This window comes from Amblyomma maculatum, chromosome 3 (assembly GCF_055883805.1).
Source record: "Amblyomma maculatum isolate TAMU_Amacu chromosome 3, ASM5588380v1, whole genome shotgun sequence".
In the NCBI taxonomy this organism is placed as follows: domain Eukaryota; kingdom Metazoa; phylum Arthropoda; class Arachnida; order Ixodida; family Ixodidae; genus Amblyomma; species Amblyomma maculatum.
Window position 1 is genome coordinate 107,391,890 of NC_139346.1, and position 143,178 is coordinate 107,535,067.

At 46.3% G+C, this 143,178-nt stretch overlaps 3 protein-coding genes and 1 long non-coding RNA gene across 4 annotated transcripts; 1 reads left to right on the top strand and 3 right to left on the bottom strand.

Annotated features, from left to right (window-relative positions):
• Positions 1–26,312: 26,312 nt before the first annotated feature.
• Positions 26,313–93,243, bottom strand: LOC146195499 (WW domain-binding protein 2-like). Its single transcript, XM_084596821.1, has 6 exons — positions 93,188–93,243; positions 63,838–63,940; positions 61,316–61,454; positions 48,473–48,565; positions 45,832–45,975; positions 26,313–26,479 (listed from the first exon to the last, which is right to left on the bottom strand). The coding sequence occupies exons 1-6, from the start codon at positions 93,241–93,243 to the stop codon at positions 26,313–26,315; spliced, it is 702 nt and encodes a 233-aa protein (XP_084452947.1).
• A 15,239-nt stretch (positions 93,244–108,482) lies between these two features.
• On the top strand, positions 108,483–111,682 carry LOC146195500 (uncharacterized). Its single transcript, XM_084597834.1, has 4 exons — positions 108,483–108,553; positions 109,569–109,718; positions 110,037–110,104; positions 110,416–111,682. Exons 1-4 carry the CDS (start codon positions 108,499–108,501, stop codon positions 111,493–111,495), a joined length of 1,353 nt encoding a protein of 450 aa, XP_084453960.1. The 5' UTR covers positions 108,483–108,498; the 3' UTR covers positions 111,496–111,682.
• A 1,437-nt stretch (positions 111,683–113,119) lies between these two features.
• Positions 113,120–115,761, bottom strand: LOC146195501 (uncharacterized). Its single transcript, XM_084596822.1, has 4 exons — positions 115,466–115,761; positions 114,705–114,778; positions 113,378–114,496; positions 113,120–113,189 (listed from the first exon to the last, which is right to left on the bottom strand). The coding sequence occupies exons 1-4, from the start codon at positions 115,709–115,711 to the stop codon at positions 113,120–113,122; spliced, it is 1,509 nt and encodes a 502-aa protein (XP_084452948.1). The 5' UTR covers positions 115,712–115,761.
• A 3,610-nt stretch (positions 115,762–119,371) lies between these two features.
• On the bottom strand, positions 119,372–122,871 carry LOC146195502 (uncharacterized). The gene is made up of 2 exons (XR_014706024.1): positions 122,309–122,871; positions 119,372–121,846 (listed from the first exon to the last, which is right to left on the bottom strand). It is a non-coding gene; the product is annotated as an uncharacterized LOC146195502 (long non-coding RNA).
• Positions 122,872–143,178: the final 20,307 nt, after the last annotated feature.

Genomic DNA, 143,178 nt, shown 5'->3' on the forward strand with positions numbered 1-143,178 from the left:
AAGATTTCCAACTGCCGCCCTCCGCCCGAACTCTGCGAAAGCTCGGCGACTTCGTGACTTCCTCACCTATCTTGATAAGTGGCAACGCTGGGCTCAGAAGGAGGGATTCTTATCAGGGAGTCACGCTGTCGAGCACTCTTTCCCTCTTGGATTATCTGTCGTCCAAAATAGGCTACAGGTACTTAATGACCGCCAGACTAAGCCAAGACATCTTGGAGCAACTGTTTGGGGTTTCGCGACAAATGACAGGAAGTAACGACCATCCAACCCCCGTTCAGTTCTTTATCTCCATAAACACTCTGGAGTTCATGAACTTGGCCAAGTCACCTGATCAAGGGAATGTTTCACCCGGTCTACTGAGCAGCTTGCTTGACACCGATGATGTCATAGCAAAAGCAGAGACCCAGCAGAGGTATGTGGACGACTTACTGGACATAGGGAATGTGCAGGCGGCACACACGAAATGCTCAGCGCTTGCCAGCTTGACAACGACCACAGCAGCCTGGCGGTAGGAAAAAGTGATTCGCGGCTGATTTTCTATTTGGCAGGATACGTGGCGCGAAAGTTTCAAAGACTAAATGTGCCGATTGTGTCACTGTTTTGCTGGCATCGCCAGAAGCTACCCTTCTGCCTGTGGCCGCTCTCACAGCCCACGTAAGCATGGGGAACTTAATATTCCCATCTGATGCTTTGAACAGTCTCGTGACATCTCTCAAGGAGACCTTCAGTCACTGCTTCACAGTCACTGAACTGAGGCGAGAAAGTCTCGCAGACTTCGCCTCTTTTCTGCAGCTCAAACATCCGCCTATGATCTGTTGTGAGGAGCATAAGATTGAGATCACTAACAGCGTCATCAAGTTTTACTCTATCATGCGCCTCCACTTCTTGGTCAAGAGCAATAACCTGGCCCGTGAAAATGCGCGAAAAAAAAAAAAAGAAAACACCTGAAATTGAGACGCGTGCTTTGAACGCATAGGCATGGTTTTGGGGTGTGTTACTTCACTGACTCAAAAACACTAATGTGTGCATGTCATTTATTGCACTTTCAAAAGTTCAGCTAGAAGATACCGTCTTGCAATACAAGCTTATGCACTCGTTTTATTTTATTTATTCGCAAGGTCTGCTTACGCCCATGCACACGCATAAATCACAGCTGAGCACTTTGTTAATATATATTCGCGTTGCCTAGTGATGGCGTGGAACATTTAATGAAAAAAAAAATTAAGAACGAGGAAGTGACATAACAGTGTTTGCGAGTTGCTTGCCTGAAAAATCGGGAATGCAGCAAACACGCTGTACGCAAAAAAAAAAAAAGCAGCCTTACCGCCGTATTCACAAACACGCCTTCACTCGAACTTCTACTCCAAGCGGCCCTCGAGGCCTGTTTTTCGTTTCACAAAGCAATCTCCACTCGAATCGCTCCTCCGGTGGCGGAGAAAACTTGAGTTTTCTCGAGAATCTCGAGTCTGCGACGACGCTACCTTGGCCGCTCCTCGACCGCCACTCCGCTTGTAAACATGGCCGACATCGCATCGCTCGCTCGCTGTGTGGGATTCGTTCTACCGGTATACCAAAAAGTTTCACGAAAGAAGATACGACAAGGATGCACCGAACCTTTCGCTAAAGCATCAGCTGAGAGTGACAGTGACACGGGACTTCTGGCACGCTATCGTTTTGCGAATGTGGTCATGGCTAGCCTCCGGCCGTCCCTGCCGCTCACGCCGAACATGGATAACCGTGATCAGCCACCGACTTCTGTGTTGTTTGATGGTCGCATCGTCGCATTGCGCGTGTGTGGCGCGGGCACATTTCAATAAGTCGTCACTGGATAAATGGATAACCTTTTCGGTGCCCACCGAGTGCAGAGTTGAGGCGCGATTTGGCCAAATGGTGAGCTCGCCTGCGGCCGGAGTCGAGCTGCGGCGGCGCACTTTCCGTGGCTCGCCCCGCGCGCTTCCGCAGACGGCGCCGAACTTGTGGGGGAACAGCGTGTTGTATCCAGTAAGCTGGCGAGCACCGGAGGCGCGCTGGGACTTTGCGGATATAAATGGCTTGCCCGTCGCCCGAGGGTACGTAGTACGTCTGCGGACGCGCGGCCGGCGCGGCGCTGTTGAGGGAGCGCGTTTGTGTGCTACTCCTACGGAGGGATATTCGCGACCGACGAAGAGCATGGCTTTTCAAGCACGTTTTCAATTAGGGCTCCCAACTTGTTTGGAAACCGCACGCGGCATTTTCTTCTGGAGGGTCGAATTCAGCGTGCATGAGCTGCTATGTGCTGCGAAGCAGCACGCATGTTTAGCTCGCCTCCGAGCAGGCCGAGCCATGCTGGTAGGAGGGTAGGAGTTCGCGGCTTGTACTTTTTTTTTCCTGCAATGTACTTTGACGCCCGGCAATAAAAAAAAGCATGGTAAAAAAAAGTCAGTCAAGCCTGTCAAAAAAAAATAAAAAAAAAACGTCTGCCAAAGCCTGGCAATAAAAAAAAAGGCAAAGCGGCAAAGGCCGAGCGTAGATCTCACACCAAAAAATAAACCGAAGTATTCACACCATTTCTCGAAGCTGACGTCACCAGCAGCGACTGTTGCCAGATGCGAAAACATTTTCGGCCATTTTTCACAGCCGCCCTTTTCATCCAGCCCACAAAACAAGTTACACTATGCTGTTAACGTCGAGGTCGGTTGCGAAAGTTGTTTAGAAGACTTGACATAAAAAACTGAGCATGTTACATAGTTCAACACGTAGTTTTCGGGCCAAAAGTTCATCTTAATCTCGTCCCCATATGCCACTTGCGCTGCTCCGAGTGGAGGAGGTATTCTCGAGGAGAACTTGTCGGAGGAAACGCCGAGGGGCGTTCATGAATCCGAATCGGTCCTGGAGTGGAGTAGCGGCTGTATTCTCCGCTCCGACGAGTGGAGGTGGAGCGTCGAGTCGAGGCGCGTTTGTGAATACGGGCGTTAAACTCGGCTCCCCTGCCTTTGTAATATGTTTACATCCCTTCCTTATTCCCGTAAGACAGCTTGTTTGCAATAAACTCATTTGCACTTGGAAAAAAGTGAAGCGAGTCGCTTTCTGTCATGCGTGGCGACGGCCGGAGGAAACGGTTATGAACCGGGCTTCCGCTGGTGGCGCCACTGCGGCGTCATGAAGAAAAGGCACGCGTTACCCCCGCCGGTCGGCATACCTACCCATCTAGACACCGTACGGTAGCTACCAAACGCGGCCTAACTCCCGCTCCCTCCGTGAGGGAGCGCCACAGCCGGAGTGACGTCATCGCATCTGCCGCAAAAACAGGGCCCGAACTCGCGCCGTCAACTCGCGAGGCGGTAGCTACCAACCGCGATTTAACTCCCGCTCCTACCGCAGCTACCGCCGGGGGTGCAACGTGGGATACTATAGGAGGTAGCCTAGAGCCAGGTGGAACCAACGCAGCCTCCAGGGATGCTTTCATTTCTGCTGGCGTAAAGAATGCCGTTGCAGACGATGCCGGAGTGGCAGTTGTACATTCTGCCTTAACATCACCCACAACCAAGTATATCGTTGCAGCCCCGGCACTCCATGCCTCGCTACTAGTTATACATAGAATGACCAGGTAACACTCCGCAATAAACAATAGTTGAACCTTATGCCGTGGCCAGAGTGAATCCCTGCATAACCATAAGCACAACCACAAGCACCACAACCAGCTACACCACCAGCTGAACCTAGGCGTAGCTATAGCTATTGCTTTCGCAATTACCATGCTTAACCAAGCTAAGCCACTGCCAATTTTTTTTAATGTCTCGATGTCATGATGCATGGTTCCAAAGAGCAATGATAAATATAAGTGTTATTATTAAAAGCAAAGAGCCTGTATTTCATGTATATTGCGTGTATGTACGTGATTGAGTGCTTGATAGATCAAAAAGTGTCCCAGAAATGTGCATTCTAGTTTTGTAGACTATTATGGCAAAATAAAATTCTCTTAAGCTCTCCCGGTGGAGAATTGCGCAGCACCGGGATTTGAACCCCGGTCCTCTTGCATGCGAGGCGGACGTTCTACCGCTACGCCACCGCTGCAAAAAAAGAAATCCGCGTGTCCATGGAATTGCATAAACAGGTTTGGGGTGCGACCTGATGCCGGTGAACACCTCCGGCAACGCACTCCCTCACCAGAACAGGAGTTGGCCACACTGGGGCAGTAATTGGCCGCAACCTCTCATGATAAGCTCCACAAAACCCCGGCCCTCAGTCACCAGCGGCTGCGGAACAACTGACCACGGCGGCGGTCAGACCTGTGACGCAGCAGTGGGTGCTGAGAAAGCCTGGCTCCGCTGGACAGGCCGCCATTGGAAACTGACCCTGGCAACGTTTAATGCTAGAACCCTAGCCAGTGAAGCTAGTTTAGCAGTGCTCTTACAGGAACTAGAAGGTATGAAATGGGATGTCATAGGGCTTAGTGAGGTTAGGAGGCCGAATGAGGTTAGGAGGCCGAATGAGGTTACTTGCAAGGGTGGAAGAACGGCCTAGTTGGTAAATCATCTTGAAATCAAACTAGCGCACTTCAAAACAAAGACACAGGAAGAGAACGACAACACAGCGCTGTGTTGTCGTTCTCTTCCTGTGTCTTTGTTTTGAAGTGCGCTAGTTTGATTTCAAGACGAATGAGGTTAGGAGGCCGAATGAGGCATATACTGTACTGAAGGATGGGCATGTACTGTGTTATCGAGGTTTACCGGAGAGGCGAGAACTAGGAGTAGGTTTCCTTGTCAATAAGTATATAGCGGGTAATATCGATGAATTCTATAGTATTAATGAGAGGGTGGCAGGCATCGTAATTAGGCTTAATAAGCGGTATAAACTGATGGTTGTACAGGCCTATGCACCTACATGTAGTTATGATGACCAGGCAGTTGAAAGCTTCTACGAAGATGTAGAATCGGCAATGCGAAAAGCAAAGACGCAGTATACTGTACTAATAGGTGACTTCAGTGCCAAGGTAGGGAAAAAGCAGGCAGGAGACAAGGCAGTAGGTGACTATGGCATTGGTTCTAGGAATAGCAGGGGGGAGTTACTAGTTGAGTTTGCAGAGCGCAATAACTTAGGAATCATGAATAACTTCTTCAGCAAACGCAAGAACCGGAAATGGACGTGGAAAAGTCCGAACGGGGAGACTAAAAATGAAATCGACTTGATAATGTGTTCAACCCCCGCCATTTTGCAAGATGTAGAGGTAATCGGGAAAGTGCGATGCAGTGACCACAGGATGGTGAGGTCCCGAATTAGCCTAAATCTGAGAAAGGAACGCAACAGATTAGTAAGAAAGAAACCCATCAACGAATTAGCGGTCAGGGGGAGGGCAGAAGAGTTCAGGATCTCGCTACAGAATAGGTATTCAGCTCTAACCGAGGATGGCGACATTACCCTAGAAGCAAGGAACAATAATTTCAGAGATATCATTACTGAGTGTGCGGTAGAAGTAGGCGGTAGGACAGTTAGAGAGGATACCGGTAAGCTGTCTAGGGAGACGAAAGATTTGATTAAGAAACGCCAGAGAATGAAAGCTTCCAATCCAACAGACCGGATCGAATTGGCCGAGATATCAAAGCTAATCAATAAGCGCAAGGTGGCCGATATAAGGAAGTATAACATGGAGAAAATTGAGCATGCTGTAAAGAACGGGGGAAGCCTTTAAGCGGTAAAGAAGAAATTGGGCATAGGCAAAAACCAGATGTATGCGATAAGGGACAAGGCGGGCAACGTCATCACGAATATGGATAAGATAGTCAAAGTAGCCAAGGAGTTCTCTACAAATCTCTACAGTAGCCAAAGTAATCAGGACCGTAATGAGATTGGCAGTAGGGAAAAACATTTAGACGTTCCACCAGTGACGAAGGATGAGGTCAAGAAAGCATTAGAAACTATGAAAAGGGGGAAATCAGCTGGACAGGATCAGATAACTACGGATTTGCTGAAGGACGGGGAGGATATCGTGTTAGAAAAACTGGCCACCTTGTATACGCAGTGCCTGGTGTCATCGACGGTACCGGAACCATGAAGAATGCAAACATTATCCTCATATATAAGAAAGGGGACTGTAAGGACCTTAAAAAATACAGACCAATCAGCTTACTGTCTGTTACGTATAAGGTATTTACTAAGGTAATCGCTAATAGAATCAGGACAACCTTAGATTTCAATCAAGCAAATGATCAAGCAGGGTTTCGGAAATGGTACTCTACTATCGATCATATCCATACCATCAATCAGGTGGTAGCAAAATGCTCGGAATGATACCAGCCCTTATAAATAGCATTCATTGATTACGAAAAAGCATTTGAATCAGTTGAAACCTCGGCGGTGATGCAGGCATTGCGAAATCAGGGGGTAGACGAGCCGTACGTGAAAGTGCTGGAATATATATTCAGTGGCTGCACAGCAACCATACTTCTGCATAAAGCAAGTAACAAAATTCCCATAAAGAAAGGTGTTAGGCAAGAAGACACAATCTCCGCAGTACTATTCACAGCTTGCTTAGAGGAAGTATTCAGAGACTTGGATGGCAGCAGTTAGGGATAAGGGTAGATGGAGAATACATCAGTAATCTGCGATTTGCTGATGACATTGCCTTCCCAAGCAACTCGGGAGATGAACTACAAATAATGATTGATGACCTAGACAGGAAAAGTAGAAAGGTAGGCTTGAAAATCAATATGCAGAAGACTAAGGTAATGTTCAACAGCCTCGGGAAGGAACAGCAGTTTACATTATTTAGCGAAGTACTGGAAGTAGTAGGCGAATATGTCTACTTAGGACAGGTAGTAACCGCAGATCCGGACCATGAAAAGGAAATAACAAGAAGAATAAGATTGGGATGAAGCGCATTTGGCAAGCACTCGCAGATTATGTCTAGCAGCTTACCGGTATCGCTAAAGAGGAAAATATATAACAGTTGCATCTTACCTGTACTCACCTATGGCGCTGAAACGTGGAGGCTAACCAAGAGAGTTCTACTTAAGTTGAGGACAACCCAGAGGGCTATGGAACGAAAAATGGTAGGGGTAACATTAAGAGATAGGAAGCGTGCAGAGTGGGTCAGAGAAATAACTCGTTACCGACATTCTGTGGAAATTAAGAAGAATAAATGGACATGGGCAGGACATGTAGTGCGAAGAGAGGATAACCGATGGTCGCTTAGGGTAACAAACTGGATTCCAAGGGAAGGAAAGCGTAGCAGGGGGCGGCAGAAAGTTAGGTGGGCGGATGAGATTAAGAAGTTCGCAGGGGTCAAGTGGATGCAGCTAGCACAGAACCGGGTTAAGTGGAGAGATATGGGAGCGGCCTTCGCCCTGCAGTGGGTATAGTCAGGATGATGATGATGATGATGATGATGATGATGATGATGATGATGATGATGATGAAGCTCTCCCACGAAAGCAAAGCATTAGGTTTTGGAGGTTTTGATGAGGCTGTGTCCTGCTCTAAAATGTCCGTAGGCTGCGTTTTTTGGATGAAGGGAGCTGTCCAGCGAAAGAAAAGTGTTATGTTTTGGAGGACTCGATGATGTTCCCGCCGATGTTCAATGCGTTAAGAAGCTGAGCGTTTTGGGCGCCACTTTTCTGGCAACTGGTGAAGTAGCCTGCAACCCGAGGAATGAAATTAAAAGCAAGGCTAGAAGATTGCTATGGTTGAGCACAGGTTAAACCTGGAACGAAGCGCAAGCTTCATTTGCATGGCTACAACTGTGGAAGAGCGTATGATTAAACACAGACTCATGCACTAATTTTTGTCTTTACTTATGCCAAGGAATATGCCACGATGGTCCATGAAGTATTGAGACTTAGCTCCTACTTTTTCTTATCTAGATTTCAATTTGTTGTGTTGGAGAGCCGTCTAAACTGGCATTCCATGGGGTTGTCGTCTTTAGTTTGCATTGGTGCAACTCCAAGTGAAACCTCTCTTCTGCCATGAAAGATGAAAGATGTCTCGCGCTTTGAGTCTTTTGTAGTCCCCCCACGGCGAATCCTTAATATATTAATAATTGGTTCACAGGAGGGGAAAGGCACAATATCTGTCACACGTTGTTTCTGTGGACACCTGAACCGCGCCGTAAGCCAACGCCACCTATATTGCGTAAGTGAAGTTAAGAAGGTAGGAGTGAAAGGGGAGAGAGAGAAAGAAGAGTCTAGTGGAGGGCTACAGAGTAATTTCGTCCACCTGGGGATCTTTAACGTGCACTGAAATCGTACAGCACACGGACGCCTCTTCATTTCGCCTCCATCGAAATGCAGCCGCCGCGGTCGGGATCGAGCCATCTTTAACGTGCGCCGACATCGCACAGCACAAGGATGCGAAACGAAGAGGCGTCCGAGTGCTGTGCGATCTCAGCGCACGTTAAAGATCCCCAGTTGGCCGAAATTACTCCGTAGCCCTCCACTACCGGCTCCTCTTTCTCTCTTCCCTCTTTCACTCCCACCTTCGTTCCTTCCCTTACGGCCGGTTGAGGTGTCCACAGAAAACAAGTGAGACAGTTACTGCTCCTTTTCCTTCCTATAAATGAAGCAACTCTAGTACTCCGGCACAGTAGTCGGGCGTCTTACCGCTTGCCAACTGTTTTATTGCGAAAGCATTAAAATCTTCGCTATCTTCACAGATTTCTGTCCGCAGAACGTGTCCGCAAAAACTTGTCCGCAGCAGTTGTAATTGAGAAGTTGTAGAGGTTAATGAGTGGTATCAATGGATAGAGAGTGACGTGATTTTGCTGCAGAAATAACAATTAGGCCAAACGAAATTAAAGAGCACTGCATATTCTGCATTGGAGTAATGCGAAAGCACGGATACTGCTGTTGGTTTCTTCTGGTTGCTTCTAGTTGCTTAATTCACTTCTTGTTTCCCCATTTTATTCTTTGGTACTTTCAAATTCCGCGCCAATCTCTTCCTATGTCCTTTTCCGGTTCTACTTACGGTTGCGTTACGTCACATTCTTGACATCATATCCATTAAGGCCAACGTTCTTATATCTAAGAACGTTGATTACGGCAACCCTTTCTCTCTTTCCGCTTTCATTCCCACATTCCTCCCTTCCATTAGGCGCGGTTCAGGTGTCCACAGAACATATGTGGCAGATACTGTGCATTTCCTTTCCTGTGAACCAGTTGTTCTAATTAATTACCTAATTACCTTATTGGCCTAATTATTTTTTCGGCAACGTATGTCACCCTCTATGGATTGACACCACTCATTAACCTCTACCACTTCTCCATTACTCACAACTATTGCGGGCACAATTTTGCGGACACCTTCTGCGGACGCGGTCTGTGGAAAACATTTGTGAACATAGCAAAGTAATGCTTTCACAATAATAAGTTAATTAGGTAATTAATTACAATAACTGGTTCACAAGATTGGAAAGGTAGAGTATCTGGACCGCTTCTTTGTGGACACCTAGGCCGCGCCGTAAGAGAAGGGAGGATTCCGGATTCCGAAGTGGATATGATGTCAAGGATGTGACGTCAAGCAATTGGAAGTAGAGCTACAGTGGCTGGAATAGGCATACTGGAATACTAGGCACTGTAGTAGAGCCGAAAAAAAGGCATATGAAGAGATTGGCACGCAGTTTGAAAGTACCAAAGACTGAAATGGGTAAACAAGAAGTGAAAAAATGTGAGGTAGGGGATGTGACGTTACGAAACCGGAAGTAGAGCCTAAAAAGGGCATATGAAGAGATTGGCGCGCAATTTGAAAGTACCAAACACTAAAATGGGCAAAGAAGTGAATTAAGCAACTAGAAGTAACCAACCGCAGAATCCGTACTTTCGCATTACTGTAATGCCAATTCTGCAGTGCGCTTTAATTTTTTTTTTTTTTTGGGGGGGGGTAAAGGAAGGAGTAGTATACTTCAGTGGACAACACGTAATCCTGGACACCCACATTTCATAGGTCACTATCACTTGACGGTCAATTTTTCAAAGGAGCGTTTGACAACGTAAAGCCCTCCATGATTCTCAACAATTTCCAGGGGGGGGGGGGGTGAAGAGGGGATGTTCCTGGCCCTAGAAGGCTATGACGTTAGTTCAACGCCGCTTGCGGCGGGGGCTAGCCAACGCCTCCTATAACTTCCAGGCCTGCGCCCAAAAATATGACGTCACATCCTGCCGGCGGTCACTTCGCCATACCCTCCCCTCTCCGCTGCCGCGCCGTGCAGTCTCCGCTGCCGCGCCGTGGAGTGCGCTGCCGGTTGCAATGTGAACGCAGCTGTTGCGCTCGACCAAATTGCTCGCCATCGGCGTTTGTGCGCGTTTTCCATGTGCGTTTATCGACGGCTGCAACGCCTAACAAGTGTTGCGTGGCGGCAACTATAATGTTGAGAAGAAAGTTCAAGTGTTTTCTTTTCCGAAGGAGAAAGACACCTTCGAGAAGTGGTTGCGCGCTATTCCGAGGAAGAATTTCGTGCCAACTTGATATACCAAGGTAAGAATGCTTTCAATGATTCTTTAGTTTTCATTTTTCTCAAACTATTTCGTTTCACCAAGAATGTCATGCGTGTGAATGGTCCGATGAAGCGTTGGCATGTGTACTGAGAGAAAGTATTATTTTGTTAGCCGTAATGTCCGCTGTATGAAGTACGGCTACAACCTTCTCTGTTGCCGCTGCCTCGGTTGAGTCATTTGTAAAGTTTATGTAAATATATTCCCTTCGCGTTACGTTATTTATTGCGTGGTCAATGTGTAAGCTCTCAGAGGTGCAGGAGTTTCTGATGCAAAATTCCTCAGTGCAGAAGGTAACCTTAAGGGGGAAAAATTCAGAGGGCTTAAGGCTGCTTACGTGCTATTAACGCGAAAGCATCGGTTTGTCATGAGCGTTCGACCGGAACGCTGGTTGCGCAAAAGACGCGTTCGTGCACATCGACTCCACAAAATCAGAGGGCAGTTAAAGCCGCGGACGCGAAAGCATCAGTGTGTCATCGTGAGCGTTCCACCCCTACGCTGCTTGCGCTCTGAAGACGCTTCTCCGAACGCCGATTCCACAAACGCGTTTTGTGTCCAACTAACTATGTGACAGATACTGCGCCATTTCCTTTCCCATATCCACAATTATTATCAAGAAAGGTAAAGGGGCAGTACCTTTCACATCTCGACATATCGGTGAACATTTCAACCGGCATTTTTAGGAAAGGATGGGTGCAGTAACTCTCTCGCATCACAGCATCTCGGTGGACGCCTCAATCGCGCCTTTCATGCAGCGTCCGATTATTTCCGACGTGATCGTGCGAACTACAACGCCGGCGGCTTTTCGGGCGAACGAGTTGTATATACTTTCGCGTAAAACTTTAATATTGAGGCACGTTGAAAAAAGCACGCCGTTGGAAAGTTTTAGATTTTACTACCGATGCATTGCCGTTGTTTGAGCATATGTTGCCAGGTTTACTGTCGATAAGGAACCAGTAAATTGCTTATTTTTTACACGAAGGTCACATTTGTGGTAGTAAACCTGCCAATTTTTTATATGAGTGAAAAAGGGAACCTGAGAATGTAATGGTAGAAATACATAAATTGCTAGTTTAATTTATTTGCTTGGGCATTTGCCATTTACGAGAGCAATTTTCTTGCACTCACACGCATATTTTGCATTCCTGTAGGTCTGTGCTGTTCACTTCGAACCTTCGTGCTTGGAACGAACAACGTCGTATACTGACTGGAAGACAGGAAAAGTGATAGAGGTGTCATTGCCTGTGCCACGCCTGCGACCTGTTCATTTGAAATAGTATTGTACTACACTGTATTGACAGTGAGCGAAATTAACTGTAAATAAACATTGCTTGGGTCACCCTGTTATCCACGTTTGGTTGTTTCATAGCAAAAGTGCATCGTAGTCTGCAGCATCAATTTAGCCCTTCGAGAGCTGTGATGAACATTTTTTTCCACCTGCAACCATCTCCTCAACCCCCGTGCCTATCTTTCCTGCCTGAAAAAGCATATGTCAATCTCTCAAAAGCTACAACAATATTAATGGTACGTGGTCAATATAATGGACCAAAATAAAGTGATAATGGTGCTTGATATGATTCAAAATCATTTAAGATTTACAGTTCACAAATAGCGTTACATTAGCAGTGCTTCACAGGCGGCACTAAATTACGTACCAGTTCCACGAAACAAAAACAAGGTGACCATGAAAAAAAAAACATTAACCAGCATCCCCCATTCATGACCGATAGCATTAATGGGCTGCACTTGTCAACAAAATAAAACTACTCAAGAATGCGCACAGGCGCATACATGATGCATTCATATGACGCAGTAATAGGCCACATGCAAAATTACTCCACCCGTAGCAAAATTACTCCACCCGCTTGCTTCGCGATGTTCGTTGCGGTAAATAGAAACCAGCTGACATTCATAAATGCATGGGACATTCTTTCGTCGTTTACGAAACTCGCCCCTACAAACATCGCGCCTGCCACAAAAACGATGGGAGCTACAAGCGCAGCGCGACGCAGCCCGCACTATGGTGGTGGTGGTGGTTACTATGATGAGGGGGGATGGGGTACTGGGCACGACGTATGCCAGCCTGAGCTAGCGGCGGCACTCTTGGTGCCCAGGGGAATGGGGTAGGGGAAGATTGGGAGGGGAGGAGGACGCGCGAGCAACAGTCCGAAGAGTCAGGGGCCGAAGAATGGGAGCACTGCGAGGAGGTCCGCAGAACACAAAGGGCTATCCTGGGTGCCCCGCGGATAACACACAAGCGCAACCGCTACCGGCAAGTCGGAGCCCAGTGCAGGGTTGGCTTAGGTGCGAGCAGCGTGCTTCTCGGCAAGCGTCCTTTTCCGGTTAGAGAACAAGACGTCGGGGTGACTGCAGAGGACCTGCAGTGCGCTGTCACATCGGAGAGTCCGGGTGGCAGTTGGGATGACCGCTGGGAAACCGCTACCGTGGCAGCGGCGCGGCGGGTAGGGGGCATCTCGGAAGATGGCACTCCTAGGCCCGTGAGCGAGGAGCACACGGGTCACTGTCTCTGGGGGTATCCTGGAGGCAGCGGAAGGGACCGCAGTGGTACCTCAGCCGGAGCTGAGGCGCGGCAGGGGACGCTGGAAGAACCGTCAGGAAGGGCGGCGCGTCGAGGCCCGAGAGCACGGCGTTCCCGGGATTGCTGCCGAAGCAGCAGGGAGGGCCGCAGAAGCGGCAGGTGACGATGGATGCGTCGAGGCTCGCGAACCTTGCGGTCCGCTGGAAACTGGCATGGGCCAGCAAGACTGCGCCCCCGAAGGAGCTTCAGGGAGCCTTGGCGGAGAGCCACGAGTCCGTACCGGCACTGGGGCTCGCCTCGGGCGAGGGCGACGTCGGTGCGCCACAGGCGAAGACCAAGGTCAAAAGGGGGCCGCACTGATAACTCCTCAAGGGAGGAGGGTGTGCTGGCAGGGCGAGACCTGGCAACACCCGCAGCACGGGATACACTCGCACGCCCAAGGGTCGGGGGTTGGGCTGGGAGACGGATCCGGGCTCCGCTTCGGCTGGGGCGCTGGATGAGACCAGCGGGGATGATCCAGAAGGACCAGGGAGGTGCGACGGTAATAACCGCAGCACCGGAGGAATGAAGGTCGCGACGGGGCGAGAGGGCGAGCAGCGTCGGAGGCAGGCGAAGGCGAGCGAGCGCTCGGTGAGAGCGGGCGCCGCACACACCCGCCCCCACCGAGAGCTGAAAGGCAACTGACGCGAGAGGAGACGCGCCTAGTCGGGAGACAACGGAACGTGCGTCCGCACCCTTCAGAGGCGAGCGAAGGAATTCACTACGCCGGCGACGCCACGGCCACAAACGGTAGGAGTGCCATCTGCCTCCGCGTCGTGACGTAGCCAACGTCACGTCACGTGACGCGCAGGCCTGGAAGTTATAGGAGGCGTTGGGGCTAGGGCTAGCCCGCCACCGAGTTTTTATTTGTTGTAAGCCATCATAGAGACCTCCAGGAACGCCGAAAGAGGCAGACATCCCTGACATAGCTCTGTTTGTTTCTGTTGTGTGCACCGTTAACCAAGATACATGACCGAAAGACCAGCATCAATAGACGCCTCTTTCTGAGTGCATTCAAACGACGCTGTTTTCAACACCGTGAGTGCAGAACTTTGAAATGTTCTAACCTGTGAAGTGTTCGTGACAGCAACCACCGCCTTAGCCCTAATCAGGGTTAACCGCGTTCCGGCGGAACAGCGCCCTTGCGGCGTTCCTTCCTGACCGGCGTTCCGTAGCGGCAACGGATAGAGCATTAATTTCCCAGCCATGAACGTCATCCAGGGCTACGACCCTAGCCAAAGGACATTTGGCAGTCTCCCTAGCACAGGAAAGAACACGAAGCCGTTGTCTACTGCTGATACAATCTGGAAAACCATTCATCTCCGGGCCAATGCGGACCGGCACCAAACCGAGTCATTCCGAACGCCGGACATCCTAAAACCACCCTAGAGCAAGCCCAAGACCCTTCCGCGCACTCCGCGCATACCAAGCCTTAACAACCTTCCATACAAAGTGATTATACGTCCAAAAAACGGTACTTTCTCGACCTCCATTACTGGGAACAACACGCTCATGCTCTGACTACCACCCTTATGCAAGCCGCGCAAGGTATGACGCTCTTGACGGTGCCCATATTCGAATTTTGAGCAGCCAAAACATCCTGGTTATCGGCACTTGACATCGCACAGCACACGGGCGCCTTGCTTTTCACCTCCAATGAAAAGTTCCCGGCCGCGGCGCAACTTTTCAATGGAGGTGAAAAGCAAGGCGCCCGTGTGCTGTGCGATGTCAGTGCACGTTAAAGAACCCCAGGTGGTCGAAATTTCCCGAGTCCTCCACTACGGCATCTCTCATAGCCTTAGTTGCTTTGGGTCGTTACCCCTCAAACCAAACCAAACTTCACGTGTGGACGACGCTACGAACCTTCCTCGCACCGCCGCCTTAACTTTGGAAGACAAACAATATGCTGTCAATGCCTATGTCGCCGCCCTGGACTTCTCCTGTAAAGCTGTGGTGCAGAACATTGACCTGAATGCCACTGACGACGTTCTCACCAAACACTTTCACTCGCGCCCGCACGTCATCCTCGGAGCGCGCCGCCTTGGTAAAACGAACATTGCAGTTATCGTTTTTGAATGCAAAAAAGTCCATTTCACTGTTAACTATGGCTGGATCGAACGTCGATATTTCATCTATCGCAAGACTCGCCCGGCTTGTGATTACTGTGGAGAGATCGGACATATTTCTGACGTCTGCCCGCATCCAGCAAATGTCGTGTGCCCTGAATGCGGCACCCCAGTGTGTCCTGTGTGGTGCACCCCATCGAGTAAACGCCAAGGCCTACAGAAAGAAATTCGTCCAGCCTATCACAAGGAGGAAACCAAGGGAACAAGCTCCCCAAGTGCCTAACATCATAGGGCAAACGGAAGACTGCCCGCCACTATCGTATAGCGTCAGCTACCCAAGTACCTTCCAGTACCCACTCTAGGAAAAGCACCGGTGCCTTAACCCCGAAGCAGAGTACGACCCAGGATCGCAAGAATGGGCCACTGACATCATCGCGGATTGTCTCGTTCGCCCCCTCCAGTTAGAGCCAGTCATCAACAACGTCCAGATCATGTAACACGGGTTTGCTGAGTACTGCAGAGTGGCCTCCCCTCTTACCCACCTCATCTCAACATTCACTCCTTACAGAGCTAAAGAAAGAGAACGCCCAGTTGAAAAAACAAACAGCCGAACTTTTCAAACAAATCAAGACACTCAAAAAGATACCCAGTCACAATGCTGAACCTCTCACTCCAGCTCCACATCACCCCCGTCTGACTCTGTGGTCCGTGAACTAGTGCAAGAATTTCTAGAATACAAAGAAACACTCAATAACCAATTAGCTATTTTTGAGCAAACGATCAATCAGCGCATTAATGAAGAACAACTTAAAACTGGTAGCTACATTGACTCAGCCATCAAGGCTCTGTATGCAGAAACCGAAGTCCGCCGTAAAAACAAATTAGCTGTGGCTTAGCTCTGGTTAAGCATGAGTGATTGCGAAGGCAATACCTCCCTGGCTGCGCTTGGCTCTGCTGGTGGTTTGGCATGGCTTCGCCTTTTTTGCAACGAAAGGATTTACTCTGGACACAACATGGTTTCTCAGTTCAGTTCAGTTCAGTCGTTCAGTCGTGTCCGACCCTTCGTGACCCTATTGACCATGTCACGCCACGCTTTCCGGTCTCTCACTATCTTCCTAACATAACATAACTTCATCTGCAGTGCCTCGAGGATGCCATCTAACCATCGCGTTTGCTGCCTACCCCTTCTCCGGCGACCCTCAACCTTTCCCAACATCAAATCTTTCTCCAGCGACTCCTCTCTTCTCATCAGATGACCAAAGTAGCTGAGCTTTAACTTTAGAATTTGACCCTCCAATGAGCAGTCAGGGTTTATGGTCGACAATATTGACTGATTTGATCTTCTGGCAGTCCAAGGAACTCTCAAGAGTCTTCGCCAGCACGACAATTCAAACGCGTCAATTCTTCGGCGGTCAGCCTTTGCTCTCTTTCCCAGAAGCAGGCGTCTCCTAATTTCATGGCTGCAGTCTCCTTCCGAGGTAATCTTGGAGCCCAAGAAGAGAAAATCTGTCACAGCTTCCCCTTCTTGTCCCTTGATGATCCAGGACTTGATAGGGCAAGACGCCATTATCTTTGTCTTTTAATGTTCAGTTTAAGCCCAAACTTCTCACTCTCTTCTTGTACGCGCATCAGAAGTCTCTTGAGTTCCGCTTCACTTTCTGCCAATAAAGTGGTATCATCCGCATATCTAAGGTTTTTGATACGTTTTCCAGCAATCTTCACTCCAGCTGAAGACTCGTCCAGACCAGCCTTCCTCATGATGCAATCTGCATATAGGTTAAATAGGCAGGGCGACAGTATGCAGTCTTGCCTCACTCTTTTCTCAATTGGAAACCAATCAGTAAGACCATGCCCAGTTCTGACTGTGGCCTCTTGCCCTTCATACAGGTTCCTGAGGAGACAGATGAGGTGAATTGGAACTCCCATCTCTTGGAGAGCTTGCCACAATCCGCTGTGATCTACGCAGTCAAACGCTTTCTCATAATCAATAAAGCAGAAGTAGATGGGTTTCTGGAACTCTCTTGCTTTTTCCATGATCCAGCGAAGGTTGGCAACTTGGTCTCTAGTTCCTCTGCCCTTGCGAAACCCAGCTTGCACGTCCGGAAGCTCCCGATCCACATACTGCTGCAGCCTACCTTGGAGGATTTTCAACATCACCTTGCTAGCATGCGAAATAAGCGTGATCGTGCGGTAGTTGGAACAATCTTTGGCACTGCCTTTCTTTGGAATGGGGATGTAAATTGACCTCCTCCAATTCTGTGGCCACAGCAGGGTTGTCCAAATCTTCTGACATAATGTATGCAGAATGTTAACAGCGTCATGGTTGAGGTTTTGAAGCAACTCAGCTGGAATGCTATCAATTCCGCTAGCTTTGTTCTTAGCAAGGCTGGCTAAGGCCCATTCAACTTCACTCTTCAGGATGCCCGGCTCGAGATCAGTGATCACAACCGTCTTATGTTGGGTTTGCACATTCGGGTCCTTCTTGTACAGTTCTTCTGTGTATTCCTGCCACCTCTTGTTTATCTCTGCGGCTTCAGTGAGGTCTTTGCCTCGTTTGTCCTTTATCACGCCCATCTTAGCACAGAAGCTTCCTTTGATATCTTTGATTGTCTTATATAGAGCTCTTGTGTTCCTTAATTGGCTGTTGTCCTCAACTGCTTGGCACTGTATGTTCAGGAAGGCATTCTTATCTCTCCTTGCTATCTTCTGAAAATCCGCATTGAGAACCTTGTATCTTTCTCTTTCCCCCATAACTTTTGGTATCCTCCTTTCCTCAGCTATTTGCAAAGCCTCTTCAGATAACCAGTTTGCTTTCTTGCATTTCTTTTGCTTTGGAACTACCTTAGTAGCAACTTCTTGTATTATATCACGAACATCAGTCCCCATCTCTTCGGGCTCTTTGTCTTCTAGATCTAATTCTTGAAATCGATTCCTCACTTCCACAGCATATTCTAATGGAACTTGATCCAGATTATACCTGAAAGGCCTTCTAGTTTTCTGCGTTTTCCTCAATCGAAGCTTAATCTTGGCAACAAGAAGCTGATGATCGGTGCCACAATCGGCCCTAGGCCTTGTTTTTACTGCTTGTATAGCGCTTCTCCATCTCTGTCGGCAAATAATATAATCGATCTGATTCCTGTACATACCGTCCGGCGAAGTCCATGTGTACAGGCGCCTCTTGTGCTGTTGAAAATGAGTATTCGCTATGGTCAGGTTGTTTTCTTGACAAAACTCTACTAGCCTCTGCCCAGCTTCACTTGGCTCACCAAGACCGAACTTGCCTGTAATTCCGGATATTTCTTCACTCCCTACCTTAGCATTCCAGTCTCCTATGAGAAAAACGACGTCTGATGATGGGGTGCGGTCTAAAAGGCATTGTAGGTCCGCATAAAATCTCTCAACGTCAGCTTCTTCAGCAGTAGTGGTCGGTGCATAGACTTGGATAACTGTTATGTTGAAAGGGTGACCTTGGATCCCAAGTGAAATCATTCGGTCGTTTTTGGGGTTGTACCCTAGCACTGCTTTGCCCATTCTTCTGTTTACTATGAGAGCGACCCCATTCCGTCTCTTGGCTTCGTGCCCACAATAAAAGACATAATAGTCGGCGGAGTTAAATTCTCCCATTTCGGTCCACTTGAGCTCGCTGATACCCAAGATATCAATGTTCAATCTGTCCATTTCTCGCTTGACGATATCCAGTTTACCTTGTGTCATAGATCTTACATTCCATGTTGCTATGTGATACATCTCCTTGCAACATCGGACTTTCCGGTCGCTTCCCGACACATTCACAACTGAGCGTCCTTTTGGCTTTAGCCCAGCCGCTTCATTCGTCCTGGAGCTACTAGGAATCGCCCTGTGTTCATCCCCAGTAACATATGGGACGCCTTCCAACCTGGGGGGCTCATCTTCCGGCGCCATATCGATAATGGTATTGTGACTGGCCATAGGGTTTTCTTGGCAGGAAATATTGGAGTGGGTTGCCATTACTTTCTCCAGTGAATCACATTTTGTCAGAACTCTCTGCCGTGACCTGTCTATCTTGGGTGGCCCTACACAGCAGAGCTCACGACTTCATCGAGTTTCGCAAGCCCCTCCGCCACGACAAGGCAGTGATCCATGAAGGGGCTTCTACTGTTTCTTTATTCCAATGAACACGCTCTTCTACACAGCGCTTTCTTCTGTGGTAATTATATCGCTCTGCACTACTCATAGACGATTCTTCGGCATTCAGAGAGTCCATGAAACTACTCTCGCTCACTGAACTTGTAAAACGCAGCCGGGCTCGCCATTCTGCGGCATAGGCGCGTTGCTTAGCCAACCGCTCTTGCCTTCATCTGTCTCCTCGGCAGGGCGCCGGCGTTTGCGTGCAGCACGTCGCTCCAGCGACGCCTTGTACAACTCCTCAGACATGACTAAGCGGAATTAAGGCTCCTTAAGCGGAGCGCTCCTGCGGCGCCCCGTTTATCCTCTCCTAGCGAGCGCCCTCACGCGGCAGCCCAGGAGGTCGTCACGTGGTAGCCGCCGCGCCGAGCGAAGGAACGACTACGGCCGAAGAGACGAGTTGGAGCCCCTGCTCTCCTCTGGTCGTGACGTCACGAAGCGAAGTAACGACCTCCACCGACGCAGAAAAGTGCTAGCAGTATTCCTTTCGCAATAAAACAGAAACTCCGTGGGGCCTCTACCACCATGGCAGACACTGAGGAAGAAGAATCATGGATACCAGAAGAATATTGTTACGAAGAAGATAGGCAGGGGCGCGAGAGGAGCCCTCGCGCTAGGCCAACCATTAAATCATCCTTCATCCTATCGCCATGTTGTGCTGTCATCTTCGCTTGTCACCACGTAACATTTTAGTGGAGGTGCGGCATGCGTCATCCTCATCCTCGCTTTGGAGCATCGACGCCATCTGTGCGCCGGGACCATTGACCGAGGGCCCAGGGACATCGCCGAGCAGCTTCGCCGGAGCCCTTCCAGCCCAAACCCAACCACCTACCACCGCCCAGCCCCAGCCCGGACCTGAAGACAAGGAGAACAGACAGACCAACCAGAACCGAGACGAAGGACCCGAAAGACCCGAAGGAGCCGATGGATACGAACACGCAACCCCCGCCCAAGCCGCCCGACGTCACCTCGAGCCATCGGCCCCATGGACTCTGGTGAAGGATGGTTGAACAGCTCCTGGGGAGGCGGATCAACCATGCATCAGATGTCGTGGTAGCAAGGAAGTCATTCACTCCGGTCTTTCCTTGAACGTCCTCACCATCACGTTACCATCAACTTCACGCGAACCGATCGGGATGATCGCTCAATGGCCCAGGGAAGTGTTACGAAGAAGATAGGCATTGACGCGAGAGGAGCCCTCGCGCCAGGCCAACCATTCAATCATCCTTCACCCTATCGCCATGTTGTGCTGTCCTCTTCGCTTGTCACCACGTAATAATATTAACTATATGGCAATGGAATTGCCATATAGTTAATGGCAATGGAATTGCAGGGGATTCCAACATAAACAAGCCTCTCTTCAGCAGTTTACATTTCACTCCAGTGCTCTCCCTGCCGTAATTCTTATGCAAGAGGTTAACCGCTCCCCAATTCGCCTCTCGGGATACAGTACCCACCAGCGCTCCCCCATAACCTGTATACTTATCCATAGATAATACGCTAGTGTTTTACACGATTCCCTTGAAGATAATATTGACCATTGCTATCTTGAACTGCTCCCCCCTTCTCGTAGCAGTCAGTGTGCATATTTTAAATGTGTACAGCAGTCCACGTAAAAGAAGTCACAACTTTCGTTTACTCATCAAACGCTTTCTTACACACGCGGGCCGTGCCCCAGCCGTCATCACCGGAGATTTCAATGCACCACACCCCGCCTGGGGTTACTCGTCTGCCACACCTAAGGAACGCAGACCTGGGCCCGTATTCTGAGTTTGCGGCGTTATCGTGAGTGTCGCTATCTCTGATTGGTGGAAACGCTGGAAAATGACGTTGCCCTCTCTTCCAGTTCCGCAGTGGCAACACCCGGTTCCGGCGTTTCGACCAAGGTGAGATAGCAACACATCGATAACGAAGCAAACTCGGAATACGGGCCCTGGCATCTAACGAAGCCCTCACTGCGCTAACGGACCCTTCGTACCCCACACAATTGGGTAACAGCATCTCTCTGGACACCTGTCCCGATCACACCTTTGTAAAAAATCGTCGTAATCCCTCTTGCAAAAATCTAAATGAAACACTAGGCAAGGACCATTGTATTCTATCTACCACTACAGCAAGTAACAAGAGCAGTCGGTCTTTAGGTACTGCCAACATTGTTCGATGGGCCAAATGGCGGGGCTATGTCTACTACCCACCCGGAACATATATCAGATAACGACGAATGGGTATCTGGCCAACTCGCACAGGTCAAGAAGTACACCAAAACTCTCCGCACATCAAATGAGGCTCCGGCTGTTGAGCCCTACCTACTTCACCTGTGGGAGGCCCGCCGCACCCTAACCAGGCGCTGGAAAAAGCTAAAGCTTAATCGCAAGCTTAAGCAACGGATCGCCGACCTCGCTCGCCAGGCGGCCGATTACGCAACTACTCTACATAGCCCCGCCATTTGGCCCATCGAAAAATGTTGGCAGTACCTAAAGACCCTATGCGATAATCTCCGGGGCAAACTCGGCGTTTCCGAAACCTGAACGTTATACCAGCTGACCGCTGATCCAGCTAACCGAAATACCGAACAGAAAGCAGCACTACGAAGAATTATTCACGGAATCGCAGGTACAAACGAGGATCTGTTTGCAACGCTTACTAAAAAGTATCTCTGCACCGAACCCTCTAGCTTCTACCCAGACTACGCAGGTACGCAGAATCCCGCCTTGGATGCTGATATCACCATTGCGGAACTGCGCGCAGTCCTGACCACGCCAGGGCCAGATCGTATCAATGGCAAACTTCTCTTTAATCTTGACGATTCAGCCCTCGAGGCTTTGACTGATTATTTCAACAGTAATTGTTGTCCAGAAGGAATTATTCCTGACTCGCGGACGACTGCTGAAATCCGCTTTATTCCAAAGTCCAAGAAACCCTTCTCAGTTGAGCACCAACGCCCTATTTTCCTTACTTCTTGCTTGGGGAAGCTGTTTGAGCGAGTAAATAATACCCGTCTCACTAGACATGTTGAAGATGAAGGCTTCCGCGCCCACCTCTCAACACAAGATATCCTAACCCAACTGCAATCGGAAGTTCTCACGCACCCAAATCGACATCAAGTACGCGCCATCCTGGCTTTAGATCTGCGCGATGCCTTCGATAATGTTACCCATAGCAGCATTCTTTCCAGCCTGAACTCCACCAACTCTAGTTCTCGTACCTACAACTATGTACGTACGAGCTTTTCTTACAAATCGGAAAGCCATCCTTAATGTGGACGGTGCTACTTCCATACCCATCAGTCTGGGCCCTAGGGGCACACCTCAAGGCGCGATACTTTCACCACTGCTTTTCAACCTCATTATGAACGACCTTCCCAATAAGCTCAACAGCCTTCCGGGAGCTCGACGTGCCATCTACGCGGACTGCCCATGGTAATGAAGGCGAATTTCAAGACAACCTCCAAGTGGCGAAAGACCTAGTCAGTGCCTATGCCGCTTCTCGTGACCTTGCCTGTGCCCCTGAGAAATCAGAAAATCTGATTATTGACCGCCGGCGGGCGACATCCCCCGCACAGTGCCACCTCGCGAATTGAGGTCACCCTGGACGGCCAAATGATAGAAGTGAAGCCGGAGATCAAGATCCTCGGCCTCGTTATCCCTAACGGCCGCTCCCATTCCTCTACTCTCAATCAACACTACCGATCAAATTATACGAATGCTTCAACGAGTTAAACGTCGAAACTACGGCATTAGGGAGCGAGAAGCACTGCAGCTGGTCAACGCATTCATTATCGCCCGCATTATCTACGGCACGCCATACCTTCCGCTTCGTAAGCAGGAGCTCATTCGGTTGAACATTCTTGTCAGAACTCTTGTCAGACACATCTATGTGTCGCACAAACCTGCCTCAACGGTCGGCCGTTTTCTACCGCTTCCAAAAGACCGTATCCCCAGAGATAGACTACCAGGCGTTATTTATAAAATTCCGTGCTCTGAGTGCCAGGCCTCGTACATCGGTGAACCCAAAAATCTCCGTCGGCCGTTTTCTACCGCTTCCAAAAGACCGTATCCCCAGAGATAGACTACCAGGCGTTATTTATAAAATTCCGTGCTCTGAGTGCCAGGCCTCGTACATCGGTGAACCCAAAAATCTCCGTCGGCGGATTATACAGCACAAATATGACGTCCGGCAATTGAACTCGGAAAGCAACCCCCTCACCGAGCACTGCGAACGCGCCGACCACAAAATCGCCTTTGAGGAGGTGAGAATACTTGATATGGAGTCCAACCCTTTGAAAAGACGTCACGTCGAGTCGTGGTTCATCCGGCTGACAGTTGCAAAAGGGAACAGGAATCCGGGGGCGTTACCCTTCGCGTACACAATTGGACTTCGCCACGTGTTGAGAAAGGGGAAGCTTAGGCCACTGCCTGCTACTGCGGGCCTCGAACTTTAGTCGCCTCTTAGGAAGGCACCGAGTTGGTCCTGAAACGTCGGGTTCTAATAAATAATTTGGTTGGTGATAAGTGTATCTCAACTTTTGTTTCAAGTACCCCACCAGGAAGCGCTCCGCCGAAGATGTTCTCGTTCAAGTCTAAGAGAAATATTATTGGCCACGGTTACCTGCGGATCGCACATTACGTGAAAACGTGCCGTGAGTGTCAGCGACGCAATACGCCTCCAATCAGACGTACTGAGCTACTGAACCCCATACCACCCCCCGACCAAGCCGTTTCAGAAAATTGGAATGGATCTCCTGGGCCCTTTCCGACCTCATGTACAGGTAGCCAGTGGGGTATCGTGGCCCCCGATTACCTTACCCGTTACGCTGAAGCAAAGGCATAGCGTATTGGTACTGCAGAAGAAATGGTCGCGGTCTGCGGCTTTATCTCGATGTTTTTTGCCGCCTTCAATTTGAGCGTTGACACGTGCGACAAGCATTCTTAGTTAGACAACCAACGAGCATGATTGTTATTATCGCCGCCGCCGATTCACTAAATTCTTTCGCGGACGCAAGGCAGCCCAATAAAGAGTTTCTTCGGTGAACTCCCAGGCTCCTCATTTGTTGTCATCGGCCTTGTCTCCACCACGTGACAATATTATGGCAACTTACTTATTCTGATAACTTGACCTTTTCATTCCTACATGTTACGCTTACCATCTCTTTAAATACTCCTGGTTGCTTTTAAATATTCTTTATGTTACTTTTACGTTAGGTATAATATTCGCCTCATCTCCATCGACCTCGAGAGCTTAAGCAAAAAGCGACAGTCTTGCTTGGCAGCATTCTTCTCAATGCGGCGTGACATTTGTTCATACAATATCCCGAGGAGAAGAAATTTCGCTGCATTCAATTCGAAGAGTGCGGCTGCGCGCTTACAACCTAGGCAAAATGGTCTTGTTGGAAGCAACTTTTCATTGTGGAAAAGTTAACAGGTAATACCTGATGTGTAACGTCAGTGAATGGTCGCAGAGGCGAAAGGTCTGAAATATGACCGCAGCAGTATCTCAAAATTTGTACAGTTCCGAATAGGTCTCCCAAGCCAGACGGTGCCTCTCTGGCAATCTGATGTAGCGACAAAGGCGATGACACAGACAGAGTCTGGCAGTGCCCTGAAGAAACTTTATTGGGCTGACTTGCGCCCGCAAAAGAACTAAGCGATTCTGCGGCGGCGATAGCCGCAGTCGCGCTCAGGAGTCATTGAACTGAGAATACCCGTCGCAGCCGCCAACGCTCAATTAAAAGGCGGCGAAGAAACATCTAGTTCAAGCCACAAACTGAGACTAGCATAAACTGAAACATTGTAGAAACCCAAACGAGTGGCTAGAATCTTCGAATTACATCTCGCCGCATCTTGCGCGACAAAAAAAAAAAAAAAGATAAGGCTGCGTCTCGCGACAAAGAGCATGAACAAAGAAAGGGTACATAATTGATTCGTGCGTTAGAATCACACTGATAAGGCCGCACGTCGGTGGTGGTCCAAAAAATCAAATAAAGATTTGAATGGTTTGCGGCAGTATGTACACCACTCCTCGTAAGCATGTTGGCCTCTTATCCGCGCATGCGCTAGATTGCGTGCTTCCTTAGTGCTGAATTTTCAGCGTCATGCTGGTTTATGCTGTCACCGACTTGCGAGAGACTCACTGCATCTGGCGTATTGGCCACTGGTCTATCATCAAGGAGCCTGTGTGCTGTCACGCAAGCACATGCCTTATTGGGCTGTTTTAGACGTTTCTCATTTAGGGTAGAATTTCGTTCCTGTTCTGATGGTCTGTGAGTATGATGTGTTGTGCTGAATGTTCTGGCGCATGTGTAAATGTAAAGCTAAAATGCGCCAAACACGACGTTAAACCATCTGTTGGAGTTTTTTACAGCACTGTACTTCCCGTAATTTTGTTCAAGGCGTCCGCTCCATGCCTACATCAAAAAACTCGTGTAAATTAACAAGTCTAGTTTCAACCAAACGGAACATTGAGTAAATCAGAACTTGATTGTCAAAGAAATGTTTTTTTCTTACGTTTCAGACTTTGCGCCTGCATGAAATTATGGCTCACCTAAAGATCGTCGCCGGTTTTTCACGTAGTCTTATGTCTTTCCCTCAGAAAGTTGTAAGTTCAGTATGTCGAATGCCAAGGCGGTATGATATTGTAATAGAATGTTGAGTTAGTTGGTCTGCATCATGATAAAACACGCAGCTGAACCGGCGACAATGTGTGCCTCTCTTCAGTGCATTGTCGCCTCTTCAGCTGCGTGTTTCATCAACCAAGGCAGCGTGCGTCAGCCTGAGGCTCTTGTTGATTGCAGCGCTTTGCTTCTAGTGAGCTGGGCTTCAAGGAACAAATTTGTGGATCAGGCTTTAAATGTACCATATTGTTAAATTTATTGTGCAATATACATTCATTACAAAAGACTGGAGACCCTTGACCTCGCTGAAGCAGGCCTACGAACCATCGAGCTTTTCAGCCACAGGAAGTTCTCGTTTCATCAATGAGTGGCAATTTGTAAAGAGATTTTGTTCTGATCCATTAAGTGCAAAGGTTTCAAGCTGTCTTCCGCTTTCATGGCTCTTTCTTGAATCCAGGAGCCGGTGCCGGTGCCTCAGCGGCTGAGGAGCGTGAACTGCTGGAGCTGGGCGGCGCGGATGGCGCGCCGATATCGTTCTTTGGAGGCGGCACATAGACGCCAGGGTAAGGGGGAGGTGCGTTGGTGGAGAACACCGTGTTGGCTGCGAGAGATTGACCCATAGAAGGCGTCATCAAAAATAATTATAGGACAGAGACCAGACATAGGGGGGAATAATTAAACAAGTGAGCGGTCAAGTACTCTTGATTAGAATTTACTCTGTCGTAGACGTATGTTTGCACAGGTGAACAAATCTAGAGACTATCATGGCGCAAAGACCCATATAATAAGGCCATTGTTAAGACAAAGTAGAAACACAACGCGCTGGCCATCTTGTCCATTCACAATGCACACCTCAATTTAAAAAGTAACTGCTCCCATTCCACATGCGCCATGCTCATTTTTTTTAAGGTATCAGGAAAATGATCGTGCATTCATACGACCCGAAGGGCTCGCACATTGGTTCACATGCAGCCGCGATAGCAGGTTCTTTGCAACGAAAACATTGTACTGATACCTAGGTTGAAAAATTTAATGAAATGAATGAATTTAATAAGCTCTATTTGAGCACGAACATCCATTTATGAACCACTTGGAGTATAAGGTTTGCCTGAATACGCGATGCATATTCCAGAAAAGAAGACACGTCGTGATATTTCTTAGAAACAGCTTCATACGAGAGTCGCAAAATATTTGAGTGCCCACTACGGCGGTACCTATAGTGATTTGTTTCCGGTCGACAAAAGATGCCGAGCCGCCCCAGGGACAATGAAAGGGTTCCATGCAATAGGAATGTAATGCTGAATGTGCGCAAGCGCTGTAATATCCCCTGCAATAGGCATGCAATTTTGAATGTTCTATTTTGATAACTTCAAACCTCTGCTCTTCAGCACAAGTTGGGAGGATTTTTTTATATATCCGTTATTATGGACCTAATATAGAATGCGGAGCATTTAAGCGCACATATACCTAACGCATGACGGTCTTGATAAAGTAATACACAAGTGGTAAATCAGTCGCTAGACGCAGCCGTTACGTGAGCATAAAGATTAGGCGCCAGCTGGCGCCTAAATTTGAACTACTCAGCAGTACCAATCCAGCGTGTATTTATTTTCACATTTTACATTTATTTTCATTTACCTACAAGGATATTGTTTTACACTTGGTGTACGTACGGTGACTACTCAGCCTCCAAGGTTTCAATTCAATATCAAAAAAAAATATTTAATTGAAGGCTTAGCAAAACATCAAAAGGAGCTGTTGTTTTGCAAGCATGGGCTCACACATTCAGCAAGATCTGCGCGAAAATGGAGATATCATAAGAACCCTCGAAAAACATTTCTTTGCAACACATCTACGTTTAGCCATTAACTACTGTATAACAATATCCACAAATAGACAACGAACTATTCGGCTGTGATGTTAAATCTAAGAAACCTTTCGCAAGATGGTTGCACAAATGTTTTGCATACTATAGTACTGTTGTCGTCACAACCATCATCATCATCATCAGCCTGACTATACCAACTGCAGGGCGAAGGCCTCTCCTATATTTCTCCTATTAACCCGGTTCTGTGCTAGCTGCATCCACTTGACCCCTGCGAACGTCTTAACCTCATCCGCCCACCTAACTTTCCGCCGCTCCCTGCTACGCTTTCCTTCCCTCCTTGGAATCGAGTTTGTTACCCTAAGCGACCATCGGTTATCCTCTCTTCGCACTACATGTCCTGCCCATGTCCTATTTCTTTTTCTTAATTTCCACTAGAATGTCAGTGACTTGAGTTATTTCTCTGACCCACTCTGCACTCTTCCTACCTTTTAATGTTACCCTACCATCTTTCGTTTCATACCCCTCTGCGCTGTCCTCAACTTAAGCAGAACCCCCTTGGTTAGCCTCCACGTTTCAGCCTCATAGGTGAGTAGAGGTAAGATGCAACAGTTGTGTAATTTTCATTATTATTATAAACAGCGCGAATACGAAGACAAAGGACAAGATAAAAGAAAGTCACAGTACAAGCGCTTGTACTGTGGCTTTCTTTTACCTTCTCCTTTGTCTTCGCGTTCGCGCTGTTTATATTAATAATGAATAAGTACCAACTCGCCAACAAAGTATCTTGTATAATTTTTCTTGACCGATGCCGGTAAGCTGCTTGTCATATTCTGCGAGTGCTTGCCAAATGCGCTCCCTCCCAATTTCGTTATTTCCCTTTCATTGTCCGGATCTGCGGTTACTACCTGTCCTAAAGACATATTTGCCTACTACTCCCAGTGCTTCGCTACCGAACGTAAGCTGCTGTTCCTTCCCGAGGCTGTTGAACATTACTTTAGTCTTCTGCATAATGATTTTGAAGCCTACCTTTCTACTTCTCCTGCCTAGCTCATCAACCATTCTTTTCAGATTCATCATCTGAGTTGCTTAGCAAGGCAACGTCATCAGCAAATCGCAGATTCCTGAGGTAATCTCCATCGACCCTTATCCCTAACTGCTCTCATTCCGAGTCTCTGAATACTTCCTCTAAGCAAGCTGTGAGTAGTACTGGAGAGATCGGGTCTCCTTGCCTAACACCTTTCTTTATCGGCATTTTGTTACTTTCTTTATGCAGAAATATAGTTGCTGTGTAGTGTCGTGACGCTGGGACTAAGTCGACCCGGCCTTCACTTGGTAGCGTGCAGAGACTCGGGGTTGATGAAGGATTGAATCTTCGAGGTTGGTAAAATATATACAAGCAGGTTTAATGGCACTTTGAGAAAACTTATTTACATGAAAAAAGGGTATATCAGCAAAATGGCAAGTGTTAAGAGTTCATAGCGAGAAGCGTCTGGATGAGCCGTTTACCCAGGGCTCAGAGTCTCATTTCGTGCTCTGCAACGTCCTTAAAACCCCTTATGTCCAGCCCCTCTCTGAAGATGCTGACCAACCAGTTCCAGGGCACGCCCCTCAGATATCGGCATCCAATCAAACACATCACTGCACTGATGGTCTGATGCACTGACTGGTCCGGTATTGTTTCGTTGGGCGTGCTCACTTGTTGGCGGGTAGAGCTTGGGGACGGCGAGGAGGTACATTTCTATTCTTCTGCAAAGATTCGATATGGTGGTTCCGGCAAGTGGATTTCCTTCTCAGAAACCCAAGTGCACGTGCGCGCCACATACTGCTCTCAGCATTGTCCCTTTCCGGCAATTTCAAATCTTTCCTGCATTCCCGGGAATTCCTCTAATGGCCGTATTCGTCATGCTCCTTTCTTGTCCTGTACGTCAGCGGACGTGACACTCTGTCGTCTCCTTTGGACAATAGGCATTCCTCACTTGACAATAGCACGTCTCGACGGGAAGGGTGAACAATTGAACGAAAGCACATCCGGCTATTTCTCACAGGGCGACGTTTCTTTGTATTTCAATGACGTTCTCTTGACAGGGCCAATTTGGCAGTTGCAGGGTCTCGACAAAGCAAAGAAGGCTCGCACAAAAAGATTCATGGAAACAGGTTCACTTAGAGCCCTTGCACCAACAGCACATATCCATGCCCACAGGCGAACAATAGTGCGCGCAAGTGCGGACCATGCACGGTCATAACAGCCTCCTCCCCCGCCAGAAGTCACGGAGGGCAGCAGTCGCAGCTGCTGCATGAGGAGACGACTTAATGGCCTGCACATGAACGCTTGAAGCTCGCTGTTGCTTGTCGCGTTGTCTTGATTGTCGTAGGCCAAATTGCTCGAGCTGTCTGAAACTCAACCACATGTCCAAGCAAGCACTCGGCTCCCGTCTGAAGAGACCAGGTTAAAAGAAAACTGCCATTGTTGTTCGAGAAAAGCCCACTCTCAAGACGTTCAGGACCCACGTATGCCTCGAAAACCAAACGTGCTGCTTTACATAGTCACACATATACAAGCGCACGAAAAAAAAAAGAACCTGAGTATCAATTTGGATACATGGTGAGGAGCACCTCGGACCGTTTAGAAAGAGCGGCTAAGCGCGTCCGCATTCCCATTTAACTTCCCCTTTTTGTATGTTATTTCAAAATTGTACTGCTGTAAAATCAAGCTCGACTGTTCTTCGATGTCGCAGTTTGCAGCCAAGCCAGGGTACAATGGTCCGTCTCTACGGTGAATTTGACCCCTCCAAGATAGCACTGCATTTTTTGAATGGCCCATACTATGCAAGCGCACTCTTTCTCTGACGCTCAATAAGCCCTCTCTCTAGAACTCCGTTTTCTGCTCAGGTGGAGCACGGGGTGCTCATTACCGTCGTCATCTCTCTGGCAGAGAACAGCACCTAGCCCTCGATCACTTGCTTCACACTGGACCGCGAATTCTCGGTCATAGTCTGGAGCTCGCAATACCGGACGGGTGATCAGCACAGCCTTCAGGTTTACGAAGGAGGCTTCCTTTTGTTCGTCCCAGACTACATTTGTCGGTTCTGCCTTGCGGAGAGCGTCGGTCAGAGGGCTAGCCAAAGCTGAATAGTTAGGGATGTAGTGATTGTAGCATCCCGTCAGCCCCAGGAATGCCCGAATTTCTGTCTTCGTGCTCGGCCGCGGGTAGTCTGTTACCGCAGAAATCTTAATCTCACTGGGTTTCCTGAAACCTTGACCTACATTGTGACCTAAGTAGTCCACGGTCGCCCTTGACAGGCAACATTTCTCGGCCTTTACGGTTAGCCCAGCTTGACGCAAAAGGCTCAGTACAGCTCTTAGATGTACCATATGGTCCGCCCATGAGTCGGAAAAAACCGCAATGTCATCTAAATAAGGCACCGCGAATGTTTCACACCCCTTTAAAACCATATCCATGAGTCGGGAAAAACAAAATGGTGCATTTTTGAGCACGAAACTCATCATTGTTGGCTGGTAGCTGCCCGTCGGAGTGACGAAAGCCGCGTATCTGCTGGCGGGTTCAGTGAGCGGTACTTGCCAGTATCCTCGAATAAGGTCCAGCGTAGTCACATATGCCGCTCTACTGACCTGTTCTACTCTCTCCTCGATATTCGGAATAGGATACACTTGATCCCTGGTGAGAGAATTTAGCTTTCGGTAGTCTACCACAGGCCTAGGGTCTTTAGCTGGAGCTTCTACTAAGATCATAGGCAAAGCATAATCGCTTTCCGAGGGTTTTATTACTCCCAATTCCAGCATGTGAGTTACTTCCCTACCCAGAATTTCTCTTTGCCTTGGAGAAAATTGGTAGCACCTTGATCGCACTGGCACGTCTGAAGTCAGCTCAATATCGTGCTCCGTCAAATCAGTCCTGCCTGGCCTGTTCACGAAGCAGGCCTCAAACCCTGTTATTATCTCTCCCATATCGGACAGCTGGGATTTCTTTAGTTCTCCTCTCTGCTCCGTTTTTTTTTAGAAGCTCCTGAGCGTTGCTTTCTTTTCCGCTGAGGCAAATCACGTTGTCCCCCATCTCCTCGGGAAGGTTTAACGTTAGATTTACCACGGCTTCCCTCTGCACATAAGGCTTCATAAGATTGCAATGATAAATGCGCACTTCTTTACGCCTACCGGGGATTTTCACTGCGTAGTTAGTGTTAGAAAGCTTTGCAACGACTTCAGCAGGTCCTTCCCACTGTACTTCGAGCTTATTCTGCATTGAACCTCTCAGCAACATCACCTGGTCCCCGATACGAAACGTCCTTTGACGGGCTGACTTATCATAGTACACTTTGGAACGAACCTGGGCTGACTTCATGCTGGCCTCAACGAGTTCCTTAGTGTTATGTAAGCGATTCAGGAGGTTCAGAATGAATTCTACTACTGTTGGGTCTTCTCCGCGCCCCTCCCAGGCTTCGCGCACCATTCGCAAAGGTGAGCGCAGTGACCTTCCGTACACCAACTCGGCTCGGCTAAATCCAGTGGATTCGTGCGGCACTGACCGCAAATCGAAAAGTGCTGCAGGCAGGCAGGTATCCCATTCGCGCTTGTTTTCATAGCACAGTCCCCTCAGAACTCGTTTGAGAACAGAATGCTATCTTTCTACGCTGTTGCTCTGCGGATGGTTGATCGAGCTATGCACTACCTTAATGCCGCATCGCTCGAGAAATGAGGAGGTGAGGACACTTGAGAAAACGCTACCCTGATCACTTTGGACCTCGGAAAGGAATCCAACTCGTGCAAACACTGACAGCAGCGAATCCACTACACTCTCGGACGTCACCTCGCGCAGCGGAACAGCTTCTGGAAACTTTGTGGCTGGGCATAACATAGTGCGGATATAACGGTACCCTGACTCTGTCACAGGAAGTGGCCCAACTACATATATTACTAAGCGGTGAAACGGCTCGGTAATGATTGGTACAAACACCATCGGAGCTTTCCACTTATCTTGCACCTTTCCAACCCGCTGGCACGTGTCGCATGACCGTACAAAATTTTCCGTGTCCTTAAAACATCCAGGCCAATAGTATTCTTACAACAGCCTCTGCTTTGTTTTCCTTATTCCAAGGTGACATGACCACGAGCTGCCATGGGAAAGTCGCAGTAAGTCTTCGCGGTACTTTTTGGGAACGACTAATTGGTCCCGCTCTACTCCGCGCTTATCCTTGAATAAACGATGCAGCACTCCCTTTCTCATCTCGAAAGAAATATTCTTTGCTGTCTCAGTGGCGCGGTGGCGCTCCCTTATCCCCTGTATCTTGGGATCATTGGCTTGCTCCATAGCTACGTCCTCTCGGGTTCCACTGAAAGGTCTCGTGAGATTACTAGACACTGGCGGCAAGAGGTTACTCTCAAGAACGGCCTCATTCCGCGTCTCATCAAGTTCACTTTCAAGTTGACTTATCTGAGATGCCTCGCTCTCAAAGTTTTCTGACCCGCTATCTTCCGCATCGACCACTGCTTTAACTGCCGTTTCCTCCGCTGTGGATTTTTCTGGAATGAGCAGTGTAGCTAGTTCTCGCGCCTTTGAACGTGTTAAGGCTTGCACAACTCTGTCTCCAAAAAGGATGCCCTCTTTCGCAGTAGCATGTCCGATTTGTTGGAAAACAAATACGGATAGCACTTAGGAAACTTTCCTGAAACGGCAGCCTCGGTTGTTAACTCGCCGAAAGGGCCCTCGATGACCACGTTCGCGATTGGCAAGCACACACTCTGTTCCTCCACTACCTGGCGGATCCATGCACACTGTCCTGTATAGTCGGAAGGCGACACATACGCCGGATGGACAACATCCGTCGTTGCGGCCGAATCGCGCAGTACCTTGCAAGGCTTCCCGTTGACTACTAGGTCATGCATGTAGGGTTCCAAAAGCTACATGTTTTCATCGCAGTCACTGACATACGAGAAAGCAATCTTTTCTTTCCGGCAGTTGACGGCAATATGATCCTGCTCATTACACCTAAAGCATGTGAGCGGTTTCCTAGCCTCAAGCTTGTTCTTTGTGTTCTGGGCGTTGGTCACTTCCCCACTTTTCTCACTGCCGTCCTTTCTAGGGAGTTTGCCTGAAGAAGCCTTCCTTTCTTCGTTTCCAACTCTAGCAAAGTGCCTTTCCTGACGGTTATTCACACTCAACTTGGGATTGCGGGGCCTATCCACTGCTGGGTTGCTGAATTGTCGGCGCGAAGCATACTCCTCAATGAGTTCGGCAGCTTCAGTTGCCGACTTAATGTCGCCTCTGTCCTTTAACCAATTTCTTTCTTTTTCTGGGAGGCAGTTATAAAACTGCTCCAAAAGAATTCGCTCGACTACAGCGCCCCTATCACTGTAGGAATCTGTGCTCTTTAGCCACTCACCCAAATTGACTCTTAAATTGTACAGGAATTCAGGGTAACTCTCGTCCCTGGACTTAGTAGCGTTCTGAAAACATTGTCTGAACGCCTCGGCGCTAAGCCTATACTTTCTAAGAAGGCAAGCTTTACCTTCTCGTAGTTGTCCGCGTCCTCCTCGCTTAGCCGCGCGACAACCTCCGCTGCCTCGCAGGGCAGAACCGTCAATAATCTCTTAGACCAAGTGTCTCGCTGGAAGGACAGTTTTTCGCAGGTTCGCTCAAAGTTAGCCAGATACAGACCGATATTCCCTGATATCACATATGGCTGCATGTACTTTGACATCTTCAAATCTGCCTCCTTGTGGAGAAGAGGTACCGCTAGCTGGGAACAATTGCCCGACCTCTTGCTCAACTCTAGTTCTAATTTCCGGAGCTCAATTTCTTGCTCCAGCCTTTTTGCTTCTCTCTCAATTTCACGCCTCTTTTCCTCTTTTTCCCTCTCAAGTTCACGCTCACGCCTCTTTTCTTCTTTTTCCCGCTCTTTCTGCTGTCTGAGTTGCTCCTCCTTTTTTTGTCCGATGAGGTTCCATGCTTCACTGAGCTCCTCATCATCGGTTCCCAAATCAGTGATTGCCTTTAAAATCGAGGGTTTCCGTGCCAAACCACTTGTATCAATTCCCAATTCCTCACACAATAGCAACAGTTCCGGTTTCTGCAGCTTTTGTAGGTCCATGATCACTCCGAGTGTCGGCTACTTCCAAAACAACTGTGCAAACTACCAAACCTAAAGGCGTTTCAACACTCTTTACCAGTTCTAAAATCTAACCCTGTTCTAGAACCTGCATGGTCCACATCAGAAGAAAAGCCAAGCACTCACCCACACATGCGATCGCTGTTCCAAGCTGCTATCTTGTTGGCCGATTGTTGCTCCGGCTTGTTGCGTGAGATGCCACCTCCGATCACCAGATATTGTGGCTTGTAGCTTCAGATGCCATCTCCAATCACCAGATGTTGTGGCTTGTAGATTCAGATCCCAACGCTGGTCACCAGTTGTCGTGACGCTGGCACTAAGTCGACCCGGCCTTCACTTGGTAGCGTGCAGAGACTCGGGGTTGATGAAGGATTGAATCTTCGAGGTTGGTAAAATATATACAAGCAGGTTTAATGGCACTTTGAGAAAGCTTATTTACATGAAAAAAGGGTATATCAGCAAAATGACTAGCGTTAAGAGTTCATAGCGAGAAGCGTCTGGATGAGCCGTTTACCCAGGGCTCAGAGCCTCATTTCGTGCTCTGCAACGTCCTTAAAAGCCCCTATGCCCAGCCTCTCTCAGAAGATGCTGACCAACCAGTTCCAGGGCACGCCCCTCAGATATCGGCATCCAATCAAACACATCACTGCACTGATGGTCTGATGCACTGACTGGTCCGGTATTGTTTCGTTGGGCGTGGTCACTTGTTGGCGGGTAGAGCTTGGGGACGGCGAGGAGGTACATTTCTATTCTTCTGCAAAGATTCGATATGGTGGTTCCGGCAAGTGGATTTCCTTCTCAGAAACCCAAGTGCACGTGCGCGCCACATACTGCTCCCAGCATTGTCCCTTTCCGGCAATTTCAAATCTTTCCTGCATTCCCGGGAATTCCTCTAATGGCCGTATTCGTCATACTCCTTTCTTGTCCTGTACGTCAGCGGACGTGTCACTCTGTCGTCTCCTTTGGACAATAGGCATTCCTCACTTGACAATAGCGCTTCTCGGCGGAGAAGGGTGAACAATTGAACGAAAGCACATCCGGCTATTTCTCACAGGGCAACGTTTCTTTGTATTTCATTGACGTTCTCTTGACAGGGCCAATTTGGCATTTGCATGGTCTCGACAAAGCAAAGCAGGCTCACACAAAAAGATTCATGGAAACAGGCTCACTTAGAGCCCTTGCACCAACAGCACATATCCACAGCACATATCCATGCCCACAGGCGAACAATAGTGCGCGCAAGTGCGGACCATGCACGGTCATAACAGTAGCCGCTATATATATCTTCCAGAAGTTTCACGTACGGCTCGTCTACACCCTGATTTCGCAATGCCTGTATGACCATCGAGGTTTGTACTGAGGAACCGCCTCATGCCTTCTTCAGTGCTCTTTCATACTATGTAGCCATCTTCCTTCTCTCGTTTTTCCTTGGATTCAAGTATACAAGTTCCTTGCTCGTTAGACACAGCGACGTGTCACTGACAGAAATTGTATAGTGCAGCTCTTTGGCACCCGTTCCTGGGTTTCGCGTCGGCGTCGACCTCGTAACCAGCTCCGCCCCCCTTTCAGCCCCCCTCTTCCTGCGTGGCGCCAGCCGCGCGTGTTATCTGATTGCTGCGCGCATTCCTCCGTTCGCCGCTGCTTATACCCCCTCCCCCCCCCTCTTCCTACGTGGCGGCGAGGGTGCTCTCCGATTGCCGGAACGACGGCTCCCTATCAGCGGATCACGGTGCGTGCATCCCAAGCTGAAACGCAGAGTCACGTTCTCTTCACTCGCTAGCAGCGTCAGCGGCATCAGTCAGACGCTGCTATCTGATCGTCGCGCAACGTTCCTACGGGCTCACGCGCTGCCTCCCGCGACCTCCCGATACCTTAATTGCTATCTTCATTTCTCCGACCACAAAGCTTCTTTTATGACAGCCAAGAACTGTTAGTGGAGTGTTTCTTGAAGGAATACCTGTGAAAATTAAAAAAATAATAAAGTTGTCTGTAATTGTACATACGTGTCCTGCTCGAAATCTTTGCCTCAATCTATCGAAAAGGTGAAACAGCTGATGAGCTCCGCTCAAATTTCGCATTAGGCAGTAACGTAATCGTCGGCAATTTTTTTCTGTTGCCAATCTGAAATGTCTCTGTTATTCCTTGTTTATCTTTAGTTCTTGGCACGCCAAAAATAAACACAATCGCACACTATACTTGCAGTCACTGCAATGACTTGCCAAATGCCTACTTGCTTGTCCGACTCCTAGTGAGATTTTATGTTCCAACAAACTTTTCTTAACGCCCCTGCCTCTCTGTATTTTATATACTTTCCCACAGACCAGTGAAATGCGGTGGATAAAATCAGCCCTGCACTCGACGAAATGCTTAACATGCATGATCTTACGTGCTCCTTTTTTTCTTCCCCTCGATTTTTCTTTTCATGCAAAGGCCAGCTTGGTTTCATGAGCAGAAAATACAACGTCGACACCCTGTCTTTTTGCCACCTTGTTACCATTATGGGAGACTTTATCTAGACAACGTGTCATTTCTGAATTCTTCACTGGCTCCAAGTAAGCGTCATCTGGCTTACAAGGCCCCTCAGTTTTCGCAGCCGCGCTTCACCAATAGCCCCAATGATCGAAAGCTGAAAACCCGCTGTCAGCAGCCTGTTTACTTGCTACATCAGACGGCACGCTATCCTGGTGCAACAGTTCTTCTGCATTGCATCCAGTAGGCGCCCAGTCGCTACACTCGTCCAGACAAGCTTTGAGTGATTGGTTTCAAGTGGTAACAGTGTCTTCTTTGTTCAGGGTGAAAGCATCCAGTGATCACAGCCATTGTCATAGAAAACAGCGTTAACTCTCAGGTAAAGAACCTTATTGCATTGTCATCTGCCAGTCCACAGGTAACATTTATGCTGCGAAAACAAGCCTTAAAAACAAATGTATTAATCTACGCTGCACTATCAGTGCTGTCGCTCTTATAAAAGCCTTACAAAAGCTAAATTTCATCCGCATACCTAAAAACGCCGATCACGTGATCGTTGTTCAAGGACGTGCAAACTTATCAATTTTTGTTAAGAAAATCTTCTGAGATTCGGTGAAACGCAAGACCTTATGCACAGTCCTTGCGCTTGTGAAAGAACACCGCTCTTAAGCTCAATCAGGATGGGATCCAAATGGAAACATAGCAACCCAGAAAACGACTTTATGCTCATTTTTACCTTTTGAAAACACAGATGCACATTAGGCTATTTCCCTTCGCACACGGCTACATACAGTTCATCATGGGCAATCGAATACTCAAGGTCTTCTATATCCATCGGCAAGCAGCGCTGGTGCAGACAGTTCTATCAAGGCTGTTGACCTATGAAGGCTGAATGGGTCAGCAGGCGTCAGTGTATCCAGATATGTCTTAATGAAGCTTCTCACTCTTTCCTGCCAGGCTCCGACCTCCGTTAAAACTACCCTAAGAGGACGCTTCACCGGATGGATGTATGGATGTTAGAGCATCACCTTTGAAACGGGGTGGGTTAGTCATCAACATGCTCAACATTTCTTTCTTTATTCGTCTTAACTTAGAAAACTCCTCAACATTAACGACTTCAATTTTAGATACGGATAATCTTCTTTAATTTTGATTTATCTTCAATGCTTCCCGTCCCTCCTATTTATTCACCAATCTTCCAAACGCATCTTGCTAATCTTTACGATGGATTCATTCGCACTTCTTTTGTAATCTCTAAACCCCAGGGCCTCGGCTTTAGTGACTGTCCACATCTACATCTGGATGGAGGCTCCCACACTCCAGTATAAGAGGTTGAATTCTTTCTCCGCATCTACAACAAAAAGCACAAGTTTCATCTTGTATGTCTTTGCACTCTACTTTGTTGCAGAAATACAAATTCCAGTCACCCCCTAAGCGTTATATCCTTACTGTTTCTGGTAGGCTCCACATATCGTCACCATAGCCCTATGTGGTCACTCTACTTTTTATATCTTCACATTCCACCCTATGCACAGAAACAAATAACTGTTGGAGGGACCACTTAAAAGTTATTTTGTTCACTGCTGCTCGCTGTTTTCTTCCAGGCTCCACATTTTGTTAAAATAGCCCTAAGTGTTCACTCAACGATTTACGTCTTCGCACTCCACCTTGTGTGTAGAAATACAAAATGGAGTGACCATTTAAAGGTTATTATGTTCCTGCTGTTTTCCGCCTGGCTCCATCTTCTGTCACAATATAGCCTAACTGGTCACTTCACCTTTTACGCCTTCACACTACTTTGAGTGTAGAATAAATAGAAGACGGAGTGACCACTTAAGGATTATGCTCACTGCTGCTCATAATTTTCTCTAATCCACCACTTCCGGTCACAACAGTCCTGCTTGGTTATCCCAGCTTTTCTGTCGAAGACTTACAAACCGAGGTTACCACTTAAGGGTTATTATTTATTTTTTATTTATCTATTCCTTGCTCCACCTTCCGTCACAATATTCTTAGGTGGTCACCCCACCTTGTGTGTCTACGCACTCCACCTAGTGTGTCGAAGACATACATGTCAGGGTGACCATATAAACGTTATTACGCTCATTGCTGCTCAATGGTTTCTGCTAAGCTCATTCTTCCTTCACAGTGGCCTTAAGTGGAATACCTTCTGTGTCTTCTCACTGCCCTTAGTGTGTCGACATTGTGTGGAGGGTTCAGTCAACAAAAGGATAAATCTTGATATTGAAAGGATACTCTACTTTTAATCACATGAATACTATAATCCGGGGGGTATAAAACTGCCCAGAATATAAACAACACCAATACATAGCATACATTGATTACGAAAAAGCATGTGACTCAGTCGCACCCTCCGTAGCCATGCAGGCATTGGGAAATCAGGGTGCAGGTGAGCCGTGTCGGAAAGTATTGAAAGCAGTCTACAGTGGCTGCATAGCAATAATATTTCTGAATCGAAAAAGTTGTAAAATTTTCATGTGGAATGGTGTTAGGCAAGGAGGCACGATCTTCCCAGTACTATTCACCGCTTGCTTAGAGGAAGGATTTACTGGCTTAGGAATAACGGTCGATGAAGAATAACTCAGTAATAAGCAGTTAGCTGAAAAAATTCCTACTAAGTAACTCGGGGGATGAACTGAAAAAAATTATTGATGGCAAACTGAAGAAAAGCAGAATTGTGGGTCTAAATATAATATGCAAAAGACTGCAGTAATGGTTAACGGCCTCGCCTCATGAAAGAACAGCGATTTACAATAGGTAGCGAACCAGTGGAAATGGTAGGCGAATATTTATACACAGGACCGGTAATAACCGCGGATCCGGACCATTTAAGGCATATAAGTAGGAGAAAAATTCCATGAGCGCTGTGGAATCTACACTACAGAAATTTGAAAGCCTGAACATTGCTGGTGCACACAGTGAATCACGTTTCCTCTCATTCTCATTATCAACTACATGCACCGTCTCTACCGTTGCTAAAGTCATCATTGTCATTATCACTCATTGCAGAGCCATTGTCATCGCTACTATCATCCTCACTGTAGACAAGGGGAATTATGATGCGTGTTTCCCGATTCCAGGAGTGACGCAGTTGATTAAAGGGCTCGGCGGGGGATCCCAGGGATGGTGGTTCTATTCTTGATAGACAGTGGATCTTAATTTTTCTGATGACGTTAGTTTAGATTTCGGGTGATAGCTCCTTTTGATTGACAGCTATGCTGAGACCGAACGAACGCCGACAGTATGAGCCATTAAAGGCTTTCGCTGTAATAAGATTTAAAAGGAGCGCATTTAGCAAGCACTCACAAATTATAACTACCATCTTACCGGTATTGCTCAAGGCGGAAGTGTATATGTAATAGCTTGATTTGGTTTGGTAAAACTTTATTTCCCACAGTAGGGGTCCTGAAGGACACTCGGCTAGACCATGAATAATTTATCTGTGTACTCGATATGTGGAGTAGCAAGGGAAACCGGAGGGACGCGGTCGATGAGTCCTCGCGCCGCCTCGTGTGCGATCTCATTGAGATTCCGCAGGCCGCCCCCTAGGCTGCCCATGTGTGCCGGTATCTCTGCATCAATTCAGAGAATATAGTGGTCACTGCCAAGGTCTATTCCGGAGTTGTGCCAGGCACATTTTTCTAGGCCCCGGACAAAAGTAAGGTCCGGTGTGGTGTCTCGACATGTGGAAGTGCCCCATCTGTTTGGGGTCTCCGGGTCTGTGATCAGCGTGAAGTCGAGACCAGAGGCTGTCGTGAGAAGACGATTTTCCTTGCTAGAGGAATACGCGTAGCCCCAAGCCTGGTGTGGGGCGTTAAAATTTCTACCTATAATCAGCGGACTGTCTTTGGCAATGTGTGCAATCTGTAAACTATGGGGCTTAAATATGGAGGCTACCGATAAGGGTTCTATTTCAGCTGAGGAGAACGTAGAGAGCTACGGAACGGAAAATCGTAGGTGTAGCGATAAGGGACAGGAAGCGTGCAAAGTGAGTAAGAAAAATAATTCGAGTTGATGATATTTTATTGGAAATCAAGAAGAAATGAATATGGGCAAGACATATAGGGCGAAACGAGGATAGCCAATAGTTGTTAAGGGTAACAAATTGTGTTCCAATTGAGGGATAGTGTAGCACGGTGCATCAAAGTGTAAGGGGGGGGGGGGGATTTTAGATTAGGAACTTCGCAAGGGTGAAGTGGAGGCAGCCAGCACAGGGCGCGGTCAGTAAGTGTAATCTGGGAGAAAACTTCACCCTGCAGTATTTACAACCTGGCTGACGATGATGATTCTCACTGCTGCTCATTGTTTTCTGTCAGCCTCCAGCTTTCATCACAACCGCACTTAGCGGTCACTCCAGCTTGTGTGTCGAAGACATACCAGTCGGAATGACCACTTACGAGCTTGTAAGATCACTGCTGCCTACTGTTTTCTGCCAGTGTCTACCTTCCGTTAAAATTCAAGACGGCATTTCTTGTACGTCGCTCTCAGCTCATTTCTGTCAATAATATTCTTTCTTTCTCCTCACCTGTTTCGCCCGGTTATCCCCTGGGACCTTTATTTTTTCTCATCTTCATAAATGCCTTAGCCGCTTGAGTATCCTCCAAAATCAGATTATTCGCTGATGATTGCGTTATATAGCGTAACGTCACTAATGACTCTGAGTGGCAATTTTTGTAACCTGATTCAGATTTCATTAGCAAGGGGTTTTCATCTTGGTTAATGCCCCTTAATTTCTCTAAAATTAAACTTGTCTCACTCGCAAGTCATGCCGCATCTCGACATCTTACACTCTCCTTAATAGCCCGGTTGAACGTTCTACTCCCTACAAGTATTTTGGATTAATCTTCAGCCTAGTTTAACATGGAATTACCATCTTAGCAACACTCGGGCCGCTGCTAATCGCTGTTTTGGCCTTCTAAAACGTAACCTTAAACAAGCACCTTTTCACGTAAAACATCTGGCATACGTTACCTTAAGCGGCCTAAAATCGAAAATGCGTCGGCCATCTAGCGGGGACACGAATCAAGTATGCCTTATAGATGAGTTGGAATTATTGCAAAACCGTGCCGTTAGATTCACCTTTTCGGATTATTCTCGTCATACTAACCTCACCGCACTGAAGGCTCGCGCCAAACTTGATACGTTTATTGTCTCAAACTAACACGATTGGCTCTTTTTCATAAACTTTACCATCATGTTTTGCTGCATGACAAGTTTTTTCAATCACGTGATCTTTTTCCACGTCGCAACCACCCGCTGAAGTTAACCGCGTATCATGCACAACTTTTCTTTTGCGAACTCTTTCATACCTCGTAATATCGTCAACTGGTATAATCTACAATCACACATCGCCTTAGAAAGGAACCTTAACAAGTTTCAGGAACTATTAACCCAAATATCTATTGCACCACATGCTGCATTCAGCTGCTTTGTTATTAAGTTTGCTTTTTTCTCAAGGTTATGTTAATCCTCTAATGCACTTTCTGTTCTCTTTTCGTGTGAATTATCATACATATTACAGGTTATTTTTTTCAACTTGTGTTTTGTTTTGTATTTATGTATTGCACCTTGGTGCTTGCACATCTTTGTCTTGCATTGTTGTGTGTGAATGCACCCCCACTTATGTAATACCCTCGACTGAGGTCCTTTAAGGGTTTATTGAACAAATTAATAAATAAAACACTCCTAAGTGTTCTCTCCACCTTGTATACCTTCGCACTACACCTTGTGTGTCGAAGATATACAAGAAGAGGTGGCTGCTTATGGGTTGTCATGCCCACTGCTGCTGATTGTTTTCTGCCTGGCTCCACCTTCCATCACATTAGCCCTAAGTGGTCACTCCATCTTCTGTGTCTTAAGTGACACATGTTTGACATGTTTGAGTGACCACTTAATGGTTGTTAGTTGTAAGTCCAGCATTGTGGTGTGTGCCTTCTTTGTTCTTGTCTTGCGTCTGTATTCGCTGGTTCCCTTTCTATGCTAATGGTTATTACGACGGAAGGTCAAGTCTAGCAGAAAACAGTGAGGAGTTTCCTCAAGGCTTGTTCATCTGAATACCTTGACACCCGCGGACCCTTTTGCTCTCCGTAGCTCATCACACTTAGTAGATGTGCTGTATAGATGAAAAATATGGAGCCAGCAATGCCTCCTCAGTGGAAATAGAGGAACTTGATCACTGTGTTCCTCATGATGAAGAGTTCACAAGGACCTACAATAGGGAAATAGGGACTGACGATACAACTGTAATAAATACTGTACCCAACTTTTGCTTACCATATTCTTGGCGCGTGTGCTGATGCAGCCAAATGGGTAGTTGTCGCCCCAATAATGGGCATTGTGAAAGGTGACATTCGAGTGATTGAAAATTTTGGCCTTGACTATCTAATGCAATATGTATAGAAATTCCAGGTCTTCATCATACTTTGTTAAGCACCATTTGCAAAAATTGAGCCGGTGGAGACACACATGATATAGGCGGTAGCTATGTCTTGAAAGTGACCTCCAAATTGAATCCCACGCTGGCTTGTACCCATTGTAAATTTACCTGATACTTAATTCGGGCGTGACAAAAATGTACACAATGATATCAATGCCAAAATGATCGGTTCCACTCCGTGGCTTTTTTCTTTTCTGAACATGGACTGATCCAGTATATTTTTAAATCGATTAAATGTCGATATTAACGCAGTACGAGTAGACATATGATGACCAGGACTTTTGGAAGCGTACAGTCTGTATGCCAGCTGCGCGTCGCTTTCCGGGCTGACATAAACGATCACACTGTCGATCTTCCTAACAGTGGACTACCGGAGATGCGCAGGTGTGGCCATCCCCCCGTTCACACGATGCTGCGTGACGTTTTCACCTCAGGTGGCACTTTTACATATTCAAGGCATTTTAAACACTGGCACTATGACCCTGTAACACGCTCACCTCAAAATAATTCCCTCCAATGCAAACATCTGCGCATTTGAGAAACAGGAGCTCACCCATGCTGCTAGCATACAGCCACTGCCGCGCCACCTCCCTTGCCACGCGGACAAAATGTTTCGTTTTCGGGCACAAATTATCGGCAACCGAAAGCTCAACCTAATGATTATGCACGATGACACCATACGTTGAGCCTGTCGAGCAGCCATACCAAAAACGGCGAATACATTCAATAATAAATGCCAGCTTAGCCCATCGGGCTCTCAGAATCGATGATCTCGCAGCTGGCGATGACTATTCATTTTATTACGCCAAGCGCTGAAGCAGAACAGAATGATGCCTGTGGTCGTAGCTAAGCTCCTAGGTTCCCGAGCTAGGGAAATTTTCACACCCGTCTCGAAATGGCCCTGTATTCATTGCAATACGTCACCAGTGGACGTTGCGCTTGCTACATACTTTCGGCGCTCATCGTGCGCTCAGTTTCGGTTGCGTACGGAAAAAAAGCTTCGGATTTGTTTGAGCAGCAGGGCTCTAGAAATTCAGCTTTTCGCTTCAAAAACTTGTATGGTATCTGCACGGCATCAACTGCTCATTGGGACTAAGCACCCAACATCGTTGAATAAAAAGTTATTCATTCGATTTTTGTTCATTGCGTTTATACTTAGAGGCGTTTGGTAGCATTTTATACCTGCTCAGACTGAGAGTGTGCTCCTGAAAATATTGTGTTACTGTTTTGAGCCTACAACTTTTTTAGTCACTTAAATCTTCCCTGAAATACCCTGTATAGGAGACAGGCCTTAGCAAATGTTGGCTAGAGCGTAAGCTATCTCTAGGAGGAAGAGAACGAGGAAGACATTTGGCACGTCATTGCTGAAGTTGCAAACACTGCAAGAAAACTGCGCCAATGTTTTAAGCGGGGGAAAAACTAAATATGAGCGCAAATATTGAGGTATTTCAGATTCGCAACTAGAAAGAAGGTGACCCGTCCCTGTGTCTGGCGGATATAGAACGTGCCTAGTTAGAAGATAGATAGGTGTGATCAGTTTGCAATCATGTGCGTGTCGTGAGAGTTGTTGGGTGTGCACGCATGCGTTGGATGCTTTTATGTGGCAATCATATGATTCATACAGAAAGTAGAAAGTCCTGCGCCGTCTGTATTTAACGTCCCATTTTTCGAACGCGTCTTTTGTATTCTTTGGTATTCGCGTTTTGCTATAGTTCAAAATGCATCAAATTACCCAAAGCGAGCTCTTGCACTACAATAGCCGATCTCGTGGATCGGGCCTCATTACTTTCTCCATGTCCCTATTTTCGAAAGCTGAAGTGTTTTGTGCCACCTTGTCGTTACAGCCATTCTATCATTGTATTGCGGCCTGCACAACCTGATAATTAATTTGAGTACCATGTCTCAGCCGGTCGCCTAACATTGAATAAGTATTCTTCCATTACAAGCAGTAGTCATAAAAGATATAAATGTATCCCATTAGGACATTAGGACTGGCAAAAGATGTATAAAAATACAAGAACATAAGGCAAGAGACGCAGTGTTTTTGTTCAATATTCTAACGCGATGTGAGGCCTTACCTGGAGGTTGATCTGGAAACACAGGATGCGGGAGAGGGAATCCGTAGTTGGCGTCTTGGGCAGGCATGTAGTCACCAGGACCAAGCAGCACGTACGGCCCGGAGGGCGGCTGGTACGAACCGGCAACGCCACTGCCTCTCTGTACTGCAGCTATAGAAACGGACGCGTAAGTAGCAAGCATTTATTGAAGCACCCTCTGTAATACATAAGTTAGGATAGTACCGCGAACAGAAGTTTACATCCTGCTACTAAACAGCTGTAAAATTTGCGACAACCTATGCGCGAATCAATAGTTTACAAACAAATTGGGTGCCCCCTGGTTCAGCAGCACTCGCGGGGTAAACGGTGCATCCGTCAGACTGTGTGTGAAGTAGTGAATTTATTCGAGACGAGGACTCACCAGCAGTTCATTAAACTCATTTTGCCTCGTCGAACATGGTACTACATTGTCAATTATTTTGCAAACCTGTTATTGCTTTGTACATGCATATTCGCCAAAATAGAACGAGCAAACAAACACAGTCTATTACTCTGACAGAGAAGCTGACAGAACGCCCGTAAAGGATATGTCTTGCTTCCCAACTCGCACAACACCTTACCGTTGTAAAAAGGCAGCTTGGATATTACGTTCTATATGTACCACAGTCTTCTTGAAAACACACGCCAGCTGTGGAGAAATGCCTGTCTACATGAGTGCGCGATGAAAACATGAAAAAATTAATGTTTTGCTTCTGTGGGTCATGCCCCCTCCGGCCAAGGGTGACTCCAACGGGCATGTATTGTTTCTTTTTCTTTAAAAAATACAGTTTTGAAATGACATTTCATATTTTCGCAACCTGTTTTAAAGTGTATTCAGCTTTTCTTTACTAATGAAACACATCGTAGACTGACTCTGAAATCATAAAAAACCACTTTAATAGTTTATATGCATTCCTACGAGGCGCCATCCCACATTGGGCGCGAATGTGGCTGCTTGCAAGGCGTATACGTCACTCCAGAGTAATATACGCACGAAGCACGTATATGTGGTGGCTTTCAGAAGTCTCACAGCTTGACAGTGTCTTACTGTTACGCTTTTTTTTCTGACAGGTGGAGTCTTCTCTTTTTTTTCTTTAGAAGCTCTTAACAACAAAATTAAAGAGCAAAGGACTTTAACGAATACATCTTGAAAACAGCAACTTGCCGAAGATACAGACTTTTACAAATGTAACCGCGAAATGACACAATTCCACAAGCGTTTAAGGCAGACCAGCACATATTGTAGAGGCTTTCAAAAGCGACATTGACGAACTAAAATAATTCGGATATTTGGATGCTGTTATTAATTAATAAATTGCGGCTGCCTTCAAAACCTTCCGTTTATAGTCACTTATAATTTTAAGCGGCTGCGGCAGAGGCACACAAACTATATAAGAGCGTAATGCGCTTTATTCAAACGTGTAAAGCTGCTCTCCGAAAACAAATCAAAGCTAAGAAGGGGCTTCGAAGCAGAAACAAGGTAATCACGGATATAATTTCCTTACTTCATTGAGAATTTCACCTAGACCGCATAGCAACTGAGCGACTGATGGGACATGAGACAAGAATGCAACTCTGAGCTGTGGTGCGGGTAAAAACTTTTTTTAGTGAAGGCCAAAAAATAAATAAAATTATCTGGCCGCCTTTCCGTGGGTGGCCCTCCGGCTCGTGGCCTCCAGGTCACGCCTGGCGGCGCTTTCCACTGCCCAGGTCGTAAACCGCTGTTGAATATGCGGCTCCGTGCTGGCCAAAGCAACGTCCTACAGCGGCGGGGTGTTTATTTGCCAGGAGACGGGGGTAAAGTGCGCCGGAAAAGAGTACAGAATGTGAGCATAGTCTGCTCGGGGATAGCTGCAAAGCGTGCATTTGGGCGAGAAGGCACCACGGCGAATAAGGGCAAGGAATGCAGGGGAGAGGAAAGTGTAGGCCTGTAAATGGCGCCACGAATTCTGTTCGATTTTATCTAGGGTCTTTTGAGGGGGAGGGAGGAATAATCGGGAGTTGCGGTAGTGGAGGGTGATGTCATAGAAGGTGAGGAGGGGGTCACGCGTGTCCATCCTGGAGTGGAGGGGCCAGCTCGGTCGGTCATCTCGCGAGCGATGGAATATTTAGCGACTCTAAGACCGCAGTCTGCAACTTTGCAAAAGGTAGAATCTCTTCCTCTGCGCTCAACATTCTTAAGCACCCCTCCCCCCTTCCCGTCCTATCCAAGTCTTCTGGGTTCCGGCTGACGCAGGGCACCCTGGAAATGAGGCGGCAAATTCCATCGCTCTGAGCTGTGTTGCGTCGTCCCGTCTATCGTGCTGTAATTATGAAAGCTCTTCGACAACTCGCCCAACAGTTTGCTTCACTGAGGTGCTGTTTGTGCAGCAATCGTGGAATACTGAAACGGGGTCTCGTATTCACTTCTTATAATGTCTTTCACGGTTTATTATGCATTCCTGAAGAAAATGTTTAGCCTTGTATGCAATAAATTTGCTCTGCAAAACAATAATAAATTCTCAATGAAGTTATACTTTTTGTTGACCTCTGAGTGATGCCCTTACAGTAGAAAAGTATAAATGCCATTAATTTTTTATGCTCGTATACATTGCACAAACAAGGAAAGAGAAACTGTACTTACCAAGTTTAATGGCGGCCATCATAGCCTGACCAAACTCGATGGCGCCACCTTTCAGGAACTTCAGCTTGAACGAGCACTTGCCAGACCAGTTGCCTGTAGACATGCCAACAAAAATTAGGATGCGGTCTAGCTTCCCCCTCAGAGTGGAGGCTATAACACCATTAACAACGCCGTTTCATTCCTAATTCCTTCCATTCAGAGACAGGCACACAGCTTGTCAAACTGCTAAACCTATTTAATAAACATAATAATAATAATTGATTAACAGGGAAGACAAGATGTAGTATGTACCCCGCCGGGGTGGCGAAGTGGTTATGGCGCTCGACTGTTGTTCCCAAGGACGCGGGATCGAATCCTGGCCTCGGCGGCCGCTTTTCGATGGAGGCGAAAAGCAAGGCGCCCGTGTACTGTGCGCTGTCAGTGCACGTTAAAGAACCCCAGGTGGTCGAAATTTCCGGAGTCCTCCACTACGGCGTCTCTCATAGTCTGAGTCGCTTTGGGACGTTAAACCCCACAAACCAACCAACCAACGACAACTGCAACTTCTTCTAGCGGCGGCATTTTCAGCTGCTTCAGAAACTTGTGCGTGTTTCTCCGTGTCGTTGCCCCGTTGTGGTATAATCAGACCGACAGCCCAGAAGAGACGATTTATTAATGCGAAAATATTACTTAGCTATGTTCGCAGATTTCTGTCCGCAGACCTCGTCCGCAGGCCGCGTCCGGAGTACATGGTCCGAGAGCCGTGCCAACTGACCTCAGCAGCACAAAGGCAGCGGTGCGGTGGGGCTAAAATATGGTGCCTCGATACCAGCGTCGCCATACAGGGTGGTGACACCCTTTGGCATGCCCCGCGCCGCCGCTTTCGCCGCGATCGCCATCTTGGGGCAAGTCGCTTCGTGCCGTTGCTGCGGAGTGTCCAAAGCCGTAGTGCTGTGCGCTGGGTGCTGGGCGATTGTACTGTGTTCAGTCGCGAAACCTAGCATGCCAGGCTGTTGTGTTGCGTTGTGTGCTGGCTCAGCAAAAAAAAAAAAAAAAAGGAGCCAGATGTTTTCGTTTTCCATGCGATAAGAGACGGAGAAATGTATGGGAGGCGAAAGTGAAGCGTGAAGACTGGACGGCGAATGGCAACGCGAAGATCTGCGAAGTAAGCCACAATACTTGTGCTGCTTTTATGCATCCATAAAATTTCTTTTGAGCGAATATGTGCATTTCGATTATTTAAAACGGTCTAGAGCAAACACAGACCTCTAGAAAGATGACAAACACACACACAAGCGCTTGCGTATGTGCGCGTATCGTCTTTCTTGCGGTCTGTATCAGTTTATACGAAAGCGTTTTACAGATATTTTTGTACTCGTCTAACGCAGTTACCCACTTCTGTTTGGAATGACATTATCTCACAGCGCTTCACCCATCTGATTGTAAGCACGAGCTCTGTGCGGTTTTTGGCTTCCCAATCTAGCATTGTGCGCAACAGATTTTGGTCTGCCTTCTTCAACGTTGAAGCAGGTCGAAGCATCGCATTGCCTGGCATCGGGAGTAGCGCGCTGTGTTTTTTAGATGTAAATTTTGAATTTTCAGCGGACGAGAGGGCTTATAAGCTAAATATATGGACAACTGCGTCTGCTATGTTGTAGTCACTCAGAAAAATTTAGTGTAACTTTCAGTGAGTGACACTCGACTTTAGTATCATTCGCGTTGTGTCACACAATAATACCTGTCGTTGAGGATCTGCCTTTCTGTGTTCATAGCCGCACCAAGAACGTGTGGAGAAGGTCGAGCCTGGTATTTGTCAAAGGAATGCACCATTGCGCCCTTTCAATCGCTCCCCTTTACACTCGATCTTGAAAGCTGGTGGCAACCGCCGAGGCTTCATATTCACACAGATTACATTCCCCCTCTACTTCTCGGGAAATAATACAATGGTGAGCTACGGATGGCATGTCACCTCGCGACAGAGTAGGAAGTGAAACGCAGTTTGTAACATTTATTTTTGTCACAAAAAAAAACACCCCGTGAGTCGGCCGCGCTGGAATTTGGCAAGTGGGCTTATCGCTAGAACAATATTTCGCGGGACAGAGATAACAGGTCCTCTGAAGCTGTTTTAAATTATACAGAGAAGTTTTTCGCGAGGTTTTTGAGATAGGCAATAATATAAAAAGTTGGGTTCTCATGAAAATTAAGTCGTTTTAAGCATATGATTGGCAGCTCAACAAGTCTCAAAGAAACTGCTCTCGTGAGCTGGAAGGTGTAGCGGCATCTTGTGAAACCGGTCGTGAGGAAGCAAGGTGCTTGCGCAGTGCAGAAGTTCATCCCGAATGCAGCTTTTCCTTCCCTGTATAATTAATTACGCATCGCGAGGCGATGTTCACACCCTGTTGTCCCCGCAAGTACTCGTCTGAGGTTAAGCCAAATTTAGGTGAAGCTAAATTTCACCGCCTCACACCCGAAATAGTGATGTCGCTTGTTTGGCATCCATGGAAAACTTTTGCGATCGTACATGTAAATATCGCATTTGTTCCATAATGTTTTTATTATTTCGTTCATTTTTGCGCGCATTACAAAAGACGCAAAATGACTGTATCGTCGCCTATCTCATTTCAGCGCTCCTCAAGTCAACGGCTGTCCCGACATTGTTTGATTGCGTGTAAAAATTTATCGGAACAAAACGACATCTTTCATTTGAAGAATCCCGCAAAATCCTGTAAATGCCTTATCGAACAAACCGTTCCGATCCAGTGGTTTATTGCGCGGAACACCCAAAGCTTATGAACAGACTGTTAGAGCGTTTTGGGACGATGCACTTGCGCATTTACTTGAGTTGGCTAAGTCAGCCAGAAAAATCGAATGATGGGTACGGCAGCAAACCTGTAGCTGGCACCAACTTTGATTAAAAGATGTCTCCTAGGCGTGCATCCGAAATCAACTTCAAAGTCTTAATGGGGATTCTTTTGGAATAAAAGGCCATGTGCATCCGCATGCGACACGTGTCAAAGGTTGATTTACGCATCGTTTTTGGCTGTGTTTTTTCTAAGATTTACGATGGGCCATTGCGATACAAATAATTTTCGATATACGGCTCATTGAGACCTACACATGGCTGTTGATCTATAGCAATAGACGCAAACTAATGTTATGCACCTCATAAACTCATTCATGTCCGGCAGTACAAAATGCATTGCTTTATAAAACAGCCAGTCGTCAAAATAACCGCATTTGAACATTCGAGACGGCGAAAGTGTAAATGCTTACAATCTGCAATTTGATCCTTTCCTCTTAGAACTACGCATGCTAGCAAGCAGTAGTTGCTTTCAGATTTTTTTTTTTCGAGCAAAAAGGCGCTCATGATTGCGAATATGTGTGTATAAACGGTACACAGCTGAGCCTGCTAGCCCAAGCGCGTGCTGAACTAGAAATCGCGCCGACGCTCCATAGCCCGCCGTATCTGAGCTTGCCGCAACATGGCGCCGCCGAAGGCGGTGTCTCCACCCTCTACGGCGGCGTGCTACATCGAGGCAACCTAGGTTAAAAGGCGCGGCAGTGCCCCTTGCGGCAGGAGAGGCATTTTGCTCCAGCCGTTCCGCTGGCGCACGTCTCCGTTGGCGCCACTAGATGAGTATTCTAGTTCACTATTCGCCGCGAGATCGACCTAGAGGTGGCGCCACCGTCACTCCGGTAGTGTGGATCGGCAGCCGGCGGCGCTCGCAGAAACGCACGCTGCGTAGGTCTGCTTCCGAGTTTACGGCGGGTTTGTTGGCGATGAAAACGTGTCTTCTGCAGTATTTATGCAATATTGCAGAAAAAAATCCAAGGATTTTGCCAATGCAGCAGAAGAAGAGCGAATTTTAGGAAAACAAAGCACGCAACCACCATGCATCTTCTACATTTACTTTGCACGTTTCTTGCGCTGTACCGCGCTCTCGCGCCTAATGCTTGGGTCTGCCTCATGACAGCATTGTTTTTCTTATCGACTTTTAAACAGTTTGCGCGTGTCTCAGGCTAGTGAGACCGGTGAATTTAGTGTCAAGCCCACGCAGATACAAGGTTCGTGCTCTGACCTGCAGTAATTTAGATTGAATCGAGAAAGCCCGGTTCATTATATCGTACTTGACTCGAGGATTAAGCAGGTTAAATGTAGCACTGGCACCGCACTGCATGGCGAGTTGCTTTAGACCGAGTGCACATCAACTCTGGCCCAGACAACCACGTACAAGTATTCCCCAAAAATGAGATCACGCCGACACTATACAGGAAACCTTGCCGCACAGGAAAGCTGATTGTTCACGTGTACAGCGCTGAGTGAATTGAATTTGCCGAGATGCTTTTTGCGGCCACTGTCATAGAATGTGATAGTGTATTAATGCATGCGCCACTAACTGTAAATGGTTTCCTGAAACCGAGGAAAGTATAAGGGATTTCTGATGCGTGTGATGTTAATATATAACGGTAAATTAGTAGTGTAGTCATTTTGTTTTGCAATGCGAATAAATTTCACCGTGTGAGAGAACTTTTACTCACTTGACAGAATTTACAATAATCCGCGATTAATTTTCAGTAACGTTAAAGTGCAAGCTACGAATTACTCGCTGCGAAGACATCGTTATAAACTGCGCATGTGCACTGTCATGTTCTGGGCAGCAATTTTACAGGCTGAAAATTTCTTTATCACTAATTATTTAGCAGTGACTAAATCTTATGCGAAATAAAATATTAGCGTTGCTTCCAAAACAGATGCCGGATATAAAACTATTCCGAAAGAAATGGAGGTCATCTTATCATGCGACTATAAAAATGTATTTATTCCCGAACTAAACACTGATATTTAAGCCCGCAGGAAGCTGTTTTACTTCCCTTGTCAGAAATGACGAGTTTTGTCGGAAGACAGCACTTGAACGAAAAGGGATTATAATGATTATAATAGGCTACCAGTAAAGTACATTGATCTAAGTGTATTATGTAATATTTAGGGTAACAATTGGGTGCAGAGAATATGTTTCCCAAACATTCGAGCATTTCTCTAGAGCAAAATGTGCTCACTAAAACTTTTACGCGTGCACAGAAGCCTTCAACAACAAAAGAAAAGAAAAGAAAAAAATGCATATTGGCCCGGGTTTAACGCATGAAAGCGGCATCGGCTATGACGGATGATTGCAGAGGCTGGTTTTGGTGTCGTTTTTCTTTTTTGTTTTTCATTATTACCACAACATTTACCACGTGGGGTTCTTTATTGTGCAGTCAAATTCCACAGCAGAGAAACGTCTTTCGAAACGGTTGTGATTGAATCCCCCGTTCTCGAAATAAGCAGTCGAGCGCCCTTACCATTGAGACACCGCGACAGAGGTTTAAAAAAAGAAGTACGCGCACAACTCTATCGTGCATACAGACGGCATAGTAAACATAGAGTGGTCTGTTCAAACTGCATTCTGCTATATCAAGCAGTCTGCGGTGGCATATGTTCTAGTAGCTGCGGTATTCCAAACAGAAACGGGAATATGCGATTTCTGAGCGTTTGCATTAACTTTTATTCACGGCAACGACCTGTTTTGCTTTGACACGGCGGTAACGACAGTACCACTTCGTTTGAGACATTGCATGTCAAAGGATCTCAAGCGCCGAAAACCGCGATGAATGATGTCCTTATCCAAGCATGACATGCTCGATACGGACAAGTATATATTTTTTTAATGAAGCGTGGGGTTATAGACTGTTCATATTTATTTTTCAAGAGTCTATAGATAAGCAAAAGCTCACAGGAACCGCGAAACAAACAAAAACACTCTTGTACACGCCGCATGCGCGCGCGTAAATCACTGCGGGCTGGCACGCGACGCGAAAACGCATCCACACTGAGTAGGTTTCGCCGCTGAGCCGCAAGGTGGCGACTCTGCTCGATCTCGAGGCCAATACCACTGCGCCACGCCCCGGGTCGTGAAACGCTGTTCATACTTCCGTTTGTCTACCGTGAGAATGATAGCGGGATTCCGCGAGTGACGGATGCATCGATTGACGCGCAATTCAAAAGTAACAAGGACTAAAATAGTTATGTCACTCAATTAGGGTGATATCAAGGATATGACGTCACCCATCTGCCATCGGCTATGAGGAACAAGCGGGAACGAGTGCGCTCCAACGCCGCCGGCTGGCGCTTCTTGCCTTCCGCGAGTCGCAGGGAATGTCCCAGGGAATTTACAGCAAGGTCACAAAAATGAAAATAGACGAAGAAGGGGAGTGTGGTCTGGGAAGTGATCATAAACGTATTAGTCTGCCCTTGATGAAAAGAGAAATGAAACGTAGACAAAATGTAAACACAAAATTAAACGACGATCAAATAGGGCAGATAGTAGCAGACATAGAGGAAGCAATAGAGAAAAGCCCCATGGAAGACTGGGATTATGAATAGATAGGACTACTCATAAGGAGAAAAATTAAGGCGGTTAAAGTAGCAATCCGCTAGAATGGAAAGAGGAAGCCACGGATCTGCTGGAATAAGGAAGTGAGGGAGGCCATTGAACAACGACGGGCAGCTTCAAGGAAACACCGAGAGGCTAAGAAAGCACAGGTTTCTCAGGAGGACATTGACCAAAAATGGGAATCATATCTACATAAGAAACATGATGTACAGGCCCTCGTCCAAAGTAAAATAAAGCAGTCCACCGATCGCTAGATGGCTGACATGCACGATGCCACTAGAGGCGGACCAAGAAAATTCTGGGACCATATAAGCTGGCTAGTAAAAAGAATCAAAGAAAGCGTGACCAGATTCAAGATGACAAGGGAAATTGTTTAAAGGAAGAAAACGCAGTGAACTACGTCACATCAGTTGTAGCCGAGTCACTTACGAGCAACGACAGGGTAATTTCCGCAAATTAGGAAGCAACACAAGATATCAAAATACAAAGCAGCTTAGAACTGACCAATCTAAACTAGAAAAAGGCAGAAAAAATATTCCTAAAAACGCATCTAGAGGAATAGATGAATTCCGATCAAGCTCATTAATGAACTTCGTCCAAGAAGTAAGGAAACGTTGTTAAAAACTGTGGAGACAGTCATAACGAATAAGCAAATTCCGGACAGCTGCTGTCAGAGTAAAATGAATTTGATTTATAAAGGGAAAGGAGAAAGGATGCACATAATATTCTACAGGCCGATTACCATAACATCTTTTATATACAGGTTGGACATGCAGGCGGTGAAATTAAAGATGCAAGCATGGGCAGAAAGTAACAAGATACTTGGAGAACTTCAGAACGGCTTTACAAATTGTAGGCGCTTAGATGATGGCCTGTTCGTGCTTACCCAATGCATCGAAATATCTAGAGCGGAAAATAAAGCTTTGTATTTGGCCTTCCTGAACATATACGGGGCGTACGACAACGTAAGCAGGGAACTCCTGTGGAACATATTAAAAGAAGATATCGGTCATGAGATAACAGAGTTCCTACAGGAAATATACCGGAATAACAAAGTAGAAATTACATGAGAAGGGATAAAAAGTACGGAAGATGTCAAAGTATGCAAAGATTAGGCCAATGTTGTCCTCTATCTCCGCTGCTGTTCATGTTTTATAAGATAAATATGGAACGGAGAATACAAGAAAACAACCTAGGATTTAACCTGCCATATAGATTAGGCGGAACGGCGGTAGAGCAGCGCCTCCGCGGTTTGATGTATGCAGGCGATATTGTGCTGCTAGCTGAGATTCTGGAAGAATTGCAAACTCTAATTAAGTATTGCGGAGACGAAGGGGACGCTCTAGGCTTCAGTTTCAGCGCAGTTAAGTAGGGTCTGATGATTTTGAAAGGCTCAACTGATCAGGTGTTTAAAATAAAAGGCCATGAAATACCCAGAGTGGCAGAATATAAATATCTAGGGGTATGAATAAACGAAGGATTGGCATACATTGAAACGCATGAGCAATCACGTAAAGCAAAAGGGCGAAGAAATTCCGTGATAATGAAGAATAGGACATTGTGGGGAGGCAAATTCCACCACCACTATCTTGGTCCCTACGAGGTGATTAGCAAACCTTCCGCAGTGAACTACAAAGTCGAGCCTGTGTATCCCCCAGCCGATCGATGCCAACGTGGAACTGAAATATTCATGTTTCTCGCTTGAAACCGTTTGTGCGACGCGGTGCATCGGTTAGTTAGGAGCGACCAGGCTGGCCGCTTCCGACCCCCCGGGCAGAATGTGCGAGCCTTCCATGGATCTTCTTTCATTTGTACACGCCATGATCTTCTTCTTTCATTTGTACATACCATCATCATCGTCCCGCGGCTCCGGCGCGCTTGGGTTCGTGATCGGATTAAAACGCTAGACAAGGCATCACTGGCCTTGCCGTCCCGACCCTTGCCGTCTCGACATAGCCTTCTTTCACAGTATATTGTAGTACCTAAGGTATTCTTATGGTAGGTCAAGAGTTGATGGACTTAGCATGCACTGAACTATGTCTAACCGTTATCTAACAAGAAAATAAGTATAGTGGGTTGTCACTCAGTGGCTAAAATATGATCGTCCCGCTCGCGTATAAAAGCAACACAGAAGAACGGAAATCTGAGCTAGTTGGTGCATTGCGAAATCAAAAAACAGCGCCGCGACTTGAGAAAAACAGAGGAAGCGAATAACGTACAAGCGCTGACTTACAACTGAAGGTTTAATGAAAAGACCTCGGAGGTGATATTGTGAAAGAAGACCAGGTCCAGACGGCAAGGTCGTGAAGGCAAGACAAGGTATGCCATGTCAGCGTTTAATCTGATGGAGAAAACCCAAGCGCGCGCCGGAGCCGGCGCCACGGGACGATGATGATGGTGTGTACAAGAGGAAGAAGAAGATCATGGTATGTACAAATGAAAGGAGATCCGTGGAGGGCTCACACAATCTGCCCGGGGGGTCGGAAGTGGCCAGCCTGGCCGCTCCTAACCAACCGATGTACCGCGGCTCACAAACGGCTTCAAGCGAGATACATGAACAATTTCAGTTCCCCGGTGGCGTCGGTCGGCTGGGGGATCAACAGGTGTGACTTGGTAGGTTACTGGGGAAGTTAGGTTGATGACCTTGTAGGGACCAAGATAGCGGCGCTGAAATTTATCACTAAGGCCAGGGGTGCGCAGTGGTGTATAGAGCAGTACTTCGTCACCAGGACGAAAAGAGACCACGCGATGCTTCGAATCGTAGCGACTCTTGCGGTCTTGCTGGCACGCTTCTGTGTTGAGGCGGGCACGATGACGGCATCTGGCCACACGGGATAAGAACTGGGCTGGTAATGATGAGGAGTTGTCGAGCGTAGAGAAGAAGGAAGTGTCGAGGATTGTAGTGGGAGGACGGCCGAAAACGAGGAAAGATAAGGAGTAACCGGTAGTCCGCTGTACTGCAGTATTATAGGCGAATGTGACGAATGGTAGAACAGTATCCTAATTTCGATGATCCGGTGTGATGTACATGGATATCATATCCGATAGGGTGCGATGAAATCGGTCAATCAGACCGTTAGTCTGGGGATGGTAGCTTGAGTTTGTCTTATGGAGGGTGGATGACGCACGAAGAACTTCGGATACGACTGTCGATAAGAAGGCCGTCCCGCGGTCGCTTAGAAGCATCCGAGGAGCGCCATGACGCAATACAATTGACTGCAAAACGAAATTAGCTACCTCTTCAGCGGACCCAGTCGGTACAGCACCTCCACCACTTGTGAAAGAAGGTCACGTCCAGACGGCAAGGTTGTGAAGGCAAGGCAAGGTATGCCGTGTCGGCGTTTAATCTGATGGAGAAAACTCAAGCGCGCGCTGGAGCCGGCGCCGCGGGATGATGATGATTGTATGTACAAGAGGAAGAGGAAGATCATGGTATGTACAAATGAAAGAAGATCCGTAGAGAACTCACAATATTTATACATTATTTCAACGACCAGGACGCATGCGCCCCCCAAACAAGCAGCAGTCTAATCATGCGAATCCAGATATACAATTTCACTATCATGCAGAAGCACCGATGGCATGCTCACGCAACTGTCCCCTTTTCTATGGATGTGATATGATTCAGATAACTCCCTGGTTAATTGGTCCTTATGCCTGTAAATTATATTAGTGTTGTTAAAAAGAGGTGTGCATTGTTTCTTATCAGGGAATTTGAATCAATATTTAAAGGGTAGTCCCTGTAGTGCAGGGCAAGGTCCGAAGACGGGGCATTTTTCAAAGACGTAATAAGTTGGCGTAGACGGGTGTTAATAGATTTATCGGTATGGCCTATACACCTCTTTCCGCAAGAAATTCAATGACATACACCACGTCTTCCGCACATGGTGCGAACTTAACCTGGTGATTTATTTTACACGAACTCCTCTCGCTTATTTTTTGTTGATTCTTAAACTTCAATCTTCTGTCAAATATACATATTCATTCTTCTGTCCAACATAATACGTTGGCGTGAAATTAATTGGAGTCAAAGCCTATCGCTGCTCAAATCTGTTTTGGATACACCTCCTTTAAGACAGCGCTTTTGAGGTCTCCACAGAAGTCTGATAGTGTGATATCGCCTTACTTTTACGTAAGTTCGTTGAGTATCGCCTTCGTGTCGACGGCACTTTTCAGCTATCGGGTGCACCTTCACGCTTTTTGAGTTCTGAGCCATGAAACCAGTGCGAATCCAGGGTCCTTCGATGCATGAAGCATTATGACACGAAGCGTTTGTGAGGTCCAGCGGAAAAAGCAGCAGTTCAGAAAAAAATTATGAGTATGGTCTGACTTATGGGATTTAACGTCCCAAAGCGACTCAGACTGAGACACGTCGTAGTGGAGGGCGCCGCTCTTGTATATCACATAGGGTACTCTAATCTGCACCGACAATAAAATTGAAAACTTAGACTAGCCCTATTCGCAACCTTCACGGGCTATAGGCGGTGCCACTGGAAATCCAATATGGCTGCCCTTAAGGGGATCCGGCTGTCACGCTTCAAGCCATCGCCTCCTCTAGAAAGATGCCTGCTGTATGCGCCGAAAACCTGCTGCCCTTACCTCTCCCTTTTTCTCCTTTCCACTTGAGGTGGTATTTAGCGATACTTACGGTGCCCGGCTGCAACACGCATTTGCGCATGCGCTTTCCGGACAGCCGTTCGCTTCGACACACCCTTTGCAAATATATGGACGTATCTGGCGCCATCTCTCGACGACCACGCTCAACTGAAGGCACTCTGGCTCCAATGGGTAAGCGAGCGATGCCGCAGGCATCTTTCTAGAGGAGGCGATGTTCAAGCCTGTTGTGCTGGGCTACGTTTTCTGAAGCTGCATTAAAATACTCGCGCGAGTTTTCTGTGGTGCGAAGGTATGCACGATATTTTTAGTCAGCGTACAAGCCCTTTGTGAGCATGCGTTGTATGGGTGGCAGGTCAGGTATGTGAAACATCCTGCTGCTGACTGTGTTGTGCGGTAAGCACGACAGGTTTCCAGGCGACTCTAATGCTACGGAGAAATGTTCGACGCAGACAGAATAAACATGAATATAGATAGAAGTTTCAATGTTTATTCAGGGGTCACAGGCAGTCGCGAACTGTAGCATTTCAAGATGTCGCGCTGTGCATTCACGCGCATAGCACAGGCATGCCGAGCGGCCAACTCCGAATTCTACGTGACCTAATTTATTTTTTCGTTTTCACCACCCCCACCGCCTTCACTTCAAAGTATACGCCATCGCATCGAAGTACCTACTATACCTAGTTTGGGCACAAGAGAACATCACTACAAGGTAACAATGATGGTGTACTGTGATCACTTCAACCAGCCTGTTTTTTTTTTCAGCACATCTGATAGGGATTGACTTTCGCAAGTGATGACCCAGTGCTGACACAAACATTTTTTTTTTGGTAACAGTTACTTGACAAGCAAGGCAGCTAGAGTTCCGGCTTCGAGAACAAGCCGCATATGAACGGCGAGTGTATGCACCGTAACGTTAAATACGAGCTCATAATCTAACGTTCATTTGACAGCTGCCGATTGAAAACATTGCATTCACTCAACCGGGTAGAAAACAAACGTTCTTAATTTCTCAAACATATGCGGGCCATGAATTGGTCGGCTATAAAAAATGTTACCATCACGTATGTCTTGCAACTTATGTCTGTCAAACATCTCCTATCAGAAATGCGCACTGAAAACCGTCACAGCTTTAGTCGCAGACTTGTTTATTTGCGAAATTTGGATGTGCTCGGAGTCTAGAACGGCAACGAAAAACGAGACCCATGCATAACATCATAACTAAAACAGTTACGCCGCTCGTACTGTCACTAAGGGAGTGTTTCTTCGTCTAGCGGGATTTATCACGATGTCTTTCACGGTAAAGCAATTGTCTTGATCTTACCGAGATATTAATTAACCTAGTTATCCTCTCCTTCCTGGGCATATAATCTGGAGGTAACATGTGCAAGTTTATCCCGCCTTTGACAGCACAGTCAGAACACATCGGTGTATAGAGCAGTCACTGCTTTTATGCTTTCTAATCGTACTGCGTGCCCCACACACCAAAATAGAAGTTATATTATTAATCTATTATCATAGCTGCGAGCCAAAGCCAACTCAAAAAGCAGTTACACACTACAAACGCTGCTCGACCGAGCTCCAAGCAACAAGTTCAGCGCGGGACGCAGCACCAATGTGGAGAAGCACGAACCGTTCTCCAAGTATCCCCCCAAGTGCGGTACCAGAAGCGGCCGCGTGGCGGCGACACTGTACGTGAAAGCTGCGAATATTTCGATCCAGCTTCTTAATATGCCATGTCGGTGCGTAGACATGGCAATTAGAGCACTAATGACACGTTCAAGAATAGCAACCACAGAAAAGAAAAAAGTGTTCCAACCATTCGCTTCCGCTGTGACTTTCCCCTGGATGTAGTTTGCTCCAAAAAATGGCTGTTCCAGCTTGATGTCACTGATGTTCAAGAAGGGAAAACTGAAGGACTGCAGGAACACCTTGCTAGCATTGTTTACATACACCACCTGTAAGCGAAACGAAGATATAAAATATACATTTGGAACCAAGTTAAACTAAGACACTCAAGAAAGGATATTCTGTCTCGCACTTGAGGGCATGCAAGTTATCTGCATAAATACCTCATGCCGTAGCAGTAGACAATATTGTGTGCACTTATCATGTAATATAGAATTCGGAAAATATTATTTTTATTTTTGCCGTAGAAGAGCACGTAGGCGCGAGTCGTATGCCAATATAAATTCTAAATTTTTGGGCGGTAAACATATCTTTCACTGCACGCACACACGACAAAAACTTCATTCCACATGTCTTGCATTGCATCAGTATGAGCGAACGTGCTTGCTTTCTGTGAACACTTCGCGCCTGGCCAAATGCTGTCGTTCCTCACACGTTGCCTTTTCAGTGGCAGAAAACTAAATTATTTTGATGAGAACCGTAAGTATACACCAGCAAAGACCTGCGTCCAGAATTAGTTGAGTCAGCAGCATACACCATACAGAATCACCTATTTTACACATCCGTTTTTATTTATTTATAATGTGACAGCATTACTTTGCTATGTTCACAGATTTCTGTCCGCAGACCGTGTCCGCAGGCCGCGTCCGCAAAATCGTGTCCGCAGCAGTTGCAAGTAATTGAAGTGGTAGACGTTAATGAGTGGTGTCAATCGATAGAGGGTGGCGTAATGTTGCTGCAGAAAAAATAATTGGACCAATAAGTTAATTAGGTAAATATTTACAGGCAAAGAATGTAAAAGTCCGCAGCAGTTGCAAGTAATTGAGAAGTGGTAGAAGTTAATGATTGGTGTCAGTCGATAGAGGGTGACGTAATGTTGTGTCCGAAATATTAATTAGGCCAATAAGGTAATTAGGTAATTATGTTGAGGCAGAACACGCAAAATTGTGCCCGCAGCAGCTATAAGTAATTCAGAAGTCGTAGAGGTTAATGAGGGGTGTCAATCGATAGAGGGTGACGTACTGTTGTAAGCGAAAAAATATTCAGGCCAAACTGGTAATTAGGTAATTCATTACAGCAAAAAATTCAAAAGTCAAGGCGAAAATGGTTTCTATTGGTGAATGGCTTGGCGCTACATTTGAATATATCAAATACTAAAATAGTTAATTAAATCAGTCAGTTAGGGTGACGTCAAAGATGTGACGTCACGCAACCTGAAGACGGGCCAAAAAAGGGCATACGAACGGATTGGCGCACAATTTAACAGTACTCAAATGGGTAAACAAGAAGTGAATTAAGCAACCAGAAGCAACCAACAGCAGCATCCGTGTTTTCGCATTACTCCAAAGCAGATTCTGCAGTGCTCTTTTTTTTTCACTACTTTTAGCTCTTATTTGGGCCGGTACATGATGATAGTTAAGTAACAAAGTTGACAGCAGCACGAACCTGTTGTAGCAAAGACAACGTAAGTTCAAAGTAGAAGCTATAGCACCACGCTTGCATGAGGACGATAATGCCGCGGACATTTATTTGCTGTTTTCATCAACCATCAGCATGCGGCCTCATCACTTAATTGCAGCGCGCGAAAACACCTTGCCCTCTTTGTTTGTTCATGCCCGGTATCGCGAAAAGAGCCTTAATCACTTTCATTGTAGCGCGGGAAGCTCCAAGACAGGTATGAAATGATCGCAGGGGAGCAGAGCGATATCCGTATTATTCCGGACTTTCCCGCTATCCCTTGGTAGGTTTATCTAGGTGTTTCGGCACCTACTTTCAATTGAGCCTTGTCGAATATAACGGGTACCCTGACGGGTATTCGTCAAGTTATATGAGCCATGATTAGTAAATTAGTTTTGGTAAAAATAAATGCAAAACAAAATACGGAGTGCAATTATTCACTTTAAAAATTCCTATCCTGCTGAAAATATATCCTGACTCAATTGATGTCATGAAACCTATTTTTCCTGGCCTGCTCTCTCAAAACAAGCGAAGATTTTCTTTCTAATTATGAGTAAAATAACTCGCCTCTTTAGGCACATTAATGTCCGCATATTTGTTGTTGCTTAGAAGATCATCTACTACTTCTTTGGACATCTTTATTTTCACTTTAGTAACTAACCTTATATGTCATTATTATCACTTAGATTGTTTTGTAACCAAAGAGTTCTTTACATAATTATCCAATTCTATGTTAAAAACCTTGCAGTTTTGGATTGAAATTGTGTATTTTTCAGTCACAATTTATTTGCATTACGCCCAAACTGTGGCTGAATGATTGCAAGGCATCTAGGGCCTAGTCAAATTATCATGTGAGTAACCTTTAGCCCTCTCCACGCCGACAATAGTATTTCGTCTAAATTTAAGTTTACATAAGCTTTAAACAATGAACACCTGCCTCTTTAACGTCCGCAGAAATACATATGTGTCACTCACCCTATGTGTGGTGAGGTAGATGCGGCCTTTCGTTGTTCCCTGGAATTTCTTCGCATCTGCGCCTTCGAACGTCACCTCCACGCCATCGCAGTAAAGGAGGATTCTGGATTTTAAAGAAGAGATGTCAGCGAACTCCAATTACGGCAGGGTAAGCATGTGCTGCCCTTCCGGCTAACAAGCACAAAACATTAATAAAAAAATCTAACCGCTCTTTTTATTCCGCAGTTTGCATTACAGTAAGCAATAATGCCCTTGCCCTAACAAAGAAAGACGCTTTACGCACCTAAATACTAACTCAAGGCTTCATCCATCTGACCCCCGGCACCTTCTCCATTCCTGAGCTTAAAGCATTAAATCAGCGCTTCATCATCGTCTATGTTAAACGCTCTCCTTAATACACCGATTTTTGTGTAACTACTTACCACTCTTATCTGTAACGCCTAAGCCGCCATTATAGTAACCAAATAACTAATACACTATCAGCTCATTCCACGTTTCCTCTCCATTTTCTAGCCCCTTTCTTCCATCTCTACATTTACTCTCCAGTTGCACCGATGCCTTTCAATTCCTCCTTCTGCAAGAACACTTTACCAATGCGGCTTACCTGGCTAACCTTAGAAAAACGCTGACACGACACTTGGTTTTGGTGACATTGTTCCTGGGCATTCCCGAGTCTTGAGGCATGTAGAAAATATGTTTTCTATTTCTCTCCCTGATAACAATACTTCTACTAACTAAAGATGCAATAAGGCTGGTCTGGTCGGGATGGATGCATTTAATATAAAATCAAAGGAAAAAAAACTAAATTTAAATGAAAGGACGACATGGGCCAAAGTTTACGTTTTTCGATCTTGTTACATTTGAGAATCAGTAACAGGTTCTATGTTTCGGCCGCGGTAGCCCGTCGTCTACGGTTAGAAGAGCGATGGAAAGCGCAATTAGCGCTTTTTTTTTTTTTTGCTCTGAAGTTTCTTTGAACCTTTAAGACTATTAAAAGAATGTCTGGAAATAAAATATAAGCTGTGGATCATTTCTGGTGATGAAGTTCGAATTTTTACTAGACATGTTTAATAGATAAGATTAGTATTTTAAGGTAACTAGGTTTCCAAAAAAAATTACAGAGAAAACGTCGTTTGACAGCTTTGGACGGTGACGTACGTCAAAAGTGTACAAAAAATAAAATAGCGGGATGTTTGGATTGCTCCCTCTAATTTCAATTTCCGACAGAATATCATATTCACCTACGGACAAACACCTGCTCGAAATGCAATAGTCCGGATACTGTGCCGGAGTATCCGGGTTCGATTGATTTATAGGAAGGGAAAGGCGCGGTAACTGTCTCACTTGTTTTCTGTGGACACCTCAACCACGCCGTAAGGGAAGGGAGGAAAGTGGGAGTGAAAGTGGAAAGAGAGAAAGAGGAGCCGTAGTGGAGGGCTACGGAGTAATTTCGACCACCTGGGGATCTTTAACAAGCGCTGATATCGCACAGCACACGGACGGCTCTTCCTTTTGCCTTCGTCGAAACGCAGCCGCCAAGGTCGGGTTCGAACCCGGGTACACCGGCACAGTAGTCCACCCCGGCGGGGCGAAGTACTTCACCTGAGTACCCGGGTTCGAACCCGACACCGGCGGCTGCGTTTCGATGGAGGGGAAACGAAGAGGCATCCGTGTGCTGTGCAATGTCAGCGCACGTTAAAGATCCCCAGTGGTCAAAATTACTCCGTAGCCCTCCACTACGGCTCCTCTTCCTCTCTTTCCACTTTAACTCTCACCGTCCTCTCTGTTGTGGGCGCCACTGACGGCAGCGCCACAAGCGGCAAGCTAACCAGGCGGACCGCCGGGAGACCCCGGCATGGGGGACCGCGCCAAGCAGGGCGAAAACGGGCGCCATTACCTGATGTATAAATAAACAGTTTTGCTTGTTATACCGGCTACGTCTACCACATGGTGGCAGCGGCGGGATAACCAACGCAGTGTGACACCCAGAAGGACAGCGAGCCCAACGTAAGCGGCCGCAGCGTCATGCCAGACAATCGCAGCGCGAACGAAGAGCGCGCGAGCGGCACTCCGAGAATGACGTTCAACACGCTCGCCGTGGAACTGCCGACAAAGCTAGATTTCCGCAAGCCCGAAGATTGGACACGATGGCACCGCAGGTGAGAACGCTACCGACTCATCTCAGGTCTGACAGGACAGGACGAGACGATGCAAATCAACACATTGCTCTACGCCATGGGCGAAGAAGTGGAGGACGTGCTCGCCGCTTTGAAACTGACAGACGAACAGATGGCATCATACTTCTCCGTGGTGAGTGCTTTTGAAAAGCATTTCCTACCTCGAAAGAATGTCATCTATGAGAGAGCGCGATTTAACTCTCGGAAACAAGAGCAGTATGAAAACGTCGACGCATTTGCGACTGAACTGTTCAAGATGGCCGAAAAATGCGATAACGGAACTCTCAAGGACGAACTGATTCGGGACAGGCTCGTGGTCGGCTTGCGAAACGTAAAACTCAGCGAGAGCCTGCAGCTTGACGCAGAACTCACTCTAGAAAAAGCAATCACAGCTGCCTGCAATTCAGAGAGCGTGAAACTTCAGCACAAGGAAATTCGCTCCATCGAACAGCCAGCTGTCGACATGGGAGAAGTTCGCGGCCAGACAAACGTCAAAACTCGCCGGAACGAAGCGAAGGTGCCTTTCAAGTCGCGCCCTCAACGTACACACAAGACGGGAGACGAACGCTGCAAGTGGTGTGGTGGTGTGCGTGACCACACGAGGACATAGTGTCCCGCGATAGACAAGACGTGCAACCAGTGTGGGAAAAAAGGCCACTACGCCCGCGTCTGCATGTCTAAGCCGAAGGACGAGACCTCGAGTATCTAGAAGAGCTATATCTAGGCGAAATCAAAGTGGGAGTGAACACGCCGTGGCGGATTACTGCTATCGTGAACAACTTGCCTTTTACCTTCAAGGTCGACACCGGCGAGGATTGACTGCAATCGCTAACGACCAGTACGACAGAACCGTCATGGGTCCCATCAAGTCAACGCAACATATGTTGATAGGCCCATGCCAGACAGCGATATCCACTGTTGGCTACATCGATGCAACAGTCACCTGACGCAACACTGAAGACCAAGAAGCAGTCTTCATCATCAAAGGATTAAAAGAACCGCTGCTCAGTCGACCAGCTATAGAATCACTTGGGATTCTACAGCGCCCTCTTGAACTAGGCGAAACCCTCGCTCAATCAACTGATGTCCCCAACTTCTTGACGTCATACCCACAGCTAACGTCTGGGCATGGAGTCATGAGGACTGAGTACCGCATCAAAGTCAAAAAGGATGCAGAGCCATACGCAGTCATTTATCCTAGGCGCGTGCCTCTTCCACTGCTTCCACTTGTGAAGAAAGAACTAGAAAGGATGGAAGACTTGGAAGTCATCCAGAAGATCGAGCGAGCAATCGAGTGGTGTTTTCCAATGGTTGTCGCACGAAAAAAAAACAGAGCTGCGCATCGGCGTGGACTATGGTCAACACAACCACCAAATAATACGCGGACGTGTGCTGATGCCTACGGTGGACGAGTGTCTTGCAAAATTAGCAGGTGCAACTGTTTTCAGCCGCCTAGGTGCACGAGCAGGGTACTGGCAGGTGCCACTGTCCAAGGACTCTCGCGAATACACAACCTTCATCACACCAGTTGGCAGGTTCCCGTTCCTGAGGCTTCCCTTCGGAATCTCCACAGCGCCAGAGTTCTACCAACGAGAAATGCTCCGTGTGCTCGAAGGACTAGATGGTGTGAGTTGTCTACAAGATGACATCATTGTCTCAGGAAAGACAACTGAGGAACACTACACCAACCTACTGCTGGTGCTGAGGAAGCTGGAAGATGCAGGTGTTACCCCCAACATCAACAAGTACTCCTTTCGACAAACAGAAGTAACATTCTTAGGACACGTCGTAAACTCAACAGGACCGTCAGCGCCGACCCGGAAAAGGTCAGGGTCATAGTCCAGCTCGGCCCACCATGTGATGTGTCAGAAGTCAGGTCTTTGTTGGGCTCTGCAAACCACCTAGCGATATTTCTTCCAGAGCTAGCAGACATTACGAAGCCTCTCAGAGACTTGCTCCACCAAGACGCCGACTGGCACTGGGGCCCAGCTCAGCAGCAGAGTTTTGACAAACTCAAGCAAGCTTTAAGCAGGACGATGCTGTACTTCTTCAGCAGTCGCACGAAAATCTCCTACCTGTGGCATATGCGTCACGCTCCCTTATGCATACAGAACAAAGATATTCCCAAATCGAAAAAGAGGTACTGGCAATCACATGGGCTTGCGAACATTTCCGCAAATACCTGCCGGGGTCAACCTTTTACGTGAAAACCGACCATAAGCCGTTAATACCTCTGCTGACGACTAAACGACTTGACGAGCTGAGTCCTCGCATTCAACGTTTTAGGATGCGCCTTTTGGAGTACGACTACACCATGTCCCACACTCCCGGCAAAAAGCTGTACACAGCTGACCTTCTGTCCCGGAAGCCATCTGGGAAACCAGCAGACAAAGAAAGAACTCTCGAGAGTGCAGTGCGCGAGTTTGAACAATTAGCACTTGAACAGCTCCCTGCTTCAAACCAAATGCTGGACAGAATCAGGGCAAGCATCCAGTCAGACAAAACACTTTCCAGTTTGGCTACCTTCTGCACTACATCATGGCCAACTGTGCATGGGCTGTCACCTGACCTGAAAAGGTACGTCGAGTTGGCTAGTGAGATTTCGCTCGTTGATGGTCTGCTATTCAAAGGCGACAGAATAATCATCCCGCCAGACATCAGAGTAGAGGTTCTGGAAAACCTCCATGCAGGCCACTTGGGCACAACGAGGTGCCGAGCGAGGGAAAGAGAATGCATATGGTGGCCAGGCATAGGCAAGCAAATTGAAGACTACGTGGAAAAGTGTCCAACTTGCAGAGAGCACAGAAAGCCAGAAACAGAACCCCTGCTTCTAATCCCATTGCCAGCACACCCTTGTGACACAGTCGGCATGGATCTCTTCACGCTGGAGGGGAAAGAGTATGTTGTAGTAGTAGACTACTACTACCAATTTTTCGAGCTAGAACAGCTGCCGAGGACAGCTATAAAAAACATAGCCCTATTCTTGGAGCCAATGTTTGCACGGTACGGTGTTCCACGGACAATACGCACAGACAACGGGCCGCAGTTCAGTTCCACAGAGTTCAATAAACTAGTGCAGCACTGGGGAGCCTCACACACAACCTCAAGCCCTTACTACCCGCAGAGCAACGGTATGGCTGAGAGGGCTGTGCAGACAGCAAAGCAGCTTTTGAGGAAGTCTTCCAACATACACGAAGCGCTGCTTGCCTACAGGGCCACACTCAGCGTGGAAGGGTTTTCACCAGGAGAACTCTTAATGGGTCGTCATCTGAACACCACAGTACCAACCACTTCGAAGCTGCTAGTCCCGAAGTGGGACGACAGCGAATTCAGACAAAATAATGAAGCGTACAGAGCTCGTGCAAAACGATCATACGACACTCGGCACAAGTACGGAGCCGAGAGCGCTTACCACCAGGCACAGCGGTGCGCATCCTCGCTGGAGCTGCATCACACGGCGTGGTAACATAGCCAACATCAGTACCAAGGTCCTACGTTGTACAAACCGACAGAGGACAAGCAAGACGTACGGCAAGACACCTGCAACCGTTGCAGGACACGAGCACCACAAGAAGTGGACGTGTTTGTAAGCGACCAGGACGCGTGGACCTGTGAGATCAAACCTTTCAAGAAAGGGGGGTGTTGTGGGCGCCACTGACGACAGCGCCCGAAGCGGCAAGCTAGCCAGGCGGACCGCCGGGAGTCCCCGGCCATGGGGGGACCGCGCCAAGCAGGGCGAAAACGGGCGCCATTACCTGATGTATAAACAGTTTTGCTTGTTATACCGGCTACGTCTACCACACTCCCTTCCCTTACCGCGCGGTTCAGGTGTCTACAGAAACATGTGTGACAGATACTGCGCCTTTCCCTTCCTGTGAGCCAATTTATTATTATTATTATTATTATTTTCTTTTTCTTCCAAGATGGCGCCCAGTAAGGACGCATGTGCGCTGTGCTCCCGCCCGTTTTTTGGCAAGCAGCAGTTTTTACGATGTGCCGACTGTGCGAAACGTGTTCACACGAAGTGCGTCACCTGGGCGGATGACGAGCTGCAACTTCTGAAGTCCGGCTCTCGGCCATTCTTGTGTAATTTGTGTGCGTCGTCGTCGTCTGACGGTGTTAGGCTTAGCGACGGTGGTGCTAGAGTCCCTGGTGCCCCGCTCCTGCCCAGCCACCCGACCGGTTTTCCCCCTTCAGCCGCGACCGACGAACATGGCGGTGAGTTTGCCTCGCTACGGGCTCTCCTCCTCGACGCGCTTGAGGGAATCTCTTTTCTGAGCGATGAGGTTGCCCAGCTACGGGAAGAGAACGAGCGCCTTCGTGTAGAGAACTCGCGGGCTTTCGTACAACAAGCCGAGGTTATCGCCTCTCTACGTGCCGATGTTCACGGCCTACGCCAGGAGCTTGTGCGGTGCGCTGCTTCGCAGTGTGAGCGTCCTCTCGTCGAGCGTCCTCTCGTTGTCTCCGTGGGAAATCCTACCCGTGAGGAGCAGCCATCGGTGGACTACTCCGCCGCTCTTCATCGAGGGATGACTCCTGGAGATATTACCTGTTCATCTTCTGCCTCTGCTCCTCGCCGTGCGGTTGACTTACCCAGTGCGATGAAGAAGCACCGAAGTCGAGCCATTACTGGCGCATCGAGCTCATCTGTCCTGAACGTTGCCATTTACCAAAAGAAGCGTCCGAAGACTATTTTCGTCTCTAAACTCAGTCCCGATACTACATCGGTAGACCTTACCAACCATCTAAAATCAGTGAATATTACTCCCATTTCCTGCCGGCAGCTGAAAACAAGGTACGACTCCTACTCGTCCTTCCATATTGAAATTGATGAAGAATCCTACAGTAAGCTTGTTGAGCCTTCGATGTGGCCGATGGGCTGCATATACAAGGACTTTCGTGGGAAGCTTTACGACGATATGCTTCATCCCTCTGAACTGACGCAAAATTGCAGTGGCCCCTAATTTGGATATCTATTATCAAAACGCCCGAGGTCTTCGGACTAAGGGATCGGAATTTTTTTCTAGCGTCTTGTCCTCTTGTTATACCGCTGTTGTGGTTACCGAAACCTGGCTAGCTGTCAAGTGATATTCCTTCCAATGATTTCTTTCCAAATAATTACTCTGTTTTTCGTAGCGACCGCCCTGAAACAGGTCCCAAATCAAGAGGAGGTGGAGTGCTCATTGCTATTGACAGTTTTGTGAAGTGTGTTCGACGTTCCGATCTGGAAACTGTTGAAGAATGTGTGTGGCTCGAGCTCACTTTAAATCGATATGAAAAACTTTTACTTGCAGCTTTCTACATTCCTCCGAATCTACCTCCTTCAGCCTATGATGATGTTCTGCTCTCAATCGAACATGTTATAACCCGTCATAGCAAACACAAACTTCTTATTTTAGGTGATTTTAATACTCCTGGTATCAACTGGAACTCACTTATTTCTTCTCACAACAATCATTACGTATTAAGTAAGTGTAACGCTCTACTTGATTTTATAGCCTTTAACTCTTTGCAGCAACACAATTTCATTGCAAACTGTTGCGGTAATATTCTTGACATCTGTCTATCGAATTTTGAAAGTGTTCGAGTCTCGAGTTCAGACATACCGCTGACTCGCTGTGACAAATTTCACCCTCCGCTTCTAGTTACTACTGCTCTCTCTGCATCACCTTCTACTAATTCAGATCGGGTGGGGAATTCGCCCCGTTTCGCATATGCACGTGGTGATTATGTCGGTCTTTTCAATTTCTTCTCTTCCGTCGACTGGTCCCTTTTAAATGACATTAATGATTCAGATGGACAAGTCAGTCGCTTTACAGAAATAGTTCTTGATGGTATGCGTCGGTACATACCTTTGCATACTCCTACGCGTAGGAAGTTCCCTTCCTGGTTTTCAAGGGAACTAATAACGGCGTTAAAGCTCAAGGAACGGGCCCATCGTAAAGCGAAACGCCCTGGGTTTCACAATTGGGCAGATGAGTTTCGCCGTGTGCGTTCTCTTTGCAAACGCTTATACAAGCGGGACTACGACTCCTATCTTGAGTCTTTAGAGAGGAATGCCTCAAATCGTCCTAGTCAGTTCTGGCGTTACGTTCGCAAGCGTTCCATTAAATCAGATTTAAGTATCAGCTTAGTTGACTCTCAGGGTTCGGAAATTCGGGATGTTGCCGACAGTTTTGCACAACATTTTTCCTCCGTTTACAAACATCCACATTGTGATTCCGTTTGCCTCCCTTCTGGTGCACTATCTAATTCCATTCTCTTTGACGAGGAGTTGATAACTGAGAGTCTTAAGCGTCTGAGACCATCTTTGTCTCCTGGACCTGATGGCATTCCAGCTGCCATAATAAAAGCCTTCAGTTATATCTTCGTACCAGTACTGACTGCCATATATAATAACTGTTTAAAAAATGCTGCCTTTCCTCGCGTGTGGAAAATGGCACGCGTGTTTCCTGTCTTCAAGTCTGGAAACAAATCTGATGTTTCCAATTATCGTCCGATTTCTCTTCTATGTGCAACCTCTAAGCTTTTCGAATTAGCTTTGCACAGCGTACTTTCCTTCCATCTCAAACATATCATAGTACCGAATCAACATGGCTTCATGTCGGGCCGCTCTACTTCTACCAACCTAGTCACGTTTATGACGTATGCCTCTGCAGCAGTCCTTCAGAGGGGTCAGGTTGACACTGTGTACTGTGATATGAGCAAAGCTTTCGACGTTGTTACTCACTCACTACTTCTTGAAAAACTTCTACTCACTGGCGTTGAAGTCTCACTCGTAGCCCTCCTACGCAACTATCTCCTTGATCGCTTCTGCTTTGTCAGTGTCAATGGACAGACTTCTTTCGTTTACCCTGCAACGAGTGGAGTTCCTCAAGGTTCAGTACTAGGCCCGCTTCTCTTCTCCGTTTTTATTAATGATGTTTCCTCGGCGATAAAGAACTCCTCGTTTCTTCTTTATGCTGATGATATAAAAATATTCAAGGTAATACATTCTTTTCAAGATTGCGTGTTGTTGCAATCGGACATATCTGCTTTTTCTGATTGGTGTGCGATGAATCGACTTACCCTCAATTCTTCCAAAACTAGGGCTGTGTCCTTTACTCGTAAAACACATAGCTTTCTCTACCATTATTCTGTGAATTCTGTGCTGTTGGATAGGGTTGATGAAATTAATGACCTTGGTGTACTTTTTGACCGCACCCTCAGCTTCTCCTCTCACACTAACCGCATTGCTCAGCGGGCTATGCGCACACTCGGATTCGTTTGCAGACTTTCGAGAGAGTTCCACACTCCACTTCCGTTCCTAAAACTGTACCTGTCCATATGCCTGCCGGTCTTGGAGTATGCGTCGGTTGTTTGGAATGGCACTTGCAAATCGAACTTGGACAAGGTTGACAGAGTACAAAAAAAATTTTTACGGATATTTCATTATCGCTTTCCTTGCGCAACTTCCCCCTCTCGCTCCACCAGGAGCGCCCAACTGAATCTTCCTTCCCTTCACTGCCGTCGTATCAGACTTGATATCATATTTCTGTACAAACTCCTTCATGGCCACATTATGTGCCCTCAGCTCTTAGAGTACATCCTACTGCGCGTTCCGCGAAAGAGCATGAGGGAATTCAGACCATTTCAGGTTTCTCCTCTTCATTCCCACTCCCCTCTAGACAGGATGCAGTGGTTGTTTAACACTTTTTGTCCTCACCTTGACATCTTCCAAAACTCGCTCTGTTCATTTACATTGGATGTTCGTAGCGTTGTATTCTAAATAGTACTTTATCACTTAAAACTCCCACTTTCTAGCCTTAAATTGTATTTACTTCACTTTTTGCTTTTTCTCCTGTTCAATGCTGTCTGTATCGTGAACTACTTTTTATCCGTTTCTTACTTATATTTCAACTTTAAACTTTATATTCGAATCTTACTGCCCCTTGTTCAATTTTACTTCTTTATTGTATTATTCTGTATTTCTAGCCTGTGTTTTAAGTACCATGCACTTGTTGCGCCTTGAAGGGTTGTTTATTTTATGTATATTTCTATATTACTATAATCAATGTCAGTTATTTGTTGTTGTTTTTTTCTCTTCTATCTACCGTTCTTTTTTTTTTTCTTTATTTCCTGGTGTGCTAAAAAATTCTCTCACTGTGTATATAAGTGATGCTACTCATTGTTTGCTTACTTTCCGTGATACTTTTCGTCTGTTTCATTTCATGTATTATTTATTTATTTTTTTTGTGTTCTCTCTGTGTGTGTAAACATGTTTGTGCTTTTTCATTTTTGTTTCTTTTTTTTTATTTGTGCTGCAGCACAAAGACCACATGGTTGTTCCTGCGCACATTAAATAAATAAAGATTGATTGATTATTATTATTATTATTATTCTACCTAACTTTTGGAGTTCAAATAATTTAAAGTAATCATTATGCTGCTCATTATTGCGCGAAGCCTATATACTGGCGTATGACGCCGCTTTAGCGGTGATAGATGTGTAGTAAAATAATCCTAGGTATGGAAGCACTGGAAAAACTTCTGTATGATCCGGGGCGTGTAGCAGTTGATAAAGCACTCACTTGGGAACCCAGTGTGACAAGGTTTATTAACGCGAAAGCGTTACTTCGCTATGTTCACAGATTTCTGTAGCAGACCGTGTCCGCAGACGCTGTCCGCAGGCCGCGTCCGCAAAATTGTGCCCGCAGCAGTTGCCAGTAATTGAGGTAGGAGTTAACGAGTGGTGTCAGTCGATAGAGGCTGGCGTAATGTTACTGCAGAAAGAATAATTAGGCCAATACATTAATTAGACAAATAATTGCAGGCAAAAAGTGTAAACGTTGTCCGCAGCAGTTGTAACTGAGACGTGGCAGAGGTTAATGAGTGGTGTCAATCGATAGAGGGTGACGTAATGTTGTGTCCGAAATAAGTCAATAAACTCATTCGGTAATGAATTAGAGGCAGAACACGCCATATTAAGTCTGCAGTAGTTATGAGTAATTGAAAAGTCGGAGAGGTTAATGAGTGATGTATATCTATAGAGGGTGACGTAATGTGTGCGAAAAATAATTAGGCCAATAAGTTTATTAGGTAATTAATTAGAGGCAAAAATGAAAAAGTAAAGGCGAAAATGGTTTCATTAGCGAATGGCTTGGCGCACCATTTGAATGCGTCAAATACCAAAATAGTTAATTAAATAAGTCAATTAAGGTCACGTCAGGAATGAGACTCACGCTACCGGAAGGAGAGCCGAAAGAGGGCATAGTAAGGAACTGACGCGCAATTTGAAAGTACCAATGACCAAAATGAATAAACAAGAAGTGAATTAATGTGACGTGGAGGATTTGATGTCACACAACCGGAAGAAAAGCCAAAAAAGGACACATGAAGGGATTGGCGCGCTATATATAAGTACCAAAGACTAAAATGGCCGAACAAGAAGTTAATAAAGCAACTAGAAGCAACCAGAAGCAACCAGCAGCAGCATCCGTGCTTTCGCATTACTCCAATGCAGATTCTGCAGTGCTCTTTTTTTTACGTGTTTTTAACTACCTTCCTCGCAAGTGTGGCACCCTCTGCCGACAGCTCCTGCTGACAACAAGGAGGCATTAAAGGCTTTCGCATTAAAAAATGGAGGGTCTCTTAAATGTCTCTTAAAAGGAGAATGGCGAAAGGCTACCCTTCCTCTCCTATCATTTACCTTGCATTTTTGGCCTTTTATTGGCGTCCGTTTCCGTGCTAATAATAATAATAATAATAATAATAATTGGTTCACAGGAATAGAAAGGCGCAGTATCTGTCAAACTTGCTCTGTGGGCACCTGAACCGCGTCATAAAGGAAGGGAAGAAGTGGAAGTGAAAGTGTAAAGAGAGAAAGAGGAGCCGTAGTGGAGGGCTACGGAGTAATTTCGACCACCTGGGGATCTTTAACGTGCGCGGACATCACACAGCACACGGACGCTACTTCGTTTCGCTTGGTTTACAGGAAAGGAAAGGCGCAGTGTCTGTCACACTTTCTCCGGCAAGTGTACGTTTGGAGGGTGCACCATCGCTCCTGCCGCGTGGCGTTCCTTGGTGCGCTTTCAAGTGCGGGGTTGTAGATGTCGGGAACTATAGACAAACACATCTCGCGGAATCTTACGGAATATGACATATCTCGCGTACGAGATTTTGTTCCATTGACTTGTAAAGGTTTTCGCCTTAATGTCAATTGTGTAGCTCACCCACACAATACTGAGACCGTCTGAGCTTTTTTCACGTCATATGAAATGTTTTCTTTATAACGGTCCCTTCCTGGCTCAGTGATTACGACGCTAAACTGCTGAACCCCGCCATGGTATGGCCGTGGTTAGGGCTCTCGACTACTGGTGAGGTTCGAATCCCGGTATGGGAGGCCGGTTTACGATGGAGGCGAAAGAAAGGCGCCCGTATGCTGTGCGATGTAACTGCTCATTAAAGAACTCCAGGTAGTCGAAACTTCTGGTGACCTCAAAACGGCGGGCGTTATAGCGGGAATCGCTTTGGGATGTTAAACCCGTACAACGAAACATTTTGGAGTGTTACGTTAGGGAAGTGGTTTTCAAAATACAGGCGTTTTCAGCGATCATTTGAATTAGGCGCCAATGTATCGTCTCCTTTCTTATGGTGTGCAATGTTGGCGCAATTTTTTTGCCTAATTCAAGTGTGCACTAACTAGCCCACGAAGCGATGTTAATTCCGCAATCACACATGGTGACGGGCAGGTTGTAACAGCCATGCAAGCTGAAGGGATTGTTCCAGTCAGTTTCTGATCAAAAATGAAAATAGTTGGCAGACTACAGTACGGTCATGCAGACGCGAAGCGTGATGAGGACCATGTATGGAACGGAATCTACGTTGTTAGGCAGCGCACATGTATGGTTCCTGTAAGGGCAAATGAAATAGCATGTTAAACAAAAAAACATCTTCAGTGCGATTGCAAGCAGAAACACAGACGTGGCTGTAACTTTAGCGGTATGAGAGCACAATACTATTATGAGATGGGGATGAATTTTGTAGGTCGTTCTACCACATCTTCTAAGCCATTCTTTGAATATTGCTTGAAGTGGGTTCGATAACCAGGCCTTAAGTGCCATTTATTTCCCGTGAATGATAAAAACGAGGCGAAGTACAACAACAATGTTTACAATATTGATCACGCAAACGGCCAGAGAATCAAGCCCAGAAAGCAAGACACTTCGGCGACTCTTCGGCGGTCGCGACCGTCACTTGTATACATTCGGGAGTTCAAAAGGTGAAAGGGAAGAGTTTGAAAATAAAGGAAACGAACAGCCCAAGAACATACACCTGGGAACACCGGAATCAGCAGGACTGGAGGGAAAGAATAATTACAATTACAAACTGATCATGGTTTTTGCATTTGTTTAGTTCATTACCTATTTTGCTAAAAAAAAGAAAAGTTTGTTATGCGACACTTTATGAAATACTTTTTAAAAGTCTCTAAATGCAGGGTTAGCTTGCTTTTCTTCATTTCTTACGTCTAAAAAATTAGTATGTAGCAGCTGATGGACAGGGGAAACGCCTTGACTAAAGGTGCTGTGCATTAGTTCGAAAGTTGTTTTCTTCAAGAAAATCTGCTGCATATTTATGAATAATGCATTCTTATACTTTGTATTCTGGAGGGCATAATGATAACGGAAGGTATTTAAGAATATATGTTCTCCCTACTGTTTCATAATTTTGATTACTTTGGACCGTTCTCTGGTCATCCGGTAATGAGCTTTCGCCTAACGACAAGTTAAAGAATGCATAAATACTTGTAGTACAACCCTGCATGAAGTTTCATAAAAGTGTTGGGAATGTCATCTGGCCCGGTATATTTTGCGAGTCAAGCTTCCATAATAAACTAAGAGCACTTGCCTCGAAAATCCCAACATCTTGATTTCAGGATGAATTCTTCGAAAAGGAAGGATGAGAGCCGTCACAGTGTTTCCTAAAGAACGATCTGAAATGATCGTTGGAAACAATGCACATTTTATTTACTTTAAATGTATCGTGTGATTGTGAGGCTGCAGTCATGTGGGTCTATAACTTTTCTAGACATGTGTTAATGAATGAGGGTAGATGAGCTGAACTCGTGGGCAAACTGCTGATTTAGTTTTTGTGATTTTTATCGATGTTTGGAAGCAGTATTTTTATTTTTATATTTCATTATTTTTGTTTTCGTTATAAGCGTAATGCCTCTCTTGCAACCCTCGGGAAATTTTCTGAAACCTTTATTACAATTTGTGCAACAAAGCGCTCAATGCGGCAAAAGACAAGCCTTCGAAAAATAAGCATAATCCGCTCGCATTGCCACTGGAATATCTAGACTGATTATAATGAATTTCAAGCGCAACAATATGTTATTCATAATGAGGGCGAGAAGAAATTAGGAAAGTAAACGGCGGAATTTCGGCAACATCAATCAATGTGAGTACAAAAGCTATGTGATCAGCATTTACTGTTTTCTTTTTCGCACACACACATATACAATAAAAAAAAAATCCGAGAGCATTGTGGAATCTACACTGCAGAAATGCGAAAACAGGAACGTTGCTGTTGCAGACGGTGCACCACATTTGCTGTTGTTATTATAATCAAACAAATGCACCGTCATTATCTTTGCTACTGTCATCACTGCCATTATCCCTGATCGCAGCGTCATTGTCATCGCTGTTATCATCGTTACGGTAGAGAAGGAGAATTATGATGTGCTTTTAACGATTCCGGGCTTGGCGCAGTTGGTTAAAGCGCTCGGCTGGGGATCCGAGGGACGAAGGTTTGATTCCCGGTGGAGAAAGGATATTTATTTTTCGAATGACGTCATCAGGGTAATTTCCAAGTGGCAAATCAGCGCACAGATCCGACGCACAAATCCCGCGCACCGGAATTCGTTCCATGAGCCAAGAAAGGCTTTCGCCTAAAAGAACAATAATTAAACCTAAACCATTGTGACTCTAGTAAAATTCTCAACTACCGAAGCATTTCAAAGGCAACAAAAATATCAAGCTTAATTTGTTCAACGGTGTAAGCAGAATAATAAAACTCTGTCCACACCTACATTTGGTAAGCTAAACTCGCTAGTCAAGGTTTGCCTACGATTCAGTTTTATATGGCGTTCGGTATATTTCTGCGATTCTGTAGCAGCTCCACGGAGGCGTTAGGTGACCTGTATGTAGCTCCTAAAATGTAACAAACATTACTTTTGTAAAATTAGATTAGGAGAGTGTTTCATGTAGCGCTTGGTCTCTTAATGGGGCAGCGTTGCAAAATCAGCGACAAATATGGAAAACACTTCTTTAAAATCAACATATTTATTAATTTCCAACCAAACCACAGTTGTTGATTCCAGTTTACGCGAATTTGTGTTATGTCAATAAATTTGCAGAAACCTAATCCCACAGTAATCGACTGCTGTTTTGTTGTCTTCAGTTACTTTTCTGGGGCAGTAATTGACCACGGTAGTCAGTTATGATTTAGCAGGAGCAGTTTTAATTGTAATCGGCTACTTATTCTCTGCAACATTTGCAACTCTGACGCATAGTAGTCGTGTACAACAGGCCATCGCCATCGTTCAGTCAATCTTTAAAACGTTTGTGTCACACAAAAAGCACACTTTTCGCTTTGCGAAACAAAACGGTACTAAACGGTAACAGAAATCTCACTCTTAGCTGCATGTACAATATAATCGGCATGTAGCAGCGGCCTTATGACTTCAGTGTCTGGTCTAGTTTTCAGGAAAGAATTCCGTTTGTAGCGGCCGCGATTCAATGCCGGCAAAGTGCAAACCACATGTACTCAGGAACTCCAGTATCGTTAAATTTGCCCTGACGCCTCTACTTTAACATTCATTCTATAAAACGTGGAATCAGAAGGAAAACCCCACATGGACTCTAACACAAAATACCTTAAAGATTACGGCGAACTAGGTTAGTTATCCTTGTTTCTATCTGGTTCTTCCTGAAATGTACCTTGAAGAAGTAGATGCGTATGACGTCCCAACACGCAAATGTTAATGTAAATATGCGTCAAAATATGTTTTCTAGAAACGCTATTTTGGGGCAGGAAGGGTGAGATTTTTGTTAAGGTTTGTGAAGATCAAGGCTTCCGTCAAAGTTCACAGAATGTTCACATTATCATGAGACATCAGATTAAATTTCCGTACAGTTATGCGGCATCCTTGCAATAGTTACAATGCAAAAAAGTAGTATTACCTTCTTATAGCATTTATATCTTGCTTCAGGCTGTGCGAGGAACTGAAGGAGTACAGGGGAGTGCTTGCTTTGGATAAGTAACGCATCTTTTAGGCTCTGGTTTGTATAAAGTCGTTGGATATGCGGTGTGCATTCGTAAGAGAGCAAAACAGGCCGCTTACCCTTGCCCACCCGCGCCTTGGCGGCACGTCCTTTGCATCAAGCCTTCCTGTTTTCGTACCGCAATAAGCCCACAAACGAGAACTACCAGAATTAGGTAGCCGAGGTACCTCCGCGTATTGCACATCCATCTGCATTGAGATGAGACGGGGGAGTAATGGGAATAATATTTGAGGTGGAAATGATGACCTTAGTGTGAAAATAATGTATACATGCTGCTCAAGTAGAGTTTATCGGAAATTGGTTCCTGCTGGTAATGGGACCAAACTTGCCTCCGGGATATTTGTAATACTCAGGGGCGTTTTGGTATGAAAGAGGAATTCAAATACTTTGTCACCACGTTTGTGATAACACTTTAACTTGTTTTAAGCAACCTCTCCCCGTCATTTAGTATCCGTTGCGTAGGTGGCCGAAGGATTTTATAGTAAAAGCCCCACAGACGCCTGCGGTGTCGAGTGATTGAGGCTTTCCATGGTGGCCCCTACGAGCTTTGACGCTATGAAACGACGTCGCATCACATGGCGTTTCGTGACATCAGAAAAGTACGTGAATTCAAAGTGACGTATATTTGGCGGAAGTGGCACTCTTCCACGAGTGGCAGAGATTTTGGCGAATAAGGGATACGATACAGCGGGACCAGAGTCGACGAGCGCAAGAGTAGCGATGCGCTCCACGGAAACATTTATCAAATTCACCGGCGAAAAATGAGGGCTCAAGCGTGGCCCGTATGGAGTGTTTTCACGAGCGATTGGTCGGCGTCAACAGCAGCGGAGCGTGTATCTGCCGCCGGAGAGCACGTCTTCGCCAAATCGTCGGGTTCTGGCTGAACAGAAATTGGTTCACAGGAAGGGAAAGGCGCAGTATCTGTCACACTTGTGTATGTGGACACCTGAACCGCGCCGTAAGGGAAGGGATGAAGATGGGAGTGAAAGTGGAAAGAGAGAAAGCGGAGCCGTAGTGGAGGACTACGGAGTAATTTCGACCACCTGGGGATCTTTAACGTGCACTGACATCGCACAGCACACGGACACCACTTCGTTTCGCCTCCATCGAAACGCAGCCGCCGTGGTCGGGTTCGAACCCGGGAACTCCGGACAGTAGTCGGGCGTCTTACCACTGCACCACCCCGGCGGGGCGCTGAACAGAAATAAAACGCCAACGCCGCGCCTACTCCGGGTGAGGGTAGCGACAGAGGGCCAATGATAGCCTGAGCGGCCGTCACGTGATTCTGGACGGAGACATGACGGCCGAAAGAGCATGTTGTGCGTGAGAGCATCAGTAATCAGCATCAGTACAGCGGATTCAGTTCAGGCAGGGACGCAAGAAGAGGGGGCTTGAGTTTGAGAAGACACTATAGCTTGACCCTCATAACGGCGTCGCGTTTCTCGGAAAGACGGGTGTTTGGCGCTTCGAGGGTGCCGAAGCTTGAGTGGCGGGTTTCTCGGCTGAAACGGCCGAGACACTCGAACTGCGTCGTGGAAGTGCTTTCGTCTTGGCCCTGCAGCAAAGGTGCTTCTTTTTTCTGCAAACTAACCCGCCCTGTACTTACGATTAATAGCATTTTTTGCGACTTCCTTTGCTACAATGACTATGTTGAACCTTATACTGTTATTTTTTTGGTGCCAGAATAAACCGGTGATATATTCCCAACGCTCGTAGCGTTTTACTCGTCAGGAGGTACCATGGCGAACGAATAGAGTGCATGGCCTTCCTCTGGTGCCCAACGCGGTTTTTCCTGAGGCCTTTGTTCGACCGTGGATCCCACTACACATTTTCAATTCAGCGGAAAGGAGCCTGGATATCTAACCCAGAATAGTTTATATTCGCTCACAAAGAAGAACAAATAGAATAAATAAATACTCCTAAGTGTCCCCTTAGCCTCTCTGTGTCCGAGTGTTCGTGCGGGTGTTAGGTACGTATTCCTACTAACTCACCCATATATCTGCGTCTAGCATGGCAGTATCTCAGGATATCATTTTGTAGTGCCTCTTCCAGAGACTAAGCACGAGCCTCATTCGCCACAAGCGGCGTCGCCTGGAAACAAGTTCGCATCCTCAAAATCATCTTTCAGAAATGTTGCTTCTATCCTGGAAAGGCTTTAGCTGCTTTCAAACCTCACGAAATATTGTCTAGTTTCTGAAGCGCTAAAGTAAAGGCTTCTATCCCAATTTGATGTACCATCGAAAAACCCCCAGGTGAAAATTGCCCGCCGCCTCACAGCAAACATTCCTACTGCGGTGAACTGTTCCAGCTGAGTTTACCAGCACTTAAGTGCGAAGACTATGCTGACAAAAATGTAGTCTGCGATTTCAACGCCGAGCTTAGTGACAGTCAGCAGGCAATGACAATTTCTGATGATGTGCTAATAGGGCGTATCCTTCCTTGCTGCTGATGCTAATAAAATTCTAGTGGGCATCAACAAAAAAATAGGCATGGGCAGGACATGTAGCTGGAAGATAGGATAACCGACGGCCACCAATGGTAACAAATTGGATTCCAAGAGCGGAAAAGCGTAGCGGAGGGCGGCAGAAAATTAGGTGGGTAGATGAGGTTAAGAATTTCGCAGAGGTCACATAGATGCAGCTACAAAATGTCTTGGTTAGTTACTGTAGTAAGTGAGAGGCATTCACCCTGCGGTAGGTATAATCCGAATGATGATGATGATGATAATGATAATCCTTCCTGTAGCATAAGTGGGCTCCGCGACACTAGGAAGCGATCGCAACGTCACTTTGAGGGAGGAACATGTATAAGGCTCTAGGGTCGAATTTCTCCCAGCAGGTTATGATTCAGGTTGAAAACGAGAGCCTGTGTCATTTTTTTTTGCACTTTCCAACAGCTGCATGACTGCGATTTCTAGTGTGCCGGAGGCATACAAGACGGCCCTAGCTCTCCCTCAATGTCCCAGAGGGTCCAGACCTACTTCCAGCGTCGGCCGTACAAGGAATTCTACGAGCTGGCTACAAAGGCTTCCCCGGATTCAGACGCTAATCATGGCGGCTCTTTTGTACAGGCCACCACAACCCCTGAAGACTGCCTGCAGACGTCGTGTGCATGCCATGCACGTGCTCTTGAAGACCAGCCGCCCTCCGTAGCAGCAACCAGCCATCCTGTCTAGCTTATGGTGCCTGCGAGGCACACTCCCATGGCACCAAACCACACCCATTCTCCAGCAGGATCCCACTAGTGGAGGTAAATATATAGCAGGCATTGCACGTGGATACGCTTCCCGATAGTGTGCCGCAAGCGACGTAGACTGTTTGGTACTGCCCGCAGGTGAGCCACTGAGTAGCGCGCCGCCGCCAGCGAATAAGGCAGCCCGGCCCTAGAAGCCCCTGAAGGCATGGCGTCCAACACACCGCAAAATAAGCCCACTGTGTTTATCACTTGTTTGTATCAATCACACAGCATAACATATGCGCCGAAGCAGCATCTCATGAACATGTCCCAGGTAACTACTGCCAGTGGTCAATGGTGACCCTACGGGATAGCCCCAAGGACAAAAGTACGGCCACTGCTACAAGTAGGGCGACAGCCGGATAGTGGAGAAGTGTTAATAGCCACACGCATGATCCAATGCATTGACCAAAGGCCACCAATTCGGGCTTCTTCCTATCACACCTCTTCCCCTGTTCCAAAAAACTTCTGCTGTAATTATTATGACATCACCGCTGTACCTGTGCACGGCGCGTTACGGTCCGCTGAACGCAGACCTCGACAGCTGCTCCGCGTGACGCGTTCTCAGACGATAACATCACCACTGTAACTCTACACTGCGCATTATTGTCTGCTGAAGCGTAATTAGAAACACACAATTCTAGGGGCACTGTGGACCGCTAAAGGGCGATGAGGCGATATATATATATATATATATATATATATATATATATATATATATATATATATATATATATATATATATATATATATATATATATATATATATATATATATATATATATATATATATATATATATATATATATATATTGATTTATATAGGCGAACGTGATGTTGTGGCTGTAGGAAGAAGGAAAGGAAAATGCACGGGCCTGCTACTGGCTCTGTAGTTAAGCTACCTCCGATTGATTGGTTTATAAGGGAAGGCGCGCTGTCTCACTTGTTTTCTGTGGACACCTCAACCGCGCCGTAAGGAAAGGGAGGAAGGTGAGAGTGAAAGTGGAAAGAGAGAAAGGGGAGCCGTAGTGGACGGTACGGAGTAATTTCGACCACCTGGGGATCTTTAACGTGCGCTGACATCGTACAGCACACGGACGCCTCTTCGTTGCGCCTCCAACGAAACGCAGCCGCCGAGGTCGGATTCGAACCCGGGTACTCCGACACAGTGATCGGGCGTCTTACCACTGCACCACCCTGGCGGGGCACGCCTCCATTTTGCCTGATTTATTTGTAGGAAGGGAAAGGCGCGGTAACTGTCTCACTTGTTTTTCTGTGGACACCGCAACCGCGCCGTAAGGGAAGGGAAGTAGATGGGAGTGAAAGTGGGAAGAGAGAAAGAGGAGCCGTAGTAGAGGGCTACGGAGTAATTTCGACCACCTGGGGATCTTTAACGTGCGCTGACATCGCACAGCACACGACGCCTCTTCATTTCGCCTCCATCGAAACGCAGCCGCCGAGGTTGGGTTCGAGCCCGGGTACTCCGGCACAGTAGTCGGGCGTCTTACCACTGCACCACCCCGGCGGGGCACGCCTCCATTCGTGCGGACAGTAGAGAGAAAGTAGAGGTGAAAGAAAAAGAGGGAGAGCAAGACGCGCGCCGCTACAGCCGTCGTCCACCACCTAAGCAGTGGCGGTTGCACTGGCGGCCCAATCAGTCACGTTACGCGTGCTCCAAACGAACTTAAAACCCAGCACCTGGCGCATGAAGCACATATCGACCCAAACTACGACGGACAACATGTGTGTGAACGGTGCAGTGACCGTGTAGACTTAAACCATATGATGTGTGATTGTGCATCGGGCGACGCCTACGCCAAGAACAAGGAACATTGGGGCAATGTGTTAAAAAAAGTGCTTCACTACATGATCAGCTTCGGGCTTCCAGGAGGCCCGCGTGGCAGCGGAGAGCTTCGGGCTCTCTGTGCAGACGTGGGAGCTGCCCTCTACACCTGGCGCCTAGCCGAGTGTCCTTCAGGACCCCTACTGTGGGAAATAAAGTTTTACCAAACCAAACCAATGGCGGCCTACAACAGATAAAAATTCGGCAGCAGGCTAGCCCCCGCCGCAAGCGGCGTTTACCTACCAGTCCCAGCCCCGTAGGGCCAAGAACAGCCACCCTTCAGGCGAAAACGTCTGTTGTGAAGTAGTCCGAAGTCTTCCATAATGGCACCTCTTGCTCTATTTTTTCACTGCCACCTTTCTCATTTTCTTTACAGCTCGGTTAAGGTGTCCGCGAAGAATGGTGACAGTTAGAGCGCCTTCTCTTTGCTGTCAACCAGTTTTAAACACCGCTGATGCCTGCTGTTGGTTTGGTTTGGTTTGTGGGGTTTAACGTCCCAAAGCGACTCAGGCTATGAGAGACGCCGTAGTGGAGGACTCCGAAAATTTCGACCACCTGGGATTCTTTAACATCCACTGACATCGCACAGCACACGGGCACCTTGCTTTTCGCCTCCATCACTGCGTTCATTTCGATTTGCTCTGTGGTGCGGCGCTCAAGGAAGCGCCAAATTAAGGCGCCGCACGGACGCCTGGATCGAATGACAGGCGGGGTCAGCTTCGTATATGCGTGAATCTCCTGGTTACATCATCACTAGTCATGACGTCATGTCCGGATGTGACGTCATTATCACTTTCTGCTATTATCATCATCAAAACGTTTTATTTCCACCGAAATAAGACTCCTTTTTGTACCCCCCGGCACGCAGGCCTAAGGGAGCCCTACTCAGAAGCCTCGCAACCTAAGGTTTGGTGAAGACACATTGTTGCTTCACGGCCTTAGCCGCCAGGCAGATGGCTGGTTGCTGTTGAGCGCGGTTCTCGCCCCGCAACAAGGTCTCCCAGGCTTCTCTATCTATATTTTGCTCGGCGGCCGGGCTGCCAGCACATTCCCAAATTATGTGGTCTAGAGTGCCCCTCTCCCTGCATGTTAGCAATACTGCTCTTTCTCCTCTTTAGAAATGGTCACGTATACCTAGAAGGGGATTATGGCCAGATCTGACAACATGGTGACATCACATCCTGTCATGACGTCACGGCCGATGCCGTCACCTTGCTATGGCGTCATAGTCAGCTGTCGTTAAGCCCGGTTTACATGCAAGCGAAAACGCTAGTGATTTCTGCCGCTGCATTCGGCCTACATCTCATCGTCCTCAGTCACGGACCCGCCACCAAGGAGCTGATATCACTTCGACCAAAAATGATTCCGGCCGCTCCTCCTCTTCTTACCCGCGCTCCAGCCGAAGCCGCTCCCTGTCCTTCTCAACCCTGCACTTCCAGCTGCCTCCTCAACGAGGCTCCTCCTCCACAAGTAATAAGGTGAGGTGGGTAGTCGCGGCTTCTCACTCTCCGAAATCTGTCTCATGGTTCAGAGCTGCAAGCTCTCCGCGATGAGATTACAGTCAACAAAGCTAGTAATCACCGAATACAAGAAAATGCTTTCTTAAAACGTGCATCTCACACCAGCTTTGCAATCCCCCGTAACTTCTATCCCACCCCTCCAGCATCCTCCCGCCAGCTCATCTCAGACGCCGACATCCACTATCCCACCACCCAAAGCCACTACCTCGTCTCATGCTCCGACATCTACTCCCCTGCCACCCAAAGATACTACCTCCAGTCTTCCCGCTAAGCGCAATGCTACCTCCCGCTTCGAATGCTACGTTACTTTTGGAGATCTAGAGAAATTTGAAGCTCGCTTAGAGGAACAATTATAGGCGAAAATTGATGCTAAGCTAGAAGCGAAATTTGCAGCGTTCTCTCAACAAATTCAACACAAAATGCATCAGTTACGTCAACAAATGCAGCAACAAATCCAACAACAGTTTAGCATCCTCATGCAACCAATTCAAACACACATCACAGGCCCAGACGTTAGAGCTGAGACTACGGCAGCTCACCCCTACACCCGGATCAAGCCATAGGATCACTTGCCTCCCGCTTCAGCCTCCATACTTTTTCTACCTCCACCCACACTTCACCATGGGGCCCTGCCATCTACTTAATACGTGGCAGTGGAACAGGAGGGGGTACCGCCGTAAGCGAGGCAACCTGCAGTAGTATGCCCGAAATTTGGACATCCCTCCCGATATAATCGCCCTTCAGGAAACTTATGGCCCAGTGAAACTACCTGGCTATAAACAGTATTCCCCCCTGCATGTCGCCACCCCCGACACTGCTATCCTTATTCAACACAATCTGCCGGTCGTCCAACACACCTTAGACGACGTTTGCATGCAGTTTGTCTTGCGGGAACTCCTGCCTCGTAAAAGGGGAGATCAAACCCTTTTCATTCTTAATATTTATAGCACTCCAAAAGACAGAAGACGTGACTTCACCCCTCTTCATTCGCGTGTCAATAAGCTGGCGCATCATTCAAGTCTCCTTATTCTAGGAGATTTCAATGCCCACCACCCAGCTTGGGGGTATGGCACTGCTAGCCCAAAGGGTAACAATCTGTGGCGGCGAGCACAGGAACTGGGACTCACTCTTGTTACTCACACTTCCACTCGCGTAGGAAACAGAGTGTCTGTTGACACATCACCTGATCTAGCATTCTGCAAAAACGTGTGGGTCGATCAGTGGCTCAATACCGGGAATACCCTCGGAAGCGACCACTATATCCTCGTGACCACCCTTAGCACGTCTCAGTACCGTCGAAAAGGGCGCCCGACCCTCATCACGGATTGGGATAAGTTTCGTGAACTACGTTCTCAGACCGCCCCTACCTGTATCGATAACTTTGACGAATGGGTGTCCGCCCTCCAGCCAGACATATCTGCTATTGCTTGGAATCGCCTACCACAGCTGAACAACCTAATTTAGACAGCCGTCTGCTTCATCTACGGCAGGCTCGTGAAAGCTTGCAAAAACCGCTGGAAGACGCTACGCCACAATATAACGCTTCGGCGACGAGTAGCTCATATAGATAAGCAAATCGAGGCTCACACTCTTGCCTTGGCTACCCAACAATGGGGTGAAGTTTGCGACAACATGCACGGCCAGCTAGGGCTCACCCGCACCTGGTAACTTCTCCGCTACCTTTTAAATCCGAGTGGTTGCAAAACATCCCAACAAGACAGCATTTCCCGTATAGTTCATAAACATCCCGGCTTAAACCAAGAGCTCCTCGATGAACTTCGTGTACGGTACCTCAAAACCGCACCACCAATCCCTCTCCCTTCCTATATGGGCGATGCCAACCCCGCTCTCTCTATGCAGAGATTTCGCAGGCTGAGGTAAGATTCGCTCTAACTCAACTCCGCCCTAACTCTGCTCCGGGACCAGGCGGCATTTCTAACAAAACTCTTCGTAATTTGGATGACCCATCCATTGAAGCCCTCACCACCTTTATGAATGATTGCTGGACACAGGGTGAAATCCCCGCAGCATAGAAACACGCACGGGTGACTTTCATACCGAAGTCCGACAAACGACTAGCTCTCGAGCATCTTCGCCCCATCTCCCTCACTTGCTGTGCTGGTAAACAGGATGTAGCACGTCATTCTCAACCAGCTTAGCCATTTTGTTGAAGATAATCTCCTCCTACCTCCTACTTACTATGATTCTTCCACCCAAATCTCTCCACTCAAGGCATTATGCTGCAGCCCTCGAAAGAGATATTATGCCCCTCTAAAATAGCGGGCACAAAGGCTATCCTCGGGCTTGACATAACCAAATCATTCGGCAATGTCTCCCACGCATCTATTCTCACTAACCTCTCCCTAATAAATCCTGTCTACCGTACTACCAGTATATACGCACGTTTCTCTTCGGCCGTACAGCTGAAGTAAGTTTTGGCTCTTTACTCTAGGGCCCTATTGCCCTCGGTAGCAATGGAACGCCCCAAGGATCAGTCCTCTCCACTTTCCTTTTTGATCTCGTCCTGCTCACGGTATACCTCCTAAATTAGACGGTATCCCCCATCTGTCCCATACCTTATACGCGGACGGTATCACCCTATGGGTTTCAACAGGTAACGATGCCGAAATTGAATCCACGCTTCAGCAAGCGGTGGATGTCATCGAACGGCACGTAGCTGGAGTATATCTCTCATGCTCCGCTCAGACGTCCGAGCTGCTCCTCATCCGAGGTTCACTCTGTCTTCGCGATCATCCTCACATCTGCATCACTGCTAGCGGCCAGCCTATACTAGAAATCCACCATTAGGATATTGGGGCTTCTTATTCAGAGCAGTCGGAAAAATACACTCTAACTAAACTCACAGCTACTGTCTCACAGACCATTCGTCTCATTCGGCGCATTGCTAACAAGCATAAGAGTATGCTGGAGGCTTAGTTACGACGTCTGGTTCAGGTGTTTATTATCAGTCGCCTAACATATACCCTACCTACCTCTACCTTAGCTGCCAGTAACGGGACCGCGTTGACTGTCTTAGACGAACACTGTACGGAGCTCATGGAAGCTCATCTTATCTCTCAGTACGAGCACCTCACCCTCATCCCCACGGGACGTCACATACTCGACAAAGTGGGAATAGGCTTCAAAGCGACCGTCGCTGACAAGGCCCGGCTTCCACCTCGCATCCACAGTAACCTCATCATTACCCCTCTCCCTAAAACATGCACCAATATATCATATCGCTCGCCTCAAGGAAATGGCAAAGTCCCTGCATATAAAAATATTCGACAGATCGTACAGCAGTTATGTCGACGCAACCGAATACTCCGACCGCGATGCTTTTCGCTCGCGGTAGTAAACCCCTGTGGATGGCCGTTGGTTGCGTGTTCCATCCCTCTTAGATAATCTGAAGAGACCGAGGAGGCTGCCGTAGCCTTCGCGATGGCCTCCACCTCTGCCGAGACCATCTTCAGTGATTCTAAATCTGCAATTCGTAACTTCGCCAAAGGCCGGGTCTCCACTTCGTCCTATTCCTCCTCCATTCCAGCAATTTCAATCTCCGCCAGATCCAATTAATCTGGGTCCCAGCGCACTTATCCCATCGAGAGAATGAGGCCGCCCACAATTACGCCCGAGGATTCGTCGACCGAGCTGTGGCGTCACCCGTTCTGCGGACGGCGAGTGCCCGTATCGTTACGTTTCATGACATCACCATGCGCTACCACTTAGGTACTTACTTATCTATCCCCCCGTCCATAATTCCCCCACGAAACGCTAAGAGGTTCCGTGGAGGCAAGTCCAAACGATCACTTTCCCAAACCCTGCAATATATGCTCGCATATATCCTGGGGTCTACTCCTCATCCCGTATGCTATGCGGCCAAAACGCCGCTCTCTCGCACATACTCTGGGCTTGCCCTCAGGACCCCATTCCCCCAGGCTTGCAGCTCTAGACTCAAGACCAGTGGGCGGCCACATTGCCCAGCTCCGACTCGGGCACACAGATCCAGGTCGTGACAAGAGCCCTAGAAGTCACCGACTGCCATGAGCTCATGGCCACTTGATGGGGCTATAACCCACAACATTTTACTACTTACTGTCGACGAAAATAAAGTTTATCCTCCTCCTGCCGCTGCGGCGCAAAAACCTGTTATTGAGCTGTCGCGGCGGCTCGAGCGACGTAGTTCCAACTCGTTGGAAATTTTTCGCTCTTGTCGCTGCCGCTCGCAGCTCAGTTCGCTTAATCGCTTGCATGTGAACCAGCCTTTACTCATGCATATTTAGTCATGATTAATGACTAATTAGAAGTAGTTAATGACTATTTATTCATTAGTTCCTACTGGTTAGTGAATAGTTAGATATTAGTGCTGGTTAGTAAATTAGCCTGATTTGGTGATTAACAAATTAACTAAGTAAACCCAGACTCACTTGGGGTACTACTGCACCAACCCTCCAATTAGTTAAGCGATCACTCGCCTAAGTACAATTGGTCTCGTTTGAAATCCGTGGCCTGTGACGTCACACCTGAATCGATCAACTGAAAAGCGGGAAAAACGGGACATTTTTGTCGACACGTTCCTGCTAACAACTAGCCATTAAAGACCTCCGCCTTAAAATAGCGCCGAGTCACCTTTCCGGATTGGATCTGCAGCTATGAATTGCCTTTCATTGAGTATTTTCACGACAATGCACCGGCTGGCCATTGTGACTCCAGAAAGAGTTATCAAAAGTTGTAGAGCATTTCTACCTAGTCGCGTATTTGTAAGGATGTAGTTAGGTATACCCGCACCTGCCCGATACACCAGTTTGTTAAGGCTCGTGCTGGGAAACCCCAGGCCTGATGCAGCCCGTGGAGAGTCGCTACTCTATTTTTATTGCTGCGTGTGATGTGATGGGCCTCCACCCCAATCAGATAAATGTAATCGTTATCTCCTGGTCATTATCGACCATTTTTAAGGCGAAGATCTTTATTGGCTCATGAGTGTGTGTTCGTCCGTCCGCAGAAAGTATCACACTCAACCTGTCAGTCATGTGACGGTGGCGTTCTGTTTAACCTATGAATTTCAGCTGTAACATTCAAAATGGCGCAATCTTTGTAGATTTCGCTAAAGCTTTAGTTAAAGTATGTACCTCGCAAACGTTTGCTACTGAAGCTTTCTCGGTTAAATTTCCACCCTAATGTTCTAGAATGGATAAATTTTAGCACACCGCCAATACTTCATCTGTGAATAACCAATCTTCTAATTCCCTTCCAGTAACAACAGGGTTCCTCAAGGAACTGAGCTTGGTTCACTATTTTGTTTGATATCTAGTATTGACAACCTAGCATCCACATATTTGCCGATGACTGCCTTGTCTACCGTACGGTTACTAAAACGTCTGCTCGCGTACAAGGTTGGCGAAGCCAATGTAACGCTACACGTGTCATTTCAGTGCAAACGTAACCCCGTTCTGTTCTATTATTTAACCTCGGGCGTCGCAGTAAAATTAACCAGTTCTTATAAATACATGCGCGTAACCTTACGTGAGGTTCTAACTTGTTCTGGGTTGGTACTAAATACGAATATGCATCCACCATCTAGAGTCCCATTCAAATTTATTTGACACCTTCCTTGGAATCAAATCGAATCGGTCAAGTCACTAGATTCATTCGGGCTAATCATACAATGCGAGCATGTCATCTTTAAAAACAGCCTTGCTTGTCATCGTCGACTCACATCGCATTGGCCATCCCCTGCAAGTTGTCCGTCCTCAAGGTCGTACTACAAAGTTTGCTACCTCATTTGTTCCTCGATCAGCCAACGACTGGAATGGCCTTCCACATGGCATCGCATGCAACCGCCTGCACATTCACATTTTCTAAGCTGTATATTAAACAAGTACTAAATTTTGTGCTTGCGATTGTTTATATCTATACACATACCCTATGCAATACCCCCAAATGGGGGCCTTCATGGTAATAATGGGATGCGATCAAACAAGATTTGCGGATGTTGTAATTTACAATGTCTACAATGTATGTCGCCGGGCTTTTTGCAAGTGAGTTATCACTCGGTAAAACATTCGCGTGCATTTCAATCGGAAAAAATCTGCAGCAGACAAAAACTTTGTCATTACGAGTGAAATCGAACAGCAGATCAGCCTCTTTAGTCACTGTTCAACAATACAACGGTTCCTATCTCGGGAACCTGACAGCTGCAAACGTGCAACATGAATTTGGTAACTGCAGTAGGACGGGACGAAAGAGCACTCACAGTTCGCCTGTGAAGACCAGGACTCCACCCGGTGCGTGAGCGGTGTTTAAGGACATTTTCCTTCAGAGGCACCACGACCACACATACAAACCTGATCTGATGTGAAATCTTTCTTCAGCATTTAAAAAGTGCGTTTGCCGCGAAAAGCAGTGTCAAGTGTGAAACGCTGATATGCCATAAATAGATGCTTGCCGATGGTCGCGCTACCTTTGTTTAATTTAGCAAACTGGGAACAGACAACAATATTTTAGTTTCTTCTTATTTACCGCACCGCGCCTTCTCATTGGTGGCGTGTAGTTGTGGTAGTTTTAAACCGAAGCCGTAAAAGATGCCTGGCTTCAAAGCACAGTTGAACCACAGGCATTGCTTTTAGCATTGTTAGTGAATGCGATAGACATATATGTTGAAAGCTTTGGCCTGGAAACTCATAGAGCACAGGTACCCTACTATTTGAGAACAAGTGTTATCGCAGAACGACACTATAAGTATAAAAATCTCTTTGAGCTAACCAAAATGTTTCTTCAAGTCTTAATTTACATGCGAAAAATGCCGAAAAATGCAACCAACAATCAGTAAATTTAAGCACGCTCGTTATTACGCAATGTCATCATCATCATTAGCCGGACTTTTTAACCTCAACCACCCACATAACTATCCATTGCCCTCTGCTTCGCTTTTCTTCCCTTGGTATCCAATTCGTTGCCCTTTACGATCATCGGTCGTCTCGCACAACATGCCCTGTTCATATCTATTTCATCTTGATTTCCCTTAGAATTTCATTAATAATAATTAGTTCACAGGAAGGGAAAGGCGCAGTATCTGTCACACTTGAGCCAATGTTTCACGGCAAACCAAACCGTGGTTACGTTATCGCGAACCGAGCTTGGCGACCTTGGTTTGCGTCGTTAACCGAGAAGATGGCTGCGTCCATGGAGGGAGGCAGCGCGTCGGCAGCGTCCGCGCCCGTGTTACAAATTTCACCAAGCAATAATTTTGCGACACAAAACATACTTCTCATGGATATCATATTTCGTAACAAATATCTTCTAAATAACGCACATATTTGAGTACGGAATTAAGTTCCGCCGAATTGCGCCTTTCCCTTCCTGTGAACTAATTATTATTAATGAAATTCTAAGGAAAATCAAGATGAAATAGATATGAACAGGGCATGTTGTGCGAGACAGTGATTTGAGATAACCACAGTTCAGTTCGGTAACAAGGGTATTGTTTCTGTGGACACCTGAACCGCGCCGTAAGAAAAGGGAGGAAAGTGGGACTGAAAGTGGAACGAGAGAAAGGGGAGCCGTAGTGGAGGGCTACGGAGTAATTTTTGACCACCTGGGGATCTTTAACGAGCGCTGATATCGCACAGCACACTTACGCCACTTCGTTTCGCCTCCATCGAAACGCAGCCGCCGTGGTCGGGTTCGAACCCGGGAACTCTGGCACAGTAGTCGGGCGTCTTACCACTGCACCACCACGGTGGGGTAAATCAAGTTTTTGAAGTTGTTGTTATGGCAGTGGGAAGAAAGAAAAGAAAATGCACGGCCCTGCTACTGGCTCTGCAGCTGAGCCACCTCCTCTGCCTAGTGCGGACAGAAGAGAAAATAGACAAGAAAGAAAAGAAGAGGGAGAGAAAGACGCGCGCCGCAACAGCAGCCGTCGTCCACCACCACCGAAGCGGTGGCGGACATGCAATGAAGGCCTACAGAAGATAAAAAATCTGTGGCTGGCTAGCCCCCACCACAAGCGGCGTTGACCTACCGTCCCAGCCCCGTAGGGTCGGGAACTGCCACCCTTCACCACCTCAGGTTTTATTGCTAAAGCAATACTACTTTCACTTTTCAGCCCTTCGCGTAGGGAAGCAGTAGCTACCATAGACATTAGCGTGACCTTTGGCGCGCCGCCATGCACAGCTGCGCAAAAACAGGGGTCCCAACGCCGTCAACTCGCGAGGCGGTAGTCATTCATTCATAAACCTTTATTCATGAGGATGACCTGAGGCCTAGAGGGGAAGGGGGTGGGTTAGGTGAGGTTGAGGGCGCCAGACTCCGACATGAAGTCTAGCAGGGCACTAAGCTTGCGCTTGGCGTTGGTATTGGGGGCTGTCCAGTCTTCGTAGCTCTGAATGTGGTGAGCAGATGTGTAGCGTGCGCGGAGGCCAGCCGTGCCAGGACAGGTCCAGACCAAGTGCTGCAGGTCAACGGAGTCAGCAGGGCAGTTGGGGCAGCTGATCTTGGTTCGGCGCCATTGACTCAGTATGTCCGGTGTGTACGCTGCACCGGCTCGCGCCTTGTGAGTTAGAAATTGGGCTGGACGAGAGAGGCCGGAAGGGATCGGAGGATTAATACCGGGGACAAGGTCCCGCAACAAACCCCTCCGCTCATGTTTAAGCCGCGTGATGACAGAGTCCGGCATGATGAAGGAGACGGGAGAACAGTAAGGGTGGTCCGAGTTGGACGGGCCCACATCAAGGCTATGCCGGCGGTCTTCCTCTAGCTGCGCGCCAGCGGCCTCGTGGGCCATTCTGTTCCCAGTTCCTTGTGCGTGATGTCCAGGTGTCCAATGTATTCGTACCGAGACTTGTGAGGTCTCTCGCAGGTATCGGCAGCGCTCTTTGATGCTGTGTTGTACCGAGGTCTTGTAAGAACGGGCTTTCAGGGTTTTTATAGCCTCTTGACTGTCGGTGTAGATGTGGATGAAACGATCTGTTCCTTTGGTGCAGTGTTGAAGGGCCTCGTCGATGGCTGTTAATTCGAGTTCAGTTGCGGACCAGTACCTGCGACCACTGTGGCTAGTGGCGTGCAGCTCTGAACCCTCTTGGTAGTAAGCAGTGGTTGCAAACGTGATGCCGGTGTCATCGTCATGATATAGGGCGGCGTCGGTATAAATGCGGAGACCGATGTGCTGGTCTTGTGTATCAATTATGTGGCGTTGTCGGTGATCTCTTCCTGGTCCTTTGGTGTTGGTTGGAATGGGTTTTGGATCTGTTACCAATGTTTCTGTCCATGGTGCTGTAAGGTGGTCCAATATGGGCAAGCGTAGGTTAGCTTCGTCAAAGATTCGAGTGAGGAGGCGATGCCCGTTGGGTGTGTGACGCAGGCGAGTTTCATGATTGGCTCGGTGCGTAGCAATAAGTGCATCCACTGGTGGGAGCTGAGCGAATCTGTGGAGCTCCGTGATGCGCGTGTGTACTGGTAGACCAGTTATAACCCTCAAGGCAGAGAAGTAAGCCAAGTGTCTTGTAATTGGCTGCGGTCAAGTCAAAGTAAGGGGCACCGTAGCGGAGCTTAGCGAGCAGAATAGCGACGGTGAGGCGACGCGCTACCTCCGTCCCTGCGCCCCCACTCTTGCTGCTGAGCCGTTTGATTAAGTGGAGCGTTGGCCTCCATTGAGATTTTAGCTGAAGGATCCAATCCTTAGCAGTACCATGCTGATTAATGGGAACGCCAAGTATCCGGAGATAACCTTCGGGGGGTTGTGCGATGTTTTGACCGCCGAAGTGAAGGTTGACGTCCACGCCGCCAGGCGGTGGATGTATGACCAGAAATTTAGTTTTTTCTGGGGATGGACGCATGCCTGTAGAATGCAGTTCAATCTCGATTGTATCTAGTGTTAGTTGCAGCGTCTCCGTTTGTTCTCGAGCCGTATTACGGTACGTGGTCCAGAGCGTGATGTCGTCCGCATATATTGTGAACCATAGGCCATCGATTTTGTCTAGTTGCCATGCGATTTTCGCCATGACGATGTTAAATAAGGTGCGGGAAATGACTGAGCCCTGAGGCACACCCGTGCGGTTTGTAAAATGTTGTGCCGTGTGATTGGTATCGATTTGAATTTCATAGGTTCTATTACTCAGGAAGGACTTGACAAAGTTGATGACGCGGGCTCAAACTCCAGTATGGATTAGCGCGTCGACAATGGCTTGATGGCTGGTGGTATCGAACGCCTTGTGTAAATCGACAGCTACGAGTATGTCAGGACGGCTTTTGCACCATCGGCGTGCTCTGTTCAGGTTGGTGTGTAGAAGATAAAGGCTGTCCTGTGTTCCTAGCTGAGGGCGGAAGCCAGTCTGGAACGGGTGAAAGTAATTTGAGGTCTCAAGGTTATGTGTAAGTCGATTGGTGACCATGCGTTCCATTAGCTTACAGACGGTTGATGTTAGAGAGATCGGTCGCAAGTTGGCAAGTTGCGTGGGGTGTTTTCCAGGCTTGGGAATGGGGACGACTACCGAGTGTTTCCAATGTGGTGGTAGGCAGCCCGTATCCCAGTGCTGGTTGATGAGGTCAAGCAATTTTTCCTTAGTAGGTGTGCTGGAGTTCCGGAGCATGCTCCAAGTGATGCCATCTTTGCCGGGAGCGCTGTTTTTTTTAACTTGTGAAAGAGCATATTCGAATTCAAATGTGTTAAAGGGGGCGTTAATGCCAGTAGAGTCTGTGGATGGAACAGGTGCATAGGTGTCAGGTGGGGGTGGTGAGGCGGGTTGCGGAAAGAAAGTGCGGGCTGCCTCCTGTTCAAGCTCGGTAGCAGTCTGACTAGTGCGGAGGAGAAGGGTTTCTCCGGTATTTGTGGATTTGCTCTTGCCGTTCATGACCCGGAATACTCTCCACAGCTTGCTGGTGTTGGTCCTATAGGATAAAGTGCTACAAAAGTCAAGCCATCGACTTCTGCTAAGGCGTTTGCTATAGCGGCGTGCCTCAGCAGTGAGGCGACGAAGTTTTAGAAGCTTTTTGTATTCTCTTCCAGATTGGAGATAATCGAGTTCGGCTTGTTTTCTGCTTTCCCATAGATTAAGCAGGTGAGGGTCGGGCACAGGAACGTCTTCTGTTACTTGTGTGGTTGCAGTGGCTGAATCACGGGCGCGTTGAAGGAGTGTTTCGACTGGCAGTTCGGCGAGATGATCGTCTAAAGCCGGTCGGAAGTTTTTCCAATTGATGGTACGAGTATTTCGTTTGCGGCGGCGTAGATTGGACTGGAGCTGTATCCATATAAGGTAATGATCACTGCCCATTGTTTCAGGGCCACATCGCCAATCTTGGATAGTGTTGTTGGAGTGCCAGGTCAGATCCGGAGACGCATCATGTTGACCAGGATGCATGCCTCTTCGTGTCGGATAATCGGTGTCATTGCCAAGGTATAGTCCCGCTACCTCTGTGGATGTGATGTGCAGACGCGTTCCGAGAAGACTGGAGCGTCTGTAACCCCATGTTTGATGCTGCGCGTTGAAGTCCCCGCCAATGAGCATCTCGTCTTTAGGATGAGCGTCGCGAAGTTTCCGTATCCAGTCAAAACTGACTTCGTGAGGCTTTGCGTGGGGTCTGACGTATGCGCTGACAACTACAAGATGTTTGTGGTTGTATCGCACTCGCGCTGCTACGATTTCTTGGTGCGGTGAGCAGAACGCGGATGTGTCAAGTTGAGCATGGGGAGTATTTTTATGAATAAATATAGCAGCCTGAGCGCGGATTACAGGGGCATTTTGGTAACGAGGCGTATGCATAATACTTGGAGAATAAAGTGCCTTGTAGTGACGGATTCCAGGGGATGTTCCGTTTGTTTCTTGAAGAAGGAGAATTGGGGGGCAGCCTATGCGCTCAAACAAGAGATTGAGTTCGTGCGCACAGGTTTCTAGGCTTCGGCAGTTCCACTGAAGGACATCAGGTACGGTTTCGATTGAGGCGGTAGCCATGTTAATCGGTGGGGCGAGGCGGATGTTTATCGACCCCAGCTATTTTGGGACGCTTTGGAGCGGGAGGGCCGTTTTCGAGAGCGTCTAGGCGTTGTGCGAGGTGAGCCTGGTCATTCCGTATAAGCTGTTGTTCGGCTGTGAGTTGCGTTTGAGTATTATTCAGTTGCTTAAGTTGGCTGCTAATAGTGTCGAGGACGGTAAGCTGCGTCATGACAGTTGCAAGTTGTGTTAAAATCTTTTCTTGTGCGGCTTGCTGTGCTTCGTAAGCGTCAACTCGTTTCGTGAGAGCGGCCAGTGCTGCAGATACTGTGTCGACTGATGTGGTGGTGGGCGAATCACAATTGATCTGCGTTGCGGAAAGAGGTGCTGCCTGGTTTTGCGGTGCGCTAGGAGGCGCTGTCTGGTTTTGCGGGGCGTCTGGCACTGGAGAGGCTGTTGAAGAAAACTGAGAAGGTGGGGATGTGCCAGTCAAAGGGGCAGATTTTTTAAACCATACTGAGGCTTGACGAAGTTTCGCCTCATTGTCTTTGACCTGTTTGGCCTCGAGGAGCTGTTGGAACGCTAACTGCTTGTCCAGCATGAGGGAACGCGCGCGTTCGAGATCAGCTTGTGCTTTGGCGAGTGCCTTGTCTAGATCAGACGCGACCTGTAGATCCAGTGGTTGTAATTTCTGTTGCGATTTGCTTGAGGCGGATTCTTCGCTGTTTTTTTTTTACTGTTATGTGACTCTTTGAGAGTTTTTTGGGTGAGTTGTAGTTGTGATGTAGAACAGGTAATCTCAGATGAGCCGGTGTCATTGCCGAGGTTATTGCTGTGTGACCGGGCCTGCGTCGGCGGCGGGACTGACGATTTCTTAGAGGGGCATGTTGTGCTGGTAGCAAGATGACCCTGTACTTTACACCTAACACAGTATGGCAAGGTGCAGTCCGCGTCTCCAGTGTGTGCAGTTCCACAACGGCCGCATACAGCGGCGTTCGGACAGAACGCTTGCATGTGTCCTGCTTCGTGACAATGAAGGCACACAACAGGTCGATGTTCGAACGGGTATGCCTTTACAGGACAGTTGTAATAATAAACACGTTTAGGTATGCTCGGGGCTTCCATTGTAATTAGGGCAGTGTTCGATTTCCCAAGCATGCGTGCGGCAAGTATGGTTCCATGCGCCGAAAAAATATTGGCAATCAAATCTTTGCTGGAGCTGCCTGGCTCGATGGAATGCAACACAAAGCGTACAGTGTTTTTAGGCGGTGCCATGTAGCTGGTAACTCCCACTGAGCCCCATGTGGGGTCGCAAAGCGTCCGAAGATGGCGGGTTATGTTTACAGAATGCTCCGATTCTTTCACGATTGCCGTTATTGTATTGCTGCGACTGTCAGGTCGGTACACTGCAAGTTTGGCAAGGCTGGGGTCTATGGCGTGCTGGTTGAGTAATGTTGCTAGTCGGGCACGTGGGAACGATGAGATGTCTCGGCGTTCCGTGGGTTTAATAACTACCACATGGTAAGGCATGTCTCTCAACATTTGAAAATTGGCTTGCTTACGTTGCTGCAGAAGACGTTTCTTGCCGGGCACGGTCTGCCACTGGTGCGGGTTGTTGGCCTGTGTGTCGTCATCCACGTAGGAGCTCCATTTCGCCTGTAGATCGGTGCGGTAGGTGGTAACTGTTTGCAGGTTCTCGGGCGTCAAGTAGCTGGCGTTCGTACTGGCACAGGGGGGTTGCTGGGCGTCAGTGTCCATCGGGTCAGTGAACTCGGCATCAGCCGAGACATCCGGCATAGCGTTGTAGCGAGGGCTGCTAGGCCTAACAGGCCTAGCGTCGTCTTTTTCGAGCGTGTGGCTGTATATGTAAAAAGCCGTCTAAAACATACCCGGGATTGCTGCCGATGTCAGTTGAGCACAAGAACTCTGCTACCAAACGCGGCCTAACTCCCGCTCCCTCCGTGAGGGAGCGCTACAGCCGGAGTGACGTCATCCCATCTGTCGCAAAAACAGGGGCTCCAACTCGCGCCGTCAACTTGCGAGGCTGTAACTACCAACCGCGGCCTAACTCCCGCTCCCTCCGTGAGGGAGCGCTACAGCCGTCAGTGACGTCAACGAAATAAGCATACCCCTCAATCGATTCATTAAACAATAAAGAAACCGCTTGTGTACAAAAAGTGGGAAACACTGAAGTCACCTTGCTTTTAGCAACTAATTTCAGATATTATAAACCCTGTTTTGAAAGCAGGTATTGATCTCAAGAGCATAAAGGGAAAAAAAGCAACAACCCGTAATGCCGAAATTTTATTTTCCGGTCTTTAAGGCTTCAAAGCTGCTTCTCGGTTTGTCAAAATCAATGTTTTTTGTCAGCTCACCTTCGAGAGATAATAATGCAAGATCTGAAAGCGTGCACTGACCCATCATAGGTCCTCCTCCTTCAAAGGATACAACCTCATCCTCTCACAGAATATAACAGACACTCATATATTAGGAATAGTTGCAGCATGGGGAGAGGCTCTAGAAAATCTCAATCCGGGGAACTCCAATGCTGCCCGATTGTTGGCCACTTCGAGTCCAATGCTAACCACTTTATTTGAAGTGCCTCCTCAGCCAAGTAATTTCGATGAAATGTGCTCTATCAGACAGCTTGTCGTAGAAGGATGTAAGCATCGGAATACATACTTCAAGGCTTGAGAGGTTCCTCAGTAGAGTAAAGAAATCTCTTCACTTCAAGAGGACCAGATATGTTCTGCGGCTACTAAAATCGCTTTTGATTTAATGCAGAGCTTGGTATAAAATCTACCAGTGCATTTCAGCATCACCCCTTTTATTTTCTTCCTGCAATGAAAACCCTGAACCTCAGACACATTCCCCTACCATACTTTTTTTTAACTTCTGGGGCCTGTCTACTGATATTCTGAGCTCATTTGATTTTATGAGTTTCTGCTCAATAGTGTTACACACTGTGGCCACACTCAACTTTGAGAAAGAGCTTTAAATCCTCCAACTTTGTCACTACTTTGTCAAGGTATAGGTGCTTTGTCAGCAAATGAAGTTGTGCAGCGTTTACTATTTCAGGTACTGCATGCTATAGGCGCAAGCAACATAGAAAAGCAAAGTCACAGACTACTGTAGCCTCCATGCAAATAAGAAAGTTACCAATGAGCACTGATGCCTTGCTAACAGAATACATTTAGTCTCAAAGTGGTCTTTAGCAGCGGAGTGACAGTGGGGGTCGTCAGGTTTGATTTCATGATGGACTGACTTGTATCTCTCATTTTAACAATAACCTTCTCTTACAGCAACAAAAGAGAGACAGCATTTTCTTGAGGAAAAGAACTTAAGGCCCACAGTATTGCAGCATGTGAATTGTCTTGCATATATTTCTCTAACTGCACTTCCTAAAATGGCATCTGTGCCTACTCATTTCTCTTTGCATTCTCACCCTCGCCCCCCATTCCCAGCCACACTTCCCTGAGCACTGCACCCAGTGCAGTCCACACACCCCTATAGGGACAGCAAGGTTTCTAACCCCTCCTTTATGCTCAAGAATGCCTTTTTATATCCTGAAAAGCAATCCCACAACATCTGGACAACCTGAAATTCAGCAAATACTCGTTTTACTCATCTCTACACCTTAGTAATGTATAAGAAAGTTTTTTTTTTTTTTGCTGTTGACATATTAGTCGCATAAAAGGTGCATATGTCCAGAAAATTATGTTAAAAATCGGTTATAGTGCATGCTACCTTTCTCTTTCATGAGACTTTTGCAAACTGAAGTGGTGGACCACATTAACGTATTCTTGATTGCATTATGCCATCATTGTGCAATTAAAAAAGTGTCCACTTGGATATATTCACAAGTGCTGTTTGATAAATAATTGTCTTTACACTCTGAGGTTGTGTGAAAGAGATACCAAATGGAAGGAAAAATAGTATAGCACATAAATAACTTTATACGTGTTTGTAAGTGTAAGGTATAGTCAAATAAGAATGTGAAGAATTTCTGGACTGCAAGCAATCAATGTAATGAATGACAAACATTTACTCAAGGCAATGATTAAAGCATTTCAATGTTTTTATGAAAAAAATAAATACAGTGTTTGAATATATAATAAACAAATTTGTGATGGCAGTCAGCAGTCTGTTTCAGGCTACAGGTTCAGTTAACAATCACAACTGACACATATGACAGATGCAAAACTTGTAGCCGTGAAAGAAATGCAGAAGACGTAAGGCGCTGTTTATTACATATTAGACATGCGAAGGCATGACAAGCTGAAATGGTCCATGCGTTGCATTAGAACAAGCACTAAGTCATTAAAAGATGCATGCATCACATGGATCTCAATTTGACAGCAAACATATGCTGACACTTACAAAGCATCAAATGCCGCTACTCTTCATGTGATATACACTACAATATATTCATGTTTTCTAAAGGCTACGCACAGTGCTGTATTACTTAGAAAGTACATACCTTATAATGCCCCTAGTTACCTAAATATGACATGACTACCTTAGTAACAGTGTACAACATTTCTTCGGATGAATGTCCTGAAATCTGGTTGTATTAAATGCGACTTTATGATATGCTCCATCAACTTTATTTGAGGTATGAAGGCATTGTGCTCTAAGTGCAAGATGGGAATTTGCTTTATTAAACTTAATCTAAAACAAGCCCTGATCAATGTGAAATGGCTTACATAGTATTATAATAATCATAGCCCGAATGAGAATAGGATATCCATTAGGCACTTATTGTTTTTGGCAACAGGGCAACCAAAACAGTGAGAGGTCATCCTTTATTACTACAGCTTATTTAGTTTTTTTCTTTCTTCTAATCAACATATCACTCCCAGCATCACAATTCTGACCTAAAAAATTTGTAGAGTTGATCGATCTAGTATCGTATCTCCATTCCCTTTGTCCTCAAGGCTTTTTTTTTTTTTTTTTTTGCTCCCTACAGTCATCGACTAGCTAGCTATTGCAGCTAGGACATGTGCTTTAACAGCGTCGGCGCCGCGGTGTTGCCGGCCGGCGTCATATGCATTCACCGGCGTGTTAGTTTAGAGTGAGCAAATTAGGCCCTTTTTAGCCACTACGAGCGGTCACCGAGCACACTTCTGGCTAAAACAATTCATAATTAACTATTTCGCTTCGAAAAAGACCGAATTATATCAGGATGCGTGGCAACGGGACGGGCGACCGTTGCCGCGAGCCCGTGCGCCTGAAAGAAGTCGCACCGAGAAAGCTATTTTGCAAGGAAATGTTTTGCAAATATACGAAATGTGCAGAAGAGCGGAATCACCGCAACATAGCGTACAGTTGTCACTAGAAAATTCACCCGGCCGGCCTACGAAAGTATAGAGGAGGCGCTGGAACAGGTCAAACCGCGCGTTGGCGAACCTCGATTGTTCTTGTCGCCGAAAGGTCTCACACAGATCTAGATAAAGGAAAAGCAATTAAACTGTGATTTCCTCGGCAATTCGTGCGGTGTGACAAGCTGGTTCTGAAACTTCGTCGTGGCTCAAAATGTACGTATGTTATTTGACGTCACTGCCGTTTACACGGTGTCCGAACCGGACGCAAGCTAGGCCTCGCGGCTCTCCGCCGACGGCCATCGGCTGGGCAGCTGCCGTCTGCTTGCGACCCGCCGCCGACACCGCCGGGCATGCGTTGCATTAGAACAAGCCATTAGAACAAGCATGCGTTGCATTAGAACAAGAACACGCCGCCGAATCGCGGCCGGGCGCTCTCAAAAGCCTGGGGAATCCAGGGGCAGTCTAGGGAAAACACGTGCGCCCTACATCCGGACATGATGTCATTATATATCACGTGACCCTTGACGTTGTTTGTGACGTCATATATGACGTCACAAATTTTGGGCAAATCAGCGTTTCCAGCCGAGCTACCCCGAAACGCTTGATACCTGCTTCCTCACAATAAGCTGTGTACACCCGTGGACAAAAGTGGTATGCTCCACGCGAACTGCAACGATTGCATTTTTCAGTATAAAGAAATGTGTCACACAAAATTGCTTGGACACGATGGCAAGTATATCAAGGAGGGTACCGTTATGCATATCTCAGAAATAACTGCTTCTCTGTCGGAACAATATCTGGCGAGCAGTTTTCTCGCGGCGCGTGGAGTATACCACTTTTGTCCACGGGTGTACATGCATGAGCATAGCGAACGACGCGCACGTTGGGAAACGATAAGACACAAAACGCGGATACTTTCAACAGTAATGACAACTGCTTGCATTCAAACACTGTGAATACTGTACAGAGCTGTGCGCTGGAAAGACATCTGTTGCAGGAAGGCAAGACAGGGAGGGAGCGCTTAGAGTAGCCACCGAGCCTCCGTCGTGCGTCCGCGGTTCCACTACTTTGGTAATCACCGTGACCGCCCTCGGGGACAGGTAAACAATGACATCTCGAAGCAGCTACCTCGCGTCGCACACTTTCTGCGAGACAGCAAATGGTGCATCAGAAAGTTCAGCGAACTTCACAAGCTCTTTTCGAATAAAAAAAAAACAAGAACGCTTGGAATATTGGCGTCAAAGTCAGCTTCTATTGATTGCAGAGGACAGGGCAGCGGAGATTAGATTTGCAAATTTGAAACATCCTTTCAGTTTCTCCAATAAAATAATTATTTCAGCACACATAGCCACTGCGCGTGGTGGGGCTTCATTTAAACAGCTATATACGCTGAAAAACGGAATTCATCTAAAATCGATGTCTGCTTTGTAATATAAAACAGTTGCAATGTGCGTTTTAAAATATGTATTCTACAATTAGATAATTCGTTCTCAGAAATAATTTTACGATGTTACACCTTTGTATGAAAATTGCCTTTCATTTTTAGTATTCTGTGCTTATTTCGTCGAATTTATTGCCTAGGAGTCAATGAAATTAGCGAATTTGAATTATACTCTCATAAATATTGCAGTTAGGAGATATTTAAAGAAAACAACTTTTTTCTTCTTGGGAAGGAGGTAAGGAAAAATTGCTTCAAGACAAGGTTAACATTCAGAACACGTGACTGTCCTTATTGTCCAGTCGGAAGCTTTGCGCTATTTCATCTACTGATTGCCTGACCATAGCACAAGGGCCGTTTTGCAGCAGAGGAAAATATTTATTCCAGTTATTGTAGCTTGAGCTTCCGGTGTTTTTTTTTTTTTTTTTTTTTTTTTCTGGCCGGCTTAGATCCTAAAATACGACATAAGATTACAAAATGCGCGAGCTAATCAAGCGCGCGTCTTTATATAGGATCGAGTTTTATCAAGCTGGATCGCTTCAACCTGAAAGGACCTCCCGGAAGGCTTCGCTACGCATTCATTCCGAGTGCCTACACGAGGACAACAGCGATGACGGAGGCCAGTGAGAGCGGGGTCGAATAAATGCCATATGCTTGCTCTCCCTGGTTTCTCGGCCGCCTGACAATCGAGGAGAATTTATTTTGCTCGAGTGGGGGGGGGGGGGGGGGGGAGGAGAAGGATTTCAACTTTTGAGGTCGGCTTAGAATCGCGGCTGGTCTAGGTTCTTTTTTTTTTTTTTTTTTAATCCTATACGTACTGGGCTATCGGCCCTTTGTGTGAAATGCCCAAAACCTCAGCAAAGTACCGCAATGAAAGAAGGACAGAGCGAAATAGCTTGTTGGATTTTTACTTTCAGTTTCCACGCCGCCGACGTCGGTGAAAATGTCCGCGCGACGCCGCCGACACGTGGCCGACAATCTCCAGCGCCGTGCCGCCGACGCCGCCGCTGCCAACTAAAAACGAGCCCTACGGTGCGCATTGGACATGTAGGCAGAAATAATTAATTTATTGGGGAAACTCAAAGGATGTTTCAAATTTGCAAATCTAATCTCCACTTCACTGTCCACTGCAATGAATAGAAGCTGACTTTGCCGCCAGTATTTTAAGCGTTTTTTTAATCGAAAAGAGCCTGTGAAGTTCGCTGAACTTTCGCGCCATTGGCTCTCTCGCACAAAGTGATGCGAGGTAGTTGCTTGAGATGTCAGTGTGCACCTGTCCCCGCGGTCATGATTACAAAATTAGTGGAATCGCGGACGCACGACGGAGGCTCGGTGGCTGCTGCGCGGCTCCGTCCCCGTTTTGCCTTCCTGCCACAGATGTATTTCCGTCGCACAGCTCTGTACTGTATACTGTTTGGATGCCTGCAGTTGTCATTTCTGTTGCCAGTAGACGCGTTTTGTGTCCTCTTGTTTTCTTGTGTGCGGTAATTCGCTATGCTCATGTATGTACTCTGATTGTGAGGAAGCAGGTATACGGGGGCTGACCGGTACACGGTGCGGCACCAAAGGGTCATTTGAGCTTCGGGGGCTCAGAAGAGGCGCCTGGTTAAGCTGGTGTTGCCACTGAGCGCTTGACCCCTCAGCTTTTTTTTTTATATATATATAAAGAACCTTGAGACGGTTCCCGCGGCACACGTTTGTCCCGTATGCACGTGTGCGGAAAAGGAAACGTAGGGTAAGACAGAAGTTCGGAACGCAGTGACTACAGTGCTGCTTGGATGTTTGCTTCTGACCTGGTGGTGGTGGTAGTGGTTATTTTACTGAATAATCAAACAAAGGAAGGAAAAGAGTGCTGCCGGCCGCAGTAACTGCCATCTAAAACCTGAAGCACCCGAGCTGCGCTGCGCCCGACGGGAAAGAAAAGGGGATAGCGAAAGGCTGGCGAGGGGAAGTACAGAGGGAAGAGATATCAAGAAAGGACAGGGGGAGCTTTGTACATTATTTACACAATTCAAAAAAAAAAAAAAGGACAACGAGTTCGCGTCGCTCGCAGGCAAGGGTCTGAGTACTGTCCACAAATGGCTGCGCGGAAGCGGCCACTCAATAGTTTTTGATTAGCTGATGGAAACTATTTTCCTTTCCCTAACCATCGATTGGAGACACGTGTCGTGTGAGTTCTTATTGGCTGCTGTCCCCGCCAAGGAGACAGCAACCAGAGATATGCCTATTCGTACTTCAATCAGCTCCACTTGAAGGCAGAAAGAACCAACCTTTCAAACAGCAATAAAACAACAAAGGTCCGTTCAAACGCCACATCCTCCAGCCGTGCTCACAGTACAGAGGCAGCTTCTCCAAACAGGGCGATAAACCTGTCCACGTGAACGAAGTGCGGGGAGAGCGACACACAGGCTCGGTCGCAGAGCGCGCACCCCCCCCCCCCCCCCCAGTCTTTCCTGTCGGAACGGTTTCTACTTTCCCGCCCGACTATTCGCAACTTTCACAGACGGTGGCGACGCTATGCGGAAGCCGTCGTAACCCTCCGTGAGGGGATAACCCCGCTGCTCGCTCGCGTCCCAGTCTGCCGGCCCTGCTTGCTTCAAGCGTCACCGTTGAGTCTTTCTTGCTTTGGTTTGTCGCGATCGCTTTTTGCGGTGGTTCTTCTCAACTCGGACAGGTGTTTTGTGTCCCAAGTATTCTTTTGACTTCCATTTTGTTCATTATGAGCAAAAAGTGTAAGAGCCACAAAATGTGCTGTGTGCCGCAGTGCACACACCGTGCAGTCAAAGGCGAGGTAAGCCTGCATTCTTTTCCTTGCGAAGATCGCACGAGAAAGGAATGGACAGTGAAACTTTGCATCGGAAAGCCTGTCACAAAAGCGATGAAGGTATGCAGCGCACACTTTGTGTCCGAGGATTTCTTCTGGGGTACAACTGGTAAGTGCATGTTTTGTACTGTTTTACAAGTGAGGCTGGGACGCGTTGCAACATAGTCGCGGTTAGTACTCGCACGTCGAAATCATTTTGATTACCAGGTTTTAAAAAAATCTGTTCGAAAACCATGTAGGGCACAATCAGGCCTTGGTAGACACTCCAGATAAGTTCTGACTGCACCAAAATGTTTTAGCATGCGCCTAAATATATCGACTGCTACTTTCGCCTGTATTAAAATGCGGCCACCGTGACTGGGATGAAATCCGCCAAGTTGCGCTCGACGCTCTAATCTCGGAGCTGCGGAGCTGGGAGAAGCAGTACTTAACTGTAGAAAGATTAAACAGATCAAATCAAAAGTTCCGGGTGCAGTATTACTGCGATGCTTTCGGGGGCATCCGCGGACTTAGCTTCTATTTTCGAGCAAAATACGCGCAGTGCTGCTTTCGCTGATTGTGCTTTGGGATTGACAGACGCAATATTACTAGATATCGGCAACGGCTGTGCGACTGATTAGGCTAATTTTATGTTTTTAGCTATTCACATTGTTGCAATTATTATTTTGCAAGCACAACGACTAGAAACTGTTAATAATGAACGAAATTCTCAAGGCTATGATTATTTAATGCAGCATAAAATTAGGGGCACAAATTTTGGCTTGCATAGCAGTATCATAGTGTTTGCTGACCCCAAAATGCATCCTGTGATGGTAGCATTCATGTGGTCATTGCATCATTTTTGGACAGCTCAGATCTCGTAGCATTCAATCACAGCTTTGTAGTAAAAGTTCTGTTATAAAAGGGCTAAAATGCCTAACCCACAGACACGTTGCAGCTGAGTTATGATTTTGTTAGTCAGGTTTAGTGTTGAGAAAATATTTCCTTTTTTTCTTTACCAGCTTTCACTGATATTTGTATTAACCACATTTATTTGTCTCCAAAGGTTGTAAAAAAAAAAAAAAACGTGCGCTATGAAATGCCAACGTAGAAATGTTACTGAAATATGACCTCCCATTGTCAAGATCCAGAAATTTGGAGGCCAGCCCGAAGGCTACTAAAGAAGACAGCAGTACCGTCTCAGTGTCTACCTGTGCGGAGCCTCGATAACAAGGATCCAGCAAGAGACCAAGCATCGGCTGAAAGATCCAGGCGAGCATCAGCAAGAGTAGCAAGTGGGTCGTTTTTTCGTACATCTTGCAGGTTACATATTATTAGAAATTGTTATGAAGTGAAATCTTAACTGTTGTTTCAACACTCATGTGCTATCATGCTTGTTACACATTAAGCGCATGGAATATCTTGTTAAATGTTGTTGCCAAAAGTGTCCATGTTTTGTACATTTTCATTTTTCGGAAAGTGAGAAACATTTTTTTCTCAGCCCCTTATTTTTGTACAAAATGTTAATCGAACAAACTTTAAAGCCAGTGTTATTTGCGGGTGTAGATACTACGTTTAATGAATGCAACATTTCCTCTGTATGCACTATTCAGGATTTCACACTGCCAATCCATGGGATGCCTCTGCAGCTATTCCTTGCTCATCACTACAGAACGATTCAGTAAGTGCAAGCCTATAGTCTAATTTTGAAATGGGCTTCATGTAGTTAGGTTTTGAAAGTGTGATATAGTATAATTTATATGTGGTTACATAAAGTAAACTTGTTCAGTGCCAAGAGTCAAATTGTGATTAACGACCAACTGCATTTTTAAGAGTTAATTCTCTTCTGCATGAGAAATTGTCACGTTTCCAGATAATTGACTCAGAAACTTTTCCAGTGTTCATTTTTTGTATTGTATTCAATGTGAAAAAACGCAGTTTCTATTGCCTCTTTCACTGCAGTTAATTTACCTGTTGTCTGTCTGTTATCAGGAAGACTCAGAACACAGAAACGATGGCAACGAGGTAACAGAGGAGACAAGCAGAAGCTGGGCTGCTGCGGCTCTTCTTCTCATTGGTGCGCACAGGGCAGAATTTGAAGATGAGAATAACAATATCGAGGCTCTCCTGCAGTCCGACCAGACATCACTTCATAAGGCTGTTCAGGTCAACTCAGAAACAGCCCCCAGCACGTGCAGAACGCTTATTGACTTGTTCCAAACTGACACTTGCGTGAAAGCCTTCACAGGTGTGGAGGATTTGAAGCTGTTGAACTCTATCGCTGGTTGTGTGGCTGAGGTTGACGAGCTTAAAGCGGAAAGGAGCGTACTGGAAAGAGTGACGATGGTGCTTGTGCGTCTGAAGACTTTTCTGTCATTTAGGTGCTTAGTCACATTATTTGCAGTGTCTGAGGCAACTGTACACAGGTATTTTTATGGCACAATTCGCCCCTTGGCAGCTGTCCTTGAAGCAGCCATTCCATGGCCAAGCAAGGCAGAAGTGCAGCAGAATCAGCCTCGATGCTTTGTAGCATACAGTGATGTGAGGATAGTGCTTGACTGCACAGAAGTTGAGGTGGAAAAATCCCACTGTGCGTCTTGCCGTATTCTCACATACTCCCACTACAAAGGTACTCACACTGTAAAAGCTTTAATTGGTGTATCGCCAGGCGCACTAATTACATTTCTGAGTGATTGCTTCGGAGGTCGTGCCTCTGATAAAGCATGCGTGGAAGATTCAGATGTATTAGGAAGACTGGAGCCTTTTAAGGATGATGTGATGGTGGACAAGGGATTTAACATCGATAGCACATGCACTACCATGGGGATTGGTGTTATTCAACCCCCCTTTCTGCGGAAGCAGACCCAGTTTTCACCAGAGGATGCAGCCAAAACGTTGCAAGTTGCACGAGCACGTGTGCATGTTGAGCGGGCAATTCAGCGGTTGAAGCTGTTCAGAATATTAAAGGGCCCATTACCTTGGGAAATGCTAGCTGTTATTGATGAGGCGATGATTATAATTGCTGGCATTGTTAATTTATCAGCACCAGTGCTTGCAGACAAAAGATTTTAGAAGGCAAGTTTTGTGATTCACACGAGTTTCATGGCAGTGGTATGCGTGAGTAACAGGTCGAGTTCCAGCTATTTGGTTTGTGGAGTTTAACGTTCCAAAGCAACTCAGGCTATGAGAGACACCGCAGTGCATATAGCGCATATAAAATGCATATAACCGAACAAGAATTTGCAAACAGAGACTTACACTGGAGCATTTAAAAACATTGTCATATCCTTAAAGGCAGAGGTTAGGTTTTATGATAGTTTTCAATATTTATTCTTCATGCCTTTTCTTATCTCACACATGTAAGAGGCGGGAAAAACATTTATTTGGAATGAAAAAAATTATATCTCTGTTTGGGCTCTGTTCGTGAGCCCAATGGCCTAAACAGCTGCTTTTCCCCTTCCCGTCGGGTGCGTCTGGACAGTCCCTGCTTTGCAGGGTGCCCTCTCAACATTCCTAGTTGTGTCAAGTGTTTCTTCAAAAGTAGTTTCTTTGGCAAAGTCACGTCATGTGTAACATTGTGCTTGGTTCCCCGCCTAAGGAGTAGGCCAGATTATACATTGTGTGATGCTTTTTGTTCAAGCTACTGGATTTGGCAGAGTGAGAATTCATACTTTGCTGATTATGTGTTCTTCCTTATTTATATTCTTACTAGGTATGAAAAAACTTCTGTTGACCCTATAATAGTCTGTGGTATCCCCATAGCGTATTAGTGGGCTCGACGAGTTCACGGGAGAGTATGATGGCTGCATACAGTCAGCTGCCTCATTACTGGAAGTGTTTGCACGCCCAGAGGTCCGGTGGACCAGTGCACTCTTTGGTGTGTTCCAGCAGGGTTTCCTTACTCACCCTCAGAAGAGATCCGCACTGCTGTTTAAGAGACAGACATTACTGTTGTGTTTCGCTGCAATGGATGACAAGGGCTATCTATGGCTATTTCTCCCACTTCCATTGCGTTCCGTACACTGATTGCTTCGCTTTTAATGAAAGAGCCTTAGGGCATTGCCATCCTTATTGTGGCTATTTAATTCAGCATCTACGTGTACTGTATCCTAGCAACTGGATATACATTTTCTTTTTCTATCACTCCTTTACACAGGACTGGGCGGACCTTTTTTGATACGCTGGTGCTTACAGGTCGTTATTTCTTGCCAACTACTCGATAGGATATGGTGATCTTGAGCCTTTGAAGGTTTTGACATAAGCAACCTCATTATTTGGTTCATTCTGCACTCCTCGTTAAGTTCTTAAACATATTTTGAATGCCGAGTCACATGAGCCTGTCCATTGGCATGCAAAGTGGATGTCATAGTACCGTTTTGACTGCATTCCTGATGTCTAGCTGTCTTCCTCAGCTTTAGGTGTGGGTAGCAAGTGTGATACTACGTCCATTCTTGCAGTACCATAACCATCAAACTCCAGTCGTTCCCTCAATTACCTCAAACTCTCATTTATGTTTTCTACAGCGATTCACAGGCTGCCCTCCGTTCTAATCGAAATAGTATGTTAACCCTAGACTTAAGCGGTTATCTCGAAAAAGCATTGTCGGCTCTCCATTCATAACCCATCACTCTTAGGTGAATTCCTGGCCATAAGGTATTGTCGGAAATGACATGGGTAATCAGTTAGCCTGCAACGTTCAATACTGGGTGCCGTCAATCTTCTGGGCCAGCCCACCTACAAGTGTTGAGGCACTGGCCAACTTGGTCCTGCTTGGAACAAGTTGGTCCGATGATATGACAAATAAAATGTATAAAGGTGCCTCTTTGTCTCAGGTTGATGGGTGTGAATTTCTGCATGGTTGCATGTGTTTGATGGTCTTTCTGTTAAAGATGAAGTGTGATATAGTGATAACAGCACATATTTCCACACAGTGATTACAGTGTTTATTTTCCACTGCATTTCTACAAGCTGTGGCAAATAATGTTTAAAATACACATACTGCAGTCTTGGAATTAATGCGTCAATAAACTGCACACATTTCCTGACAGTTATTACCAAGGACTCCACCTTGCTGTAGACGATAAGGTGGGCTTCTTCCAAATGCAGGAGAAATAGTCCCAATTGGACTTGTGTGTAATAGCAGTGTGTGGGCCTCAAGGCATAATCTTCACCTTCAGGTAAAATATACGGCACTTTTTTTTTCCTCACAAGGTCAGAAATTTTTTCTGTTTTGCCTAGAGTAGGACTTTTCACCTCTAGCAAGATGGCTGGCTTTCGATTTTTAAATACAATCCCGTCTGGGCTGAAGCCGAGCCATGGAACTAGAGGGTTCACAACAAGGCCCATTGATGTCATTGCATTGCCTGTGCTCAACGTGTACTCCTCCATAGCTGGCTTTTCACAAGCCTTCCCATATCTCGTGGCATCGTTGCCTGCAAAGTTCTGTGTCAGCATTTTTTTGACCTTGGCTTCCCAGCTCTGATCTGGGGATGGCACAAACCTATAAAATGTATGTGCCTTGCTTCCAGTTATCCGGAGCATTCGTTCCCTTTGCCATTGTGTGCTGTCCTGGCCAGCTGTCTGGTCACAAATGTCTATTGCCTGTGCTGAACTCACAGCAACCATGTCTGCATAAAATTTTGACAGACGAGGACACAGGTCTGTCTTTAGTGCTCTATAAATTGTACATTTGTTCCAATCCTGGAATGCAATTTCATGGAACTGAAGTTCCTCAAACTTCTGGGCATGTTGGCTGGCAAGGATGTGTTGCAGTAATAAACTGGGCTCACATCGTGTGTTTGTGTCACATATGTCCGCAGCACTTTCTTCAACATTGCGACTCTGAAGGCAGCGGCCCTCAACATGCCTTGCTAGGGCGCTTCGTGGAGCAGCAGCAATAAGCCGCTGTCGGATGTCAGCAAGTTTTTGAGGCCCCAACCGGATCCTTGCTTTTGAGACCACATGACACAAGTCCTTAACTTTTCTTGGTTGATAAATGTTCTTTGCTTTCAGCTTCCCCCATGCTTGCTTCAAGTCTGTAGATGTGAGCACGTCCAAGTTCTGGATGCCAGTTCTGCAGCAGTGAATAGATGGTATTGCATAGTAATAAAGCATTTGCAACAGCAACTCTGTAATTTTGTTAGAAAAGAGAACTGCTACATTCACACATAGACAGGATACAGCCCACCAAACTGTGGCAAAAATGTTGGAAATTAACAACACAGGCAAATTTATGTGAAAAGATCCCATTCTGCTCGGGAATCATCGCTACGCATCCTTACCTGTGTGTAAAAAGCAACAGTGCAATCATGTGCTTGCAACAGGCAGAATTCCCTGCTTTGCACGAGCAGTGGCCCTGTAAGGAACACCAAAAATTTCACTCACTGGATTTCAGGAAAAGCATTTTCATGTTATGATTCATTACTCTCCAGTATGTTTCCAGCAACATTCATATATTTCATATTCGGAGTAAACAGCATAGCTAATCTCCACAATACGCGCTATTAAAGTATTCAAAAGTGACGGCACGCCCGCGACCCAATATTAAAACGACGAATTAGTAATGGATGCAACACTTGCGCCAAGGGGCGTTTTGCAGATACGGTTCATCAAACGATGAGCAGACAAAGCAATGCTCGCACTGCATTAAAATCTGCTTTCTGGAATGCGTGCATGAGTGAACTTTCGACGTGTACTTTACGACAAATCCCGCTTTAGTGATCACATGCAAGCAAATGCATTTCTTTACAAGCGCATATCAACGGCGCCTGTTTTTGTGTGCAACACGAGGGAAGAGTTCGGATGCCGTTCAGGTTGGCGTAGCTTAGCCTGCTCCCACACCTTGCATAACCTCAGGCGCACTTCTTTTGCACGGCGTATTTGGGCTCACTGAGCAAAAGATATTTCTACACCTGAACAGCAGACGCGAAGAATGGCCTACTTTGTTGAGGCAAGTCAACGGGAATTCCCTCGTTGGTGAACAACGGCGCGACATAACAAACAAGGTCAACAAATTCAGCTAGTAAATAGCGCATGCACCCACCTTTAGAGATTCGTCGCTTCCATACTCGAACCACAGCTCGTGCGGACTTTGCCGTACGTGTGATGTTTGTAGGCATAATCCTTGCACGGTATACGACGACGCTGTACATTCCTTCACACCGGCGCAAATAATATGCCCTGCGTTTAAAACTTCTTCTCCTTCAACAAGACATCGAACACGCGTTTCTGCACATCCGATGTGGGACATAATGCATCCTAGTGTCATCGGTGTTTTAAATAAAGACATGGCAACCTTTAAGAACGCCGCGGTGGCTGCAAAACGACGCGACACGTTCGCCGGGTACACCTTCTAGCCTCTATACTATCCGGCAGCCGGTATCCCCTCAACGACAGCCATATTGAATACCCAGTGCCGCCCCCTATAGGAGGTGAAAGTTGCGAATACTATCCGGCAGCCGGGGCCCGATCCTCGATATTCGCCTTTTCGGCCATGTTGTGACGTGCCCGTGACGTGAAAATTGAGGCGGTGCTAAAGCGCGTGAACACAGAAATTGATGACGAAATTTAAAAAACAAGGAAAAAAAGTTACAAAAAATAACGCCGTCGTCTGCTACTTGGCGCCGATTACAAAAAAGCCAACGCTGCGATGCCGAGAAGCTGAAGGGTCGGTGAGAACCGTGTTTACGCTGCATATACGCGTCGCGCGGCAGGGCAAGGCTGAGGAGATAGTGAGATACTTACATATACGTTGCGGCTGTACTATACTATTAGTTACGGTCGTTGCGACCACAGTGCATCATAGTACATGTACGCTGTCGGACGTCCAGCAGCAGTATAGGCTGAGCGAACGGCGGTACTCGACGCAAACCCCACAAACAGCCGGTCAAGTGTGAGCGATGCCTTACTTGAGATGAGTGCATGTGGCTAGCTGTGCGTAAGTTTCATTTATGGACTTAGTCGCGCAGAGAAATCGGCGAGTATCAGGATCGAGCTTTGCACATTCACTTCTCAGCTAGTGGGTATAAAGAATTTGTTTACGAATACTGAGAATTGGAAGTGCCCAGCAGATTTTCGGGCTGCAGTTGCCACTAGAGAAGAGACACACCTGTTCGACGACAATGCTGGCCTTCTCAAGGTATCACTGCCGTTGGAAACTGCCTGCGGCAGCCCACCGCTTCCATCATATGTTAGCAAGTCTGCTACGGCTACGTGTCGGCTTCAGTGACGTAGCGTGCTAATGTCGGCCCGGTGGAGCGGCGTAGCGAAAACACGCATAGTGGAGAGCTCGATTAGGCCATATATCTGGCGATCTTAGCCTGCGCTGACGTCGGACCACATTTAGCGCGTTAATTACATCGAAATGCGATCGTCATGGCTGGGCAACGCACATACTGCGGATCAGAGAGCCGAGCGTCTATAGTCATTATTGAGCCATCGCGGCTGGGACGTTTTCACGCTGCCGCACAGGAAACGTTACCGCGAATTTCGTCACAAAAATAAGCAGAGAAGATTTTCTGGCAGCAATCAAAATGAAATAAAAAGTGTAGCCAGATGCCCACTGGCAACAACAGGTTAGCTTTCACGCTGATGGCATTTAATGTGCCCTGAATTAGACATAGCACGCTGTATGCACATTTCGCCGCATGCAGAGTGTGTCACTCTGTTGTGGCAGATGTATTACCTCGTTAAAATAAAAAAAAAAATATTCTCCTTGGTTTCTGAGCATGTTGCATAAAAACATTTTATAAAAGTAGCAACACTGTTCGTCTGATGCAGGTACGCATCACACCACAATGTCACAAGTGAAACAAAATTTGTCAGGTACAGCCGTACAGCCTGTTCCTTTGCTACTGTTTACCAGTTTTGCACTTGCAATAGCATCTGGCACTTTCTTTCAGTGCAGCAAGATTCTTCAGAGGAGAGAAAAGGGTGAAGAGGTCGGCTAGAGAAATGCCTTCACATATACTATTTGACGCTCAGGAAGTGAAGGAACAGACATGAATAGTGAATATGATATGATGCCTAATTACAATGAGCTAGATGCAGTATGAAAACCATTTTCTTGAAGCAATTGTCATTGAATGTAGCATTCATGCACACATTAACCAGTGCACATGCTACACAAAGCCCGAACCTGTCTCTGAGTGAAGCAAGGGAGCCAAAGGGGAAAACAAGCGTGACTTAAAGGACACCGTAAGTAAAAAGTAACAGCAACAAAAAAGAAAAACAGAAGCATGCACGGGGACAATATTAGACAAAAAGAGGCATGAATTGCAAGGCTGATGTGGCCTGCAGTACATTATTTTTAGGAGACACAGCAACGCAATCGGGTGGTGTTCTGGATTTTTTGGCCAAGGTTCATTAATGCCAGGTGATAATACTGTATGATTTGTATTGGCTTTGCCATCCCCTGTGTGCTCTTCCAGCAATGCATAATGTCCAACGCGCAACTGTCTAACATCCACTCTCTACACTCTGACTCAAAAACATGCTCAAATGAACCTCACCTGAATACGGGCATAAATATGGGAATAAAGCATGGAATTTACTTTTTCGATATTCTGATTGCATATCATTGGAAAACTAAATGTGATGGCTTGTTTAAATGAGCGTATGATTTGCAGCTAGTGTGTCTTGTATGCATGGTTTTTCCAACAGGTTGCAGTATAGCTTCTGTCCTTTATTTTGGCAAAACATGCACACTTCAAGAGACCTGCTACTCACGTAACACATTCCCTGTAGCTTTAAACAGCTCGTCGTTGACTAACAATTGGTGTATCATTTGCTTTCGGTACTTTTTGGCATTTTTTTTTACACGCACCTGACATGAAGCCTTGCTTATAAGAAAACTGAAAATTACAATATACAAAACAATACAAAATTTATTTACAGCACTGCACACTCTACAATACACAGCCTAAAATGAAAGGCTGTCACACATTCAAGTAATTACAGTATTGTACTTGTACAGCTCATCGCCATATCTGAAAGGTGGCACGGCCTTGGAGACCAAAGAAGAGAAATTAGTTATACAAAGCAAGGGAACACAAGATAGGGTCAAAAACCCATTCTCCAAGTGTTTGGCCCAAGATAACCCCAGCACCAGCAAAGCAAGCACCCACTGTTTTACCAAAGAGTACCCAACACCACTGAGGATTGGTCCCCAAATGCTCAAACCACTAGGCTGCAACTACAGTCAAGGGATGCTATGCGTTCCGCAGTATTACCAGTATCAAAGATTATGGAACTCAACGTCATTTAAATGGTAGTCGGCACCTGGGACAGAGCAAGTATTCCCTGATTCTCTTATGGACAGGGCAAAGGTAGTTATAGTGTGTGTAAGAATGATTTTATCTGTGCATAAATGCCTGCCACAGCTAGAATGTTCCCTTTATGCAGTCTACCAAAAAGCAGAAATGTTTGTTTCAGGAAGACAAGCCTTAAGCATTATTTCAGCAAGTCATTCAATGTGACGGCTATCAGGCAAACCAGCACAGCACTTGAAAACTTCATGCTCTAAAAACAATTGTGGGGACACGCAAGCTCAGCATTTACCGCTATGACACAACAGCTTTTATGGCTCCTGTCTGCAGACTCTCATTCGTGTGAATCGACTTTGCTACTGCTAACACCTAGTATTTATTCTATGATACATATCAGTAGCGTATACCTGTAAGTTATCCAATTATGTGGAAGAGCACTTGTCTAGATACCTATAAAGCCCACTCTAACCAAGCTGTATGGATGTGGTTCCATGGCCTAAGGGTTGCCTGTCTTATTACCCAAAGATCCTGCAAGGTTTATCACCTCACACATTCATCTCAAAGGTGAAGCCAGAGACATCACATTGAGTACTCGGCCATGTCACCTGTCTGAAATGTGCCCAAGATTTTCCCCTCACAACGTCACATTTTGTGCAGAAAAGAGGCTTTAACGTTGCTGCATCAAAAAAAAAAGCAAGAAGCCAATAGCTGAACATCTACGCTACATTAGGCTCTGCTGGCTCGCAAGACATTTGACCACGGTGCCAACAGCCAAGTTATAGATGTAGCTGTGGCAGAGGCTGTACCACAGAAACAACAGAAGAATGTGGTCAAGATAAAATGAAATCGCTTTGTTCACAAATTCTTCAATACATCATGAAAAAGAATGGCTCACTTATGGATAGTATGACGTCTACTGTGTTCAATAGGATTGTATCTTCAGGAAGTTATCTTTTGAATGCAATCTTAAGAATATATTGTGGTGTTCAATTTAGGCTGTACACATAGCAGACGTGCAAAATATGGAACACATTCTGAGGGTTAAATGCAGAGAGGATTGCTGAAGCTGATATAATAGGAAAGCATAGGGATACTAGATAACGTAGAAAACAAATGTGACAGTAGGATAGGTGTAAGTGAAACTAGTGCAGCTGTCACTTATGAGAGCAAAAAGTTATACAACTCAGTACTAGCACAATGGTACAAAATGTTGAAAAGTGATGATGAAACAAAAGTGTCCTTGAAAGTGCTTCCACATAAATGAGATGAAAGTGATTGGCATAAAATGTCTGCCCCTTCCTTAAAATTCTCAATTTAAAGCTCACAAAGAACAATGAAGATAAGGCTACAAAAGCAACTAACAGAAAAAAAAATAATGAAGCAGTTATACACAGCTGCAATCATTCGATAAACATCTCGAGTGATGAAGCCATGCTTCAGTGGCTTAGAGCATGAATATGTGAGCTTTACCAACCCTCCTTTAACATATGTGAGTGCCGGAGGGCATGTCAACGTGGCAGCAGCAAGAATGTGTCAAGAAGCAACTGGCCCAGATAGCAGCCTCATAATAGGGGTATGGAAGGTCTACACACAACGCTATCATGGAGAGAGATATTTTATGGAACAAGATATGTAGCAATGTACAAAAGGAGCAAAGCATTTTGTAGAGCTGCAGTCAAAAATTTATGAACGACAATCTTATCAAAAAGATTTTATTTCATTCCTGCGCTTGTGCATCATTATTGTGACTATGGGTTATATAGTGAACATGAAATGTCAAGAAATTTATCTCGTACACAAATGAATGCATTCTTTCCCCTGCGAAGCCACCTTCAAGAACTTTTGCCAGTGGGTGCACATGCACATCAATATCACCAATATCACCTAGTTACAAAACAGAGAAGTCAATAGTTGCCTTTGTAAAAAAAAATGAATACAAAAATGTTCATTGATAGCCGAGCCACACAAATGATGCAGAGGTTAAACAGGTTATCTGGGATCTTGATTAACATGACTAAAAAGCATCGGTAATTGCAGTGCAAAGTGAAAATGGCAAATTTTGCAAAAGTGGAATCTAAAATTGCCAAAATGGGTTGACAAGTTGGCGGGGCCCTCATTTTTCGTGCATACAACAATGAAAGACAATGACCACCAAATAGATGCACAGATTAGCCTTGGGAAAACTAGTTGATTGCTGTTCATCTACGTTCAGCATATGAAGGAAGCAATAGAAAACAAGCATAAAGGCAACCAAATACAAAGAAGCACAGCTCGCTTCACTCTACAGTTCGTGGAAAAACACAGTGGGCACCTCACGTTTCACCCTAGTAGCACACAAGATAGGTGTAACGAAATGGACTCTGCTATGGTAAACGACTGCAGACACATCCACCAGGGTACACGTATGTCAAATATTCTCACTGAAGTAGTATGTCGCAGACTGCTTGCTTGCCACAAACACCAAAGTGAATTGTGAACTATATGTGCACGCACGTCCTACTCAGAATGGCACTTCTGGAGGTAGAAGGAGAACGTTTTTGTACCTTCCTGCATTTCATTGACATGAAGCACTTAATAAAATGCACACTGAGTTTAAGCAGAACACAAAAAAGCAAAGTATACAACAAAGAATGACAGCTCTCAGCGAGGGCCACAGCACTTGTAGAATACACTCAGTATGTCTACAGATGGTAGACAAAAAATTATAGCACCAAAGAAAGGTTTGGTTTGGTTTGTGGGGTTTAACGTCCCAAAGTGATTCAAAGTGACATTGATCACTTGTGGCATATATCAAAATCATGACAGCGAGTGAAAATCTCAAGTGCAGGTGATCAAGTTGTTCCTGTCCGAGTTAATATAAATGTTGCACGTCCTCTTCCTTGTACTTGTTGATGTTCCTGCTGCGATTACCATTTGCAGGTGGCGTCAATGTCATGTGATCTGCACACACTACAAGCTGTAACGATCTTCAAAAAGAGCTGTCCATCTGCATAGCACTTCACATCTGATGTGGCCGTCCAGGGACAAGGCGTGGCCTCCCAGATTATACAAGCCTAGCAGAGAGGTTAATGATGTTGAATATGGCCCCAGGACTTCTCGCCCACATGATGACTCGGATCGGAAGTGCTGCAATGGCTGCACAAGGTCCACACGATCACCTGCAAATGTTTAGTGCCTAAATTATATGCGAATAAAATATCAAACACGCATGGCACAGAAACATTCAAAATCATCAATGCTGCAAGCTAAGCTGCGGTAAAGTGTAATCTATGAATGCAAGAAATGGTCAGTGCAATACCTAAGTGAACCATTTCCGTAACAGGTAAAGACGGGTTGGTGGCGGAAATTGTAGTGCGAAGGTTAACTTTTTTCTATTTTGCAACTAAAGGAACGACTTATATCAGGCGATTTCACATTACTTTCCTTTCTCGGTCTTCGAAACCATTAGCCAAGAAATCTTGACAACTACGAGCACACTCAGTTTTTTTTTTTTTTTTTTTTCGCCGCATGCGTCCTGTAAGTATTCCTTTAATCTTCAGTCATTTCCCGCCTGCGCACAACTTGAATGCGAATGACGCTGTATGAACAGTCACCTTTGCAGGTTTTCCTATTGCGCTTACCTCTATGATGCTCGACGTGCTGCAGCATTTCCAGCAGATTGACTGCGTTGCCTTGCTGGCCGACACCCATCGAGAAGCCCGACACATTCCAGGAGCTCGTTGCTCGGCCGAACGAATACATTTCGTGCCATCCTACATCAGAGGCGTTCACCACTGCCGATTCCACCCGAAACACCCGAGCGCAGAGCAATTCTCGCCTCGGAGTTTGCAAAGCCGCCACACTACACTCCTCAGATCTGACTGTACTGACGAGCTATCTTTCAAGGCAATTTGACAGCATTGCTGTGCTGCAGCAAATCCTCGATCACTACTTGCAGACGACGAACTGCACGAAGACCACTCGTAAGCGTACCTCCCTCCATGGCCGCCGCCATTGCTGGGTTATTATAACCGCGCAGACCAATAATTTCTTACCATGGAAGAAAGGGTTTGAAATAAGAAAGCAGTTAGCGCCGTCACGCGGCCGCACGCTTCTGCCCCATTAGAGATTGTCTCAAACGTCCTTTATTTCATACGCGCTCATAATTTGCCTTTCTATTCCGTTTAAAAAGCCATACAAGGTGTATATAAAGTTACCCTTTTACTTTTAATAACAAGCTAAGAAACTACGGTAGGCTAACGGCTGCATAAATCAGCTTGCCTGTCGCCATAGTCTCATTAGCATAATTCGGGCACCTCGCCACTCGGCGAAATTATGGCGGCCAAACGTCAGCATTTTCGGTAATGGCGGCACGTCAGTTACGTCATGACGCGTCAATTTGACGTTTTCTAAATATGCTTGCGTATCACGTGTTTCACGTGACATAGCTCCAGCCAATCAAATTTGAGCATCCGCTCCTTCCCAGTATGCCATTATTTTCATCACATTGGTTAATCGAGCGTAAGTGTTCTCCAAACCACCATCAGTAACTTTGCTTCCACTCCAAAATCATTCGTATTTGTCATCCAGGCAACAAGGATAGCTCCGGTTGAAATCAATTTTCACGGCTACGTCATTTTGACGTAACCGCTAAAAGTGCTTGCCTCAACTGATGGTTTCGCGCCACAAGTTTGAAGCACGTGACTCTTTTCTGAGCCAATCAGAAAGACAATATGGCGCCGCCAGGGGAAGGCGAATATCGAGGATCGGGCCCCCGGTATCCCCTCAACGACAGCCATATTGAATACCCAGTGCCGCCCCCTATAGGAGGTGAAAGTTGCGAATATCACTGAATTGGGGTGGGGACAAACTCGCGGAGCCGTATGGAAAAAAAAAAAAAAAGCCCAAGACGTTACAGGTGTGCCAGTATACATGACCCATTACCCGGCGGTTTGCTAACCTAACTTATAAAAAAGAAAGGAAAACTGGCAATGGTTCAAAATCAATGACCTTAAGAGATGTACACTAAAGTGTGATAGCAAGAAATGGTAAGGGAGAGGGGGGGGGGGGGGGGGATCTATGTGCACTATTTAAAAAGAAAGGTAAACAAGTTCGCGCCGGTCGCGCGAGAGTTGATAGGCACTGAGTTGATAAGCGCGAGAGTTGGTCGATAGGCATCTATTTACTCTGGAGGGGGCATAGTTCTCTTTTTACATACCCTTTCCAACCGCTTATGCAATTTTGACAAGTGTCTTATTTCAAGATCACTATAAATTATACTGCACGCTCACTTGAGCTTGCTGAGAAAGCTATTTTGTTGCGCTCATGGAGTAGCCAGGGAGGGGTCGTTACTCTGAAACTGTCTGATTGTTCCATCCTCTCCTTTTCCTTTTGGCCTTTTTTTTCCTTTGGGTTTTCCTCGACCTGCGGCTTATAACCTCTCTCTCCTTCCCCTCCCCCCCCCCTCTTCCCCCCCAACATCGAAAAATATTTCTGGTAAACCACTGGTTGCGTCAACTAAATACTGTCCTCCAAAAACACAGTTCAAGAGTAAGATCAAGGGAACTGAAACATGCCATGCGCAAAATTTCATAACCCACGTGTGCATTGCCCGCATGTGTGCTGTTTTTTAAGCACATGCTTTGTTATTTAATATTCATTATGGTGCCTTTTAAGCGCCTCATTTCCTGGCCCTACGTTCAAGTCACTGGTCATTAGTGTAGCTAATTTGTTGTGTGCGTTTTATCCTAGGGTAAACACAGCAGTATCTTGCATGCTTGGGAGCACACAATATTTGTCGATTAATACTAATCAGTATGGCTTTATATATTTCCCAGTTAGTTCAAGGGGTACAAGCTTCATGATTGAAAGGGTGAAATTCACAGCCACAACCAAGAACAAGAAAAAATGGAATACGCGTTTTGAATTATTTGTGCTTAATGCATCTTTGTTAACCATGTTTCAAGGTACGCCTTCTCGTAATTCTGTGGAGCATACCCTATAGAAATGCGCTGTATTTTTTTTGCCGAGGCAGCATAATGTCAACGTGTTGGGCACTGTGAACCAAGTATGCGACGCCTGCACTTATTAATCTTTCCCTGAGCAACAAAAAGCTGTGAAAATGGCACAAATGAATTACTGCACAAACGCACGCATGCGCGCGCGTTAGTAACACGGGACTGTTACGAGGCTCAATTCATTCAACCCGATCGACGCAGCTAGGAGCTTGGCATTCCACACGTTCACTCGGCTGCAAGTCGTACTCACACAAGATGGAAAGCAGAAGACGAGACTTTCCAACCATCTAGCGACTATCTACTACTGTGCTTTCCAGACAGTGAGCGGGTAGGTCACCCGAGTGGCGGCGGCAACGGTGAAGACATCGGCCGCTTGCCTTTGATCGGCTGGACGAAGCGGGGGTAGGCGAAAACATCTCTTCTTTCAGAGATGTTTTCAGAGATGTCAGAGAAATAACTCAAGTTACCGACATTCTAGTAGAAATTAAGAAGAAGAAATGGAAATGGGCAGGACATGTAGTGCGAAGAGAGGATAACTGATGGTCGCTGAGGGTAACAAACTGGATTCCAAGGGAAGGAAAGCATAGCAGGGGGCGGCAGAAAGTTAGGTGGGCGGATGAGATTAAGAAGTTCGCAGGGGTCAAGTGGATGCAGCTAGCACAGAACAGGGTTAAGTGGAGAAATATGGGAGAGGACTTCGCCCTGCAGTGGGTATAATCAGGCTGATGATGATGATGATCTCTTCTTTCCGAGCTTCAGTGGGACGTTCGCCGCATGGAATTCGCCACAACGAGAGCCCTTTAGGCCCAGATAGCTACTAAATCAATAACGATGGGGAAGCTTGTCGCGAATGTAAGGCGCCAATACTTTTTCGTGTGTGCTTTCATGTGTGTTTATTGGGTCACGTGTGGTGGGTGGAGCTAGTTAAGAGGCTTGCGGCTAACTGTGCACTAGTAAAGCAGTTTCGCTCCCTAGCTATATATACCGGGAAGTTGGAACCATCAACTGCTAGCCGCAAACTGGCAGGTTTGAGCGCGCTTCGTATTTTTAAATTTTAGTCTTGTTCTCACGTGCTCGGCCGTATTCCTTAAGCCTTTGTAAATGAGCAACATAATCCTTCAAGCTTGCTGCTTCTCCTAAAACCTGCCCTTCTTCATCTTCGTACCTCATCGTCATGCGGCGAAGTCCTGGGACCATTTCCCGATCATATCACAACAATGGTGATGCCCAAGTAATGGATGCATTACTGGAAGAAAGAGCTCCTCCTTCCAGAAGGGAGAAAAGCCATGATATAAAAGAGCCAAATTAAGGTATGGTACACTGACGGCAGGAGTAAAACCTTCAGTGTCTCTGTGTTTGTCTTAGGAAGTCATTTTTTTTTATTTATTTCGAATACTAGAGTGTCTCACTCCAATGAGAGTCGTGCAGGAGCTTTTGCTAGTCAGCAAGGGACAAAGTATAAAATTAAGTAGACATCAAATATAGGTAAAAAATATGGAAGTTAAATAAAAAACGGCAAAGCTTGACCCCCTCGTTCCCTCTAAAATCGTTTCGTAGGATTTTGTTTCTTCTGCGTTTTTACGAAATTACATGGTTCTAAGCCTGACAGTGAAATTGAGGAAGGCAACCCAAAATACTAAGCGCTGCTGGATCTACAGAAAAAAAAAAAAACAAATTATTCGAGGGCCTCTTTGACATCTCTTAGTAGGAGAATGGCAAAAGCCTATCCTTCCTATCCTATCATTTGCCTCTCATCCGGGGCATCGTTTCTCAACGTTTCCAGCCAGTGTCGGTATTTTCAAGTCGTCTTATGGTATATTGATCGTTTCGTTGTCATGATGAGTCATGCCTAGTTATTGTAGTCATTACCACTCATGGCCCAGCATATCTACTCATTCATAGTTGCGGTCCTTTCAAGTCGTCGTTTGACATATTGGTTGTTTCGTAGTCATTAGCAGTCATGATTAGTCTCTGGCTAGTCATTTTACCTATTCCCAATCAATTGCGGTCATTTCAAGTTGTCTTGACATCTTGGTCGCTTCGTAATCATGATGAGTCATGCCTATAGTCATTGTAATCATTACTACTCATAGCTAAGCACTAATTCATTTGCAATCACTTGCGGTCATTATACCTGCCGTATTTGACATATTGGTCATTGCAACTGATCTTTAGTCATTATTATTCATCAGCATTAGTCATTAGCATTAAAACCCCATCGATGTATATAACTTTTATTAATTACCTATCACCATGAATCATTTTCATTATTAATCTCCTTCATCACACCTCCGCTATTTGTGAATGACACATTAGCGCACAGATCAACGCACAGATCACGCGCACAGATTTTCGCTCCATCAGCCTAGAACGGCTTCCGCCTTTTTAAGAGAAGACTTTATTTACACCGACATGGACCTCGGGGCAGGGGCTCAGCCAGGGGGAGGGTCTCCTTGCCGGCTCTCCTGCGCCGTGACCGCAGAGAAGGTCTTGGAGTAAGCCTCCTCCGCCAGGCGTAGGACGATCTTTTGTTCATCCGCATTTGGGCTGCGGATGTAGGTCTCCCAGGTAATTTGATCAAGGCGATCAGTTTCTTTAGCTCCCGGAGAATCGGGGCATTGCCAGATTAGATGATTTTGACTCAGAGGTACGTAGCAAAGATTGCAAGCCTCTCGGTTCCCTGTCAACCCATTATGTAGAGTAACATGGGGAAAGAAACGATTGGCCTGAATTTTTCGCCAGGCCCTGCATTCTGCGGGTATTAGGGACTTATCTGGTGGTGGATATATCCTTCTGTTTAGTCCTGGAGTCTCAGAGAGCTCCTTGTAGGTGATGAGGGGGTCTTTGTCTCCGGGTAGCGGGGTCTCTATGGCCGCTCAGCTATATACATATGCACATCACGAGCGAGGCGATGGGCAGCCTCATTGCCTGGTAGACCGTCGTGAGCTGGAACCCAGATGACTGAAACCTCCCGGTTTAGCGGGTGCTTTCTTAGTAGATTGGCCGCCTGCTTGGAAATCAGGCCTTTGCCGAAGTTCCTAACAGCCGCTTTATTATCTGAAAGGATAGTTTTGGCTTTAGCGCCTGTACATGCTAGCGCTATTGCAGCCTCTTCAGCTAATGAAGCGTTACGCGTATTAATAGATCCAATTACTTTCTGGGAATGGTTCCCATCTACCACTGCTATGACCGCGGCCCCTTCTAGCCCGCAGGTAGCATCGCAATAGGCGGATTCCTCAGGAGGGTCATTTATTAGTTTGCTTTGAATAAATTTTGCTCTATGCTGTCTTCGTTCCTTGTCATGAATGGGGTGCATATTCTTAGGGATCGGTGCAATTTTGAATAGTTCCCGCGTCTCAAGCTCCAGGAGTTCAGCGACATAGGGTGGCTCACCTGACTGAAGCTGTAGTTCTTGTAGTATTTTTCGGCCCACTACAGTGTATTTGAGCCGCTAAATCTTGGCCTCCCTGACCGCTTTAGCAATCTCTTCCCAGGTATTATGCATTCGCATAGCTAGAAGCTTCTCTGTCGACGAGTTGGGGGGATGTGTAAAGCCCTTTTGAATGACGTTCTGATCATTTTCTCTAACTTGATCAGGACGTCATTCAAAAGGGCTTTAGGCATCCTCCCTAACTCGTCCCTCTACATCTATTTAAATTCCCCGCTCTCAGTTGCTAGTATAGGAACTTTAAGTATATTAACTCGGTGGCGCCTACCACGCCGAAAGAAAACGGCGGCGGCGGCGCGCCAATCGGGTTTTATCGGCGGCGGCGGCGCAGCGAGGACACTAGGCGGCGGCGCGCCGGCGTCTCGGCGCACGGTTCTACGCACATTAAAATTTTATCCACGGTAATTTTATCACCGCCACGAACTGATACGATCGTCCAAGCGACGCGGCCGACAAAATCCCCGGCGCGCGTGCAACTCCTCCGACTAAAAGCAACCACCGCGCTGTCGCCGGGAGAAACCGGCACGGCTCATCTATGGGACCTTACTTGGTCATCTATCTGCTTTGTCGTCATGTGTCTTTTGCGGTTTTGCCAGTTCTTTGCGGTCGTTGTAAAAGCGTGTTGCTGAGTGCAGCAGGGTGCCAGTGGCGTTATGTATATGTCTGTCATTTTAAATTAGTGACAGGCGGAACCAAGACCTTTAATTTGGAGAGAAAGGCATTAAGAACGACCGGTGTCTGTTGGCGTTTATGAGGCTTGTGACACACAAAACTTGAGCGTTTTCAACGGGGTCTGGAACTCGGAATTCAAACGGTGAGTAGGTGTCCTTGAGTGCCCATTCATAGCGCGGTAAGAAACAGAGAGTTAAAGATCTGTCTGGTATATATTACAGTTTTGCTTACGCGTCATTCGTCGCCTGATCGACAGGGAACGCTCGATGTCTGAACGATCATGCAGCGTTTGGCGAGAAGTTTGGAACAAAAGGATCTGCATGAGGAGTGTGGCGGAATGAAAAAAAAAAGTATGCTAGCTAGCACCTGTGAATTTTGGATTTTTGCGTATTTAAGAGTTTTGAGGCATCGGTGAACTTAAGCATGAAAAGTGGTACGGTTGAGGGACCACTCATGTTTATGTGACTGATGCGCAAGCCGTGTGCATATTTGAAGTTTGCCGGCGTTGACTACTAGTTTTTTTTATCGCCCTTAAACGTCCGCGTGGCGTTTGCGAATGTTAATATTAAAGTTGCGCTGGGAGAACTAATCGGAAGTAGCTTGTGCTGGTCTGCTGTTTAGTCCAGTCAAATACGCAGAATTTGAAATATGCCGTTCTTCACAAGATTAATTTGATTTGGTTGTGTCGTAGCCTTGGTTATCAAGTGGACGTCACATAGAACCAAGGACAACATTAAAGGGGACCTCCACGGTCTGACTGCCACATTGCAGTGGTGCTTTTGCTTTAAGTATTTCTCCACGTTCTGATAAATTCAATATGATTGTCAATCTCGCGGTTATTCATTGTTACGCAGATCGATTTTAAAGTTTGCTTTGTTCGTGGCCTAAGTTCACAATAATGTCATTTATTACGGGTAGACCCAGGTATTAACTGCAGAAACGAAGGGACGAAGGGCTACCCTTTTTGTACAAGATAATGTGCCCAACTTGGGGTTCATTTGTTGCATTGAGATGTGTACAACTTAATAAGGTTAAAAGATTGGTGAGGGGGCTATGTACACTGGGCAGCCCTAGAAATGGGTCCAAGGCTGTTGTAGATAAATTCAGGCAGGAAGCTGCCATTTGCTTCATGGAGAAGTTATCACCGCTGTGGAACAGCATGTAGCAACCAGGTTGAGTCGCATCTCTCATGTTCATGCAAAGGGTTGAAAGCAGTATATGCGATTGTTGATACATGGAGCATTCACTGTTGTCTGGTGTCCAGGATTGTGGACTCTGCACAGCAGGTGGATGGTAGCAGCCTGCCTGCTCAACATCAAAGGCTCTCGTGATGCAAGTCACAGCAGGTAGTGTGTCATGATCTGTGCGTACGAATGGCACTGATTATTCCGTGTGCTGCGACTGTTAACCATATGAGCAGCGTAACACTGCACGCTGAGAGGATGTGTTTTTAGGGCCCTTGATAACGATTTATAAGTCTTAAATTCGAGGAAAATCTTTCGAGAAATCGTGCCCAGTAATTGCAATTTACAAACTGCAGCAAGGAAGTTTCATCATACGTGTAGATAAGAAAAAGTATTTTTGTGACACATATATTTCTATCTAATAGTTATATTCTCTTTGGGGTTTTGTAAGTTTGGTGGAGGCACGTAAGGCAACTGGCCATGTTGGAGCATTGCTGTTTCCAACTGTTTTTGTTCAGGCAACCTAGACATAGATCTATGCTGTATTGCTGGGCTGCAGATAAGCAGAATTCTTCACCGAAGAGAGATGGAGGTGAGATAGTGTTGTCATTGATTGAAAGGATTGAAAGTGTTGGCTTTTTAACTACTGTGCTAGTAGTGTAAAATGTCTTTGACAAAGCTTCTGTGGGGATAGTAGCTTTTTTGGATTTCTATTGTACTTGTTTGGCTGCAGCTGCTTTTCTTAGCACGATCACAGAGCTTGACCTTATGCTTGTACAAGGTAATAATATCACGATGCATTTATCATGCCAAACATGATGGTGTTTAAAACTGCATTGCTTGATTGAGCACAGTGTTGTATGCCAAGGAGCTCATTAGAAAAATCTGGAGGTCGTACAGACAGCTGTGGAAGGGCTGCTCCATTCGGCTCCATTCGGCTCCAAACTACGTTCCCTGCATCATCCTACTTCGAAACACAATATTGCTTGAAAACAGCTCCAAACTGGCTGCTTCGATGTTTTTCCATAAAATCTAGCAGAACAGGGTTTTGCCACATTGAGCCATTAATGGTATTGCCTACAGAAAATTCGATCCACTGCACTTTGATTAAGAAACAGTGAGATGCAGCAGGACGCTGTCATGCTGTGAGCTCAGAGTGCACGCTATAGATGCTGCCATAGTTAAAACGGTGGCAGCAGACTAGTGGTATAAGAGGTATAATGCACCTCACACTGGGCCTAACGTACATAAAATATCCATTAGCTAGACAACCATGGAGCATAATAAAGATTTGTTCTCAATTAGATTTTAGACGAGCAAAAAGCAATTGGAGCGAATTTGGTGCATACCACTTTCAGCCTTTTGAATCATCGGTGCTGTGAGAAGCGAGAGCAGCGAGCAAAGTAGACACTCCAAACTACCAGGCATGAGTTGTTCTAATAGGTCTGCTGTGAAAATGGGCAAACACTTCATCATCAAGCCTCTTAATAACAAGCATGTCAAGGCTACATCAGACAAAAGCATACTTGAATTATGAGGGTGATGTTACGAAGCTGTGAATCACGAGATATGTTTTCAAAAGTGTAGGATAGCCATACAGATCCTGTTGCTGACATGTTGAAATTAAGGTAGCCCCAGCGCTGCTCAAGTAAAAGTATGTGCCATTGGCAGAAGCCTGGAGGAAAAGGCTACTCTTCAGTGCTAGCTATCTTCTGTGACACTCTGAATTTTATTAACACAGGTGTAGGATGAAAAAGGACACACACAAGATACAGAGAAATGTGCTTCTCATTGATGTGAACTCCAAACTACTGGCGGTACTTGCGCTTATCAAAGTGGTAGACTATATTTGACTCTGTCAAGTCAAAATAGTCAAAAGCATTCAGTCTAACTTGATGTTTAGCTATGGAGTGTGGAAGCAAACACTTTGCCACTAGTCTTTTACAATTGTTGCTCAGGTCAATGGTGTTAATTCAAGCATGTGTACATGTTTTGGTTGTTTGTCCTGTCTTGTCAGAGATTTATACAAAGGGAATAAAATTAAGTGATTTTGTAGGTCAGGAAGAGAAAATTGCAATTATTGAAAGTGGTTAATTCTAGAAACATGCTCCAAGGCTCAATTAATACTCCAAAGGATCTATTACTGATCTGTGAGCAGTTTCAAAGTAGTCGAGCCTGCTTCCACCCCAGTGCATGTATGTGTGGATATTCATATGTGTGTGTGTTTCTGAGAACAATATTCCTAAGGCATCAGAACAGTGCAGCATGTGGTCGGTAAGTCTAGGTTTTTGTAGGAATGAGCCTGGTATGGCTGCTGCTTCTTGGCAGCGATGCAAATGTTGTGAGGTCAACGAACTCAAGCTGGCTTTTTCACTACACTCTTATACAAGTGCGCTGCTCAGTTTGAAGCAGAGGTCAAGGTAGGATATACCAGCAGTGCGAATTGTGTAGGTAGTAGTCATGTACAGTTGAATACAGCCAGTGGAGTCTATAACTGCAAAGTAGAGAATGGGACTGCAGGGTCTTGTGGCATTGGGGTGACGTGGTCACTCTTGTCAGTTAAGGCATTGGTGTTCTCGGCGACGTAAAATGTGGGGGGAATTGTGCAAGGACGGCATGTTCACTCAAGCAATGGAGAAGGCTATTTGGACTCTGCTCAAAGAGCAGGAGAGCAATAGGCTCCGGCAGCAATGCATGTCTGCTGCTTGAGACTGTTTGATGGGGTGCCAGGCTATCTATTTCCTAGGACTGTGGTGCGATCGGTAATCAAAGTTGTTGGAAAGATACCTGGAGTTGCCCTGTAAAGGAACTGCATCACGTGATGGTAAGACGACAGAGAGGGCTGCTTTGTGAGGGAGGTCTATGGTGCACATGGGCCACTGTGTTGGCAGGTATTGCAAACAAATGACTAGTGCTTTCAATAGTTGGGTGCATCAGTGGTCGTGTAGTAATTTTTGGTTCTTGTCTAATAACCACTATACTCTTGTGTGGTGCGTGGCCTCTCGAAGAACTTTAAGGTATGATGTATCATTCTGCTTTCATGGCTTTGTCCTGTTGCAAAGGTGATTGATGCAAGGCATTTTAAGTGCTTTTACTTTATTTTCATGCTCTGCAGTAGAACACTAACATTGTTCATCTACATTGCTTTGTGCAGCTGTCCTCCGCTGCTGTTCTTCCAAACTTGGATAATCTGAGGGGTAAGAAATAAGGTGGCTTTTAATCTGCTCTTTGAAGTTATTTCTTTTCATTATTAGCATGCATTATTCACCGAGTTATGCATGCTCGAAAAACAAGTTTCACCGCTGCTGCATACAGCCTGTTTTTATTTATTTATAAAGAGTATATACAGCGTCCTCACTGGGCGCTGTGGGTACTCTGTATAAATATATAAGCGACATTGTTAAAAGATGCGGAGCTGTTAGATGTCTAGCTCCGGAAGTAGAGACTAATTCAGTCAACTCTTTTGCTTTGTGAGTTTGTCTGTTTCAAGAAGAAAAATTTTTAATTGTTAAAAGATAGTTCCAGTCGATACCAAAAATCAACTGCTGCCATAGTGATAATGTATGCTGTCTAAGGGGTATGAATGAAAGAATGGTGATGGGAGTCTGTTTTGTTTCTCTTTCAGTGATTTGATGAAATTTTATTGAATGTAACAATGTTATGAACCTAGGGAAATACCTTTGCCAAGTGTTGGCACAATGTATGCTTTTGCTGGCAGTGTGATAGTGTGAACCGTGCTTTTTTTCTTCCCCTGCTGACAGCTGAATGTGGGCCGCCACATTATATCAGGCCATTTGCTATAAACATCCATTTCATTTGTCTTTGCAGTTACTATCTTGAAAGCCATGCAAGTTAGATGTCTACTTCTAAATTTTTCCATTTGAGGAACCGTATGTTACTACACAGTTGTGCTCCGCCAGGGTGGTGCACTGGTTAGGGCGCTCGACTACTGTACCCAAGGATGCGGGATCGAATCCCGGCTTCGGTGGCCGCTTTTCGGTGGAGGCGAAAAGCAAGTCCGTGTGCTGTGCGATGTCAGTGCACGTTAAAGAACCCCAGTCGGCCGAAATTTCCGGAGTCCTCCACTACAGCGTCTCTCATAGCATAGTCACTTTGGGACGTTAAACCCCGCAAACCAAACGACACATGGAGTTTGGAGTACCCATGTGGGGTGAAATCACCCTCTCTCAGCTTCATGAAATTGCTTTCTCTGATTGTTTGAAGGCATCTTCTATTTGTAGATGAAGGAAAAAAAAAAGCTCATTAACCTTACTCACCTCATGAGTGTGGTCAACAGGAAGTGTGAGCAGGAAGTGATGCTAAAAATGTCACACAGTTCTGCATCAACATTTTGGCATAACCATTCTTATAACCGTGTTACACGGGAGTTTTCAACGGCCGTTCAGTTGAGTGTCAATTGAACACCATAACGGCCGTGGGAACAGAACGGTGGTGGCTGCGTTCACACGGCACTTTCCTCGCTTGCGAGCTGGTTGAACAGCGCCGTCATCCTTGCGTACACGGGCGCATTGTGTTTCTGCGCTCGCAGTTCGGCAAAGTGATTTTGCCACAAGTTTATAAGTAAATGTGTCAGTGACGCTGTCCAGGCAAAGCGTTTTTGCGCTGGAGCGCTCGCCTGCAGTGGAGATACGTTGCTGCTGGGGGCTGCCATCTTGCCTACTTCACGACAAAACGGATGGAAACGGCGGTGGAACGGAGACCGGCCACCTCCGTTGATGTCAATCGACGTTGAATTTCCAACGGTGCTGGCGCTGCCGTGTAACTCCGCCTAACTGCCGTTAAGGCCAACTGCCGTTTTCCTTAATGGCCGTTAACGTTCCCGTGTAACGGGTATTAATGGTTATACTAGTTTGCTTCGCCATTTAGTGTTGTCCATCTTCTAGTCAAAGTTGGAAACTAGTTTGTAATAGGGACTCGAACCAACGACATATGTACCTCCAATTGTGTGCCGTTAAGCGTAGCTATTCACTGAGAAGTGAGGGAGATACTGCACCTTTTCTTTCCCTTAAAGACCAAGCCAACTAAACACATTTAACACTTTGCAAAACTCTGTGCCAGTCTCTCAATGCTAAACTTCAAAGCAAAACCATGCCAAACAGTGCTTTTGCAACTCTTAACCTACTTCAGAGGTGGACCCCGGCAAAATGTTTACTTTTACTCCGTGGCTCACATGCAATATAGAAGCCTAGAAGTACAATTTATGTACTTGCTTTGTTTGCTTTTCCAGCTTTGGGCTGCTTTATCGATAAACCTCTTCTTCTGCTCTCATGTTTGGCATGATTTAGAATCATCAGTTTTCCAGGTTTGTAAAGGCCTCGAAGAGGACAGATGCTCATCGTGATGTTTGTCGGGTTTCCCTGCTGACCCAGTAAGAAAAAAAAATTATTTGCATTACTGATTGGAATTTGCATGTTTCAGTGGTTCAGCTCCCAGGGGTCATCATGGTCAAGCACTGGTGTGTGTCCTGTCCTTGGAGTGCCAAGTTTGATGGAACACCGAGTCTGCACATGGTAAGTCACTTTTCAGATTGGTATCAGCTCAATTACAGTATAATGCAGGACGATTGTCAGTAATACTGCTATTCCCAATAGTCACGTTTCTTCTGCATTTCATCAAGAAATACCTGATATGTCCTTGTTTGTAGTCTGGCCAGTATTTTTCCTAGTTTACCATGCTGCTTACATACTGCACCTGCAACGTGCTGGTCTGTGTACACTGCCACAAGTGGCATGTCTGAATGCCACGCCCAGCAGGAACAGAAGCCCATTTTTTCTTTTTTGTCTTTCTGAGTGCTTTGAGGTCATCTTTCAGAAGTGGAAGCAATGTAATCTTGGCAACTTATTTGTCAGTACTCTCTTTTTTACGATGACTTGATGGTGGCTGTAGCACGCTCTCAGAGATTATGGAGCGTAGTTTGATGCCACAAAGCGCCCCCAGATTCCATCACAGGCGTATCTGTCATGCTCCGTTTTAATGAACATCCATTTTGCAGAAGTTCAGTAGTTGTTAAGGATGGTAAATTGTGTTGCCTGCTTCTAAAATAGCTTTCTGCACCGCTGTTGACATATTTCACGCTGGTATATAACATATTTCACGTTAGAATAAGATGGTACCGTTTAGCCATTCGTCTTTACTAAGATCTTAAAATGCGTGTGAGCTGAATTGTGGATTGTAGTATCACTTATGACAGCCATGCTTGTTCCTTTTTGTTCTTTTATGAAAGTGCAAGTGAATATGCGAACCTGGCACTTTTGCCAGTGGCACGACTGTGCTTCTCCGTGAAAGATAACCGCCCAGTTTTCTGCAAAGTTAACAAAGCTACTCTTCTGCAAAACGCATGTTCCTCACTAATGACTTTTTCAAGGCTCTGTGGTTGACCTGAGAATTCTCGGGCAGCCTCTGAGGTGCTTCAGAAGGGAAATTGGGTTCAGTTCCTTTCTTATTACACCAGCCTTCTCCCACATTTCATACGACACTTCATCTTCATCTGTAATCCCATGCCTCTGATACCAAAAAGCTTGAATGGTGAGGCTTGCTTTAGACTTTCCAAGTGAGCATTTTTGAACAGAAGAGCGGCGGGCAAGTCGCAGAGGTCTTCAATGCTCGTTTTCTGACTGCTTTTTCAAGCGTCCACGTGGTCAGCTTCATGTTTGTGCAATAAACGCAAACACATACAGTCGAACCCGGATATATCGAACTCGAAGGGGATCGTGAAATAGTTCGATATATTGATAATTCGACATACAGAAATCGGCTTGAGACGCCGCTTACGATGCGAAAAAAACGATACCATATTTGTTGCGTAATCAACCCACTCGCATAATAAACCCACCCTCCACTTTTTCACCCGAGAATTTTTAAAAAAAAAAAAAAAAACAAGTGTTAAGGCCAGCTCACTCACATGCAAGCGATTGAGTGATCTCGGCGACGAGCGGCAGCGACTTAACGAAAAATTTCCAACTTGATGAGCCACCGCAGCAGTTCAAAACAAGGTTTCTGTGTCGCCGCGGCAGAAATCGCGAGCGTTTTCGCTTGCATGTCGATAGCGCGCGCCACTCCATTTCGGTCGTCTCATCCACAGCTCATTTTTTGGGCGCGATAACGTCAGGGTGTGTTTATCTTTTGATAGCTCCTGCAGTTGTGGGGAGCGAACTTGGCAGAGTGCCTGTGATGGCTTGGTTGCACAAGCCTGGTTCGATTTATCACACTGCGCTTGGGGCGGGCGTAGTCCACTGCCACAAAATTATTGGAAAGCGTGATAGCTGCAAATGCTGTTCGAAGCGAAAAATGCTAAAATCTGGTGTCATGATCACAGCTGAAAGCGTGGCTTCGTTGATCCATACATAGAAGATTAAACAACTCCCGCAGAAAAAAAAAAAAAGAAACTAGCTTCTTAAAGGGGTCGTGAAACAAAAATGTAGCTGCCAAGTTGCAATTTCCTTGCTTCAGTAAACATTAGGCATGCTGATTCCAAAATATCTCGTCGAAATATTGCTTCTGCATTTAATAATACCATTCTGAAATCACAGCATTTTTGCGTTCCTGAAGCGACCATGCGACCCTGTAGGCCGGAATTAGAAGTACTCGCCTATGTCATGTTTAGCCATTTGGAAACGCAGATATTAATCATTATTTCCCATAAAATGATAGGTTCCTGTTAAAGTTAGCAAATAAAAAAATAGTATATCAATTATTCGCTCACGCAAATGCATTTCTTGAACAATCTGTACCAGGGAGCCCCTCGTTACTGTCACTTGACACGCGGTCGGCGGAGGAGGACGAGTGGTGTCTGCTTCTCACTGCGCACTGGAATAGAGCGAGAGGCGTGACGCTGAAGTTCAGATTTTCGGTAACGACGGCTAACCTCCCTCCGCCGGGTACTCCAAATGACAATGGTTCCAATCTTTTTTTTTTTTTTTTTTTTTGTGAACATTCGTGATGGAGCACATCTTGAGCAGTCTCATACCACTGGTACAACTTGGTTGTAAGGCTGCTGCTCTAATTTTTTTAAAATTCTTGGCGTCATTAACGATACGATGTAAATATGGTTTCAGGTCAAAGAAATCGACAAGTGTGTTCAAGCCGAGTGGTGGGTGGAGTGTTTCAGGAGCGGGCGCCGCGGCACATACTCGTATATTGCTCGCCTCCGCGATGCATCGTTGAGAATAGTGTGTCGAGCTTCGCTTCCTTTATTTCGGCTCGATGACCTGAACTATGGCACTGCACGGAAAGCCGGAAACAGAAAAAAAGGTTGGTACAATGTACTTCGGTGGCCCTTTCACCCAACGCGTTGTCGGAGCTTTGCTTCCCCATCTTCCCGACGTCTCTTTCGTAACCTTTTTCAAAAAAAAAAAAAAAGGACAAAGCATACTTTCTACAACTTCTACAGTGCTCAGTCTTCGCCTCTTTTTTTCTGACCACGTTAGGTTCTGGGTTTAGGCGTGTTGTGCGGGTTTGAGTGCTCGCTATGCCAACCGTGTGCGTCGCGAGACTGCAGCACGACTTCTCCGAGTGAAAGTAACGTTCGTTTTCACAAGTTTCGGCACACCGATTGGGTTCATGTGTTCATACTACTTTCAACTGGAAGTCCGAAATGAACCTCGGCGTCATTCGAAGCCTCGGCATGGAAACCAAGAAAGCTCTCCTCAAATGATGCGTCGTATCGATGCAAAACCGCTGGCCCAGTTCATTGGCAAAAAAAGTGTAGGCAGTCCGAGGAAAGTTCGCGTGATAAAAGTAGTAAAAGTAGTTGCGATTTGTAGCCTTACAGATAGGCCTATTTGAGAGCTACTTGACTCGCAGAAGCCACCAGTTCTATTTGATTGTTTCCTGCCAGACTGCCCTCATAGCAGTAATATGCGCATTTTGGATTTTTTTTTTTCATTTTGAACAATATTTATTGCCTCAAGGCATCAGTAGGGTTATGAGATGAAGAATGAGGAAATGATATGCTTGTTTTCTTCCCATGTCGCGAGCATACATTGTGTCCAAATAATTAGGCCTTAGTTTTACCCACGGCCTACTCTGTGGTGTTTCCAATGTTCAGGATGTTGAAGAGGAAGCAAGAATTGATTAGTTTCCTATTTTCAATTGGGTACAATCGAATGCTTAAACATTTTTGGCGTGACAGTAGGATTGTGTCTGTTCCAACCTAGGGTAATGTTGTGGAGGCATGTTAAACCAGTTTTTGAGCCAGTGAAGGCAGTCGTGCAATCCACACGCATGTAGTGATATATAGATAGTATGGCTGGAATCAAGTTGGCAGTTATATGTCCATCATTAGCTGATATTGAGGCATGCATCGATAATGTAGCATGAAGAGAAAATTTATCTGAAATATATTGTCTTATTTTATCATTGTTTATATTGTTTGTTTTATCAGTAATGTTATATTTGCATAAAAAATCGCACTTGGCATTACATGTTTCATTTCATAAACTTTCAGATATATACAGATGTACACATACCGTGAGGCCACCACAACAGGTGCCCCTACCAGCATACCGTACCACCCAGAACAGGCCCCTTGGTTCCACTTTGATCATGTTGAGCAGAGCTCAGAATCCTTCACATCATTTAACAAGACATTTCTAGGGTAAAAATTGTTCACCCCAAAAGCTCTCAGCCCCATGTCCTTGCATTACGATGGTGTGATTACCAGATCAGCCACCCAGGACAAATACATTCACGTAAGTGTTATTGATTGGAAAGGCGGATAGGTTGGCTGAAAAGTTTATTATCTGCCCTGCTACTTTGTACAGGGAAAGAAAAAGAGAAGAACAAAGAAGGTCGTCACTTGATTAAAATATATACAGGAATAGTAACTTGCACCACAGCCACGAGTTAAGTCCTGTGTCATGCAAGAAGCAGCAGAAAGCCTGCACTGCCTATAGAGCTTTCCATTTCTGGCCAACGGGCCAATAAGTCCTCTGAGAGAGGCCTGTTGCCAAAACACTTCAAAGTAACTCGAGTTATTGTTTTGCACGCATATACTGGGACACACCACTAGTACACGCTCCACAGTCTCCGTAATGTCACATGTGGAACATTCTGGGCAGTCCGCCTGTCTAATTAAGTATAAATATTTGTGTGTGGAGAACGCATGTAAATGGCATATAATTCCACACAACAGAAAATGACGTCGAGTCGAGCATCCTAAGATTGATGTTCCAAGTGTCTGGCTAGGCTCAATAAGCCACTGCCACACTCCTGATAAAGCTTGAAAGAAGACAAGTTGTATCCGTTCTAGCAAAACGCCCAACTGTTTGGAGGCCACTGCTGAGGGTGCCGTTTGCTTCAGCATCGGCCTGCTCATTTCCATCAAGCCTGCAGTGTGCATGGATCCACTAAAGCACTATCTTGTGTCCTTGAGCACTAGCAGGTATAAGGAATTCAGTGACGTGTTGTGCAAAAGGCCAAAGGCTGGTAAGGGTGTGGTGTTGAAAACTTCCAAAAATTTGTAATGCAGGCTTTGAAACTGTGAATGCACACCACTTCTGAAGTGGTTTCCCACAGATGTGGAAAGCCTCTTACCAAGGGGCCACAAGCTCAGCAGCGGTTTGTGGAGAATTATGCCCTAAAAAAACAAAATTAGTCGTGTTCTGAGCGGGCATCACCACAGTTGTAGGTGACGCTTGTGGTGATACAGATCTATCTGTGTATACATGGATATAGTTCTAATATTCTCGCCAGATGTATGCCAGAATAAGTTGCTTGAATCTACTAATTGGTACCATGGATTTCTTCAGTATCCCGAGAACATGCAAACGCACCAAAGGTTGAGTCATTACACACAGAGGTTGGGTGGGGTGATATGGGAAGTCATAGCGTGATAGCATTTGTGATGAATGGCAGCGGAGTGCACGTGAAAAACTGCTGTTCAGCTGCTCGTCATCAGTGGGTGGCAACGGCGTTGTGCAAGTAGTCGTAAATACACACAAAGGGGTTCGTGTGACAAGTACATGTTGATAATGGGCAGGCACATGACATTGTGAGGTAACAGCGCAAAAAGTGGACGGGAGCACAAGACGAGAAGACGACACAATGTCTTGTCGTCTTCTTGTCTTGTGCTCCCGTCCACATTTTGTGCTGTTACCTCAGGATGGCAAACCAACAAGCCCGACCTGCTATTCTGGCTAACATGCCATTGTTTGAGGTGCATTGCGGCAGCCAAGGTTTATCCCAAGCACCTGCATTTCTATGTACATGTTAAAGAGTACTGGGAGTGGTGCTCATATGGGTGTGCACCATTTTCCTGGCTGAAATTAGGAATAAAGTTTGCCAGGATGGATGCTTGGGCGAGTTGGTGATGGTTTTCTTGCAACATAGCGCTAAACAGACAGGGACACAGCAGGACATTAGCGCCCGTCCCGTGTGTCTTGCTGTGTCCCTGTCTGTTTAGCGCTATGTTGCAAGAAATTAGGAAGTTCGCGGGAATCATGCACCTAGCACAGGATCGAGGTTTTCGGATGGATATGGGAGAGGCATTCGCCCAGCAGTGGGTGTAGTCAGGCTAGGGATATCAACAAGACTAACCACTAGATGAGTTGGTACTGATTCATCTTAAAACCAGCCAGAAGACGAAACGCATGAGAAGAGAGGAGCACAAGACAAAGTTTGACTAACAATTGAAATGTTACTGAAGGGAAGAGGCAAAAGAAGATTCGCACAGAAATGCACATGCACGAAAAACCCCAAAGCAGTGAAAGCGTGGAAAGCAGAAGGGGTCTAAAAATCATTTAAAAAAGCAAATTCCTTATGGTCGAGGACCACTCGTTACAAAAGGGAAGCCACAGATCCAAATCCAAAGGCACACTATATTGCAAAGGCTAAGGACGTGTGTGTGGCTAAGAAGTCGGTCAACAGTCTTTTGGGGCCTTTTTTGCATGTGACTCTCTGTGCAAGTCTTCATTTGCCTCTATCCTTTAGTAAAATTTCAGTTATTAGTCCAGCTGTCCTGCAGTTCTCCCTTCTCATGTCTTCTGGCTTGTTTCAGAATGAATAAGGGGATAACTCTATAAACCTTGTGCAAACTGGAAACCAGTGTAACTGTCAGATGGAAACCTTTTCTTTATTTGGCTTGCATCACAAATAGGGAGGACTTTACTGTGATGTCTGCCGAGGCATCCCCAAAGCCAGTGCGCAAGCTGGCTGAAGCAGATGTAGCGGTGCCTCCTGTTGACAAGAAAAAAAGCAATATTCACTTTTCAGCATAGCAAAATGAAAATGTGGTTTAGGTCTTTTACAAATTTGAAAGTTATTCATGCATCTGTACAATTAATTCTGGTCTAACAGAAGCTGTACAGTGTAACTTTCACTGTCAATTTATTCTCCCTGGAAGTATGGCAAACTTTGAATTCCGCTGCAGGTGATTGAGAGAGAATGAGACCCACCAAACATTAGAACTGCAGTGCAATCACAATTTGCTACTGCAGCAAAATAATGCCTGAAGGCAATGCAGCTTTTGACTGACAAAACCTGGTAGTCGTCTTACACCCTGTATACTAGCGTTGTGGCCGATGTCAATGTGCACGCTGATATCATCCGCATAGCACGAAGATGTTAAGTATGCGACTTATGCATTAAGCAGCTCTGTGCATGGAGTTATCCTATTCGAAGGAGCCATAAACGACAAGTCCACTTCTGTCAACGGCTCTCAGTTGTTTCCCCACAACGCGCCACTTGCCAAAATTTCTGCAAGTGCCGCAAAACTACTCTATAACTTCATTTGCTACCTGTAAAATTTCCAACACTTACTCAAGCTTGGGAAGTTTCGGCGTACTGGCCTTTGGAAGAATGTCTTTCTTTTTTTTTTGGTTGCCACATTTCAGCACATGTAAGATGTCAGTGTCAAAGCATTTTGGAGAGGTTTACTATGTGGAGGTGTTGATGGTGGTAGCAGTAAAGTCACAATTTTTTAAATTATATTTGGACACTATACAACACTGTCACCTAATGCAAGTGAATAAAAAAAAAACTAGCAAATAAAACTTTGAGTGGTTATTGTTCTGGCAGCGAGTGGGGACAGGCTACAACAAGAGTTGTCAGGCTAGTGAGTGATCGTCTGCAGAAGCCAGTCCTGCTTTGTGCGTTTTTCTCTTCTGTGTCATTTTTTAGTGCATTTTCTCACGGCTTCTGCAGGAGACAGGCTACTTCACTACATGCAATTT

What these genes read in the sequence shown, in the direction of transcription:
- LOC146195499 (XM_084596821.1), bottom strand. Translation starts at nt 93,243, where the DNA reads ATGTCCTTAAACACCGCTCACGCACCGGGTGGAGTCCTGGTCTTCACA. An exon ending in AGTCACAGCGGAAGCGAATG is followed by an intron (nt 48,566 to 61,315) that starts GTTGGAACACTT and finishes GCATGTCTACAG; the next exon opens with GCAACTGGTCTGGCAAGTGC. An exon ending in GTTTCCAGATCAACCTCCAG is followed by an intron (nt 26,480 to 45,831) that starts GTAAGGCCTCAC and finishes AATCTCTCGCAG; the next exon opens with CCAACACGGTGTTCTCCACC.
- LOC146195500 (XM_084597834.1), top strand. Translation starts at nt 108,499, where the DNA reads ATGAAGGTATGCAGCGCACACTTTGTGTCCGAGGATTTCTTCTGGGGT. An exon ending in AGCATCAGCAAGAGTAGCAA is followed by an intron (nt 109,719 to 110,036) that starts GTGGGTCGTTTT and finishes TGCACTATTCAG; the next exon opens with GATTTCACACTGCCAATCCA. An exon ending in CATCACTACAGAACGATTCA is followed by an intron (nt 110,105 to 110,415) that starts GTAAGTGCAAGC and finishes GTCTGTTATCAG; the next exon opens with GAAGACTCAGAACACAGAAA.
- LOC146195501 (XM_084596822.1), bottom strand. Translation starts at nt 115,711, where the DNA reads ATGTCTTTATTTAAAACACCGATGACACTAGGATGCATTATGTCCCAC. An exon ending in CTGTTGCTTTTTACACACAG is followed by an intron (nt 114,497 to 114,704) that starts GTAAGGATGCGT and finishes TCACTGCTGCAG; the next exon opens with AACTGGCATCCAGAACTTGG. An exon ending in CCACAGCTTGTAGAAATGCA is followed by an intron (nt 113,190 to 113,377) that starts GTGGAAAATAAA and finishes TGTTCCAAGCAG; the next exon opens with GACCAAGTTGGCCAGTGCCT.